Below are 118,805 nucleotides of genomic sequence, written 5' to 3'. Positions count from 1 at the left end.
CATGTTTTAGCAGAGTTTTGGATATGTGTTGAAGATGATTCTTCGGTTATGGGCTAAGGGGACCATGAGGATAACAATGTTAACCATAGAAATAGAGAAAGGAGGAAGAGGAAAAGTGGGTTAGGGTGGAAAGATAAGGAGCTCTGTCTTGGCCATGTTGAGTTTAAGGAGGTAGTGGGACATCCAGGCAGCAATGTCAGACAAGCAGGCCAAGATCTGGGACTGGATTTCTGATGCAAGAGGTAAATCTGGGAGTCATCAGCATAAAAATGGTATTGAAAGTCATAAGAGGAAATCAGAGTACCAAGGGAATTAGTATACAGAGAGAAAAGAAGAGGGCCCAAGACAGAAACCTGAGGTACACCAGGATAGTGGGATGGCAGTAAAGGAGGATCCACCAGAGGAAACACCAAAAGTGTGATGGGTGAGTGTAATGGGTATAGGAATGAAGTATTTGCCTTGCAGTCTGGCTCACACAAACACACACTGAGAAAATAATAACACTTGACTACAGCTTATGTATAAGTATGAAAAGCTATATTTTTCTGTATAATATGGGGCGGATTTTAAGAGCCCTACTCGCGTAAATCCGGGCGGATTTACGCGAGCAGGGCTTGCGCGCCGGTGCGCCTATTTTACATAGGCCTGCCGGCGCGCCAGAGCCCCGGGACTCGCATAAGTCCCGGGGTTTTCCGAGGGGGGGGCGTGTCGGGGGCATGTCGGGGCGGGGCCGATCAGCGCTGCGTTTTCAGGGCGTGTTGGCGGCGTTTTGGGGGCGGGCCCGGGGGCGTGGTTTTGGCCCGTGGCGGTCCGGGGTCGTGGCCGCGCCCTCCGGAACTGCCCCCGGGTTGTGTCTAGGCGCGCCAGTGGCCCACTGGCGCGCGGGGATTTACTTCTCCCTCTGGGAGGCGTAAATCCCCCGACAAAGGTAGGGGGGGGTTTAGACAGGGCCGGGGGGGGGGGGGTGGGTTAGGTAGAGGAAGGGAGGGGAAGGTGAGGGGAGGGCGTTAGCGAATTCCCTCCGAGGCCGCTCCAATTTCGGAGCGGCCTCGGAGGGAACGGAGGTAGGCTGCGCGGCTCGGCGCGCACCGGCTACACGAAATCGGTAGCCTTGCGCGCGCCGATCCAGGATTTTAGCAGATACGCACGGCTCTGCGCGTATCTACTAAAATCCAGCGTACTTTTGTTTGCGCCTGATGCGCCTACAAAAGTACGCGAGAGCGCCCTGTATGAAAATCTACCCCTCAGTCTTTGGCTGGTGCATGCTTAGAACAATTTCCTTTGTTCTGAAGTTTTGCCAAAATGATTGATAAGGAAAAACTACTGCATATGTCTCAGGACCACTCTGAAAATGGTGGAGTTCTTGTAGTTTGTACACTACCTGTAATCAACATTTTGTCTGTCTCACATATGAAACTATTTGCTCTTGCATTTTTCTCTGAACCTAACCAAAAATCAGCACATGTATCACCAGTGTATAACTAATGTCTCAGAAAATAAAAGTTCTGGGCAGTTGTCAAGTGTTTCAGATCTCAGCTTTAGTAACTGCTTGCATTTGATATAAAACCTTTAACTCTCTCTCTCTCTCTCTCTCTCTCTCTCTCCTGGCTCACTCTAAGTAAGTAATCTTATATTTTTAATTAAGCCCTGCTCCAATTTGTACTCAGTATCTATCTACTTGTGACCTTGAAACTTGTAGACTTCAAGTTAAGCGAAGGGAGGACTAGTGGGAAAACTGTGGGCTACGAAGAGAGAGCAGGGGGCTACCTAATAGCCCAGAAGCCTGTAATTTCTTTAAGTAGTACTGTGTTATCTTTTCTGACAAAAATATTCCATACTTTCCAACAAGCTATGTGCTGAGCTTGTAGATATAACTGTATGTTCTCTCTCATATAGGATTAAAATAACTCTTTATACAGAGAGGTAAGAAGAGAACCAAGACAGGACAGTGTCCTGAAATCTAAGTGAGAACAGAGTATCAAGAAGTAAGTGGTGATCAACAGTATCAAAAGTAGCAGACATGTCAAGGAGGATAAGGACTAAATAAAGGCCTTTGGCTTTAGCCATAAACAGATCTTTAGAGACTTTGGCAAGGACTGTTTCTATGGAATATAGTAGGGGTGAAATAGAGATGCAGGAAAAGTATGCATAGTCCTTATAGTTAAGAAGACATTTATAGTGTATACTTTTTCTGCATCTCTATTTGATGTGTAGATGAATTTTGAGTGCAGTTTTTTCTCCGTTTTCGTTTGTGGATATAGGGAGTGAAAACCAGACTGGAGTAGATCAAGACTGGCTTGAAATGCAGGAGAGTCTACACAGTGGCAGTGAACAACATATTCATGTACATTGGAGGCAAAAGGGAGGGAGATTGGATGATAGTTGGCAGGACAGGTAAAGTCCAGTGAGGGATTTTTAAAGAGTGATATGATCACAGCATGTTTGAAGGCAGCAGGAACAGTAGCAGTGGAGAATAGATGGAGGATGTGACAGATGGAAGAGATGACTGCAATGGAGATAAAGCTGAGGAATTGGGTGGAAATAGGGTCAGAGGAACAAGTACTGAGTTTGAAGGAAAAGAGAAGATGGGAAGTTTCCTCCACTGTGACTTCAGGAAAGGAGAGAGTGGTGGAGGCTAGGGTAAAGGTAGAGGAAAGAAGTAGGGGAAAAGAAGGTAAAGGTGACCTGGTTCAGAACTCAAGACTAATTTTGTGAAATGTTTCATGGAAGTAATCACCCATAGTCTGAGCAGAGAGTGAAGAGGGGGAGGGAAGTGAGGTAATTTTGAGGAGGGAAATGAGTATGGGAAAGAGACAGCAAGGGTTGGATACAAGAGAATTTTTCAGATGGACATAGTAGTCTTGTTTGGCAAGTGCAGTATAGCAGACTAGAACGTGGTCAGCATGAATTTGAAATATATGAAACCTGCATGAGCATGGGATTGTCTCATTTGGCGGCTCACATGAGCTGCCTCATTCATCCATGACACTGGCAATCTTCGCGGCAAGATGCTGCCGAGCTGCGTGGAAGGTTGCTGCCATTACCCACCCTCCTGGTGGCTCCTCTAGGTGTGCACATGCTCAACGCTATCCAATATAAAGGGCCCAAGCAGGAAATAAGTTGTGGCACCCATGAATAACATAACCTGCTTCACCCTACTTAAGGGCTCTTCCGATTCCAACCTCTTGCTTCAGCAACAGGTCCCCTAGTGTCCTTGTGCCTCAGTGCATGTTGCTTCTTGTGTGCTTGCCTCACCTATGTTGTCCATACTTGCCCCTGCCTTGGCTGTACTTGTCTCTTCCTTGCCTTGTCTGTGCCTCGTCCTTGCCTTTTCCGTGCCTCTTCCTTTCCATGTTTTTCTTGGTTTGTCTGTCTTTCTGTCTTGTCTTCGTTCCCTCAGCTTGACTTCCTGGACTCTGACCCTGACCTGGACCCAGACCCTCCTTGACTGCTGCCCGGAACTAACCATTCACTTTAAACCTGACCTTGCTCTGTCTGCTGCCTGCTCCAACCTCTGGCCTGATTTCTGTCTCTGCTGTCTGCTGCCTACCCCGATCTATGCCCAGCCTTGTACTCTCGCCTCTGGACTGCACTAGGGACCCACCTAAGAACTGCCAGCTGCCAGAACCTAAGGGTTCAACCCGAGGGGAAGGCAGATGGTATAGGCAAAGCCCCAGCTGGTTCCACCACAGGACATCTCTGCTAGCTGTTGATTTGGGCCTAGTGGGCTTGCTCACTGAGTAGTGCCAACCACACTACAGCACTTAGGGTTCATTTTTCTGATGAGCATCACAGGGATTTTAGCCAGAGACATTCTGCAGAGGTAGTACAGGAATGTATGTAGTGAATTCTAGGGGTTTGGTGTGCCTTCAAATAAGGAGGTTAGGGAAAGGAGTTTTGAGGCATATACATTAGAGAGGTCATCAACATGGAGGTTAAAGTCACCAAGGATAAGGGAAGGGGAAGATGGTTCAATGAAGAAGGAAAGCAAGGAATCAAAGGCACTGAGAAAGAAGGAGGAGGATTTATCAGGGGATTGATAGATTACAGCTACCTGAAGAGATAGTGGGGTAAATAGGTAGATGGAGTGGGCATCGAAGGAAGAAAAAGAGTGATATTGAAGTGGAAGAAGGGGTTGAAACTTACAGGAGGGGGAGAACAGCAGTCCAACTCCTCCACCATGGTCTACTTGGCGAGGTGTAACAGAGAAAAGATAACCGCCATGATAGAGAGCAGAAACTCAAGTAGAGTCCTCAGGAGAAAGCCAGGACTCAGTTAAGGCAAAGAGATGAAGAGATTGAGAAATAGAAAGGTCATGAATATAGGCAATCACAGAATTTGCCTTCCACAGGGAGCACGAGAAAGGAAGAGAAGAGGGAGGGAAAATGGGAATAGTGATAAGATTGGAGAAGAAATGACTTGAAATGCAAAGATGGGGTGAAAGTTGTCTTGGAAGGCCAGGATTGGGATTGATATCCCCAGCTGAGAGTAGAAGGAAGAGAAGAAGAAGATGGGTAATAGTGACAAAGATGAGAAGATGTCAGGGATAGTGGAAATGGCAGGATGAGGGGAAGAAAACTTTGAAGTTCAAGAGCAGTAGATAATGAAGATGACAGAATGGAAGATGAGATAGAGAATGTAGGGATAGGGGAGGGTGATCTTGGTATTTGTTATGGTTTACAGCAGGGAATAAGATTAGGGAGGATTAGCATCAGGAAGAGAAAATGTAGTGGAGCCATAGGAAATGACGAGAGGCCTGCAACCTCTTCAGAACCTGAGGGTGGGAAGGTGGTGTTCTTTATGGAATATCTCAATTATACTTAATGAACCTAAAGAATTCCTTTATCTACCAATTTAGTTTAATTGTATGATAAGTAGATGTATGACCTATTTAAGAAAGTAGTCTTTGGGGTGGGTGGGTGAGGGGTAGTGTGCGAGGGATTAAAGTCCAGACAGCAGGAGCGAGTGACAAACAAGGCCTTGATTATCGCCTTCACTCTCTCTCTTTGATCACTTCTGCTAAGGACAGAGAAGGAAAGCATACAGCTGTACTACTAGACTTTGCAGACAAATTGCACTTCTGCTAGGTTGTTGAGCACTGCCTGTGCCTGTTTATTTACAAAACCTGAGCCCTGCACTGTTCAGGGGAAAGGCCAACACCCAGCTCTCTCTCTGGTGGGGAATTAGACTTTTAATGTTTTAAATCCAACTGAGCAAATCCCTCTTCCCTTACATGCAAACATTTATAACTTTTTTTTTCAATCATGGTGAGAATTATTTGTTTATATACTTATTTGTTATGGATTAGAATATTATAATGTAGACTCTATTCGTAGCTTCCCAGTATTGTAAGGGTCAGTGTATGTTTTCAGTCAGTTGTTTCTTCTGGCTCTCAGTTCTCATCTTTCTACCATTACATTTTAATCAATTCAAGGTCCCTCAGAAGTTCTGATGCACACAGGAGACTAATTACTTCAGCAGCCAGAAGAATTGCCATAAAAGAACTAGCCAGTCCCATGTTCATGTTAATCCATCTGATCAGCTCTGGCATACATCCACCAAGGTAGATAATGTTCTGAGCTACCACCTCTTCCATGGTGAGAATTCCAAAGCCGCACTGTGAATTTGTGATGGTCCCATTTTCTAGAGAATGGATGCAGCAGGAAGAAGGAACACCACAGGCCTGGACCCCTGGAGAACTGCAGTTGAAATACCTAAAACATTGCACAAGAATTTTAGTGTCATATACAATAAGCAAAGGGAACTGAAATAGGAATGAGAATGGTAGATAAACACAGCAGTCTCCAAATGACCAATCTGACTACCAGCTGACAAATTTATCCTAATACTAGTGTCTCTTTTACACCAGACTACTACAAACTTCAACTCCCAAAATGGTGCTGCTGGTTGAAATGTCTAAGGAATCAGTGTACCCGATGACAGACTGCCCATGTGCATTGACATATACTTAATAGAGAAAACTGCCCAGCGATACTTTGGTTTATAACAGCTATAAATTTTAAAATTTAACAAACGTGAAAATGAAAATGATAAATACTGATTTATTTTGTTTAATAATTAACAGAAAGCATATAGATGCTTAAGGAAGCTCTCTATAAACTACATTGACAGAATATTAGACGTCCCTTGTTGCCCAGCTGTAGAGAGCACTAAAGAGCAATTGTTACAGAGGAATATTAAAAAGCACCAGTTCCAGTACAGATCCCTGGAGCACTGCACTATTTACCATCCTCCATTGAGAGAGCTGACCAGTTAGTCTTACTGTCTGTTTTCTGTCTTTCAACCAGTTCACAATCTACAACAGTGGCATAACTACTGCTGGGCCCGGGTGGCCATGGACCACCCGTTTAGGAATTAGGCTCATGCAATCAGGGCTGCCGTTCATCAGAGGAAGAGGACTTCAGGATGGCTGCCATAGTTCCCATCCCACAGTGGCCAAAGTGGGAGAGGGCTGCTGTAGAACTCAAAGAAGGAGAGAGCCACCATGGACCCCCATCCTGTGGCAGCTGAAGAAGATGCCTTGTATATGTGTGTGTGTGTGTGTGTGTGTGTGAGCGAGAGAGAGAGAGAGAAGCCTGTGTGTATGTATGTGTGTGCGGGGAGCCTGTGTGCATAGGTGTGTATTTGTTTGTGTGTGCCTATGTGTGTGTATGCCTGCTTATGCTTGTACTTGCTGGTGCCTGTGTATGGGAGCTTGACAGACAGGTCTATTTGCAGACAGAACATATTAGCAAAAAGTACCCAGTGTTGCTCGGATTGTCAGATTTATAGCTGATGTACATTTTCAAAACCAAGCAAAAATGGAAAAGATGAATCTTCATTTAATGTATTAACAAATTATGAGAAAAATGTGTGTGTGTGTGAGAGAGAGAGAGATCCTTTGTGTCTGTGTGTGTATATGAGTGCCTGAGAGACAGGGCATATTCAGGCCGATGCAATATCATGTGCTGAGCCTAGCACACAGGTTAACAAACACTTGGATGCACGTTTTGGACATGTGTCCATAACCCCTTATGCAATAAGGGGATTAGCATATCCAAAATATGCATCCAAACAAGCTCAAAGCTAATAGCACTCATCACATGTAAATTCATGATGATGCTATTTGCTTTTACTCATTTATGTAAAAAATAAATGTGCGCCTGATGCGCACATTTTTACTCTCAAAAATTAACGCCTGCCCCAGAGCAGAAGTTAACTCTTGAGGAGCCCCTAAAGTTTGTTAGGATCCCCGGCCACCACCGACCACGACCGTATTCCCTTACCTCTGCCGGGAGACTACCAGGCCCGGCTCTTCTCTGTCACCGCTCGCCATGGCCAACGCCGACCGCCACTGTTGCAGCCTGCCCTCGCAGTTCGGCACGCCACCATCCTGGCCTCTGTGCCCACCTCCCTAGGTGCGCGCGTGCACTGTCGCTCACAATTTAAAAAGCCCGCGGTGGGAAAGTTCCCCACGGCCCGTGAAGATAACGTCAGGCAGGGTGGGTATATATACCCAGCCCTGCCTCCAGCACTTTGCCTCAGCAATGGGTCCTGCTCTGCTTCAGAGTGCGAGTTGTGCGTTGACTCCTGATCCTGCGTTCCAGCCTTGATTCCTGATCCTGCGTTCCTGCCTTGCTCCTTGTCTCCTGTTCTGTGCCCTCCTGCTCCTCGCCCCGCCTCCAGACTGACCTCCTGTTTTTGAACCTGCCTAGTAACCCAACTCTGCTTGACCTCCGTCTGCCCTGACCTCCAGCCTGTTTCTCCGTCTTCGCTTGTTCGCTGCCTGTCCTGACCTCTGGCCTGTTCCTGGTTCCGCCTGTCTGCCGCCTGCCTCGACTTCTGCCTGCCCGACGCCACTTCAGCCTCCTCCTCTGGTTCCACGCTTTGAGAGACCCCCGCCTAAGTCCTGCCAGCCCCGGCACCCAAGGGCACAACCTGGTAAAGGTGAAGCTCCAGTTGGGTCTTCTCAGCTTGCACCACCTCCCAACAATGAGGACCAACAGGGGCCCTCGCCTGGTGGTAGCATCAACTTCATTTCGGCTCAAGGGTCCACCTCCTAACAAAGTTAACAAAAAAGCAGAAAATACCGCTTTTCTATAATTCCTCCAACTTAATATCATGGCAATATTAAGTCAGAGGAACCGAAAAAAGGATTAAGGTAAAAACAAAATAATTTTAAAAAATTGTCTTGCCAGCAGGTCAGTTTAGGAAAATGGACGCTCAATTAATGAGCATCCATTTTTCTAACCCATGGTTATGTACAGGTTAGGAAAATGGACGCTTGTAAAACTGAGCGTCCATTTTCCTAATCTACACACAACCACTTCTCCTGTGCGCCCAATGCCAGGGAGGCACTAGGAATGCCCATTTTCCCCTAGTGCCTCCTTTTTAATGCAGCGGCTCATTTGCCCACTGCATCGCGCGCCCAGGAGAGGTGGATGGGCGTGCGTTAGGAAAACGGGCACACAGTTTGGACAGAGTTTTTTAGCACATCCAAATTGCATCAGCCTGATTGTCTTTGCCCAGTGCATATTCTACTGTTCAGGTCGCCATCTGGTGGCCACAGGCAGAAATGACCATATGACTGACCAACCGGCACAAACCGTTCAGGTATATATAGAAGGTATATATAGATTAATATTTAAAACTAACTAGGGCATGCCTTTAAAGTTAATAGAGTAACAAAAAAAAACACTTCTTGTATTATTTATTAATAAGGCAAAAATGACAGGACATATTTGCAATTAAACCTTCATCGAGAATAGCCAGTTCAGTTTTCAGATATCATGGGCTACATTTAACATAACCCGAATATATCAAATTTTCATAACTAATATAATTTTTGGGTGCAGCTGTTTTCCTGTGCTTAATTCACTTTGTAGACCAGGTTATTCTGCAACAGAATTATAAAGGTAATTTTCTCAATTTTTGTTCTATTATCCATTACAAAGTTTTCCATGCTACCACTCATTGTCTTGCCAGAATCAAAAAGCATAACTTCTAAAGCTACCTCTGCCTTCTAAAGTTATGTTGCTAGCTAGAAGACATAAATATTCAGTGTTCAAGCAAAATCTAAAATGTAAAGAGACATTTCAAATTTACATTTGGTTTGCTGTGAATATCTACTTGCTATGGTCCTTTTTGGATGGCAGTACCCTACTTTGCATTCCTATTAGAAACAAGGCGCGAATTTTGTACTTACAAATTTAGTTTCCAGTCTTGATAGGATTCCACTCCACAACACTGCACACCCTGCTGGATTTCATCTATAATAAACCTTAGATCTTCGTCGTCCTGATACCGTTTGACAGCCACCAGCATAGTACCTTCTAGGAAGTCCTTAATCTGTTTTCTCAGGGTATATACGGTAATCCCGGTGAAAACCTCTAGGATCACAACAGTTATAACTGACACTGTGAAAAATTTCAAGAGGCAATAATTTTCTCTGAGGGCTCCAATACAGCCTGAAAAGGCGACTGCGCTGGTTGTAAGACCGACAAGTACAAAGATCAGCATTGGATCAGTGCCTAGATGGCCTATCTTCTCAGAAACCAAGGATTCCTTATCTATGAGACCCCAAATCCCAATGCTTAACAGCAGGAATCCCAGGAGAGAAAATAAGAAGTTAGGAAGAAACAGGACATACTTAATGCAGCAGTTGGTTAAACTGGCGGTCTCAGGATAGCTTTGATAACTATGCAGAAGGTGCTCGCGCTCTGACTTTTGCTTTAGAGTCGAAGCTATGGCGCTGTCCATTTCAGCACCGCAGGCCTCCGGCGAAAGAGCGCTCCTGGAGCTTTGGTCCGGATCGGACACCGAGCTGAAAGGCCCCAGTTCTTCCATTCTAGCTTGCTAGTTATTAAAAAAAAAAAAAAAAAGTAGGGACAAGAAAATATACCTTAGAGTTCTTTAAGATGAAAGAAGTGATGAATCGGCAAGAGACACCTAATGTTTCTTCTGCCTTCAGAGCTCTGACACAGCCTGCCCAGGTTCATGTTCTTACTCATTCAAGTTCGGAGTTATTAAGTGATACATGCAACGCTATTTATGAAGTGCAATACAAACTTAGTGAAAACAAATCGCTACCGTGTATACCGTGTAAACATTATATCCAGAGTTCAAGGATTCTATCTGTATCCCAAAGACCTCATCAGGGTCCTAGAACCCCTCTACAGCCCCAACAAATGATGGGCCTGGGGTTGACCGACTAGCTTGGGTCTGAGGCCGTCCTTGAGTGGTACGAATTAAGTTGGCTATGGACTAGCCTTCCTTTTTTATTTATTTATTTATTTATTTATTAGGAAATGTCAATTTTTTTCTGAAATATCATAACACAAAAAGCAGGAACAAACACAGGCAAAAAGTTAAAACAAAACAAAACAAGGCAACCATTAAAACGGCAAGTAAAGAAAAATAACTCCCTGAAAGTAGAGCTGTTTACAGATTCCAATTAAGGAACAATTTTCTTTTCTACTACTGCTCAAATTCAGCTAAACCCATTGTTTCTCCCATCCTCCCTAGCAATCAGCTCTGGTTATAAAGAAATTCTAAAACAAAGGAGTTAAAACAAACCAAATGTTTAGAAAACCATTGGTGTTTAAACATAAGGCATTTGATAAGGACAATAGCAACAAATCAGAAAAAGCAAAGAGAACACTAAAAAGGACATTTTCTGAAGGACAGAAGACCCCCAGCAGCTCCTGTCAGTTCCAGCCTGTCTGGAATGGAAGGTCAGAGTTTTACCTTCGGCAGCAGAAAGCTGGCCTCGTCCGGTTCCACTTCCATATTCAGAGGAGAAAGAAAAATAAAAGGTTGCATTTTAAAAGAGCAAATTAAGTTTACTATTGACCATCTTAGCTATCACAAGTTATTCAAGAAAATACTAAAAAAAAAGTATGTTCCTCCTATTTTCTGCACATCCATAGCTGAAAAGCTCATTGTGTGAGCTGAGGTTTCTCCCAGTCACACTGGTGTCATGTGAACTGTCAAATTCCATTCAAAGGACCATCACATTACACATAAAGCAGCCTCATACTTTTTCAAGAATATGAACTATTTTGGCACTAATAAAAATACCCAAGAACAGAAAGGATTTTTCTTTGGGTCAGACATTATGACAGACGATGCTTGCAAGTTGGGAGTTGAAACACTTAGTACAGTTTGAAAGAAATGAATAAATGTCCCTCATCTACCCACTCTCCATTTGCTTCTTCTGTAGCACATGTATACAAGAATGCAGTCAGACAAATCTTTGTTTTCTTGACACTTTCCCATTGCTTCTTTGGGATTTCGTGTGCAATCAGAACTGCCTGTACTGGAATTACAACTCAGAAGTTTTCATCCACAGCTACACTAGGATCCCCTGCCCCACCTCAGGTTGTAAGGCAACCTTTCTTGATTTTAGTTTAATTTTTTATTGTTCTTTTAAATTGCCTTCCCGGCATCTAAAAGAGTGCCCAGAGAGATGTATAGAAGTAAAAATATACAATAAATATAATAATCATGCAAGGTAAACCTTGAACCAAAATAAAATACAAATACATACCACCCCCAGAAAAAGGCTAACTCAGAACTCCACAACAAAATGTGCCCCCAAACAATCGGACTGATACAGTAAAAACACGGGAGAGCAGGCGAGTGGCCGCTCTCCCAGCGCGTGCACAGGCCACTCTCCTGTGCGCGCGATTCAGTATTTTAATTTATTAAAATTAGGCCCGGCAGTAAAAAGAGGCGCTAGGGACACTACCGCGTCCCTAGCGCCTCTTTTTTGACGGAAGCGGCGGCTGTCAGCGGGTTTGACAGCCGACACTCAATTTTGCCGGCATCGGTTCTCGACCCCGCTGACAGCCATGGGTTCGGAAACCGGATGCCAGCAAAATTGAGCGTCCGGTTTTTTTTTTTAATTTTTTACTTTTTTAAACTTTCGGGACCTCCAACTTAATATTGCCATGATATTAAGTCAGAGGGTGCACAGAAAAGCAGTTTTTACTGCTTTTCTATGCACTTTCCCGGTGCCCGGAGAAATTAGCGCCTACCTTTGGGTAGGCGCTAATTTTTGAAAGCAAAATGTGCGGCTTGGCTGCACATTTTGCTTTCTGAATCGTGCGGGAATACCTAATAGGGTCATCAACATGCATTTGCATGTTGCGGGCGCTATTAGGTTCGGGGGGGGGGGGGGGTTGGACGCGCGTTTTGGACACACTATTACCCCTTACTGAATAAGAGGTAAAGCTAGTGCGTCCAAAACGCGCGTCCAAATGCTGGCTAACAGTGCGCTCCGTATTGGCCTGAATATGATTTAGCTCTCTACCAGGCAGTTACACAGATTATCAGAAACCTGGGGGCTGATATTTAAAAAAGGCTGAGCTCCTAAATTTAGACCTCTAAATTAGGTTCCCCTAAGTTTTTAGCTGAAAATTTAGGGTCCTAAAAGTAAGGCACTAAAATTAGGGATGCTATTTATTTGCCTAGATTTAGGCTCTAAATTAGGTGCCTAATTCTGAAAATCAGTGCTGAGCTTCTAACTTTGTTTCCCTGTCCTAACTCCATCTCCTGTAGCCAGTAGCCACCCACTAGGAGGTCCTTTTTCAGCTGCTGTGTGGCTTGGCTAGTTAGCGGGATAAACATATTCAGCTAATTAGCAGGTTATATTCAGTGATGTAGTCGCATTTCTGAATATATCGGGCTATCCTAGTCTGCCCAGTTTCATTCCTGGTGCATTGCTACAGACCCGCTTGACCTAGGCAGCCCCAAAACGCCTCCTGCCTACCCCTGGAATGCCCCCTTCTAGTTATCCATCTAGAATTCAGTCAGATAAGGGTTAAATATAGCCAAGAAAACCATTTAGATGGATAACTATTATGTTTTAGAGTCACACTCTAAAAGTTAGGAACCTAAACATTTTGAAAATTGGCCCCCTGAGTCTGCTCTCACATTAAAACTGTTTAGTCCAGCCATTGCAATGACAGTTTTCGGGAGGGAGCCATACTCTTACTCAAAAGCATAATGTATTAACTCTCCAGTAAGAGCTGAAGCTCCCTTTCCCCCACTCCGTGACTACAACCTCCAAATCTTCAACTCTCCCTGGAGGCAAGCAGTAGGAGCCAGACTCAGGAATCGAATCCAGCTCTCTCCATGACAGTAGGGAGGAGAATTGGCAAAGGTATATATGTTTGGTCTGTACTGTGAACTGCCTTTTCCATTAAATAATGCACCAGGTTTGATGTAATTTTGCATACGTTTGCAGCAGAAGCAAAAACGGAGCCCTCCCTTCGATGCTTGCAAATGAAGACTCATGGCATCAGATCCTGGCTCTGATTCCTACTAAATTGGAAGTTCAAAGGAGGAGGAGGAACTACCAGGTCAAATTTTGTTTTTAAAAAGCAAATTCCATTGGGTGCAATAAAAGAACATTTTAGAACACACAATAAAAGTCAATTTTATGGAGGAACTTCACCCACTAAATCGGAGGCACTGATGCGTTTTATTTGAAGGTGAAGTGGAGAGGACATGAAGCTTAATTGTTTAGTAATATTGTGCAGAAGGCAACTGTCTGTCTGTGAACGCAGAGAGTGACAAGGTGTACTGGTTATGACATCTGAGAGCAGCAGCGGGTGTGACGTAAGAGAGGAGCCGGGAGCAGTGCCCGTCCCTCTACGCAGGCGCAGTAGCGGGGGGGGCGGGACGGGACGCGACGCAGGGTGGAACCTTGTTGTGGTGGCGCTGGCAGCTGCGTGTTAGTACGGAGCGGATAGAGAGGAGCACTCACGCAGGCCTGAACGACTCCGGTAGAGACTCACCACGGAGCGGCGGGAACGGCCGGGTGGAGGCGGGGTGAGAGCAGTGGGCGACAGGTCAGCAGCGCTAAGAGGAGGGAGCGGTGGTGTTGGCAGCGGCATGGCGGAGAGCATGGTGAGTAGCGCGTCCTCGGGGCCCGTCCAGCCGAGATGAGGCAGCACTTTTCACCGGTGACAGCTGGGGCCTGTGGGGCGGTAGTAGCGTCCGGTCTCGGGACCGGCTGAGATGAGGATGGAGGATTGCCCAGGGAAGAGGCTTCGGGGAGGGCTGCCACCTCAATCCCAGGTCAAGCGAAAAGGCTGAGCCAGTCCTGGTTTTGCCCCAGTGCATGCATGGAATTGTAGTTCTGTTTTTCTTAGGGAAATGAATTGGCAAATGAGAGGTACAAATCCCTGCGTACAATGGGGAAATCCAGGAGGGGATTTGCCTATTTGGTTGATATGAGGTTAAGGAGGGGAGGGAGCAGTTGGTTGATGAGGTTAAGTGGAAGAAGTGGGGCTTGTTAGAAGAGAGAATATAACTTGCTGGGAGGAAGAAAAGGGTTCTGGTCTCTCGCAAGGGGGGGAAGAGATTGTTATAGATTTTCTTTTCCAGCAACACAAACTGCTGTTGGTAAATAAGCACAGCAAGGCCTTTCTAGTCTGCCCAGTTTCATTCCTGGTGCATTGCTACTGACCCCACTTGATCTCTAAACTTTTCCCTCTTTTTTTCACAATTAGAGATCTTCTGTGCTGGTACAAGGCCTTCTTGAGTTTTGTTACCATTTTAGCTTACACCAACCTATGAGGTCATGCCATGTATCCATTACCCTTTCCTTGAAGTAATATTTTTGGATATTGTTCTCAAGCCTCTACTGCACTTCCATGACTTCAGATCTGTTCTCCAGGCCATTCTGTTCTCTAAGGTAGACTACTGCAACGCTATTCTTCTAGGTCTCCCAGCATCCTCCACTAAACCCCTTCAGATGCTCCAAAATGCAGCTGCTAGAATCCTGACAAACACCAATAGGAGAGATCACATTACGCCTATCCTCGGAGATCTGCATTGGCTCCCAATAAGCTTCAGAATCCTTCACAAATCCCTCACTTTCATTCATAAAACCATTCACCACCAGGTCCCCTCAACTTGCAAATCCCGCTCAAACCTCATACCTCTTCCAGACCCATCAGGGAAGCTTATAAAGGATCTCTACACGCCCCTCCTAACAAAGCCACCCATCTGTCAACCACCAGAGAACGGGCCTTCTCGACAGCAGGACCTACTATCTGGAATGCCATACCTCCGGACCTCAGACAGGAACCTTGTCTGTTGACTTTCAGAAAAAAACTTAAGACATGGTTGTTCAAATAAGCCTTCCCCTAATCAAGGCTAGCAACAGCCATGTCACAGATCAGATTTAGGCCTACCAAGTACCCACATCTCTATAGTTGTAATTGGTTAATGAGTTAACTATCTGCCCAGTTCCATACCCCTGTTTTATTGTAACTTTTTTGCTCCTTCTGGTTATTGTTAAGGTTATGATACTTATGTTCCCTGTAAACCAATATGATATGACCTGTATCATGAATGTCGGTATAAAAAAGCATTAAATAAATAAAATAAATAAATAAGTCTTCAGAGGGATAGCTGTGTTAGTAAAAATGACAAGAGGTGGGTAGCACCTTATAGACTATTTTATTGAGACATAAGCTTTCGAGGACAGAGTCCATGTATCTGACGAAGTGGACTCTGTCCTGGAAAACTCCTGCCTCAATAAGGGCTTGAGTCACTAAAATATTTCTTCCATTCTGTTTCTATGGGAAAAATGGTTAGCGAAGCAAGCCCTAAATTGGATAGTCTCTATCTCTCCCCCCCCCCCCCCCTTAATATCATGTTCCTTTTTATTCTAGAAAGATAATGATAGTTCTAGAGTATTCCTTTCTGCTGGCCATACTTTTCCCTGTACACACAAGTATCCCTCTGGCTCGCTGTTTAGCACACTAACAAAATAATTGGACACTATTGCCCTGAGGCATCTCTCTTGGTTCATGCGCATCAGTATGTGTTCCCCTACCATGTATACTCCCTTGGATTTCTGCATTCAAATGCATGATTCTGCACTCTTTTGCATTTAATCTAACTGCTAAGCACGTGGTTGCTACTCAGGCTTTCTTAGATTGGTACTCATTCTTTCTTCTGTTTAGCCACTCTGGAAACCTAAAGACTTGCATAGAATTTGTACTCAAAAAGGAAAATACTCTGGTGGTGACGCTGAGGCAGTGTTCACAGCTATTGTGCAACATCACCATTACCTACTGACTAACGGGTCGATCCTGTAAGGCCGCGGTAATAACAGTGCGGCAGTGTCAGGCGCACCCTTCCTCCCCGCACGCACAGTTCTCTTCACTAACTCCCCGATACTCTCCTCTAATCGCATGCAAATGCATGCCGCGGCTTTAAAGCGGTAGGGAAGGGTTATGCCCGCGTAACCCATTTTACTGTATAGGCGCTTAATACAGCGCCTATACAGTAACCAGGGTGCGCTGGTACCTGTCATTTCAAATGTCATTTCAAATGACATTTGAAATGACAGGCACCATGAAGTGAAAAAAAAAAATACCAAAATATGTAAAAACCTGAGTGTTCAAAAAAAAATAATTTTTAAATACCTGTCGGAGGGCCGCGTGTTTAATCTAGGCCGCGGGTGGGTGGGCGCCTGTTCCAGGCGGCGGGGGCGGGTGGACACGCGTTAGTTCGAGACGGCCGGTGGGCGGCGGCGGGTGGTCGCGTGTTAAATCTAGGCCGGGTCGCACAGGCGCGCATTCATTCATCCAGGCGGAGGAGTCGGCGGCGAAAGCAGCCGGCTCCGCCTGAATGAATGCGCGCCTGTGCGACCCCTGCGATTCGGCGCTCAAGGCAGTCACAGCATTCATTCACTGCCGGTGGGGGCTGCCGGGGCAGCCCCCACCGGCAGTGAATGAATGCGACCCCTGCGATTCGGCGCTCAAGGCAGTCACATGCCGTGACGTCACGGCATGTGACTGCCTTGAGCGCCGAATCGCAGGGGTCGCACAGGCGCGCATTCATTCACTGCCGGTGGGGGCTGCCGGAGAGGCAGCCCCCACCGGCAGTGAATGAAAGCGCGCCTGTGCGGACCCGGCCTAGATTTAACACGCGACCACCCACCGACCGTCTCGAACTAACGCTTGTCCCCCCGCTGCCGCCTGGAACAGGCGCCCACCCGCCCGCGGCCTAGATTTAACACGCGACCACCCGGCTCCCGCCGCCGGCCGCCTGGACCCACGCGGCCCTCCGACAGGTATTTAAAAATTTTTATTTTTTTTTCTGACAGGTTTTATATGTCCCACATCATTACATTTTCTCGATCATCTCTGTATCGCTTTTTTTTTTTATTGTGTTTTATTGTTTTTGAGTGTCTTAAGCGGTGTCGATGGATTTGTTACTAGACTCACAGTCCTAACTCCTACTAGGGGGAGGCGGTAAACTAACACGTTACGGCCGCGGCAAAACAGTGCGTTACTAATGAGATAACCTGAGCGCGCGTTACGGTATCGGAGGGGAATAGCTAATTCCTTCATTATACAGCTAATTCGTTCATTTACATGCCGGGTGGGGAAGGGTTACGCGTCTGTTTTAAGAAGCGCTACGGACGCGCGAAACTGGAGACTGTATCGCTGGTTTGCCTTACATGTCCGAATTGTGCGCAGCGAGCTCGTTACAGACGAGAAATCTTCAAATGAATGTTACTGTAAGTTCATGCTTATACCAGGTTCTAGAGGGAATCATGCAGTACCTGTTTCTCAGCCAGAAAACTGTCACTGGGATAGCTGGGCTGGTATGGGCTGTGCATGAAGGCTTATGGTACAGTAATCCCTGAAGGCACTGGTACTGATTAAAATAAAAAGGAAACCACTAATGCCTGATACCTCAGCAGTGTGTCTCTAGGTACAGTGGGTGTAGTCTGGTACAGCAGTGTACATGTTGGCATCCTGTAGTTGCAGTTTTAAGGAATAATTGTACTGTTTTCTGCGAACCTGTCTGGGCTTGTGGGAGCAATTTAAAAACTGAATGGGTTTAGTTTCTTAGAGTCCATTATTTTCCCTTGTGTTTAGTTGATGATAGAGTGGGACAGCAAGCAGGAAGTTAGTCATACAGGGCAGGAGGTGCCACTGGATAGGAACATCTGAGCTCAGTACTTTATTGTTCTTGGGATTATGCAGCATTTAAGTGCTTTAAAGAAAATAAATAAATACAGAGTGCTAGAGCATATACAGATGAAAGGTTTCTAGTTTGTAACCATACCCAGTCTTGCTTCTTAGCCTTTTCCTTATACATATTTATTGGTTTACTGGGCTGTATATGATGGTAACCTCCTGCTACTTATTAATGTAGTAGTTCCTTGAGGTATTTTGCTTTTCACTGTCCTGTACCACATATTAGTGTTTTGTGATTGGTTTGATTCCTGGTATATTGGACCATGGGCAGGACTTGTCTAACCTATTTTTTTCTTCTGAATACTGTGCGATACAGCACCATAAATAAATAGATAGTGGAAAGATTTCCTAGGCTGACACAAAAGTCTTGATTGGAAAAACACACATAATGTGCTTTTTTTTTTTTAAAAAAATAGGTAAATGCTGGTTTTCATCTGTCTGTTGAATTGAAATGCCAGAGTGTTTATGCTGCTGTTTTAGTCTGGGGCCTGTAGAGAGGTTTGAATACATATCCCATCCCTCCTTCATTAATGCCCAGGATACAGTTCTGGTTTTGCATGACATGTGCATTGTATATAATTTATTCTACTATTTTCTAATATGCAAGACATTTTTTCAGAAAAAATTGTTGAGATTTTGTGTTTAGGCCTAAAAACCCTTAGTATGATTGGAAGTCTGTGAACTGAAACAACATCCAGTGCATGGGGGTGAACTGTCTGTAAAATGTGGCTGTGTTTTCAGATCATTAATCAGGGAAAGCCTCTGAATGTGTCACCATGTGCTGCAAGCTATTTTTTTAATCACTAAAGCCAAATGATCCCTTCATCAGCAGAAAAAAGGTGAGAGAGAGATTGGTGAAGGGGAATCGATTAATTCAAGTGATTGGTCATTACTAGCAGTGATCACTAAGACTTTTTATTTCCATTATGTGTCTATGGGGAAAAGCTTAGGGTTTCATTTGCTAAATTTTTCCCATAGATACAGAATAGAAGAAAAGCCTTTGGTGATCAAGCCCTAAGGCAGGCTTCCACATTATTAGGTGATCTGAAACAAAATTGGAGAAGGGAACACAAGAGGATACAAGAGCAGCTGGTAATACTGAGTGTTTGTGAGTGGTATGTTTTGTGTCCATTTTAAGAATGCTTCTTGTTTTGTCTTATGACAGATAATTCGTATCCAGTCTCCAGAGGGCGTGAAGCGCATCACAGCTAGTAAACGGGAAACAGCTGCAGCATTTCTTAAAAAGGTAAAAAGGTATCCAGTATTATCTGCCTGGCTCATGACTAGCATTGTTCAGAGAAAGGAGCCTCGTCCCTCCTGCATGCATAGCTAGTCCAGGACAGCAATTTGGTTAGTTGCCATGGTAGTCACTCAGTACACTGGTGAATGATGAATGGGATTAGAGATCAGAAAGTGCCATGGTGTACAGACAAGCAGTGCACTTTGTGTACTATGGAGACACCATGTGTGAAACTGAGGGCCACCATCATACTCTTCTAACCCAGAGGTTTCTGGAAGAGATCTTATGAAGGCTTTTCTACTGTAGCCCAAGAATGCATTGCAAAAGTTGCAGGTTGTCCAAAATATGGCAGCTAGGACTGTCACAGGGTCTAGGAACAGATCAAGTGTCATGCCACTTCGGTCGCGGAGCAGATTGCCAATAGGCTGTACTCTGATAGCGCACTGTTCAAATATACGCTGTTACCCGCTGTTTGACTGACCCTATCCAGCGACTCAAATTATATTTATTGTATGTCGTCACCTGGAGCTCCCTGAGGAAGGAGTAACCTACTCCGAAACACTGCCGTGTCAGAGGATGCACTTCGGGACTGCATATACTACCTTTTTTCTTGTGGACTGAGATAAGTACATGCATTAGTTTTTTCATATTATACAGTGCCTGCCTTCATGATATAGTCCCTGAAGGAGAATATTTATTATCTATGCAGCCTATGTTTAGATAAGCCCAGTGCTACTCTGGTTTCACCACATAAGCCATCAAGCATCTCATGACAATTTATGACGGCTGCTAGACATCTTTTCTAAAGAGTTCCTATATATAGCTGAATTTGTACATTTGTGGTTGTTCCCTATTTTTGGGTCATTTTCAGTGCTGACTTCTGTAAGACCTGCATTGACTGTCTAATTCTGCATATTAATTTTAAGATTCTGATCATTGTTTTTAGGGCATTTCAGACAAGATAGGCCATATGGTATTTTTCTGCCTTCATATTTCTATGTTTCTTCATAAGGACTCTTTGGAATTATATTTTCCTTCTTGTGCATTAAGGTCTACGTATGAGGGGTTTTTTTGTTTTTAAATTACGCCCTCCTTAAAGGAAACAAAGCTAATTCAGCCTAAAAAGAAAGCATTCTGAAGTGCAGCATCTGACCTGTGGAATTCCTTGTCATGAGCCATTTGTCTTTGAGATTTTCAGCTGGTGCCTAAAAGACTGATCAGTCTGGCTGTTTGCTGGTTCATTCTCTTGTTCATCTCAACTCACACTCAGAGGTGAGCCGCGTGGAGAGGGCAGAGATCTGAGGTCAACCAGCGTCAAGGCGGGGAGGAGAGCCACGGAAGCAACCCAGAAAAAAAGAGCCGCGTGGTGAGTTGAGCCGTGCCCCCGTCAGACCCAGCCGGCCTATCAAACGCCGGCTAGGGGCCTTTAAATACCGCGGCGATCCCAGCGGTGTCGCGTGCCGGGCGTCGTGCGCCCGAAGAAGCGCGACCTAAGGGGCCTGCCCCTTAGTGCGCCCCTTCATAAGCCCCAGGACCCTGGGCAGAGGCTCTCCACACCACCTGAAACCAATCCCTTAACACTATAACACTGGATCCGCACAGGCTTCCAGTATCCCTCCAGTCTTCCTCCAGCAGTCATCCAGCACTCTTCTCTTCCAGCAGTCATCCAGCACTCTTCTCTTCCAGCAGTCATCCAGCACTCCTCTCTTCCAGCAGTCATCCAGCATCTGCCCAGCCTCGCCCAGCACCCACCCCTTTCTCTTCTTCATAACAAAATCAAAATGACATCAGGATTCCCAATACCCATCCTACACCACATTCTCTTCACCACTGGAAAAGCAGTCATGCAACCTCGATCACGCTCCATCAAGACTCTCATCCAAATCATGACATCACCTTTTACTCAACTCCTAGGACTCGCATTATTCTACTTAACTCTCTTCAGTGCTCAATCCCTCACCAAGAAATCACTTATCCTCAACGATTACCTCCTAGACTCAAAGCCTGACATCTGCGCCATAACGGAAACATGGCTTAAACCAACAGATACAGCCCTGATAAATCAACTCCCCACACATCTCTATGACGTTTTTTCACTTCCCAGACATAAGAAAAGAGGTGGTGGCCTTCTAATAGCAGCCAAAAAAGAGCTGAGACTATCCCAACTCCAAACCAAAATTGATTCCAAAATTGAATTAGGCCTTTTCAAAACCAACCAACTCCAAATCCTCCTCACTTACGCCCCACCTGGACTAATTGACTCAGATGCCTCCCCCATTATAGAATTCATCGCTAAATACATAAATCTGGATTCCCCCGCCATTATCCTAGGGGATTTCAACCTTCATGTCGATAATATCCCACGCACCACCAACTGTGAGGCATTTCTCACCTCCCTCACAGCCATGGGCTTCAATCAGAGATCATCAACAACCCCACCCACAAAGCTGGACACACCCTGGACCTTATTTTCATAAACTCCAGCCTCACACACTCTCATACCCCCAAATGCACCCCGATACCCTGGTCAGACCACTCATTAATCTCTGCTACCTTCGCTATGGTAGAAACCCACAATACACAACCCCTTCATTCCTCTTTTCACTACAGGAGAACATGCCCTTCCGATGTCCTCAGCAATCACCTAGCCAAAGAACTTCCTCACTTAGACCTCGCAAATCCCAACTCAGCTCTCCTTTCCTGGAGCAATATCACAGAGACAGTAGCAAATGCGTTATGTCCACTATCAACCAAAAAAATCAATACTACCTCGCACAGAAAACAACCGTGGTTTACAAACGAACTACGAATCCTCAAACAAAATCTCAGACAGAAAGAAAATAAATGGCGTAAGGCCCCATCCCCTAGCACACTATCTGCTTACAAATCTGCCCTCCATCTCTACAGGAATTCAACCATACGATCAAAAAGAGATTTCTATGCACAAAGGATCCACAACCTCGCCTTCGACCTAAAGCACTATTCTCCTACGTATCCAATCTAACACAAACCAGCATCCCACCCATTCCCATCGACCAAGCACAATCCAAAACTGACGAATTGGCACTCTTCTTCCAAAGCAAAATCTCGAACCTCTTAACTCTTATACCTCCATGCCCGTCCTCCGCTCCTACCAACTTCCAAACAATGAGATTTCGCTCGAAACATTTGATCCCACTTCCGCTCTGGAGATTCAAACTCTGCTGAAGAAAATGAAACCCTCTACCCACCCCAACGACCAAATTCCTTCTAAACTACTCTTGCTGATACCTGACACCATCTCCAAACCTCTGGCGGATATCGTTAACTGCTCCTTTTCACAAGGAATCTTCCCAGATGCCCTTAAACTCGCCTCTCTTAAATCTCTTCTAAAAAAAACCCAACTTAGATCCTAATGAACCCAATAACTTCCGCCCGATCTCTAACTCACCTTTTATAGCCAAGATTATGGAGAAATTAGTCAACTCTGAGACTATATCGAAGATCATAAAATACTCCACTCTACCCAATATGGGTTCCGCAAGGCACTAAGCACCGAAACCCTTCTCATCTCGCTGACTGACCACCTCATTAATGGTTTGGACAAAGGACAGTCCTTCTTACTAATCCTTCTTAACCTCTCTGCTGCCTTCAATACCATAAACCATTCCATCCTCCTCGACCGACTAGTGGACATCGGAATAACAGGAACTGCCTTTAACTGGTTCAAATCTTTTCTCAGTAACAGAGGCTACAAAGTCAGAATCCACAACAAAGCGTCCCCTTGTATCAACTCCTCCCTAGGAGTTCCTCAGGGCTCCTCATTGTCCCATACCCTTTTCAATATATACCTACTACCCTTGTGCCAACTGCTTACCAATCTAAAACTAAAACATTTCCTATACGCTGACGACGTACAAATCCTGATCCCAGTAACAGAATCTATCACAAAAACACTCAAATACAGGGAAAATTGCCTCCAAGAGATCAACCTCCTCCTCTTATACTCAATTCAGCCAAGACTGAAATCCTCCTCATTTCACCGGACGACAGCAACACACCTCAAAAGTCACTCAAAAATACCTTTGTCACTCAAGCAAGAGACTTGGGAGTATTAATAGACAACCATCTGAGTCTAAAAACATTCATCAACACAACTAAGAACTGCTTCCATAAACTGCAAGTACTAAAAAGAATTAAACCTCTCCTACACTTTCATGACTTCAGAACGGTCCTTCAAGCCGTCCTATTCTCCAAGATAGACTACTGCTATGCCATTTTGCTAGGAATACCTACCTCATCAACTAAACCGCTCCAGAAGCTTCAAAATGCGGCAGCCAGAATACTGACAAACTCTGGCAGAAGAGAACACATCTCCCCCACCCTAAAAAATCTTCACTGGCTACCAATACGTTACAGAATTTTACACAAATCCCTCACAATTATCCACAATCAAGCACCTCTTAACCTCCAAATCCCACTTAGACTACACACCTCATACAGACCGATCAGAGAAGCCTACAGAGGATCCCTACATGCCCCTCCAACCAAAGCAACTCGCCACATATCCACAAGAGAACGGGCCTTTTCTACAGCGGGTCCAACCATTTGGAATATGATTCCCCCCCAAACTCTGACAAGAACCCTGCCCACAGACTTTCAGAAAAAGGCTTAAGACTTGGCTATTTAGACAAGCCTTTACATAAATTCACTGATTCCCTAAAGCTAAGGTCGCTGATGCACCACAACGAATATTTTCTTGAACTCTCAGAATTCGCCAAATAACTGGCATTATTTCTGTGTTACCTATGCTCTGTATTCTTCTTCCCCCAGTCTTTTTTCTCCCTGTTTTATTGTAACTTTTTTACTTCTTTGCTATGTTAATGTTTAAAGGTTTTCCTGTAAACCGACATGATATGACCTTGTCATGAATGCCGGTATAAAAAAAGCACCAAATAAATAAATAAACAAATCTCCATCTTTTCAGACTGTTTTAAGCTTTAGGATGATCTGTCCTGGTTTCATGATTGGGTTCCGGACTGTTTTGTGCTGGGGTAGTGTTTCTTTGTGTTTAGATATTGAATGTTTACTTATTGATATTTTGTCTGATTCTAATTTAGTTTGTTTGTTTGTTATGTTATTAGATAATTTGTTTTATTTGCTTTTATTTTTTGCTGTGTTGCTTGTTTGATCTTATTTGTTTACATTGTTTTGTTTATTGGTATGATAAGTAATTTTACTAGTATGATGGTATTGAAATCCATGATTTTATTGTTTACTTTTAGAAGTCCATTTTTGTACACCATTTTGAGCGGCTTTTTGACAGCTAGTGTTTGAACTGTTGCTGCAGTCCAGAGGAATGCAACTTCTGAGAAAATTGTCAATCAATAATTACACAGCACATGTCAAGAACATTCATCTTGAAACAGCTTCAGATATATTTGCTTTATTAGGCAGCAAATGGGTAGATGACCCTTATCTGGTGAGCTCAGGCTATGTCTGCTTGTCTTTGCCGAGATTAGCACTTCATTCCCTGTATGCTGTCTTCCACCAGTGAAACCAAAGGAAGTTCCATGTTTTGTATTACCCGTTTTATTACAATGCACCTGCCTGGACTACAGAAATGTATCTTAGTAATGAAACTAGAGACAGAAGATGGGTTGTCCTTGAAAAAGAGGGTGTGGGCAGCTTATCTCAAGTTACAGTCTACACTGGCACAGCTTGGCTTTGGAGGGGGCAGTTTGATAGTTTCCAGTTTACATTTTGAGTTTATATCCACTTGACTTTCTACTTATTTGAATCCTTTATCTTTTTTAACTACATGTAAACACCATGCTCTGTTGCAGGTGGTTGGATAGTGCTTTAACTTGAAGAAACTTTGTTTTTTCCCTGGGGTGTGTGAATCAACTCTCTTACCCTGTTGCAGAAAATACTATTTTCCAATTTTATCCATTCCTTTTTAAATGGAAATGACACGCTATTATTTTACTATTAGGGAGGAGCCAGTATTGCTTTTCTTTCTTAACAATTTAGAGGCTAGCTGAGCAAGTTAGCTGGATAAACTTATCTGGTTAACTTTTGCTGAGGTAGTCAGCAGCTTAGCCATGCCGCTGAATATACTCAACTATGTTATAGTTAGCCGGGTAAGTTTATCTTGCTACTTATAGGACAGCCAAATAGCTGCCTAGATTTATTTGAAGGACCAAATTCATTAAGGCTTTTCTCCCATTTTGTGTCTATGAGAAAAACCTTAGGGGTCAATTTTAAGACCCGCTCGCAGTGCTGGCACACGCCCATGGACGGGCTGATTTTATAATGTGCGTGCCGGTGCGCATACTTTATAAAATCCAATGGCCATGCGTGTCGGATTTTAAAATTGCACGCGTGCATGTGTGGGCGACATGCATGGTGGTGGGGGGGGGGATTTTAGAAAAATACGCAAAGCGAAGCAATTGGGCCTCCCCCAGTTCCTTTCCAGTCTGTTCCAATTAAGGAGCGGACTGGGAGGGAACTTTCCTATCCTTAACCCTACTCTTCCAACCTCTTCCCCCATCTCCTCCCCGACGCCTAACCTAACACTACCTATTCCTAATTTTTTTTATTTTAATACTTGCTGCTCCCTGGGAGCAGAAATAATCTTCGTGCACCAGCCGGATGCCGGTGCTCGCTTCCCCGGGACAGTGGCTAATGGCGCCGTCCCGGCCCGCTCCCTTTTGCAGGGCCTGGCACTTCAGCTCGTAACCCCCGGTTGGTTTGTTTTTTTTTTTTAGTTTTGTTTTTTTTTTACGCACGTGGCCCTTTCTAAAATCTGGCCGTTTAGTGAAATCAGATCATAACTTAGCTGGATAAGGCTGAAAATCGGCACTTATCCAGCTGAGGCCTAGATTCATCATTCAGCTATAAGTATAGTGGAATGATGATCCTTGAAGAAAGGGGCGGGGGGAGGGCAAAAGTGTGCAGCCGGCCGCATCGCGGAAGTGCGTTTTCGCCTGCTGCGGTGGCAGCCGCAGTGCGCTCTCTTGCTCCCCATAACGCCAGTAGAAAAGGTGGCGTTAAAACCAGTGCCACTGCCGGCGATTAATGTCCAAAACGTTATCGCCTGCAGCGGTAGCGTCACCTCGTTACCCTTAACCCTGCCCAAACTCCTCCCCAACTCCACCCCTTTCCCTCATTTTAATTTTACCATTGCGATGCGGTAGTTATCCCGCGCGTTAGGGCGTTCTCTCCCTAATGCTGGCGGTAAGGCCACATCGCGATTTGACGAATGACCCTAAATGTTAGCCGGATGCCTACCCTCCCACCCCTCGCTTATCTGGCTAACTGTTCAGCCAGGTAAACCGCTAGCTGAGCAGTGGCCACTCAGCGTGGCTAAATATCCAAGCAGCTCCACCTAACCGGCTAAGTGGTGCTGAATATCAGCCTCTTAGTATTTAGCATCACACCCCAATATGAAATTCAGAACCTTGAGCTGAAGTGCAGAAGCTTTCGGATTTTTCTAGTTTTAGTTCCACTGTTTTGTTTCAGAGTCTTGATTGTTCTCATAGTGTTTTTCCTAGCTTGCAGGATGTCAGCTGGTGTAGAGTTCTGCTCTTGGACAATCTTTTCTTCTGAATGGTGCCTGTTCCAGCAATTAGACTTGGGGGCACTTGAAACCTGTGGCGTCCCTTCCCCCGTCACCGGTGCCACTGCTCCCTGCTGGCTCTTGCACTGCCTCATTTCTGATGTCCGTACATTGCTCTCTTGTTTTAGGTTGCAAAGGAGTTTGGCTTCCGCAATAATGGGTTTTCTGTGTACGTGAATAGAAACAAAACAGGAGAGATCACAGCCACACAGAACAAGTCCCTCAATGTCCTAAAAATCAAGTAAGTGGTTACAAGATGGCAGAAAGGAATAAGAAAGCAGGGTGAAGCTGGTCAGGGAGCCGCCTCATATTTCTGATAAGGAGCTGTTTGTCTTCTGAGTTACCGTCTTACCAACAGTAGCTAAAATATTTATGGCTTGCGTGTTGTGGTTAAATTTGGTGGTGCTGTTGCTTCCAGGCCAGTTTTTTTTTGCTGCCTTAGTGTTCTGATGACAAAGAGCCTGTTATTTTATCGTATGGCTGTGTGGTGGGGGAGGGGGCGGGATGGGGTTGTGTGTGTGTGCGGGCATATGTCTGTAAACTACTTTAGATCAAAGGAGGCATTAGCTAATGAATGAATGCACTGTCTTCCCTTGGGTGTGAATTTCTTTCCTTTTGGAACTGCTCTAGTAATGAAGATAATACAATTTGTATTTCTAGACTGCCTTTCTAATTTTAGCTCAAGGCAGATTACAGCATTGTTTCAGATAGAAGCATATTTAGGATATTACCCAGAGGTTTCCTCTTACACTGGAATGGTATTACACCGGTTGTTTTGTCTGTTTCTGCAATACAAAAGCCTGTAGCAGAAATACACCAATTCTGAACAGCATCAAATGCTTTCTGAGAACTTGGCCTTTCATAGATTGCAGCAATGGGAAAAGGGGGGCATTCTCAGTACCAACAGCCATCCCAGGTGTTTGTAAAGCCAACAGTGGAAATCCAGGTTCTGCAGATGTTGGGAGTCTTTGGTTTCTGCCCTGGAGCTGGTTTTCTTTTCATTTTGCCACCTTTGTTAGGAGCGAGAGAAATGTTTGAGTTCCGTTTTCCTGGTTGCATGTGGCGGAAGTTAGGCCAGTTCATGAAGTCTTGATTCCCCCCCCTTAAACAGTGTTCGGTGCCAGTTTATTTGGTCATATAGTTTTAACTTGGAACCTAGACTGAAAAGCTGAGAAAATAATTAAAACATGTTTTTCTGTTGGTCCTGTTCAACAGAACTTTTTATTCCTCAATGCCCTTTTGGTTTATCAGAAATCTGTCTGAAGCTTGATTTCTATTTACACCCCACCCATTTGATTTCTACATTCAGGACACTATATACCTGCCACCTCATATCTTCATGGTGCCACCTCTCTTCCTTTGCAGTATCAGGGACCTGAACTCGTTTTTTTCACCTACCTGTGAGCAGCCTTCTCTTAGCAGCACCTTAATTTTAATGATAACTTGTCTGTGTATATTTCTTCCCCCCCCCCCCCCCCCCCAGACATGGCGATATGTTGTTCTTGTTCCCGGCCAGTCCTGCTGGGTCATCTTCAGAGATCATGGACACATCAGTGGTGACCCAGGGGTCACGACCCTCAAGTGCCCCTCAAGTGGTGGAAGATGATATTGATCAATACCTAATCAAGCAGGATGGAAAGATTTACAGGAATCGTGATGCACAGTTGTAAGTTCGTTCATTCACTAGTAGTCAAGAGTACAGAATTTAGTTGCTTTTGTCTTTTAAGTTTTATGTAGAGAAAAAACTTGGCTTGGTCAGACGGTGACTAATAAAGGAATGCCCTGCTACTAAAAATTTAAATTATTGTAACAAAGATTACTGTCTTAAAGGAAGCTAATGAGGTGTTCAGTTTTATCTGGATTGCACATCATCCGAGTGATCTGTTGAATGGTTACCATTTAGATGTTAAATATACACAGACATCTAGATAAAACAAGATCAGATTTCCCAAGTATACTGGAGAGAACAATACAATCTGTGGAGAAGCAAGGAAAGCTTCTTCATGTGAAGGAGGCAACATCTCATTTCCTCCCTGCAGTTGTCATCTATCTAGCTTGTCACAGTTATGGAAAATGAAATGACCCTTCTCTTGGGTGGTGTTGTACTCGATAATAAAGCTTGGAGTTAGTGTTGTATTCACGTGCTCAAACATCAGACCGTTATTGCCACAGAAATCACTGCCAATTTGTGTTTCCGTACTCTTTTTTTTTTTCACAGATGCCGTCATGGCCCACTGGGGAAATGTGTGCACTGCGTTCCACTAGAGGTAAGATTTAAAGCAGAAAGAAGATAATTGTAATGGGCTGTTGTTCTAGGCAGATCTCCTTAACCTACTTATCTCTGAGGGGATCTCTTGTGGGATTGGGGGATGGTAGGGATTGTAGAGCTGAGTAGTTGGTGTGAATGGGCAGACTAGATAAGTCATATGGTCTTGTTCTCCCGTCTATTGCATGATCCCTTTCTATAGCTACAGAAAGCTTAGTTACCATTCGCTATTTGCTCACTGAACTTTTACCTTTTGGGCTGAGCCATGCTGTGTCTTAAGTACCCACATCTCATATTCCCACCAGCAATGGTGAGAGCGAAAAAATAAATCTATTTGTTATATAATGAGTATAGATAGACTGTTGGTTCTGCAAAAATAGTTGTATGCACACACTTGCATGTTATTTTAGTCTCATACTGAGTGTGTGGAAATGGTTCATCAGCATTCCTATATTAATATATGATGTGTAAGACTTGGCAGAAGAAGGAGAGTGGGAACTGTCAGAAATAGGATAGAAATTAAATGGTAGGAGCCATAGAGGACCTTACAATCAAGACACGACAGATGTGCACACAGGAATGGAAATATGATGATGATGATGATGATCTAAAAACCAGCACAACTGGAGTAGTATTGGACTCTTACTAATCCTTTACAGCTTTTTCACTGCAGCCTATGTGTGTGACTCTCTCTTGCATGATTTGGCAGCCTTTTGATGAAGATTATCTGAATCACCTGGAGCCACCTGTGAAACACATGTCCTTCCATGCCTACATCAGAAAGCTGACCGGAGGAGCAGACAAGTAAGTGAGAACAAGCTGGGGACGCAACATTGAGTGTCGGAATAGAGCCTATGGATTCCCAGAATCTCATATCTTCCAGGCTGCAGAGGGGCTGGCTCTGCAAAATGTTGGGAAGAGTAGCCAGCACTTTTGGGGTAGCTAAGATTTAATAATACAGCAGGATAATTTCTCTTTGAATTAGCAAGTCATGAAAATGTAGCATGGCAAATACATTGTATGTAGGTGGAAAAGAAGCTTTTTGAATTTCACTATATCTGGCCGCATTTGTTTTCCCATGTGTCTCTGGGGACCGTGCTGAGGCTGGAGAGCAGTGGTCTTTTCCATGGCAGTGCCCAGCTGATTTTTCTGTGAAGCGGGAAATGGAGCAGCACGCTTAAAAAAAAAAAAAAAAAAAAAAAGTGCGCACCAGAGCAGCGATGCAGGCCTCAGAGCGGCCATCGGTGCGGGAGCACGTGCTATGGTGACCAAACCGTGCAGAGAAGGATGCCATGCATGTGGGCTGGAGTCTACATGCTTGATTTCTCGCTCCCTCTGTCCTGGTTGCGCTTCGGGAGAGGGGGGCGCACCAAGGGAAGCGGATTTCCTGCCCTTCGAGGGGACGTTGGTGTTGGCCGAGGGGTCCAGGGGGTCCCGCGAGGCGGCTGGATCTGCGGAGGGCCGCAGGCAGGAGCCCTTTTTAACTAGGGAACCCAGAGATTCCCCTCCCATATTCTCCTGTGGTTCAGGGGGACTCTGAAGGGGGGGGGGGGGGGGAGGCTTCGACAGCCTGGAGCAGGGAATGGATGGCCCTGAGGGATTTTTGCCGAAACTTTATCCTCTTGATGCATAAACCCTTCCTGGCAAGGGAAGGGGGTGAAAGGGAAGCGGGCGAGTTGGGCCTCCCCTTTCTACCACTCCTTATTGTTTATCACTCCTTATTGTTATAGTTTAATTCTGCCCTATCTTCCATGTTTACGCTCCCTGTTTTAATGTAACTTTTCATTTCTACCTAGATGTTAATTGGTTTCCCCCTGTTCTATTGTAAACCGGTACGATAAGACCTGGTCTTGAGTATCGGTATAGTAAAAGAAGTTAAATAAATAAATAAATAAATAAGAGGGCCGCAGGTGGGTACAGGGACCTACTGCATTGCCTGGGACTGTGAAAGGTGGAGTCTGAGGTGGATCCCAGGGATGGGGGGGATGGGGGGGGGAACGACTCCATGGATGATCTGCAGGATGTCCTTTTGGACCACCAGGGGGTGGTTCCAGACACTCATGTGACTGGCACCGGGTGTGGACCCGGATGTAGCTAAGGATGACCCAGATCCGGATGAAATATCGGAGGGGGATGATCCTCGAGTTGTCTGTTTTATTTAAGAAAGTGGAACTATGCCCTCTTATTCCCCAGGGCTTGGAGGAATTGAGGGTTAAAGTGACTCAGGAGGAATCTGATAACGAGGGGGTGAGTCCTTTCCTAGATGGGCTGAGGGGCCTTCTGAGTGCCTTTCCTTTACCTAAGAAGATCAGGAAGTTGGGAAGCTATATCTCCTGATGGAGGAGACTTTGGAGATACTGCAGATATCGAAGATGGATGCTGTGGTGTCGGTGGTCACTTAAGATGACCATCCCAGTGGCGGGGTCTGCCGTTTTTGAAGGATGTGCAGGACTGCACATTGGAGATTCACCTAAAGTGGATATTTGAAGTCCCCACGCTGTGTCTTTGGGTTGCTGTGTGTGCCAGGTTGATGCAGGGGGCCTGTCTGTGTAGGGTGCAGAAAGCACTGGATCAGGCTTTGGCAGGAGATGGTGCCCTGCAGTCAGCTCGTTTTACAGTCTGGGGTGGCTTATATAGCCTATGCGTTCTATGATTTGGTTCGCACGTCAGCCAGGAGTATGGTCTCGGCAGTGGTGGCCCACAGGCTTTTGTGGCTGCACAGTTGGTCAGCGGACATGTGGTTGAAGGCTCAGCTGAAGGGAAGCTTCTCTTCCCTTCAGCTGATGAAGCTGATCCAGCTCTTCCCTTCAGCTGATGATCCAGCTGATGAAGCTGATCCAGCTTCATCAGCTGGATCAGCTGATGAAGACGTTTGGGGAATCTAAGGGGAACAGGCTACCTGAGGATAAGCACGTTAATAAGGTGTTCCCACCTCGAACCTGTTCAGGGATTTGAGGAGATTTCAGTCTGGTAGGACCACCTCCAACGCGTTTGTTAAGCCGATGGGCAACCTCCAGCAGTCCTTTCATGGAGGCCACAGATCAGTCCAGAGTCCCGCCCGGGTTTGTAGGGTCCGCCCGATCGGTGCTCTTTGTATATAATCTGAAGTATTTTTCAATTGGCTTTTTCTGGCTCAGGTGATGGTTGTACATGTTGACTTGTTTGGTTATAAGGGTCGTTCGGATTTGGTGTTTTCTCCTCCTCGTTCGGCGGGAGATGTTTGATAGATTATGTTGAGTTTTGGTATGCCTTTCCATCTTGGCTTGGGTACAGGTCAATACTGATGGACTGCAGGTGGCACACCAGGTTAAGTGTCAGTAAAACTTTCTCTGTCTCCATCTGCTGGAAGGGAGGCAAAACCCTGGAGTTTGGATTGATCTGTGGTACTATTGGAATGAAAATTAGCAGGTAAGAGCCAATTTTCCTTTCCTAATCGCTCAGTCCCTTTTCTCTTTGATCCAACAATGTTAGTGATAGTAATAAAATGGCATTTTTTCCAGCAAAAAATGCTAGTCAGGCTGGTGTTTTATGTATGGGGAGCCCCTGGCAGCAGTAAAGATATAACAGATTAAACTTTGTCAATAAAAAGCACAATATGGCTGTTCCATTTCCTCTGAGTCCTTTGTAAAACTACTGGATTGAGGGAGTGAAGACATTTTTCCTTTAAAGGCATTATCAGTGTTGCTGCTGTTTTATTTACATTTTCTTCCATTTGTAATCGGGATCCACTTACTCTGGCGCACACTCTCTGTATTATGGATGGCCTGTAAAACTCCAGCACTTTGAGACTTGTTCACAAGAATGAGACTCACATCCTGCCTTACCTCAGACATAAAGAGGACAAGATACAGCTCCTGCCAATTCCTGAGAGATCCTGGGTACTGCCTTCCCAGGGCAAATGTACATTTTGAAACAAAACCACTTTAAGTAGTGCAGGGACTTTTGAATAACTAATATTCAATTCTCATTGATTTGAAGCTCAGTTCTTGACCTGGGTCCATGCAGTTATTACTTACAAATGTATTTGGCAGTGCAATTATAAGGGTAAATTTTCAATACTATGTCGAGCAACAATATGTACCTTAGCTATTGCACATACATTTTTTAAACTTTAATGTATATGTATAACTTTCTCCCCCAGAACACATCTCTCCACTGTGAGTGGAAGTACTGCGGACTTTTATCTGGCTGAAAATCCGTCAATCTGCCCCTGTAACCCTTGTTTTTATCTGTGTAGATCCCAGCTAAACCTTTGAACATGTTTTGTATCATGATGGCTTACTTTGCTGACCTAACCTCATTTCTGCCCTCTATTTCACTCAGGGGAAAATTTGTAGCCCTGGAGAATATCAGCTGCAAGATCAAATCTGGGTGTGAGGGGCATCCTCCGTGGCCAGAGGGTATTTGCACCAAATGCCAGCCAAGTGCCATCACACTGAACAGACAGGTGAGATGTCACCATCCAGCATTGTCTGATAACTTCTGTCTCTCAGTGACTTACAGGTGAATGGGAGAAGGCACTCCTGGTGAAGGTGGTGAAAGTCTATTAAACGCATACCCTAGCTGCGTAGGGGAAAGAAGATATTTTAGCGAGCTAATGTCAAATTCGGACAGATTTTAGTATATGCTGTGTTTCTATAGTTCCATTTTTCATCCATTTTCAGTATTGTTGATTAGTAGTGCCATGCGCACAGTAACATAGTAGATAGCTAGGGAAGACCAGTTGGCCGATCCAGTCTACTCTGTAAAGGAGCACTTGCTGATTCTTCAGGTAGTACCACAGGCGAATATCTGCAGAGAGTCAGAATGAAGAAGCCACATGTGAGCTCGGGTCTTGTCTGGCAGCAAGATGCCCCACCAAGAATGCTAAGCGGTTCTTATCCTTTGTCCTGCAGAAATACAGGCACGTGGATAACATCATGTTTGAGAACCACACCATCGCAGATCGCTTCCTGGATTTCTGGCGGAAGACAGGAAACCAGCGCATTGGCTATTTGTATGGGCGGTATACGGAGCACAAGGATATTCCTCTAGGCATCCGGGCAGAAGTGGCCGCCATTTATGAGCCACCGCAGGTAACACCGTGCCAGAGTTGCTGTATAATTGTGCAGATGAAATGAGCAAAAGCTAGGTCACCCTCTCCTGTCTTGCAGTATTCAGCGCAGCATCCCCCTCCCAATGTGACAAAGTGAAATGTCTGTATTTCCTAGGTACTGATAAGTCATTTTGTGAAAAGAAAGTCAAGATGCAGGGATGTACTTGTGTGCTCTAGAGCAGAGCTTCTCAACCTTTTTTATATCAGGGCATTTTAAAGTTTGCTTGATCCTCATGGTGCACCCAACCAAATTTTAGAACGTCATATTCATACTCACTGGTCATGTGACTATGGAAATGCCAGGAAATGTACTTTCAATTAGATTGAACAGTCTAAAAAGCTTAAATTGTATTTAGATGTTTAGAAGTATAGGATGAGAATCACAGCAGAGTTATTGACAATTTTTGTGATTTTTAGCTTCTTTCCTCAAGGCAGCTTTGCATTTTAAAACATTTTTAAAATGTGCTTCCTCATTTCCCTGCAGGCTTCCACTCTCCATTGATATTTAAATTTCCTAACAGCTGTCTTTAGAAAATCCAAGCCAGTCATCCCCTTTCTCCCCTCACCCTTCAGGCTAGACTCCAGCACTCTCATCCCCCCAATACTGAAGCAGTCAGTATTTTCCTCCTTCTCTCCCCATGCTGGACCTTAGCAATCAAATTAAAAGGTATAAAACATTCATAAAATTAAAATGGTATTAATAAAAAGAATAAACATGTCAGAACAGCCAACAAACACACAATAATTGTAAAAACTCCCATGAATGTGTTCTATTTCCCAAAACACCAATAAAATATTTCAAAATAATTCAAACATCAAATAACACCCATACCTGGGATGTTTTGATTTCCAGTCTCCCTGAGATTGTTGTGGACTGAAGGAAGAGGGCTACACAGACTATCTTCTCTCTCTCACACACTCCCTCTCTCATATACATGCCCATGCTCTCTCTTACTCCTCCTCTCTCCCCTTCACAAACACATTGTGTGTGCATGCTCACACAGGCTCTCACGCACATTTACACATACACACATGCTCTCGCAGACACACACATACACAAACATGCACCCAGGCTCTCTCATGCAGTCACAGATACTCAGGGTCTCTTCTCTTTGGACAGTGGTAGATCCCATTCAGTTGCGGACCCTGCAACCTCTTCTCTTTTGATCGTGGTGGAGCCCATTCCATCATGGCTCCTGCAACCTCTTCTTCTCTGGGATGGGTTCCACTGTGGCCTGCTGGCCTTCTCTTCATCTTGGGCTGCAGTGAGATGGGTTCCACCGTGGCCCGATGGCCTCCTCATCTCGGGCCCTAGTGGGTTGGGGTCAACTGCAGCCTAGTTGGCTTCTCAGTTCTTCAGGCCATGGTGTGATGGACTCCACCGTGGCCCTGTCAGCATCTTCTTCTCTTCTGCCATGTTGAGGAAGGGAGACCACCACGGCACATAAGGAACCTTGCTGCGGCATACTAATTGAGAAGCTCTCCTCTATAGCACCCAGGTTGTTCTTGCTTTGTTTGCTTGTTAAACACTACTTTCCATTCATAAAGACACAGAAGGGAGCAAATCGTTTTCATTTTGCTATTTAACATGTAGAATGTCTTTGGATTTTAGTTATGTAAACGTGTTCAAGAGCAGTGTACACAGTAAGAAAATTCCACTGCTGCTGTGACTTTGGACTCTACAGTGGACGAAATGTTGTCTATGAAGTCACTAGATGGCGCTAGGGTTGTTAATCTGGGACCGCTCTCACACAATTTGGCTGGCATGTTATGTAGTAGTTTCTTGGAGAAAGTGTCTCCTGTGGGGGTAAAAATCAATACATTGCTTTATTGAACTAGAGCTAGTCTTCTTGCCTGAAGTTTTCCTGCTGAATTTTTATGTTCTAAAGTACAGAATGTAACCTTGTTGCTAAGACCTGTCCTGCAGAGAGTAGCTTTTTCTTATTGAGAGCTTTGTAGCTGGTTCAGGGGCAAAATTACATTGGGTGAGAGTGTTACTCTTCTCTCTCTAAACACCTTGGTAGGTGGCTTATAGGGGACCACAGTCTGTTTGCCAGAATCTTTCTGCCTGATCAGCAAGTCATGCTCTCCCCCCCGCCCAACAACGCCACACATATTCCTCCACGCTTGGTTCTATTTCATTTGTGCATTGAAGAAAAGCAACACTCTAACCAATTATAGTATTTTATCTGAATAAACACACATCATGCACAATAAAAAAAAAAAAAAGAAAACTATTCCAGAACTCTATGCTTACATCCTATAGACAAGTGGTTCTCAACCCAGTCCTTGGGGCACACCTAGCGTTTCAGGTTTTCAGGACATCCACAGTGAATATGCATGAGAGAGATTTGCATGCACTTCCTCAATTGTATGCATATCTATCTCTTTCGTATTCATTATAGATATCCTGTAAACCCAAATGGCTAGGTGTGCTCCGAGGTCTGGGTTGGAGGCTGCGCAAGAAGAATTACAAAGTTAAATAAAAAGTCTAAATGTTTAGTTTAACAAAGCAAAGCATAATTTAGTCTTTCTGAGAACAATTGAAGGTTCAGTTTGCAAAAGGACGACGGTATGCTCTGTCTGCACAAACATTAGAGCGCACATACTCATACAGGCTGTTAGTGAGTGTGTGTGTGTGCATGTCTGTGTGTGTGACACAGGGCTTTGCAAACAGAGCATATTCTCTTTGCAAAGTATAACTTCCACTGTTCTAGGCACTACCCGACACAAAAATGTGACCGACCAACACAAGCCTTTCCTTTTCTTCATGCTAGCCTACTTATCACTTATGGGATTTCCCCTTCCATAGCTGACGGAGACAGGGGAAATACCTGTTTTATGATCTTACTTTGCGCTATAAGACGGTAACTTTCAAAGCGGCGTGCGGGCGCACGTGCACGCATTAGTCAGCTCACGCCCAGGGACACAGCCATTTTATAACATACACTATTTCCTGTTCATACCATAGATCAGTCCAGACAAGTGGGTTTTGCGTCCCTACCTGCACATGGAGGCAGAGAACAAAAACGTTTCAGGCACTGCTACTTAACTGAGCGTGCTACCTGCAATCCCTTAGTATTTCTCTGTCTCCAGCAGATGGTAGAGGTGCAAACCTGCAATTAAGAAAGAAGGGACCGAAGAAGAGAAGTTGGAAGACACTCCCTTAAGTTCCTTTGTGGGCCATCCCTCAGGTTGAGCCAGGCGGGCAGGGGGGTTGCTAATCCCTGATCAGCTTTAGCCCACAGCAGATCCAAGGGTCTGACAGCCAGGGGTCCTGGTTCCCTCTTATTCCCTGAAGGCTCCTTCTCGGAGGTGTTATCAGCAGTAGGGAAGTATTCCTTTTTTAGCTTGAATTTCTTCCTTTGCTGTGGTTGCTGTTGCTTTCAAAAAAAAATAAAAAGTTACATTTTTCTTTCAGCAGCAACCACTCTGGTTGTTTCTGGTTTGATCATTGGGGCAGGCCCGGGCTGGGGAAGGGAGCAGTGTAGTTCCTCTGTTCATGGCTTCTGGCTACTCAGGGAGCCGGAGGCTGCATTGGGCAGTATTCCCTTCCTCTCCTGCGTGCCGTGATCATGCAGCTTCTGTTCCTCTGCAGCAGGCCAGCCGCGTGGAGACAAGATGGCGCTGACAGTGGTTTCCCAGATCGGGACAGCTTGTCAGGCCAGCAACCTGGCTCAAGGACAACTGAATGCAGCGGTGCTATGCCGCGATTTGTTTTTGGAGGAGAGGGGCCCTCCGGGGGGAACGAAGCTTGGAGGAGAGACATGGGTTTCCAAGGTCCTGTCATTATCAATACTGGGAGCCTAAACATCCTGTCAGGCAGGAGAAGGGCTACAGCTCGGAAGGTGACGGACTCCCGGGAGCCCAGGGATTCCCCTCCGCCATTGTCTCTGGCGATCCTGGGGGGGAGGGGGGGAGCAGGTGAGGAGATGCAAGCTCTGGGCCAGACAGAAGAGAGGATGACATGGAGTTTTCCTCCGAATTTGTCTTGCTTATGCATAAGGTCTTTTTAACCAGGAAAAGCACTGGCTATAAAAAGGCATTTCTGTTAACCATCTCGTCCTGCTGCAAAGAAGCCAAGGGACCTCCTTCGCAGGCTGGGCCTAGACCATCCTGAGGGGCCTGGCGGCTCGGACAATTCGGACCTGGATGACTCAAAAGATGGTCTTGGGGTTGGTCTGGGGGTGGATCAAGATGACCCAGCAGATCTCACGGCGGATGTCGATCAGGATGGGGATAAGGATATAGCTGATCCGGAAGAGGCCCAATAATAGAGGGAGATGACCTGTGGGTGGTTCATCTGTTCCGTAAGGAGGAGTTGAGTCCTCTCATTTTCCATGTTTGGAAGGAATTGGGTCTTAAGGTGGTCCAGGAGGAGTCTGGTAATGAAGGGGTGAATCCAGTGTTGGTTGGATTCTGGGACCCACCAAAAGCCTTTCCTCTCCCTAAAAGGTTCCTCAGTTCCTGATGAGAGTCGGTTGAGATGTCAGGTCCAGACAAAAATGGTAGCCTTTTAACGAAGATAAGTACTGCTGTGTTTTAATGACCATCTATGCATGTCTTACTAAAGAGTTACTTTTGTTATAATTTGAGGGCACATATTCCAACTTTATAAGGAAGTTATTTAAGAACTATTTAAATGCCCCTGAAGAAGCACTACTGCTGCGAAACACCGGCCGTGTTAGGCGCTATATAACTATTCTTAAAGTCTATTTTTGGAATATATTCTCTGGATTGTGGTTAACATTCAAGTTTAAAAGAAATAATGATTTTGAAAAATTCTCAAAAATATAGTGCATTAAAGTGTGAAGGTGAATGATCGAGAAGACCGGTTGCAACAACTACAGGCTTGCTGACACCTTCATTTAGGCTATAATTTAAAATTTATCTATTGGTAATTGAAATCTCCCATTATTATTGCACTGCCAAATTGGTTAGCTTCCCTGATTTCTCTTAGCATTTCATCATCTGTCTGACCATTTTGTCCAGGTGGATGGTAGTATACTCCTATCACTATACTCTTACCCAACACACATGGGATTTCTATCCATATGGATTCTACTGAGCATTTAGTCTCCTGTATGATTTTTATCCTGTTGGACTCTATACCCTCCCGGACATAAAGTGCCACACCCCCACCAAGTTGATCCTTCCTATCATTTCGATATAATTTGTACCCTGAGATAGCACTGTCCCATTGGTTATCCTCCTTCCACCAAGTCTCTGTGTTGCCAATTATGTCAATCTTATCATTTACTGCTATACACTCTAATTCTCCCATCTTACTTCTTAGACTTCTGGCATTGGCATACAGACATTTCAAAGTGTGTTTTTTATTTGTATTAATAACCTGCTTTTCGGTTGAATAATTTGGAAATCATTAGCTTCAGTGATTTTTTACATATAGGCACATGGGCTACGTTTTCTTTTATTGGAACCTCTCTGTTGGGATGCCCTAACTCTCCTGTTTCATTCGTATCCTTCAAGGATACATTGCTCCGAACCATGCACTGCTGAGTGACTGTCTGCTTTCCCCCTTGTTCTAGTTTAAAAGCTGCTCTAGTTCCTTTTTGAAAGTTAGTGCCAGCAGCTTGGTTCTACTCTGGTTAAGGTGGAGCCCATCCTTTTGGGAAAAGTCTCCCCTTTGCCAAAAGTTTCCCCAGTTCCTTACAAAACTGAATCCCTCCTCCCTGCACCATCGTCTCATCCATGCATTGAAACTCTGGAGCTCTGCCTACCTCTGGGGACCTGCACGTGGAACAGGAAGCATTTCAGAGAATGCCACCCTGGAGGTTCTGGATTTCAGCTTTCTACCTAAAATCCTAAATTTGGCTTCCAGAACCTCTCTCCCACATTTTCCTATGTCGTTGGTGCCCACATGTACCATGACAGCCGGCTCCTCCCCAGCACTGTCTATAATCCTATCTAGGTGACGCGTGAGGTCTGCAACCTTCGCATCAGGCAGGCAAGTTACCAGGCGGTCCTCACGTCCACCAGCCACCCTGCTATCTACATTTCTAATAATTGAATCACCAACTATGATGTCCGGCCTAACCCTTCCCTCCTGGGCAGTAGCCCTGGGAGACTTGTCCTCAGTGCAAGAGGACAATACATCACCTGGAGAGCAGGTCCTTGCTACAGGATCACTTCCTGCTACACCAGGGTGATGTTCTCCTACTGGGAGACCTTTCTGATCCAAGGCAGCACTGGGGCTGCCAGACTGGATTTGGAACTTGGCTACTATGTCCCTGAGCATCAATGTACCTCTGTCTGCCTCAGCTCCTCCAAGTCTGCTACTCTAGCCTACAGAGATCAGACTCGTTCACTGAGAGCCAGGAGCTCTTTGCACCGAGTGCACACATACAATCTCTCACCGGCAGGTAAAAATCATACATGTGACACTCAATGCAAAAGACTAGAAAGCCTCTCTTGCTGCTGGACTGCTGCCTTCATCTTAATTTTATTGAGTTCCTTGTTAAGTTTAGAATACTAAGGGAGTTGGAATTAGAGTACTTTAAATTTACAGGTGAATTTACTAATTAATCAGCTAGTGTTCTACAAGGGGATGATTAAACTTTCAATAAGGGCTGGTACAATGGTATGATTTAGATAAGACCCTGATTGATTTTTATGAGAAAGTATCTCTTGCCTAAAAATCAAGGGTTGAGTGGGTGGGAAAGACAGACACTAGAATTAACTATCTCTGGCTTGCTTATTACCTCACACACACAAACTCTAAAAAAAAAAAAATATATATATATATATATATATATCCCTCTATTTCACCTTTCACCAAACTTTTATAAGTCCAAAGATTTCCCAAAGCAATACTTACCAATCCTCTTTAACCACCATTAACTTGATCTTCACTCAGTTAATTGAAGGGTATGAGATAATGGCGCATGCTTCCGGTCCTCTTCTACTGCAAAGGGTGTGGGGCCTCTGGAAGCTGAGGCTGTGGAATTCAATCCCTGGATTGCTTGCCAGTGACCTTTTGGACTCCTCTCCCGGGGGGATGCTGGGAGCAGTATGCAGATAAGCCTTCCGGTCCTCTTCTTCTTGGAGCTGCAGGCTTTCTCTTGTAGGGAACCATTTCTGAAGATTTTGGATGGGGAGGTGTCTTTGCGCATGGTACCCTCATTACTGCCTAAGGTGGTATCTTCATTTCACCTGAATCAGAAGATGGAGATTCTGCCTTTCCAAATTGGTCTGAGTCACCAGAGGCAAAGGTCACAAACAGTTTTTGGCGTTGGATCATTTGTATTATTTCGTGATGCCAGAAAAGGATGCAATGCTCCAAGGGCATGATAGTGTGTTGGCTGAAGAAAGCTTTTCTTAAGGCCTATCTTTGTAAGGGGAGAAGAATTCCAAATGGGTTGTGTGCACACTTCATTAGTGGGCAGGCAGGGGCCGAATGTCAGTTAGTGTCCCTGCAAGAGATTTGTAGAGCAGTGACGTGGTCTTCTCTTCACACTTTTATCTTGTTATTACCGTTTAGATGTTCAGGCTCCAGGAGAGCCAGCCTTTGACGAAAGAGTGTTGAGAGGGGATTTTTTGTAGGCCGACCCATTATAGGGGTGCTTTGGTACATCCCATTTGTCTGGACTGATCTGGGGTATGAACAGGAAAGGAAAATTGGTTCTTACCTGCTAATTTTCATTCCTGAAGTACCATAGTACAGTCCAGAGATCCAGCCCCCTTAATGTTCTCAACACTGTTACAGCAAGTCCATGTTCTAGCATGCTTACTGGGAAGAATTGTCAGGATGTATATATACAGAACCTAAAGAAGTTTGCCAGGTTGTGGTTAGCCCCTTAGGTTGATTTGTGGTTTTTCAGTTTGGGGTGCTCCAACCTTTGGGTTTGGCGTTCACCCTCATTTAGGGGGTTGTTGAGCTGTTACTCTCGTTGGCTTGGGTACAGTTAATACTGAGGGATTGCAGGTGGCACTCAGTTACCTAGCAGTGCCTCAAAGTTTTTAGTTCTCTGCCTCCATCTGCTGGTAGTGATACAAAACCTACTAGTCTGGGCTGATCTGTGGTATTTCAGGAACGAAAATTAGCAGGTAAGAACCAATTTTTCTTTTCTTGGGGCTGCTTGGATGCTGTTACTTTAAAAAAAAAAAAAAAAAAAAAAAAAAAAAGAAAAAGATTGGTTGAGATCAGGGCTGATCGGTTGGCTGTGTCGCAGTGTTAAGGCTGTTGCTGAGGGTGAGAGGAGATGCATGCCACTCACCTGCAGTACCGGGGGTCTGGGACAGCGCCAGCAGTAGTATCGCAGCACTCGGGAGGTTATTTTTGCTGCGGGCCGTGGCAAAAGCATGGCACCTCCTGTGCAGCACAGGAAAAGTGTCGGGCCTGTGAGGTGAAGAAATCACGCCAACTATGCTTCCAAAAGGGAAGGGACCTCCGTGGAGGTCTCAGGAAGCAGTTGCCACATGTGTTCTTCAGACACCGGGGAGGTTGGAGGAGACAGGGACCATGTTGCCTGCACGTGGCAGGAGGCATGTTGTTGCTAGGGAGTTCAGGGACTCCCCTCCCCTGCTGTCTCTAGTGGAACAATACCCTGTAGATGGTATAGAAGGGTCAGGGGAACCAGATGAGGATGCGGTGGAGAAGGGATCTTTCTCTCCCAATGAAGGAGGGCAATCGCACTCTTCCCTGGAAGCTTTCGGAAGGAGACTAGCCATCTTTTACAAAGAATGGACCAAGATCATGTCCGATCAATGGGTTCTGGCAGTAATAAGAGAAGGCTACGCCTTAGAATTTTCATGCCCGATTAGAGAGGCCTATGTGGTGTCCCGTTGTGCGTCTTGCACCAAGTGGGCAGCAGTACAGGACACATTGCTTCGGCTGCAGCAACTAGAGGCCATTGTCCTGGTTCCCCTAAGGGAACAAGGGCTAGGAAGATATTCAGTTTACTTTGTGGTTCAAGAAGGAATGCACTTTTCGGCCTGTTCTCGATTTGCAGAAGGTCAGTGCAGCACTGCGGGTGTCACTCTTTCATATAGAGATGCTGCAGATGGTGATAGCGGTTTGCAAAGGAGAGTTTCTTGCATCGTTGGATCTTACGGAGGCATACCTACATATTCCCATTTGATAAGACCATCAAACATTTCTGCGATTCATGGTGCTAGGAGAGTATTTTCAGCTTCAAGCACTTCCCTTCTGGTTGACGACAGCACCAAGGACTTTCACAAAAGTGATGGTGGAGGCCCTCAAAAAGGAATCCTGGTACATCTGTACCCAGATGATTGGCTTATCCAGGTGAAGTCGGAGATGGCATGTTGCCATTTGATTTGATGCATCATGGAGTGCTTGAGGTCCCTGGGTTGGGTGATAAACCTAGCAGAGAGCCACCTGGAGCCGGCCCATTCATTGGAGTATCTGGGGACGCAGGTCGATACCAGATTAGGCAAGGTGTTCCTTACCTCTGAGAGGTTGGTCACGTTGCAGGCTCAAGTGCTTCATCTGCTGCATCCTTCGATACCCAGAGTCTGGGATTATTTACAGGTTCTGGGTTCTATGGTATCTATGCTGGAGTTGGTCTCATAGGTGTTTGCTCACGTGCAGCCTCTCCAGCGGGCTCTTTTGTTCCATTGGAATCCGTTGTTGGAGGAGTTTGAACTACCTTTACCATTTCAGAGGGAATCCAGGTCCAGTCTCTCATTGTGGCTGTCATGTCCCAGGTTGGAGAAAGGAGTAGACCTGGAGGTCCCGGACTAGGTGGTAGTGATCACAGATGCCAGCCTCAGAGGTTGGGGAGAATTGTGTTAAGGGCAGGTGGTTCAAGGGCAGTCAATGGAAGCATCCTGGTCGATCAATCGGTTGGAAACAAGGGCCGGTTGCAGGGTGTTGCTTGCCTTTCTCCCACGGATTCCGGGGGTGTGTTGTGTGAGTGTTCAGTGTGACAACAGCGGCATACATCAATCTTCAGGGCGGGACAAGGAGTCTGCTAGTGGCTCAGGAGCTCTTTGTCTGGATGGAGAAACATCTAGCAGGGATAGCAGCTTCTCATGTAGCCATAGTCTGATTGCACATTGTCCACTATCTCAGCAGGCAGCAGCTGGATTCTGGGGAATGGGAGTTGTCAGCGAAGGCCTTTGCCCTCATTCAGGGCAGGTGATGCAAGCCCCAATTTGATCTCATGGCAACTCAAAATGCCAATGCGGACTGGTTTTTCAGCCGCAGGAGGGAGTTCGGCTCCAAAGGAATTGATGCTCTGGTTCAACCTTGGCCGACAAGGCTTCTGCTACACATGTTTCCCCTATGGCCTCTCATAGGCAGAGTGTTAACAACATCCAGGAAGCGTGATTCTCGTGACGCTGGAGTTGCTGTGTCCATGGTTTGCAGACTGGTTCAGTGGGCAGTGGACCAGTCCCATCCGGTTAGGATATCTGCAGGGATTGTTTCGTCAGGCAGATCACTTTTGACTAGTGGACTGGCTTTTGAGAGGTGACACTTTTGCTTGAAAGGTATTCAGAGTCAGGAATTGCTACTTAGCTTCAGTCTAGGAGACCATCCACTTCTCTGGTGTATATCAGAGTGTGGAGAGTGTTTGAATCTTGGAGTAGGGACTATGATCTTGATCCTTTGCAGGTGGACATTTCCCAGATCTTGGAATTTTTGCAGGATGGCTTAGCAAAGAGTTGGCCTATAATTCGCTCTGATTTCAGGTAGCAGCCTTAGGCTGTTTTTGAGGAAAGCTTCAGGGGAGACTATTGATGTCTCAACCGGACATCTTGTGTTTTCTTAAAGGGGCAAAGCACTTGCAACCACTGGTTTGTAGCATGTATTCTTCGTGGAACCTTAATCTGGTTCTTCAAATGCTTTGTGGACCTCCTTTTGAACTGCTGAGAAGGGACTTTTTGAAGGACTTCACCTTGAAAACCGTTTCCTTAGTGGCGATTTGTTCGGCTAGATGTATTTCGGAGCTTCAAGTTTTGTCGTGCCAAGATCCTTTTCTACAGATTTCGGACGACGAGTTTCGCTGCGTACTGTTCCTTTCTTTTTGCCGAAGGTTGTGTCCTCATTTAATCTCAACCGGACAGTGGAATTACCAGCCTTCCCACACCTGACGGCATATCATGCAAAGGAAATTCACTTATTGGATGTTCGTTGATCTCTAGTGACCTTAAGATATTGCAACAATAACTTTTGGAGGTCGGATTATCTCCTTGTTTTATTCAGTGGAGCAAAGAAGGGATATAAAGCGACTAAGAACACGATTGCATGATGTTTGAAGGAGGCAATTATTTCAGCCTCTCTTTGTAAAGGTCGATCGGTTCCAGAGGGGTTGTGGGTGCATTCTACTAGAGTGCAGGCAGCCTTCTGGGTGGAGTGTCAGCTGGTATCTCCATAGGAGATTTGTTGGCTAGCGATGTGATCTTCCTTGCACACTTTTACCAAGCATTACCGCCTGGATGTTTGGGCGCCAGATGAAGCAACGTTTAGAGAAATTGTGTTTACAGAAGAGTATGTATGGGAAGAGCTAGGAACGCTGAATGTGGACAAGTTCATGGGACCAGATGAGGTACATCCCAGGATACTACGAGAACTCGGAGATGTCCTGACAGGTCCGCTAAATGACCTGTTCAATAGATTCAATAGATTCCTCGAAACGGGAGTGGTACCGAGAGATTGGAGAAGAGTAGTTGTGGTCCCGCTTCATAAGAGTGGTAGCAAGAGGAGGCTGGAAACTACAGGCCGGTTACCTGCTATTAATCAAATTGACGTAGAAAATAGCCACTGCTATTATGAGCATCAGTAGCATGGGATAGGTTTTGGGTACTTGCCAGGTACTTATAGCCTGGATTGGCCAATGTTGGAAACAGGATGTTGGGCTTTATGGACACTTGGTCTGACCCAGTATGGCATTTTCTTATGTTAGCCTCACTTCAGTGGTGGAAAAATTAATGAAGATGATGCTGAAAGAGAGGATACTGAACTATCTACAATCCGATAAGTTGCTGGACCCGAGGCAGCATGGATGTACCAGAGAAAGGTCCTGTCAGACAGACTGATTAATTTTTTTGATTGGGTGACTAGAGAATTGGATCAAGGAAGTGCACTCAGTGTCATCTATTTGGATTTCAGCAAAGCTTTTGCTACAGTTCTACATAGGAGGCTTGTGAACAAAATGAGAAACTTCGGCATGAGCACCAAGGTGGTGGAGTGGGTTACAAACTGGTTGACTGACCGGAGACAGCGTATTATGGTAAATGGAACCTACTCTGAAGAGAGAGCCATTTTAATGGAGTGCCGCAGGGATCGGTATTCAGTGAGCAATATTGTGGAAGGGATACAAGGTAAAGTTTGTCTCTTTGCAGATGATACCAAGATCTGCAACAGAGTGGTCATGCCTGAAGGAGTAGAGAGAATGAAAAGTGATTTATGAAGGCTTGAGGAGTGATTGAAGATTTGGCAGCTGGGATTCAATGCCAAGAAGTGCAGAGTCATGCATCTGGGATGTGGTAATCCAAAAGAGCTGCATGAGATTTGGGGGGGGGGGGAGGCTGATGTGCATGGACCAAGAGCGGGATCTTGGGGTGATAGTTTCTGGCGATCTGAAGATGGTGATGCAATGTGACAAGGCAATATTTAAAGCCAGAAGAATGCCCGGCTGCATAGAGAGGAATAACCAGTAAAAATGGAGGTGGTGATGCCCTTATACAGGTCCTTGGTGAGGCTTCACCTGGAGTATTGTGTTCAGTTCTGGAGCCCTTATCTCAAAAGGGATAGAGAGAGGATGGAAGTGGTCCAGAGAAGGGCTACCTAAATGGTGTGGGGTCAGTACCAGAAAACCTATGAGGAGAGACTGAAGGATATGAATATGTATACCCTGGAAGAGAGGAGGCGCAGGGGTGTTATGATACAGACCTTCAGATGCCTAAAAGGTTTTAATGATGTGCAAATGTCAAACCTTTTCCGTTGGAAAGAAATTATTTGAACTAGGGGTCACAAAATGAAACTGCAAGGAGGACGCCTTAGAACCAGTGTCAGAAAATATTTCTTCACGGAGCAGGTAGTGGATCCCTGGAATGCCCTTCCAGAGGAGGTGGTGAAAGCCAAAACAGTGAAAGAATTCAAAAGGGCATGAGATAAGTACTGTGGAACGCTAAAGGATGTTTGTTTATTATTTATTTGTTTTTATATACCAACATTCGATCGAGATATCACATCAGTTTACATATAACTGTAAAGGCAAATAAGACATGGGTAGCTTATTTTACAAGGTAACTTAGAGAATTACAACTTACATGAAGAAAAGAGTGCATGGAGTAACTTGATGGTATGGCGGTTATTACCCTTAACTACTCCTGGGGGAATTCTGCTCACAAAAACTTAAAATTCTGCAAAATTTGTTTTGGTCAAAATAACACAATCTACATGACAGTCTTTAAGTAATTACATTTTAAATTAATACAGAAAAAAGTTATTACCTACAGATGCAGAATTGTAAATATTTTGAGCAGAATTTCCCTAGAAATTCACGGTAACAGTGCCCCTTCCACTCTCTCTCCCCTTACTCCCCTGGCCACTTTGCCCTCTCAGGCCCCAGCTCTTCCACCTGCCAGTATCTCTCCCCTCCACATCTAGGCTCAACCCCTTCCACTCTATCACCAGTCCCAGACTTTGACCCTGTTCTCAGTACTGCCCCTCACAAGGCTTCCTCTGTCCCTCCCTCATTCACACACATGCTCCCTCTTTCTAGTACACATACATATATCCTCATACAGGCTCTCTCACTCTCTCTCTCACACACACACATCCCCTCATACAGGGTCCCTCTCTCTCCACACAAGCTCCCTTTCTCTCACACATACATCCTCACACAGGCTGTCTCTTTCTCTCTCTCTCTCTCTCTCTCTCTCATGCACCCCTTCACACAGGTCCTGTCTCACAAATACACAATCCCTTCACACATGCTAGCACCCTCACATACACACGATCCCTTTTTCATACACACACGCTCCCAATCTCTCACACATATACACATTCCTTCACAATCTCCTCGTATAGGCTCCCTCTCTCTGGCACCCACACTCAAGCATCCTTCCCCCCGGGCTCTCTTTCTCTCACCCCTCCCCTCTCTCACACACACACGTTCACGCTCATCGGGGCCTTCCTTTTCGTCGCGAGCGGAGCACACTCCGTTCACGGCACACAATTGTGCACAGGGGAAATTCTGCGCTCCGCAGTAGCGCAGAATTCCCCCAGGACTACCCTTAACCACTTGCTGAGGCTATGTGGCCTGAGCTGTATTGAGGTGGGGCCCAGAATCATCCTGTCTGGAATCAACTATAGCGTCCCTGGCTGACAATATGTACGACCTGGTGAGGATGTCCTCCAGGGCCCTGGCCTCAGGAACAGTGGTCAGGAGACTGTTGTGGCTGCGCAGTTGGGCAGCAGACCTGGCAACAACGTCTTGCCTGTATAACGTGCCATTCAAAGGCGGTCTCCTCTTTGGGAAAGATTTAGAAAAGCTAGTCAAAGATTTGGGGGACTCAAAAACCCTGAGGCTTCGTGAAGATAAAAGCCGCGCAGGGTGGAGGAGTCTTGAATCCCAACTCTTCTGAAATTGGCGCAGATATAACCCTTGAAATGCAGCATTTCAAAAGCATCAGATTTCTTCATGTAATATGCAGCAATTTAACAACACGGTATATTAAGTATTTGAAGAGAGAGAGGATCTTCATAAAAGTAGCATAAGGCTAATATTATCACAGCCTGTTCAGGCTACAGACTTTCAGTCTTATTTTGCTTGCGAAATTGTAATCATAGGTACACACTAATGTGACGTTATGTTCTCATTTTTCATTTTCCAATTGAAAATACAAATAGCATTGCTTCCATTGTCGGACGTTTTTAAAGTCCAGCTCTCAAATGGTGTATATCCACTTCATCAGGAGCACAACTTCAGCAGACCACTGCAGTTTGGTCTCTGTCACTGTGTGGGACACAGAGGTTTTTAAACATAACACTTCGCGCCAGTACTGTTGTAGTATACATTTATAAAAAATGCAAAGGCAACATTACATTGAAATGTGCAGTTAAAACTAAAGCCACACACTCCATTCAGTCTCTGGGTGAACAACAGTGGATCTGTTATCTTCTTACTGTGTTTCCCTATGGATTAAATTGTGAGATGGATCAAGGAGGCAGTCACATCTGCTTACCTACTCTCAGGTAAATAGCCCCCAGCAGCACTTTGGGCTCATTCTGTAATAACGCAGGTATCATCTTGGGCAGAGGCAGCTTGGGCCTCTCGAAGAGATTTGCAAGGCAGCCGCCTGGTCATCCTTGCACTCCTTTGTTAAACATTACAGGTTGGACACAGGCCAAGGCTTGTGCTGCCTTTGGAGTGGGGGGTCATTAAGACAGCCCTGTCTTCCTCCCGCCCCAGCAAGGAATAGCTTTTGCAACTCCCTACTGGGCCGATGCAGTAAAGTGCTCTCAGGCTGAGCGCACTGTTAGCCCCCGTTTGGCCATGCGTTTTCGACGCGCTATTTTTACCCCTGATACAGTAAGGGGTAATAGCGCGTGGAAAACACGTGGCCAACCCCTCCGAAACTAATAGCGCCCGCAACATGCAAATGCATGTTGATGGGCCTATTAGTCATTCCCGCGCGATACAGAAAGTAACTCCTGCCTTTGATTTCGGCCGGCACCGGGAAAGTGAACAGAAAAGCAAAAAAAAACTGCTTTTCCGTACACCCTCTGACTTAATATCATAGCAATATTAAGTCTGAGGCCCCAAAAATAAAAAAAAAATAAAAAAAATTAAAAATCAGCTCGCGGGTTGGAAGACGGACGCTCAATTTTGCCAGCGTCCATTTTCCGAACCCGTGGTTGTCAGCTGGTTCGAGAACAGATGCCGGTAAAATTGAGCGTCGGCTGTCAAACCCGCTGACAGCCACTGCTTCTGTCAAAAAGGAGGCGCTAGGGATGCACTGGTGTCCCTAGTGCCCCCTTTTACCGCGGGCCCTAATTTGCATACGGGCCGATACTGAATCGCACGCCCAGGACACTGGCCTGTGCAGGCGCTCGTCGGCTCTCCCACGACTTTTACTGTATCGGCCCGTATGTGATGACTGGTCTAGAGTCCTGCTAGACCAGTACAGAACCCACCCAGGAACACAGGGTACAAGTATGAGGTACACTCTTATCTCCTGAGGGTATTCTAGTCTCTCTGGTGGTGGTAGTACCTCTTTTCTCACTCAGAACAATCTTGTGAGATTTATGACATTTTGCAACAGGTGTGTGGGGGGGATTCTAGTAGTACCAGTGCTATGGCAGTAAGCAACTAACTAGATCTCTGGGACATGCCTCCGTAGAGCCCAAAGTGAGGTCATAAGAGGCATGTCCTCTGTCTCTGTCACATGTGGAGCGAAAAATCTTATATATGATGAATGGTAAATGGTCTAACAGTAATGAAGGAAAGAAAATTATCAGGGGGGTGTGTGTGTGTTAAAAAAAAAAAAAAAATACAGATAATTAGACCGAATTCTCTTCCTCCTAGAAATATTTTTTCCATTCACTTCACATACACATTACTAAAATCACATTACAGTATATCCCCACTAAATTATTTCCAAGACCCAACCTTCTTATATTTCAACCATTGCAACATATACTGGTAAAGTCACCCCAATATTCTTGTCACACCCCAATGTTCTCCATATTATCCGTGTTTCTCAGTTATAATATATCTTCAAGGGCTGAAACCTTCCCCTTATCGCAAGTCCATACTCTCGCAACTGTGTATTAGATCGTCATAGGCTGGCATACCCCAACACAGAGGCCTCAATGTTTCACCATCCACTTGGCTTCATCAGGGGGAATCTGGACTTATTTAATCTTCAAAATAGAAACACATTATATAACCTCAATTCCTTTATGCATGCAATCCCATAGTCTCTACATCCACTTTCCCTGTATGTACCCGGATCGGTCCAGACAGTGGGTTGAGCCTCCTGTCCAGCAGAGGGAGACAATGCTCACCTTGCGTCCCTTCAGTATTTCTCTGTCTCCCAGAAGAGGCAGGCAGTTGAACCTGTGGTTCCCTAGCTTTCTCTGTTTTCCACACTGTGGTGATTTTTCTTTCTCCTTCTGATTGTTTCCAGGATCAAGCAAGTATTGATTAATTTCTATATGTAAAAAAAAAAAAAAAGAATTTGAAGGAAATCAAACTTCTTTTCTGTGAGACAGCTCTCTCTCACAGCTCTTGCAGGGTCCCTCTACATCCACTTTTCAAAATATTCGAACTTACATCGTATAGAATTTTTCCGCGGGTAAAAGTTACTCACTATCACATTTCAAAGGTCCATTTACACTTCTCCTCGAATCATTACTCAGTAGTTCACTACCTCAACAAATTGAAAAACATATCAAAAGGACTTATAAGAACATATTACTTCTGATACCTCCGTATTAAAAGAAAAAGAAACCCCCATTGCACAGAGCTTACCCAATAGTGCTTCTATACGCCATCACCTTCGCCACAATCATGGTGCCATTCCTGGCTGCTTCAAACTTCAAAGTAAGGCATGAAAACGCCATGGCTGTGCCGTAGACTATAACCTCCCCTAATCCCAACCGGGTCCTAAATCTCCATCAATCACCGGCGTAACTACACCTATCCTATCCGGGAACTTCAAAACCCAAAAAACCACCACCCTTCACAGAAGCATCGATCTCAAAACCAAGTTGTCATTCATTTCATCATTACTCACCCTCACCTCCCAGAAACTTGTAACAACTTTTCAGCTACTTCTGTTATCACTGTCAGGTCAAATGCATTACCTCCACATCAAAACATTTTAATATTCATCATACCAAAATAAGCTCTCATTCCCGAGCCCACATTGTTCTTTTTATCCTTTGATCTTCCTAATTTGTCTTCCCTTTTAAGTCTCCAAAAGGTAATTCCACAATCCTCAAAATGCTTCTCCCACAACCATCAATTCCACACTAATTTACCTCACAGCCCTTAATTTTCCAACTGCCCACACTCCCCTTATTCAAAAGATTGTTCCCTACCTTCCACCCTCCCCTTGCTGTCAATCCCCTAAAAGAATGCATCCTATTCTATTGTGGCATTTAAACCTGCAGGAGTAACCGTACACAACTGATAGATAAATTTCTGCTCTACTCGACAGAGCATCAGGGAAATATCTCCCCCTCTAGGTAAGAAAACCTGTTGAATAACAAAAAAATCGCAAGTCATCTACAGTGTGATTATGTGTAAGCCAGTGCTTTCCCAATGGAGACTCTAAACGCTTTGTCCTAATACAACTTTTGTGTTGAATAATTCTACTCTTAATCGCTAATTTCATCTGTCCAACATAGATCTTTTGACAGGGGCACAAAACTGCATATACCACCTGGGTAGTCTCACAGGTGTAATGTGCTTTCAAATGATACTTTTTAACTAAATGATGAAAAACCTTAAGCTGCAGCACATTTTGGCATACCACACGATGGCCACATCTAAATTGTCCTGGATCCTGCTCATTACTTTTCTTTATCCACAGCATCGTTACCATTAATTTATCCCGCAAATTCGGCCCCCCCCTCCCCCTAGTTTTAGCAAAAATTGGAAAAGCTTCAAGCCCTCTATGTATCTGCAAAACATACCAATGATCTCTTATGAGCCTTTGAATTTGGTCAGAAAATTTAGAAAAAGGCAGTGTACACACCAAATGCTGGGTATCTTGGCGACCTTACTTATTCAGTAGCAATTCATGATTAGCAAAGAGTCCTCTCTTGTAAGCCCGACGTACAATCTTCCTTGGGTAACCTCGCTCCAAGAATTTATTTTCCATCTGCTTTGCTCTTATCAGATATTCCTGTTTTGTCCCACAAAGCCGTCTTAAACGTAGGAACTGTCCTTACAGGTATGTTGTTCCAGAGACTTAAAGGGTGGTAACTCTGATAGTGTAAAAGACTGTTTCTTTGTGTGAATAGTAGTTGATAACTTTTTACCACATTTCATAACTGTCATATCCAAAAAAGTGACCTGTCGATGATCAAATTCAAAGGAAAATTTTAGATGATCATTTTGCACATTCAACCATCCAAGTCACCAAGGAGATGCAGAAATATAAAGTCAGTCCCAAACTTCAAAATTTGTATACACAAATGTTTAATTCATTAAATCGGCAACTCCATTGCTTAAAAGACCCAAGAGTTTTTCAACACGGAGTCCCCCGACACGGACCCGTGTTTCGCCAAACGTGGCTCTCCTTGCCTGAAATGCTGCCAAGATGCTAAGATTTAAAGCTTTGAATACCGCAAAGAAATTACTGTTCCCCCCGCCCCCCACCCCCGACACAGCCGCGTTTGGCGAAACACGAGTCCGTGTCTGGGGACTCCGTGTTGAAAAACTCTTGTGTCTCTTAAGCAATGGAGTTGCCGATTTAATGAATTAAACATTTGTGTATACAAATTTTGAAGTTTGGGACTGACTTTATATCTCTGCATCTCCTTGGTGTCTTGGATATTATAGTTGGAGTGCAGTATTTGCTCCTCTGTGATGTTTGCACATTCAACCATGCCATAAATCCCTGCAGGGCCTCAATTGTACCCCTCCAGACAAAAAATACGTCATCAATGAAGCGGGTCCATAATGGTATATTTTCCCAGAACTCTGAGCAGACTGAGAGGGAACTGGGGGAGGCCTGATTGCGTTGCCGCACGTATTTAGCAAAAATTCACCGCACATGTGCGCAGCCATTGGATTTTATAACTTGCACCTGCCTGCGTGCGCATGTTATAAAATCAGCGCGTCCATGTGCGTGTGCCGGCACACGCATGTTATAAAATCAGCGCGTCCATGTGCGTGTGCCGGCACGCGCATGTTATAAAATCAGCGCGTCCATGTGCGTGTGCCGGCACGCGCATGTTATAAAATCAGCGCGTCCATGTGCGTGTGCCGGCACGCGCATGTTATAAAATCAGCGCGTCCATGTGCGTGTGCCGGCGCGCGCCGGGAACCACGTGCGCGCTGCTTTTAAAATCGACCCCATTGGCTTTGCACATTGCACTTTCCACTGCTCTAGGTGCCACCTGATGGCCATAAACACACGACACACTGCTCCATCACCACCTACTGAATGATGCAAGCCTTTTATACATATATATAGATATAGATGGTATAATATAAAGTATTTTGGCACTGTTGTAATTGTAAGTGCACTAATACATAAAATATAATGGAGGAAATCCGTTCAATGAAATAAACGAACAAAACACACTCAATATTTTCAGATTATGAAACTGCCAATAAACATGCATATCAAAGTGCCATAAATCTTTAAATGTGGAGAAAGAGACTTCATCTAGCACAGTGTCACATGAGCGCATAAACACTTTGACAGTAACTTTTAAACAAGCGCATGGGTGCTCACGTGCATTTATTTGCCAACTCGCATCCAGAGACATGGCCATTTTATAACTTGTATGTGTGCAAGTTATAGCCTCGACACGTGAGCACAATTTTAAATGGACGCGCGCACAAATGCGCCTTCTACCGTGTAAGTGGGGAATTTTATAAAGGTCATGCGCCGATGCTATTTGCCCAATTCAGGGATAGAACTTCAAACCCCCCCCCCCCCCTAAGTTAATAGCCTGCCTATCTCCCTTTAGCCTGAACCCTTAAAACCCCACTGACTAACCTAGATATTTTTTGTTACTTACTCACCATCCATAGCAATAGTAAAGTTAAGCGACGGGATCCCAGCGCGTGCCTGTGCGCACAAGTATTTACATGCACATCTTTTGGCCTTCCTCCAACATGACCACGCCCTGCCCCACCCCATTTGCAGTTATTTTATTTTTTTTTTCCAGACAGTATGTTTATTACAAACCAGTACGTTCTTATGATAAATCTGTTTTTATTTTTTAAAAAAACATACAATAATGAACATTACAATATATATATCTGATTACATACAGCATATTTTTGTAAAACTCTTATGTTCATTTTTCTCTTCCTAGTCCATTTAACTCCCATCCCTTCTCTCAAAACCACCCCTACATTCTCTTCCTCCCTCCAAAACCCAAAACCACCCCTCCATTATATTCCTCCCTCCCTGCACCAATGGAGTTCTTAAATAAAAATACATTAAAGATCTTAATAAGTCCTTAATAAAGTATATTAAAAATCATCTGTTAGATATCTATACGATTAAGGAAAAGACTTTTTGAGTCATGTGGTAATGTTAGTATAAATGGTAGCCAAATTGCATTTATTGCTCTTCTAGTTCTAATTGGCAGTAATTGCAGTTATTTTTTTCCTTGTGCGCGCAGCGGGAGATACGCGTGTCCTCGGGTGGCTTTTAAAATCCGCTCGGCGCCCACCGACCCAACTTGGGCACATATCTCCCACATTTGGCATGCGCAGGGCTTTTGAAATTTGCTTGAATGTGTGTTATCGTTATAATCTCTAGTCTTATCCAATGGCGTAGCCAGAACTGATTTTATGGGTGGGCTGTAGGCATGCAGGTCTGAGACCGACCAGTTGTATTCTTATTGATAATGCCATCTACTGCCCTACAGTGGCTTTCTATGTAGTTTGCAACAGCCATAATGTATCATGCGTGAAACTTTAAAACATTTTACCTCAATTATGTCCAGCACTCACCAACATTAAAAATTCCTTATTAATCTGTTTTCATTTATTTTATATTTATTGCAGTTTATAAATTCACATGTATATCATGAAAAAACAAAGAAAAACAGATCCACTTAATCATGTAATAAAACAAAAGACAATGTATTCTTTCATGAATCCTCTTTGCAGAAAGCCAGAAACTTTAGATGAACCTTTAAAAGTTACCCTTCTTTTATACGCAAATGTAGTAACTAACATTTGATTTATGTTGTAAACCGACGTGGTATGTATCAATATGAATGCCGGTATACAAAATTCACTAAATAAATCATCATAATTACAATAAAATAACAATCATCACAACAGGTGCACAGCAGAGTTATGACAATTCACATTACAACTAAAATGAAAAAAAAAAATTCAAATTCTGGTGTCACCTCAGTGTAAAAAAAAAAAAAAAAAAAAAAATCCCTCCATTGCTAAACATTTTGTGAAGTAACACAAACTTCTGCAAAAAAAAAAAAAAAGACATCTAGAACTTTGCCATACCATACAGTCACAGCACTGGCTCTCGGGACTCAAATAACAGCAACCTTATGAAAAAGCAGCATTGCAAATACTACAAGAGGCCCTAGAACATAAACACATCACCTATTGGAATAACGGAACATTCTGGACTACTACAGAAAAACTACATGCTAGCAGAAATACTGCACTTCAGTCACACACACACAGGCAAAACAGAGAACGACCCTTACCTAATATAGAAATAAGAGACTACATATTAGAAACAGAAACATGCAACAAAACCAAAATATATAGCCTGAGAAACTAGACTCTGAACAATGGAATGTGACACTATGCTAAATGAAGTCTTTTTCTCCACATTAAAAAATTTGACACTTTAATATGCATGTTATTGGCAGTTTCACAATGTGAAAACATTGAGTCTGTGTAATACACTAGTACATACATTTGTGAAATTCCATTATTGCCCTCTGTGCTGCCAGGGGCTAGCATTTGCCTGACCAGTGCATGAGCAGGATTTCCTAAGATGAAGCCGTCTTCTGTTGAAGATGATCACATCTCCTGTTTGATGTGTAGAAAGCCAGCATTTATAGCTGGCTCCACGTATTCAGTTTTTTTTCAGATATTGTGTGTGTCACTGTGCAGAAAGCAGCTCAAATCTGCTAAAACTTGAATCGTGTTTTTTACCTCCTTCATGTATGGTTTTATGTTTGCATGCCAGATTGGCACACAAAACAGCCTGGAGCTTCTGGATGATCCCAAAGCTGAAATTGTGGATGAAATGGCTGGAAAACTTGGACTGAGAAAGGTAATAGATCATATTCTGTTGCTTAGCAGCATACGTCCTGTACATTAAATAACACACAGGAGTGATTCAACCCTTTTGTGAGAACCTTTGTCTATAAGCACTCAGGGTTTGCACTTATTGGGTTACAACTGGGATTTGTATTCTTGGTTTCATGACTCAAATAATAAAAGATCCTTGTAGGCAAATAAAAACCCCTCCAAAGCTGCCGGCACGTGAACAGCCTTGTGCTACTGTAGTACAGCCCTCACTGTTCCTCTGAGGCATTTCTAATGTTTCAGGTGATTGCAATGCGAGAGCTTCAGCAAAGATAGAAATTGCCCATTGACATGAGATCAGGTGTTCAGGCATTGGTGCACTGTGCTCTCGCACAAGAAACACATTCATAGGCCCAAAGGGAACAGACTGCAGCCATCCATTTAAAGTAAACGAGTCTGGTGACTGTGCTGGCGGCCCTGTCTTAATGACAGTTTTCCCAGTGGAAGAGTAATTTGCTGCATTCTGTTCTCTGGTAAGGACTGTGGTGTGGAGGGCAGACCACTGGCTGTGCTGCCTGTCCTGAGAACCTGGCACAAGTTTGGGAATAGTGCCAGGACTATGGCATTGAAATTAAACTGAATGGTACCAAAAATGTCAACAAAGTTTGGGAGGTGGAGGTGAGAACAGAACCAAGAATTGAATAAGCAGAGCAAAGAAACAGGAAAAGTGACACTGAGGAGAGTCTGGAGTGCTGCTGTATCTTTAATAGTTAAGAATATAAGAAGTGCCGTGCTGAGACAGACCAGTGTCCATTGAACCCAGCATCTTGTCTCTTGACAGTGGCCAGTCTGTTTCTCTTGAAAGAACCCTGCAGATCCTAATTGGCAATTCCATTCTCCATCTCTCACTCCCAGAAGTAGGAAGTGGAGACATCCCAGTCTAGCTGGCTAATAATTGTTTATGAATTATTAGAAACTTGTCCAAAACTTTTTAAAACTTTGACTACACTACTAGCCTTGACCACATTCTCCAACAAATTCCACAGCTTTACTGTGCATTAAAATTCTGCAACTTGTTCTAAATCTTGTCGATTATATGGAGCGTCCTCTAGTCCTAGTACTGTTTGAAAGTGTAAACTTCCAGTTTGTTTGTTTTTCTGTTCCTTTCTGTGCCTTGAAGAATATCAGTAAAAGATTCAGAGAGCAGAGGTGGAGCTGTACCCTCAGTTTGCTCCTTTACTGGTTTGAGTGTGGTGGTGGTGTCTGTTGAAAGCTGGGAACATGTGCTCCCAAGTGCAGCAAGGCCTTTGTGTGTGGGTTGGGGGTTGGTGGGGAGGAGCGGGTAGTTCAGGGACCTGTTGTACTGATGACATTGGACATGGCTAAAAATACAAGGCTTGTTTGTTTGCTTTCTGAAGGTTGGCTGGATATTTACTGATCTAGTCTCAGAAGACACAAGGAAAGGCACTGTCCGGTACAGCAGAAATAAGGTAGGGAACTTGCAACTGACCGGTGCTATTCTTGGGATAACCTTATGGGCGAAGCGATCTCTTTCAAATGGCTGACCTTTTGAAATCAAACATGACGAGTTTTGTTTGGTAAGATTGGGTGGGAGACAAACAACATAAATGTTTTGTCTCGTTCTGCCTTTGTCCTTTCCTCCAGGACTCTTATTTTTTGAGCTCGGAGGAGTGCATCACTGCTGGCTATTTCCAGAACAAGCATCCCAACATGTGCCGCCTGTCTCCAGATGGTCAATTTGGATCCAAGTTTGTTTCTGTTGTGGCCACAGGTAAACAATAAATACCAGTTTTTGACTGGCTGACACACTGACGGTCTGCGTGGCAGAACAAGGCACGCGGCTGGTGTGTGCAGGAAATGGGACGATTGTGCAAGGCTCTGTGTACAAACTTCTGTGAAACACATGGTCCCTGCATGCAGGAATCTTGTATTCTCGAGACACAGGCATAAAATGTTTGAAGTTCTACTCTGCCACCATATGGTATAAATTGATGGGAGGGCTTTCCTCAGATTATGCCTCTGTTTATTGAAAACAGGTTTGCATGACTTCCCAGATGTTTAAAAATTAGGTTTCTTTTCCTGGCTCATACTTGTATCTTTTTAACCCCAGGTTAAACTAGCTTTTATGGCGTCTTTAGAAATTCAGCCACTGGAATAGTCATAATTCAGTCAAATAGCCCACTTGAAGCAACATCTGCCTAATAAATTAATCTTCCATTACAAGCTATTTTTACAGAATTAAAGAAATACCATATTTTATTGAGGAAGTGTTAATTTAAACTTTGGCAGTGCCTTCTCTGTCCCCTTAGTGTGTTTCTCTGGTTTTGCTTTTTGGCATTGTTTGCCTTAGCTTGATATCTTCATTTCAGAGGACAAGGTCTGGGCTACCGACCTAGAAATAAGATTTCATTGTGACATAGTTTTGCGGTCTTTTTGGGTGTGGTGCTACTTTGTGCAGCTGAACGTATTTGGTTTGCAAGCGTGCCTGCTCTAACTACCAGCTCTGATTGATGTATGTTATGAGTTAAAATGACTCTTTAGTTGTGTTCAATTACTGGTTTCACAGTGAGAGTAACTTATTAAGGGCCGATACAGTAAAAATCGCGGGAGATGGGCGAACGCCCGCTCTCCCACCTGGATACTGCAGGCTGTGTTATTGGGTAAATTGTGGGGTTCCTCTCTGAACTTAGACTCTTCTTAGTAAACATGGGTAATGGTCTTTTTCTGTTCTCATGTTTCTATCTAGCCTGCCCATCCACACTAACTATTATTCTTTGTGTGATCATAGTAAAGAAACGTTTTCTAATGATTTTATTGGTGCTTTTATGGAGCCTCTCTCCAAACTGTTCCCAGACTGGATATTTCACGCTTGGTCTTCATTTTACAGACTGTGGAAGAGTGAAAGACCAAGTCATCCATGCTGGGGGTTTGTGCTTGAAAATTTAGTGCAGCCCTCAAGCAAGGTTAACCCTCAAGCTTGTCTGTACTCGGGTGGGAACTGAGCCCGGGTGACTGAAGGAAGAGATGCCCTGTAAGGGATGATTCTTAAGTTCTCTTCCCTTCCACTTATGAGGTGTCTCTCTGTTCTAGGGGGTCCAGACAACCAGGTGCACTTTGAGGGTTATCAGGTCTCCAATCAGTGTATGGCACTGGTGCGAGATGAGTGTTTGCTGCCGTGCCGCGATGCGCCAGAGCTGGGTTATGCTAAGGAGTCCAGCAGTGAGCAGTACGTGCCTGACGTCTTCTATAAGGTAAGCTAGGAGATTGCTGTGCTGCAGGGTTAGCTATGGTCAATAAAGAGGACACAGAAGGGATTTCTCTTTCCTGGCCTGAAGATGTTTCCTAGATTTACAGCCCAGTATTCAAGGCAGGGGACCTACTTGCCCTGTCAAGAAGAAGAATGATTATAATTTCTTTCAGCAGTGCTAATTATTCAGTTATTGTATGCAGGGCTGAATTTACTGCCTCTTGCAAATACTGACAGTCATGACTGTGGAAATTCTGCTATGTCTACTATAGTCAATAGTAGTTGTTTAGGAGTAAACTTGGCAAACATACAATGCCTGCTCTGATCTATGGGGGAAGTACTCCATAGAGATAAAAATTTGGTTCTTTTTCTGTTTCTTAAGCCAGCTGAAGAAAAGGTCTGACCTGCAGGTTGGGGTCACTAAGAGCAAATCTTCTGGATGTATGAGATGTAACTTGGGAGGTCGCTGTAGTGCTAGGCCTCTAAGTAGTTAGGAGGGTAACAGGAAATCCTGGAGGCGTGCACGGTAAATCCCTGGCACTGAGTGATGAGAAACCAGGACAGAATAGACCACACCAGATAATGGTTATGAAGAAATTCTGATCTGTCCTTTCTCTCATTCATATGCCTGTGTGGGGAGCACATCTGAAGGGTGTGTTGGGCAAGTCTGTGTCACATTCATCAAGATTTGTTCATTTTGTTGCGTGTCTGGACACCACAAGTCCATCAAGTGAGAAGCAAGAGGTCACCCTGAAGGCTTTCTGGCATTGTACCCATGCTTCTGATAAAGCTGCCAGTCACTGCAGCTCCCATCCTCATGCTGGAAATGTGCCCATATCACCAGAAAGATGTTAAGCTTATTAGAGAGACAGGTTGAGCCTGCCTTCTGCAAAAGTGAGCTCCTACAGCCAATGGAAGCAGCATGTGGCAGCAAGATGCTAAAACTTTCTGGTCTGTGAAGATTCCTGCATGGCTTATTTCGCTGAGCTGCTTTTTGTTTACAGTCTTACTCATTTCTTTATTTAGTGATTTCTTTCTTTTTATGAGATAAAGGAGTTAGAGATTAAGACTGGAGGATTTGTTTCGTTGCTAAATTAAATAGCTTTGATATTTGCAAAGTATATTTTAATATTTAAATGTTTGTTAAAGATTTTATGCAAATCTGTAATCTAATTCCTTGTTCTTCTTTTAAGAACTCATGGGCCTCACTCACCAAAAAAAAAAAAGGTTTCCTGTATTCTAAAATGGATGTATGCACTGAAAAGGTCTGGCAGCATCCCAGGTATAACCAAATACTGAATTAGACTGGTATGGAAAGCGAATCTCATCATCCTGTTAAAAACAGGGCAGAGAATGCAGAAAACAAGGTTTAAACATGTATTCATTTGAATAGCAGTTTAAATCAATGTTGTACAGATTAATAAGGGATGTTCACATTAGAAATTATTTCATGCGCCTTATTGGGTTCTTTCTGTAGAAGAAATCGTGGTATTACAGCTTGCACTAGAATTGACAGAGAGATATAACCTCATTTTGAGTGAACAGTGTCAAGACACCTTTTAATGTCTTAGTTGAAAGCTCACGTCATAACGCTGTGCTAGGGAGTGGCTCTGAGGGATTCCCTTTAATGACCCTTTCCCATAGTGCACTCTGCCTTTTTGAGGTCTCTCGTTCCACTTCTGGCCAGGCGTGATGCTGCTTGCATTCAGAGTGCAGGATGGCAAGACTTGTACTCTGCTGTGCTGTCATGCCCGGATGCCTGGATTTTCTTGGCTTGGGGGGGGGGGGGGGGGGTGTAAATAAAGTCAGTGCTAGGAGTGCTTCAGATCTCTAGGTCTGCCTCCAGCAGAGGTGCCACACAGCTGGGAGACATAGGATTGTTACTTTAATTTTAATTACTTGTAGACCACCTTTATAGGCCAAACGGTCCAAACAAAGCAGAACATGGGTGGTTCTTAGTGTTTGGGTAATTGCCAGGTTCTTGTGGCCTGGTTTTTGGCCTCTGTTGGAAACAGGATGCTGGGCTTGATGGACCCTTGGTCTGACCCAGCATGGCAATTTCTTATGTTCTTATGTCGGCGTACGTTTCATATAGCATAATCTGCTTGTAATGGAAACGCAGAAAAAACAGTTTTTATTCATTTTCTTCACCCTCTCCCACATTATTATCCTAACTCTTGACTTCAACCCTATATCCCTAGATGTGCTGGGGTATAATTTTTATTAGTTACAACTCTCCCCAATCCTCCCATGAAGATAAAACAGATATACATCAGCATACAATACTGATTGATTGATTTAGTTATATTCTGCTTTTCACACACTTTACATTCAGGTACTGAATCCAGGCCTGTTCCAAGAGGGCTTACAATCTAAGGGCTAGAGTCACTAAGCGGCAATGGTTTTTTGGGGGGTTTTTTGTGGGGGGGGGGGCGAGGGGGGTCGTCACATTGGTGGGCTCCTCCCCTGAAAAAACATTGCGGTTGTATAGTAAGTACTTTGTTTTGTCTCATGGACAAAACCGCTAGACAAAACAAAGTGGCTAGCAGCCCTTTAGGTGCAAGGGCAGCCCCCAACCTCAAGAGACCACCATTGCCTTAAAGGGCCAACCACATATAAAGAAATTTCCATCAAAAAATGAAGTTGAGCGGGGGTCAGGGCTGACCCTTGGCACAACCAGGAACCTCCATGTGAAGCAACCCTGATACATCCATTTTTTTATACTCTTTTTGTATTTCCACGCATGGTGATGGGGGCCCCCCCCCCCCCCCGAACCCTGTCATCCAAAAATAAACTGTGGCCTCACCGTTCCAAATACGTCAAGGCTTTCACTGCCCCCCACCTCCTCCCACCCCAATAGGGAACCCAAAATATTGAGGGTATAGTGCCGTTTCCCCATCCCTCAAATATATTTAAAATAAATAAATGAATCATGGGGGTTCAGTAGCACCTCCCGACTCCCCCCTTCCACACTCCCAAACCTTTAAACCTGTAGCGGTTCCAGCAATGGGGTCTGGGGCGCCTCCTAGCCCCGATCCCAGTCTGTATCCTTTTGAAAAATGGTGCTGACCTGACCTTGCCCCTGTCACACAATACGTTTCGGTATCAGGGCCGTCTTGCCTGGCGGCCCCTGGTTGATCCAGGGGTTAGCCCTGGCCCTGCTCAACTTCTTCTTTTTGCCACGGGACATTTTTTTTAAAATTTGCATGGCCCTTAAAATGTAACGCGGGTGTTTTGGGATCCACATTAGGGTTCTGGGGCTCCTGCATTACATTTAACAAATCCCCCAGGAAGTGGTGTTTTATCACGGCTGACCACTTTCTCGGTAGGCGCTGATAAAATACTAACATGAAATTGACTATTAATGAGCCGCTTTGCATGGATTAGTATTATTCATGCATATGAATTGTATGCAAAGCAGCTCGTAATAGGGGAGGGAACCTGGGCGCAATATACGCTGTTTAATGCGCGTTGGAGTCCTAGCGCATCTTGATGCATCGCTCAGTAAGTTTGTACTCGAAGCAACGGAGGGTGAAGTGGCTTGCCTACGGTTACAAGGAGTGGCAGTGGGATTTGAACCCTGACTTCCCTGGTTCATAGCCCACTGCTCTAACTACTAGGCTGCTCCTCCAATCCTGATAGTCACTCTTCCCCCAATTATTAAATCAGTCCATATCAATAGACAGATCCTAGTGGCCTAGGTATCCCAACTCCTAATTCAGCGAGAGATAATTTGGCTCCTAGCTAAGAAACTAACCATGTCTTAAGGCCCTTCTTGAATACAGAAAAATTGAGAGTATACCAAAGTGCTTCTTTTATCTGGGAAATGTTATCCAACATGAGAGCATATATGATACTCGGTTTTTAGTGTGGTGTTCCTATGCTCAGCCAATGTGCTTTGAGGCTGAGGCTTCCAAGGAGGTCACTGCTGAAGTGCTATTGAGGAAAAGATGGCACCTAGACTACAGTGTTTAATATTTCTTACATATACAAACACAACCTTTCTGATTGTATCTTATGAAAACATCTGACTTCTAAATCCATAATCAAGAGAGTGGGGAGTACAAGGGAGGAAGATAAGGAGTGATGTCCTACAGGTTAAGCTGAATGGGAGACGGCTTTCTGAGGGTCAAGCCCACACTTATCACACATTACAGTAGCCCTAATGCCAATAGGTCCCAAGTGCCTTTTTTGGGCTTTTTTTTGTAGGGTTTTCTGCAAATACATGTTGTAATATTTTTTACCTCAGTAGATTGTGCTTTGAATATTCTTTTACGTGTAAAATCTATTATAAATTCATAATTTTTAACTGTTTATGTGGAGAGGGAAGGAGGCGGGGGGGGGGGGGGGTACAAGGTTTGCCTGGGGCACCTAATACTCTTGCATTGGCCATGGGTTCTGGGGAAGGGGTGAAGAACTGGAGGGTAGAGTGGTGACCGTTTTTAGATCGCTGGAAGGAGTTGGGTCTTTTTTTGACGAGCCGGGGGGCAGCACAATAATTGTTCACACAGGGCAGCAAAAAAAGCTAGCACAGACCCTGGATGCAGATTTGCATTGTATAAGTTTGTATGTATTTGTTTATTACATTTGTCTGCTTTTTCATCAGAGACCTCCAAGCAGATTACCGTAAATAGATATATATATAATCCAAAAGCAATACCTCTAACAGCATATTATTCATACGAAGCCATCCCTAGTCAATGATTGTGCAGCACCTCTTGTAACTTTTTTGCCTTGCCTTGGAATCTCAGTTCAGGTTGTATGAGATCAGGTTGTTAAAGTGATGTGCATTTTTTTTTGTGTAAATATTTTTATTGGAGTACAGTAGGTAAAAGAGCATCTGAAAACACACAAAGTGCTAAGAGTGCGACAACAACATCAAGAAGAGCCATAGTGCAATGAAACACAAAACCAGGAGTCTGATCTGGAAGTCAGCTATGAAACACAGGACCCCAGTTAGGTAATCGCACAAAGAAACCAAACTGTAAACCGGTTTTTTTTTAACAATAATAAACTACAGAGATACCCTCCCCACCTCCCCCCCCCCCCCTTTTTCCCCCGGGCAGAGCACTGGTGTATAAGCTAAGAAACAGAACATTATCAGCAGAGGTTACGAAGAGCCATATACTTAACTAGTATAGTTAGTGTAACGTGTAGAAGTCAAAAACAGGGGACAGAATACAAAAGTAATAATACACATCATGATATGACTCCAGATTCCTCCACTGGCAGAAGTTTCACATAGTCCTTCCATAATAATTGGATTTTTTGGTATTTCTCACTAGAACTGTGTTTGGCAGTTAAGAGTTCCATATGCATGAGGTTGTGAAATTTAGTTTTCCAGACTGGAATGTAAACAGGCGTGTGCTGAGTCCATTGCGCCAAAACCGCTGCCCGCGCAATAAGAATAATCTTTTGGAATAAGCCCTGTTGGAGGCCAGTAAGTTCGGTGTCCGCCAGCTCCCTCATGCCAAGGAGCCAAAGTCGAGGGTCTAGAGGAAGATCAAGTTGCCACATTGAATGAACTAAAGACTGCAAATACCCCCAGAAAACCTGTAAAGTTGGGCATGACCAAAAACAATGATAGAAATCCGGGTGTGAGGCGGCACATCGAGTACAGTGTATATCTGACGTAAGTCCCATATAATAAGCATGACATTGAGAGTAGAAAGCTTGGTGTAGAAACTTGTACGTCTGGTCCCGTAGCGTGACATTCACCACAGTTCGAGAGATATGTGTAAAGCATGCCTGAAGGTCCCGCGAGGAGACAGCCTGTGGCAAAACCTTATTCCATTTTGCAGTAACGCTCTCCAAGGTTGGTGCTAAAGTCAGTATCGCCAGTGCCGAGTAATATTGTGAGGCAGACATTCTTTTCCCGTCCTCACCAATCAAAAAATCACGGACCTTGTGGCCCTGAAAAAAGGTCGGATTTGCCTTTTGCTCCTCCAACATAAAATGCCGAAGTTGTAAATATCCATACAGATCAGAATGAGGGACAGAAAAACGGTCCATGAGGTCTTGAAAACTGCACAGCCGATAGCGATCTGCTTCCGACTCCAGGAGTTGGTACATACACTGTAAACCTTTAATTGACCACAACTTGAAGATCATTTGCGACATTCCGGGCTGGAATGTTTGACAGCCACGAATGGGTAAGCAAGTGGTCACTCCCGGAGTAAGTTTAAATTGCCGACACAGCCGCCTCCACACTTGACGCAGGGGCCGTACCACCACACTGGTAGTTATTAATTTTGGAAGGGAGGAGTCCGATAGGTGTAGAGTAGCCCCAGGAGCGTGTGGAGAGAGCCAAGCTGTGTAGTGGTCCATTGGAGAATAAAAAGCCGTGCCACAGACCCAGTCCCTTACATGACGTAATAAACATGCTTGATTATAGCGCTCCAAATCCGGGCAATTGAGGCCTCCCTGTCCTTTGGGTTGCATTAGAGTCTTTAAGGGAATGCGGGCCTTTTTACCATTCCATAGATATTGCTGAAGTCCTTTGTTAACATCTCGCACATCCTGTTTCCTAAGCCATAGCGGCAACATATGAAAAAGATACAACCATTTTGAGATTTCCATCATCTTTAATAGCAAAATTTTTCCAGATAGTGACAAGGGTAAGTCCCTCCACGCCGCGAGATGGGTAAGCAATTTCTGCTTCAGAGGGGTGACATTTAACCCATAAAGCTTACTAGGTAAGGCAGGGATGTGGATACCCAGATACTTTAGAGAGGTGCCCACCCACCTCAAGGGGAAGGTACCCGGCCACGTCGAGTGCAAAGTCCCCAGTATATCCAAAGCCTCTGATTTTTCCACATTGATTTTTAACCCGGAAAATGTCCCAAACACAGCCTGTAAATGGAGGACATGTGGTAAGGAGGCAGCAGGGTTACAAAGAAAAACCAACATATCGTCAGCAAAGGCCGCTACTTTGAAATTCCCATTCTTGTAATGGAGACCCTGAATAATAGAGGATTCAGCCAATTTCCTTAACAGGGGGTCAAGGGTAAGAATATATAGAATCGGGGATAGCGGGCATCCCTGCCGTACCCCACGTGCAATACCGAAGGCTTCCGATATAGTGTCATTAGCTACAATATGAGACATTGGTTGATGATATAGAATAGAAATGGCCTGTATAATCTTATTGGGAAACCCAAAACGCCGCAGGACAGAAAACATATAATCCCAGGAAACTCTATCAAAGGCTTTTTCTGAGTCAAACCCTACCGCCATGGATTCAAGACCAAGGGAATGCGATGTTTCTATGGCAGAGAGTAGGCGAATAACATGGGCCCCTGCATTTCGGCCCCCCACAAACCCTGCCTGGTACTGTGAAATAATAGAGGGCAAGACAGAATTCATTCTTTGTGCCAAAATCCTTGCATATAATTTTAAGTCGCAATTTAACAAAGATATGGGGCGGTAAGAGGAGGCTAAAGTGGAATCCTTCCCTGGTTTGGGCAAAACAGTAATAAATGCTTTGTTAAACGAAGGGGGAAATTGGTTAATATCACAAGCATGGTTGAAAAAGGCTGCTAAAGGCCCCGCCAACGAAGCACTCAGAATTTTATAATATTCTAAGGTAAACCCATCCGGACCTGGGGACTTATGGTTTTTACCTGTTTTAATAACACCCCGTATCTCCCCTTCAGTAATAGGTCTGCAAAGAAAATCCCTCTTGTCCTCTGGGACCTGAGGCAATCTTATATCTTGAAAGAATGCCTCTTCTTCTGCCGAACCCCCTGCTCTGTCCTCACTGTAAAGTCTTTCATAAAAATCACGCAAAACTGTACAGATCTCTTTAGTAGAGGTAACATGATGGCCAAGGTGGGTTTTTAGGCCCCCAATAAAGGTTTTACGGCGTTTTATGGCTACCATCCGTGCTAGTAATTTACTAGATTTATTCCCATACTGAAAGAAAAAATTTTCAGAGGCTTTAAGTGACTTTTGCGCCCGAAGATGAAGGTGGGAATTTAAGGCAGTGAGGCAAGCGTTATAGGCATCTTTATGCACCTGGGACGGAGAGTTAGCTAACACTCTCTGGGCTGTGTGGAGCTGGGAATCAAGCTGCAAAATGAGTGCGTTTAATTTTTTCCTCTGCGCAATAGAATAGGCTATAACCTCCCCTCTTAACACTACCTTGCTCGTTTCCCAGTATAGAGTGGGGTCTACTACATGCTGCTCATTATTCTGAGCATACTCATCCCACTTTGTCCGGAGATACAACTGAAAATCCTTATCTGCATGTAAAGATCCAGGGAAGCGCCACGTCCTCTGTCCTGTCCTGGGAGCAGCTAGCCAGAGGTCCACCCACACTGGGGCATGATCAGCTATCACAATAGATTCAATATCTGCTGTGTCCACCTTGTCCAACAAGGGTTTGGACAGTAAAATGTAGTCTATTCTTGACAAGGTATAGTGCGCCCTAGAGATATGTGTATAAACTTTATTTTCTGGATTTAAGAGGCGCCAAACATCTAACAGCCCCAGACGTTTACAGAATTGGCGAACCCCAGAGTCCGCGGAGTCCTTGAAGCTTTTTGGAATGTAAGATTTATCCACGCCAGCCTGAAAAACACTATTAAAGTCTCCCACCAAAAGGAGTTCGCCCTGAGAGCTAGTTAGTAAGATATTAGTTACCTTATTAACAAAGGCTGGGTCCGGAGTATTGGGAGCATATATAGTGCCAATAGTTACCGTGTTCCCTGCTAGAGTTCCTATAACTATTAAAAACCGTCCCTCCGGATCCTTAATTTCCTGGATAAGTGTAAAGGGGATATTCTTATTGATAAGTACCGCGACGCCTCCCTTCTTCCCCTTAGCTTCCGAGAAATAGCAAGCAGCAACCCAGTCCCTGCAAAGTTTCTTACTTTCAAGGGCAGTTAAGTGTGTTTCTTGTAAGCAGGCGATACCAACCTTTAAACGCTTTAAATGTTGGAAAACTTTCTTTCTTTTAATAGGGGTACCCAACCCATTAACATTCCATGAAATTATCCTGCATTTACTACCCATAACGGCCAAGGTATGGTGTGAGCCATAACACAGGATGAATAAAAAACGGAAGAGCAAGCTCCCAGCCTAACTCACCCTCCCTAGTAAAGAGCTGTGTCCAGCCAACAAAGGTGTTCATCACACAGAGAAATACCAGTAAGAAAGGAAAATGAAAATTCAAAAGCATACATAATCCCAATAACACCAGTGCCCTCCCCCCCACCCCCATCCCCGGTCCCATAACCCCAACAACTAGTAACCCGTCCAGACACATAAGCCTGGTAGTGGAGTCAATCATGAGTGCTCGGACCTTCCAGAGCTCCCCCTCCCCCTCCATTTTAACTATATAGCCTTCCATGCGGTATTAATACTTAAGGGCTAGAATTCAGGGAGTCCAAGAACTTCGTAGCCTCTGCCACTGTTTCATACGATTGCCATTTGCCTTCATAATTAACGCGAAGCTTAGCTGGAAACTGCATGATAAACCGTAAGTTCTTGTCAATTAACTTTCCGCAAACAGGGGCAAAGGCTCTCCTCATTGCAGCCACTCTCGCCGAGTAGTCCGGTGCAAGCCGAACGTTTGCTCCCTGGAATTGCACAGTACCACATTTCCTAGCTGCTTGCATCAGTAGTTGCTTGTGATGGAAATTGAGTATTTTCATAATGACCACTCGCGGCCGTGACTGGTCTTGACCCTTGGCTCCCATCCGATGGGCCCGCTCGATTTCTAGACAGCCCTCCAATTCCGGCAGGCCCAAAGCCTCTGGCAGCCATTTTATAAGAGAAGGCCTAAGCAGGTGTTCCTCTACGCTTTCCGGTATTCCTAGGCATCGAATATTAGACCTGCGGGCCCTATTCTCAAGGTCATCAGTCTTAGCAATCTGCTCTTGTAGCATTTTATCAAAAGTAGCCACCTGCCCACGCAGGCCCGTGACTTCGTCTTCCAAGGAGGACGTGCGGTCCTCGATTTGATTGAGTCGTGGCGCATAATCCGTGATCACCTCTCTCAGGGCCCCAATCTGGTCTGAAATGCCCGTCAATTTGCAGTCCAAAGCCGCTAAGACTGCTTCTTTAATTTCAGTCACCGTAAGCGAAAGCGGCACAGTTACCTGTGCTTCGCTCTCCTGCATCGGCACAGCCGTTCCGGGCGCCATCTTGGGATCCGGCCCCTTGCCTTTTTCTTTATCACGTTTTGCCAGCTTAGGAGGCATGGGGGACGGCGTTTTGGACATAAACGAGGTAATCGACATAGGCTAAGTCCGTCTTGAGCAGAAAAGGGGTACCGCAGAAGATTGTTGCCAGTGGATGGAGGCGGAGGGGAGCCTGGCGTCCGGAGCGAGATCAGATGCGTCCGATCCCGTTCACCACATCACGTGACCCCGTGATGTGCATTTTTATTGTTTTTAAATACAAGTGGCTTTGGGTTCTAAGAAGTCTGAAAGAGCCCTCATAAACCAATTTGCAATAGAGACCTTTTGCCCTAAAAAATATTGTAGTATGTTTTTGTCAGCTGCTTTACCAGATTTGCTTCAGCATCTGTTAAAGGTTAGTTCAGCCTCTGGAAAGCAGTGCTCAGATTTCACATATGTTACTGCTTCCTTTTCTGGTTAAGCATCAGACAGGGTAACAATTGGTTTTCCTTGTTTGCTGGTCAGATTCTTTAAAGAGTGTTTTTCCTTCTATTTTGCAAATTCTGTTGCTTCATGTGCTGGTAAATTCTTACTCATTTCTTCCACTCATCAAAACAAATGTAACAAATGACCAGGACTGGATGGAATTCACCCCCAGAGTTCTGAAAAAACTCGAACATGAAATTTCTTAGCATTCAGACGGGTTAATCCACACCAGTGGGTTATGCACCTCTACCAGCATATGTAGACAGAGCAAAGCTGACATCACAGTATATATACCCTTGCACTGACATCAGCCCCCAGGATTCTCTGTCTCCAGCAGATGGTTGAGGTGCACTTCCTACTGGGGATTGCTTGTTAAAAAAAAAAAAAAAAAATGGCAACTACCCTGAAGGTGGTTCCATGGGCGAGGATGCTTATGCGTATCAGGACTACTCGATGTGGCTTCAGTTACCATTGTAGGTCAGCATCCAACTGCAGTAGTGGTTGAAAGTGGATGATCTAAGGAAGGCGTTCCCTGCAGACCCTGGATTAGCTGATACACACGACGGATGCAAGCCTCTGGTGTTAAGGGGCTTACTGTCAGGAGTTGATAGTACAGAGGCTCTGCAGTGCAGATTACTCTCTGGGGCATCATTTGGCTGGAAGCAAGTTCCATTCGGCTGGCATGCTTACAGTTCATTGACTGCTTGCAGGGTCAACTGGACTGAGTAAGGTCAGACGATACGACAGTGGTTTGTCATTTATCAAGGAAGCGCTAATGGCAAGCAACTGTCACAGGACATAGCCTAGCTCAGAGTCTAGGCATAGGAATATCTTCAGGAGATCTCTGCCTTACATTGCACTTTCCAGCCATTTGGAAGAGAGGATTTTTCTCAGCAGGCAGAATCTAGATCGAGAGACTGGGAGATATCAGATGAGGCATGCCAGCTCATAGTGGCCCTCTGCGGTCTATTGTTTTTAGACTTCTGGCAATATCGCACAGTGTGAAGGTAGGAGTGGCCATAAGGCAAACTTCTGTATGCCTTTTCCCCGTTGCCCATGTTGGGCAGAGTGATTTGAAAGATCAAGAGACACTTGGGATTGGTGCTTCTGGTGGCTCCAGGTTGGTCCGGGAGGCCGTGGTATACACAGTAGTGGAGATTCCTGGTGATCTCTCCTTCTGCTTCACAATCCATAAGGACCTGCTATGACAGGGACTTGTTCTTCACAAGATCCAGCTTGATTTTGTCTTACGGTATGACCCTTGAAAGGGCTCGGTTGCTGAAGCATGGATAAGTGCAAGGTGATGCATATAGGGAAAAATAACCCATGCTATAGTTACACAATGTTAGGTTCCATATTAGGAGCTACCACCCAAGAAAGAAATCTAGGCATCATAGTGGATAACACATTGAAATCGTCTGTTCAGTGTGCTGCAGCAGTCAAAAAAGCAAACAGAATGTTGGGAATTATTAGGGAATGGTAAATGAAACGGAAAATGTCATAATGCCTCTGTATCGCTCCATGGTGAGACCGCACCTTGAATACTGCATACAATTCTGGTCGCCGCATCTCAAAAAAGATATAGTTGCGATGGAGAAGGTACAGAGAAGGGCTACCAAAATGATAAAGGAGATGGAACAGCTCCCCTATGAGGAAAGACTAAAGAGGTTAGGACTTTTCAGCTTGGAGAAGAGACAGCTGAGGGGGGATATGATAGAGGTTTTTAAAATCATGAGAGGTCTAGAACGGGTAAATGTGAATCGGTTATTTACTCTTTCAGATACTAAAAGGACTAGGGGGCACTCCATGAAGTTAGCATGTGGCACATTTAAAACTAATCGGAGAAAGTTCTTTTTCACTCAACTCACAATTACCCTGGAAACAAATTCCAGAGTTTATGTAGTTAGTGTAGTTGGGTTTAAAAAAGGATTGGATAAGTTCTTGGAGGAGAAGTCCATTACCTGCTATTATTAAGTTGACTTAGAAAATAGCCACTGCTATTACTAGCTTCAGTAGCATGGGATAGACTTAGTTTTTGGGTACTTGCCAGGTTCTTATGGCCTGGATTGGCCACTGTTGAAAACAGGATGCTGGGCTTGATGGACCTGTGATCTGACCCAATATGGCTTGTTATAATTTTTCACTGCTGTTTTCCACCTTGATTCAAGCACAGACGTTTTCCACCTTTTTAGCTCATGTTAGAGTTTGGAGTGTGTTTGAGGCTTGGTGTTAGGAATGAGGTGTGCTTCCTCATTTGATGAAGATTCTGCTCATTTTGCAATTCTTAAATCATTGAAGGTGCAGGGGGCCCATTTCCAGGGTCAGGTGAATGGTAGACTCTTGTCAGCCCATTCAGATGTGGTCCAGTGTTTGAAGGAAATGAAGCATCTTCATTTTCCCTTATGGTTGCCAGTGATCTTATGGAACCTTAATCTGGTTCTAGAACCTTTGGACAAGTTTCACTTCTTGGCCACTATGTTGCCTCTCCTTGAGGTTACTGAGTTTGAGGATGGTGTTATCATGGCAATTTGTTCTGAGTGTGGAGTTTTGTGCTGCAGGCTCTTTGGTGGGGGACTGTTCCTTTGGGTATTTCTATTCTGTCTTTTTGCCAAAAGTGATCTTGGACTTTTGTTTGGATCATTCAATTTCCCTGCCAATGCTAGACAGGAAAAGAGAGAGAGATGAACGAATATCCTCTGTTGCAGACCTTGGATGTCAAGAGGCATCTGATGAGGTAGTTGGAGGTTCTAAACCATAGCCCACTGGATTAAAGAAGTTATCACAGTCGCATATGTGAATACTGAGCAGCCGTTTCATAGATGGGTTAGGGCTCCTTCCACTAGGGCTTGAGCAATGTCATGGGTGGAGCTTCGATTGTTGTCTCCCATCGAGTTTTGTCCAGCTGCGATATGATCTTCCATTATATACCTTTTCAGGTGTTGCTGCCTGGATGTGCAGATCTGGGAGATCTGAGCCTTTGAGTGTGCAGTGAGCGTTGGACTGAGGGCAGCCTCCCCCCCCCCCCCTATTCAGAAGTAGCTTTGGTACATCTCACTGATATGGATTAACCTGTCTGAATGCTAAGAGATGAGAAATTACTACTTACCTGATAATTTCCTTTTTTTTAGTGAATTCAGCTTAATCCACTTTCCCACCCTTGGCTGCTGATCTGTGGTCCTATTGTCCCCCTGAGTGGCTGAGTTTCTGGGATTGACTGGTAAGTATCAGTTTTCAATCCCTAGATTAGTGATGTTACACTCTTTGTCAGAGCTCAGTGTTCCCTGTTATCTGACTGCTTGAGTGGTTGCCTGTTGATAGTTATAATCAAATATTGTTACTCTGTCTACAGTTGGCTTTTGCAGAGAATACTGGTGGGCTAATGTCAGTGCAGAGGTATATATACCATGACATCAGCTTTGCTCCATCTCTGTCTGCTGGTAGAAGTGTATAACCCACTGGTGTGGATTAACTTGTCTTCACTGAAGAAAAGGAAATTATCAGGTAAGTAGTAAATTCTCATTGTAAACCTGTTGTTAGTAATTTGTAATCTATCATTTAAAACAGCCACAGTACCTGAAAACTAGAGGGTGGTCAATGTAATGCCAATCTTTAAAAACAAACAAAAAAAAAAACTCCAGGGGTGATCCAGGAAACTGTAGACCAGTAAGCCTGATGTTGGTGACAGGCAAAATGGAAGAAGCTATTTTTTCAGACCAAAATTACTGAGCACATATTTATTTATTTATTGAGTTTTATATAACTGTCATTCGGTAGAGCCATCATAACTGTTTACAAAGTATGCATTTTTCTTAGCAGTTGTGTGACAGAAAAACAATTTGAACAATATCAGAAATAAACATATCAAGTCCAGAGAGCATTATTAGGTTGGATGAGGAGGGTATTCAGGTTCAGGGTGTAGAGAATGTATTAAGAGGTTTATAACTGAGAGTTCAGTTGAGAGTTGGGATGATCAGACGTCTGAAGGTCATTGTAGAATTTGCGGAACATTAGTGTTTTTAGGTCTTTTTTGAATGTTTTTAGGTCGTGTTGGGTTCTCAGGACTTTAGGTAGGGTGTTCCAAAGTTTAGGAGAGGCAGTTGAAAAGGCTCTTTCTCTTGTGGTTGCCAGATGCACATCTTTGATAGGGGGAATGTTTAGGTAACCTGAGTTATTAGAGCGTAGGTTTCTTGGAGGATTTTGAGGGATTATGTTTAGGGTGTTAAGACCTTGATGCTCATTGTTTAGAATTTTGTGGATGATGGTCATTGATTTGTAAGCAATACGTGCAGTAATAGGGAGCCAATGAAGTGAGGTCAATATGGGTGTTATGTGTTCACTTCTTTTTGTTCCAGTTAGGACTCTTCTGCAGTATTTGGCGTGGTTTGAGGGATGAAAAAGGTATTCCAGTTAGTAAGGAGTTGCAATAGTCGAAGGTGGAGAAGATAAGTTGTAGTACAGTTCTGAAATCGTAAGGGTTGAGAAATGGTTTCAGGTGTCTTAGGGTTAGGAGTCTGTGGTATCCTTCTTTAGTTTTATTTGCTATGTGGTTCTTGAAAGAAAGTTCTTTATCAATGATAACTCCGAGGTTCCTGGTGTGGGTGGTAGGGAGTATAGTTATCATTTGTTTGTCTGGTATTGTCAGGGGTGGCGGAGTTGGATTGGGTTTTTTATCCATGAGTATTTCAGTTTTGTCAAAATTGATTATGAGTTTCAGGGAATTTAGGAGATGTTTGATTGAGATAAGTAGTTCTGAGGTTTTCTTGTAGGTGTCTTCAATCGAATTTTGTATGGGAATGAGGAGCTGAATGGACTTTGCTGCTGAAGCAGCTGAAAGGCAGCAGGTGCAGGAAGTCAAGTGAGACGATGACGTCCAAAGCCCTCTTCCCCCACAGCCAGAGTCAGTCTCTGTACTCAGCTGGTAATGACTGAGCCCAAGTAAGTTTAAAAAAAAAAAATTTCCCGTTCAGAGACGTTGGAGGGGTTTTGGTAAGACTTCCTCCTGTCTCCTAGCTCGGCACGCCATACAGACATCGTTCCCAATCCTTGCTGTAAAGGGAACTGGGCATCCGCGCAGGTTGAGCGAACCGCCCACCCCATGGGCTAGGCCCTGCCTGAGGCTTATTCAGCACTGCGTGGTAGTCGCATCGGCAGCATCTTGAGCACTGTTTTATGCGCCTTGCATTGCCTTCCATACAGCGCTGGTACGCGTGGTGCATGCTGGCTCTGCATACACGTGCGCACAACTTTGTGCACAGTCTACAAGCACAACTACTTAGGCACAGAATTCCTGAGCGCATGGGCTGTGCGTGCGCCTCGCCACGGCTCGCTTAGGTGCCCGAAATCTGTGCACACAAAAGTCTTCAAGCACGAGCTGGCTGAACTCGCAACTGCCATCTCTAATGGCTCCAGGAACAAAGAAACATAGGCGCCATTCTCTCTGCGCTGCTCGTCATATTAGGGCTACTCAGTGTGACCTGTATTCTGACTTATGTCTACACTTTGAGGAGGCCCAGGGAGAGTTGAGCTCCCCAGACTTTACCAAGCCTGGTTCTTTCCATTCTGAGGATGGGTCAGCCACACCCTTAACCAGAAGCACCCTGGATCTGAATGATCCTGCGGCTGGGTCTTCCATAGGAGAGGGAAATTCAGCAGCACTTGCTCCAGTTCTTCCTGGGCTAGGTATGGACCCGCGGCCTTCTCTTGGGTGGAATTTTTTCAAGGCCTTCAAGCCTTCGAACAGACGCAGTCTGCTTCATTTGCCCCCGTCCAGACGGAAACACAGCCGGTAAGGCCTCACTCTCCCAGCCCTATCAGCAGACCTCGAGACAGGCCTCGCCTCACCAAGTGTGTTCTTGGCAGGGTCTTGGACAGCACGGACGAAGAAGGGGATCCAGATTTCTTGGAAGATGGAGAAATCCCTCCAGGTTTAGAACCATATCGGACCATGTTAAGTTTTTTCCATAGAGACGAATTGCCAGCCCTGGTTTCCCAGACTCTGAAGACGCTGGGAGTTCCTGGGGCAGACTCCATGACGGAACCTAAGAAGAATCTCATTCTGGTGTTTCTACGGAAAGCCTCTTGCTATTTTCCGGTACTGGAAGCCAGCCAGGAGTTGATTGACCTGGAATGGGACACCCCTGAAGTGAGTTTTAAAGGTGGTCGAGCATTAGAAGCTCTATACCCACTGGATCCAGCGGCGAGAGAATGCCTGCGCTTCCTTAAAGTGGTTGCACTGGTCTGCATTGCTTCGAAGTGAACAAATATCCCAGTGGAGGGAGGAACGGCCTTAAAGAATGTGCATTATAGGCGGATGGAGTCCATCCTTAAGCAAGCCTTTGACGAGACAGCAATGACTGATTCTTCAGTTGCAGAAGAGATATGCGGTCCCTGGGGATCAATCCCTTATTCAGACCTGGCCAGAAGAGAGTATACTATACGCCTTCCCTCCGTGGCCACTGCTGGGCAGGGTCATTCACAGGATCAAGCACCACAGGGGATTAGTCCTTCTAGCAGCTCTGGATTGGCCCAGGTGTTCATGGTATGCAGACATGCGGGGACTTCTGGTGGAGACACCCCTTGCCTCCCACTGCACAGGGACCTGCTCCAGCAAGGTCCTGTCCTTCATGAGGATCTGACTCTATTTTGTCTTACGGTTTGGCTCTTGAGAGGACTCGCCTCATGAAGCGGGGATATTCAGCTGCAGTAGTTACCACCTTGCTTTGCGCTTGGAAGTTCTTGACTTCCTTTAATGTATGTGTGGGTCTGGAGAGTATTTGAGGCCCGGTGCGAGGAATGCAGTGTTGCCACTCGGATGGCCAAAATCCCTCTGGTTCTGGAATTTTTACAGGACGGCTTGAATAAAGGATTGTCCCTTAACTCCGTGAAGGTCCAGGTAGCAGCTCTCTCGTTTCAGAGGCAAGGTGAACGGAACCCGCCTGTCGGTGCATCCGGACATGGCCCATTTTCTAAAAGGGGTAAAGCACCTAGAGTGGTCAGTTCCCTTGGAATCTTAATCTAGTATTGGAGTTTTTGGCAAGGTCCTCCTTTCGGCTGCTGCGCAATCTGTCCTTACACCTTTTAACCCTGAAAAGGGTGTTCCTGGTGTTGATGTGCTCGGCTCATCACACCTCTGAACTACAGGCATTATCGTGTAGGGAACTGTTCCACCAGATGACCCCAGGAGCGTTACAATTTCGTACCGTTCCATCCTTCTTGTCCAAGGCAGTCTTGGATCTTCATGTGATTCAGTCCATTTCGTTGCCGTCCATAGATAGTTACAAGGACACAGAAGAATACTGCCTCCTCTGCCATTTAAACGTCCATAAATTTTTAATATGGTATTTGGAACTTTCAGAATCGGTGCGCAAGATGGACCGCTTGTTTGTTCTTCACGGTGGAAGGAGACAGAGCGAACCAGCTTTACGGGCTACCATAGCTCACTGGATCAAGGAGGTGGTCACGGGAGCTTATATAGAGGCAGGAAAGCCATTACTCTTTCAAGTTAAAGCTCATTCCACTAGGGCTCAGGCAGTATCATGGGCAGAAGCCAAGCTGCTGTCTCCCATCAATATCTGCCGAGCGGCGGTGGTCCTCCTTGCACACCTTCTCCAGGTTCTGTTGCTTGGATGTTCAGGCCCGAGAGGACGCAGCCTTTGTAAGGGCGGTGCTAACCGGACCGCGGGCAGCCTCCCGCTCCAATTGGGAGTAGCTTTGGTACATCCCATTGGTCCTGAGTCCATCTGGCTACATCTAGGAAATGAAGAAATTACTTACCTGGTAATTTCATTTTCCTTAGTGTAGACAGATGTACTCAGCATCCTGCCCTTGGCTGCCCAAGAATAGTGCCAAGGATTTGCCTGTGAAGTGAATATCGGTTCCAAGAGGTTACTGGTAAGCTGTCACTCAATCCCTAGATCAGGGCATCTATAATCTTGCTGGGATTCAGCATTTGTTTGGTTGAGTTCAGTTATGGTTATCCGTTTTTAATCAAGTTATAATCTAGTTTTTTCAATAGTATGTCCACAATGGCTTTTGAAGAGAATACTGAAGGACTGAAGTCACTGCAGGGGTATAGCTAGGGTGACGTCAGCTTTGAAACCTGACTCTGTCTCCTTCTGCTGGCAGGGGAGCATAACCCATTGGGGTCCTGAGTCCATCTGTCTACACTAAGGAAAACCAAAATTATCAGGTAAGTAATTTCTCCATTATAAAATTATGAGTGGGGTGGGACAATAAATAGGGATGGTATTTCACCCTTTCAAATACTAAAACAAGAGATACTCCATGAAACTAACAACCAGCAGATTCAACAAATTGAAAGAGATTTTTTTTCACTTGGCACACAATCAAGCTATGGAATTTGTTGTCAGAGGACATGGTGAAAGAGAGTAGCATAGTGGGGTTTAAAAGAGCTTGAATAAGTTTTGGAAGAAGTCTATAAACCATATTAGCTAGGTAGACTGGGAGAAGCCGTTTCTTATCCCTGGGAGTGAGTAACAAGAAATAGATGTATTTTTGGGGATCCATTGGTTACTTGTGACCCGACCCAGCTATTGTCTGAGACAGGATTCTGGACTCTCTAGACCTTGGTCTGACTCAGCATGGCACTTTTTATGTTCTTATGAGTTGGCAGGTAATCACAGACATAAGGGTCACCAGACAAGCTGAAGGTGAAACCATTTTACTGGACTAATAATCCGTTTCTGTCTAGTTTTAGAGCCATAATTCCTTCTGCACTGATCTTATGAAAGGTTTCGTTTGAAAGCTAGTGAGAAATGGATTGTTAGTCCAGTAAAAAGGTGTCGCCTACAGCTTGTTTGATCTTTATTCTGTGTATCTGACTAATATGGCCACAAAACCATTTTTATTCCAGATGATCCCAGAAAAGTATAGCTTCTTATGGAGAGCTTCATACATCAATGATTTCATAAGGAAGGCACTGACCCATGTGTCTGAGTGCCACTTTCTAGATCAAGGTCTTAAAAAGGTTGAGAGTGTAAATTTTCCTATTATCTTTACATGGATATTCAGCTGCGCTTACCCGGCCAGTTGTGTGGCTGAAAATTTGTCTAAATCTACCCCCTCAAAACTTGAACGAGTAGATTTAGATCTGCTATTTACGTGGCAGGGGTTAACAGATTATATTTAGCTGGTTAGCTGTGAATGCTGCGTTTAAAATAGCTAAATTTGAAAGCTTACCCCAGGAGTTCCCTTTGACCCAACTATATTTGTGTGCTGCCAATCATTTTGATGCTTGATAGCCTTAGACTTACTGATGAGAGCTCCTAGCCAAACGTTTTTGGTTGCCATTGGCCATCGGGCCTGTGGATGGTCAGCTGTTTGTTAGTCCTTATTTCTTTTTTTTGTTTATAAGCACTATGGAGGCAATAATCAAACTGTCGGTAATTTAGCTAATCCCACAGGTATTTTTTATCCACAGGGTTTGCCAAAATAATCAAAGCAAAACTTTGCAGGTAGTTTGCTTTGATTATTCCCACAAAAAGAACGCTCTCAAAATTGCAACTGATTTTTTTTTGTGCAGGTACTTTTCTAAAGCAAACTTGATTATTCAGAACTACCTGAATAAATGCCTCCCTCCCTCACCACCAGACAAGCTGAAGGTGAAACCATTTTACTGGACTAATAATCCGTTTCTGTCTAGTTTTAGAGCCATAATTCCTTCTGCACTGATCTTATGAAAGGTTTCGTTTGAAAGCTAGTGAGAAATGGATTGTTAGTCCAGTAAAAAGGACCCTGCCCTGTGAACGCCTACAAAGATACACAAGTAATAGGTACCCGCATTGATGGCATATGCAGATACTTTTACCCGCATGTAGGATGGGCAATATTGAAAAAGCCCAGTGACTTGGGTTGTACCCATGGAAATGACTTTGATTACTGTCCTCGTAATGCAGAGTGAAAGAAGGAACAGAACTCAGATTTCATCAGCTGACAGTTTTGAACTCTTGTTTCATTTTTACAGTTGTATTGTGTGCAGTAATGGAATTAATGTATCCCCTCAAAAAGTGATTTAAATCAATAAACTGAGCAGATATCCAGCAAGAGCAGCACAGGTAAAGGCAGAAACATATGGTAGCTAAAGCTGTATAAAGTATTAAAATTATTCTAAGATTAGGTACACAGACAGGGGAGCAGTTGCCTTCAAAGTGTGCAAATAGAGCAGGTTCCACCTTAACAGAGTGAACTCTGTGATAACACTGATGCCCTGACACTGAAGGGTTAAAGTTATGTTGTTGCTGTGTTAGTCCACATGAATGTATGAAAATAAAGGTTAACAAATAAAAACAAAACAAATAAGAGGAGACTAGACCTTTCAAATATTGCCAGTCCATTAATGACATTAAGATTTGGACTGAGAGAGAAGAGTCAAACAATTTCCCAAGTCCTTTAATGCATAACATCCTTCAATCAGATTCAAAATGGACTACTCCACAGAAAGCATTAACTTTTTGACAGTTTCTGTCAATGATGGTCATCTACAAACATCTGTATACAGGAAACTGTCGACATATGTAGCTACCTTCAAGCTTCCGCTCTTGACATACAAAAAAGTCCATTATACAGAGCCAAGCCACTGTCCCAAGAGACTAGGATTAAGCTACATCCTCAAAATCATCCCAGGAAGATTGCTTCTTCACTTAAAATGCCCAAAGCAAACCTGCTGCAGTGCAAAGAGAGGAAAACCTTAGTGGAAGTACCCCTTGTAGTTACATATAACCCAGAGCTGGAAAAACTAAGACAAATCATAAAAGATCTACAGCCACTACTCCTGGAGGATATCACCGAAAGAAATATTTCCTGCTTCTGTGTTCCAGTTCTAGCCTTCTGACAACCACCTAATCTGAAGCAAAATTTAGTAAAAAGCAAGCTTCTAAAGGAAACTCAAAGAAGAAAATGGCACACATCCCTGCACTGTACCACGCTGCAAACTATACCAGTACATATCACAGGACCCCATGAATGGTCCACATGAGGGACGTTCAACATAAGAGGATCCTACCCCTGCTCCTCCTCTAATGTAGCGTGTATTATTCAGCGCAGAAAATACTAAGACGCAGGTGTGAGACTGGTGAGACAGGCCAGAAGTTACTTGCAAGAATCAACCCACAAACACAAAATCAAATGCTACAGAGGTGACCGAAGTAACACCTCTGTGGGGGAGCACTTTTTGAAACCAGACCACTGCATCAATGACCTTATGATCAGGATAATTAAAGGAAAATGTAAAACAAGCCAGAAACCTAAGACTGAAGTTAAAATGATCACTTTTTTAAACTGTTTTTTGGTTTGGTTTTTTTTATGATAATTGTGGTTGTTAAAATTACCACTTTTGGAACTTATAAAAAAGTCTCAACAAAGACATCTGTTTCATAACTCATTATGAGCCATAAAATTATACTGTCTCCTTCTGATCACCTATCAGCCCTATCCCCTTGTCCCTCCCCTCTTCCCACTCATATTGTCATTGGAATGCCTTTTATGATCAGAATATTTTCTGGTAATGTCCTCTTTTGCTTATTTTATTCTGCTCTGAGGGAGTAATAGCTCCCAAAATCTAGTCAAAAAATATATTAAGTTAATCCATTAAAAAGAGATCACATTTTTTATTTTTTTTGTTAACCTTTGTCTGTGTACTGGAGAGTTAAGCAGTCCATAAATGGGAGTGCAAATATGACCAGAAAGTCCATATAGCAGCCTCTCATCTGGAGCCCACTGATCTCCTCCTCAAGCAGTGGTGCTATCAGAGGAACATTCAGTGGCCTGCACCAGAATGACTGTTCGGGTTGGTCCTCGGAACTTCCCACTCTGAAAGAGAGGAGTCTGAGAGGGGTATACGTACAGCCTTACTATGGGAGACTAGATGCTGCATCTGAGTAATAAAACCATTTTGCAGCAAATCTCTTTTTAGGGCCAGCATCCCATTAAAACAGAGACATTTAGCATACATAGCCCCAGAGACTGAGGTTGGACAGGTGTCGGAGATAAATGTTTCTACAGATTAGAATTTAATAAGATGTAAAATTGAATTCCAGATGGACTAATAATAGCTGAGTTTGTACAGGTTTTGTCTCGCAGGAGCCAGGAAGTAGTTGGGGAAACTGTTTTTCCATTTGCCTAGATTTGGTTTTTAGTCTGTTGTAGCATTTGTGATGACACATTTTTGTAAAGACACTTTCTGTTTGAACGTGCTCTAAGTGACCTACTGTTGGTTGCAGTTCAATAATCAAGTTTTCCTTATCCCCCAGATCAGTCCAGAATCATGAGTTTTTCTCCCCTACCAGCAGATGAAGAAAGAGAAGAAAACCTTTACTGAACTCATGGTACTTAAGCCAGTGTACCGCTTGCAGTCCCTCAATATTCTCTGTTGCTAGCAGATGGTAGAATTAATCTGTAGTAACTTGGAGTTGAAGATTTGCTCTCAGGGATGCTAGGTCCTGGCTTGGGACTATACACCCGGTAGAATAGAACCGAGCAGGGAGTCTGTTTGACTCGGACCCTGTCCTGGAGGAAGATTTGATAGCCAGTGGTGCCTGCTCTCTCATTCCCTGTCCTCCGCTCCCCCCTCTCTTCGCTGATGGGTAATGTCTTCTTCCCCTGAAGACTCCTGAAAGGGAAATAGTTTTTTGATTATCATTTTATGAATCTGTAAGTTTATTTTCATGTGTGTTGGGCCCTTTTGGAAACAAAACAGCCAGGAGGCAGTGTGATCATGGGCAGCTCTGGGGAGGTCAGATAGCTTCAGCAGGTCCTGCAGGAGATGGAAGCTGCTTCAAAGTGTGAGGCTTGGAGAAGGAGCAAACTGTGCCAGAGCACTTGCTGTCGGTGCTTCAGCCTTGCACGGGGAACAAAGCATCTCTCGTTAAGCGAGGGGGAAAGTATCTCGCCTGCAACAGTGGAAAGGACAGGCTGCAGATAGCCGGTATTCGTGTGGATTCAGTGTCTCCTGTGGTGCGGATTGGTGGCAGGCTGAAAGTGTTTGAACCACGCTCTGAGTGAACTAGTTTCGGTTGCAGTTTATTTATTTTATTTATTTATTTATTTAGTGATTTTTATATACCGCGGCACGTAAAGATATACATCACCTCGGTTTACAGTAAACAATAAATTAGCAACAGGCTTTACATACAACAGTCTTTACAGGAAGTAAACAAATGACAGCAACAGGCTTTACAGGAAGTAAACAAATGACAGCAACAGGCTTTACATAAATAACGGAATTCAGGAGTGCCTAATATAACTACTTTAACTATTAAGAACAAATGCATATTCTAATTCAATGACGATGCAGGGGAGCAATATATGCAATTAACCTGCTACAGGCCTATTCCAATAGTTAATGTCAAGTCACAAATATTGCAAATAGGGATAGTTTGATAATCAAGTTTTTTTTGTTTTGTGAGGGTGACCTGATGGCTCCACATTGGTTGATGTGTGTGATTCCCTAGGCTATTGGAGGCATCATATGCAAATCCTGGGAGGGAGCCTCAGCTGTGCCTAGAGACACCTATGGCTGGCTTGGAAAGCATGTGTCTTACTCCCAAGGGGAGCTGTATTCCATGTCTCTCAGACTAATGGCTGGCACAGTGCTGGCCAGGCTAGATGGGAGGCAGTAACGACTATGGGCAGCTGCAATAAAAGGCTCATGGCGCCATAGCCCGAATGAGGTGGTTCTCGTTGAAGAGAAAATTGCCAGAATAAAGAAAAGCTCTTCCACTATAGTGTGTGTGGGGAAACTAGCCAGGAATGCGTTCAATTACTAATGGTAACTTGCCAAGCTCCCCAGCATCCAGAATCGCCCACCTGCTACAGAGCACTGCACTAATGTGGCCGTCATTGTTTGTTTGATCTCCAGTCACCGCTGAACATTACTACGGTAAGCCCAGGAAGGAGCACAAGCTGCAAGAGATGTTCAGTCAAAGAAAGAAGTAGAGATCTGGCTCAGTGGCAGCGCTATGCATTGCCATGCAGAGGACCTAGGTTCCATTGCTGGCCGAGGATGCTATGGTAGGTAGCATTCATGGCACCTGAAGCGTGTTCCAGCTGTGCACAGTGGCGATACTAGTGACTGGATTTAGTGCCCATAAGGAGCTCTGGTACATAGTTGCCAATCAAGGACTGCCACGATGAATGAAGTAAAGCAAGTTGGAAAGAGATAAGAAACAGGGGAGTAGTCTCTGGAGAGTTGCTAATGAAGGCTCATAGTGCCAATCCCAGCCCTGGTTCAAGTTGAGCTGGAAACTCAAAAGAACAGGAGGAAACCACCAAGGCAATTATTAATTATAGTGCCTGTGGCTTGGTTCCTTCCTATATCATTATCATTTATTTCATGCTTTTCCATCAAGAGAGCTCAAAGGGAGTTACAACAGAACAAAAAATACAAAATGTAGTATGGGAGAGTAATATCAATAGGGTTTGCATTGAAGAGGCGTATATAATATTAATAGGATAGTGTACACAAACTAATGTGTACATTTCTAGTGCAGTTAGGATGGGTATTTGTATTGCACTAAGGGCAAGTAACGCTAGGGGTTGGTTTTCCAAGGCTGAAGGTACACAGCTAGGAAGGTGTACATCAGAGATATACATTGAGGTGTAGGTGTTAGCAGCATATAGGAAACAGTTTTACACTCTCATTTAAGCATGTTTGAAGTTCAAAGAGTCACATTTGTCTGACACAGATCTTAACTTACTTCTAGAGTTGGGAAGACAGTTTTAAATAGCTATGTTTTCAGTAGACATTAGACTATATTGGAATTACCTATCTCTGTGGCGTAGTACCCTGGGAATTTTCATGCTGATTTAATACAAGTATATTGGTTATACAAACTCGCTTTTGTTCAGCTGGCCTTTTCATCCTCTTTTGTGGCTAAGAATGTGTTCATCTTTGTAGCAGACACCAAAACCTCAGGCAACATGACCCTCAAACAGGGAAGGTGTGGAAAAGCTTAACCTGCTGGTGTCTTTGTGTGAAGAGCATTTCTGGGGTCTTTCATAGGCACCTGTGTTACCTGAAAGGTCAAATCTTTGGTGATTCCACAGCACCTACTTTATGCTGCCCATTTAACAATTGTCTTTTACTGGAAAACCATTCCTCAGTTGGAGTAATGGAAGAATGCCATTGCAGAGATTGCTACTATGGAACACATTATTTGTGCTCTGCATGGGGACGTCTCAGTATATGATTCTTTTTAGGCCAGGTACCGGGCTTGATGTACCAAAGAAAAATGAAACCTGTCTGGTTCTCAAAGGAGAGGTGGCTGACAAAATAAAGGCCAAAAGAACAGTGTTCAAGAAATATAAAAGATCCCAAAGGTAGGAGCACAAAGAAGAATATCTGGTAGAACTGAGGGAGACGAAGAAATTAATCAAGACGGCAAAAAGTCAAGCGGAAGAGAGGATTGCCAAGGACGTAAAGAGAGGTGACAAAACATTTTTCAGATATATCAGTGAAAAGAGAAAAGTTCAAAGTGGTATAGTGAAATTGAAAGGTGGAAAGGATCAATGTGTGGAGAGAGACGAAGAAATGGCAGAAATATTAAATGAATACTTCAGTTCTGTGTTCACTAAAGAGGACCCTGGAGAAGGACCATCGCTAGTTAACAAGAAACTGGAGGGGAGTGGAGTAGATGTAACTCCATGTACAGTAGAAAATGTATGGGAAGAGCTGGGGAAACTGAAAGTGGACAAAGCTATGGGGCCTGATGAGGTTCATCCCAGGATACTGAGGGCGCTCAGATGTGCTTGCGGGTCCGCTGTGTGACCTGTTCAATAGATCCCTAGAAACGGGAGTGGTACCGAGTGATTGGAGAAGAGTGGTGGTGGTCCCGCTTCACAAGAGTGGGAACAGAGAAGAGGCTGGTAACTACAGACCAGTTGGCTCACTTCGGTGGTGGGAAAAGTAATGGAGTCACTGTTGAAAGAGAGAATAGTGAACTATCTACAGTCAGGAGAATTGCTGGACCAGAGGCAGCATGGATTCACCAGGGGAAGATCCTGTCAGACAAATCTGATTGACTTTTTTGACTGGGTAACCAAGGAATTGGATCACGGAAGAGCGCTCGATGTCATCTACTTGGATTTCAGCAAAGCTTTTGATACAGTCCCGCATAGGAGACTGGTGAATAAAATGAGAAGCTTAGGAGTGAGTGCCGAGGTAGTGGCCTGGATTGCAAACTGGTTGACGGACAGAAGACAATGTGTGATGGTAAATGGAACTCTCTCTGAAGAGAGAGCAGTTTTAAGCGGTGTACCGCAAGGATTGGTGTTGGGACCGGTCCTGTTCAATATCTTTATGAGCGACATTGCGGACGGGATAGAAGGTAAGGTTTGTCTATTTGCGGATGACACTAAGATCTGCAACAGAGTGGACACACCAGAAGGAGTGGAGAGAATGAGACGGGATTTAAGGAAGCTGGAAGAGTGGTCGAAGATATGGCAGCTGAGATTCAATGCCAAGAAGTGCAGAGTCATGCATATGGGGAGTGGAAATCCAAATGAACTGTATTCGATGGGGGGGAGAAAGGCTGATGTGCACGGAGCAGGAGAGAGATCTTGGGGTGATGGTGTCTAATGATCTGAAGTCGGTGAAACAATGTGACAAGGCGATAGCTAAAGCCAGAAGAATGCTGGGCTGCATAGAAAGAGGAATATTGAGTAAGAAAAGGGATGTGATTATCCCCTTGTACAGGTCCTTGGTGAGGCCTCACCTGGAGTACTGTGTTCAGTTCTGGAGACCGTATCTCCAAAGAGACAGAGACAAGATGGAGGCGGTCCAGAGAAGGGTGACCAAAAAGGTGGAGGGTCTTCATCGAATAACTTATGAGGAGAGATTGAAGAATCTAAATATGTACACCCTGGAGGAAAGGAGGAGCAGAGGTGATATGATAAAGACTTTCAGATACTTGAAAGGTTTTAATGATCCAAAGACAACGACAAATCTTTTCCGCCTGAAAAAAATCAACAGAACCCAGGTGTCATGATTTGAAGATCCAGGGAGGAAGATTCAGAACCAATGTCAGGAAGTATTTCTTCACGGAGAGGGTGGTGGATGCCTGGAATGCCCTTACGGAGGAAGTGGTGAAGACCAGAACTGTGAAGGACTTTAAAGGGGCATGGGATAAACCCTGTGGATCCATAAAGTCTAGAGGACGTGAATGAAGAGTGGGTGGCTCGCGGGAATGAAGGCTACTACCTGGAGATAATATCCTTATTCAATAATCACGCACACGGTTAATGCGACTCCAACATTGCTCTAAGCTTCAACGGCACGAGGAAATGTGGAAAAAAGGATTTGCATTCACAAAAAAGCGGGGGGTACCTTGCTTGTTACGGCGGTTACTACCCCAAACCAAATAAGCCTGATACTTCACTTTCAATGCATATCCAGCATAGCTCTCTGCTTCAACGGCAGGGGAGAAAGACTGATACTTCACGCATATCCAGCATAGCTCTCTGCTTCAACAGCAGGGGCGAAAGACCGATACTTCACGCATATCCAGCATAGCTCTCTGCTTCAACGGCAGGGGAGAAAGACCGATACTTCACGCATATCCAGCATAGCTCTCTGCTTCAACGGCAGGGGGAATGAAGAAAAGTGGATCTATATACAGACAACAACCAACAAGGACTGAATAACATAGTCTGGGTAAACAAATAAGCATGGGTGTAGCTTGCTTATTGCGGCAGTTACTACCCCTAACTAATTAAGCTAGATATTTCACTTAGATGCAGTTTCAACACTGCTCTCTACATTAATGGTGGAGGTGGAAGGGAAATAGAACCAAAAGGTTAATAAGAGCCAAGAGAAACAGATAAGTATGAGAAAAAAAAAAGTGTGAACCTTGCTGGGCAGACTGGATGGGCTGTTTGGTCTTCTTCTGCCGTCATTTCTATGTTTGTATTTTTCAAAGTGACTTGCTGTAAGAATGGAACAAAGTAAAGTGTGATGCTAGGAAAATTAGAATTTGTAAACAGTTTTATTAACCTAGAAAATGTATGAATACATTCTTGATTGCCTTCCTGATATTATGTTAACCTAAAACATGTTCATTGACCCAGTAAGTAAATATTGCTAAGAACATGTATTGTAAACTGTTGTGATCTTCTTTTGCAACAATGATATATAAAACACCTAAATAAATAATTCTCCTGTATTTTCTGTTCAAATTTCTAGTATGTATACCTGAATATATGTTTTGTCCAACCATGATATGTAAACATTTTAAAATATTTTCTGTACTCTGATTGTCCATGTTAAATAAAGAGTTTAAAAAAAAAAAAAAGTTGACATAGGATTTCCCACTAGCCTAAGGGCAAACTGTTCCTTTGTGCTTGTCCAGTCTGTAGTCTTAGAAATGTTGAACACTTTCAGAAAAAATCTTTAAATGATAATAAAGAAATGAATTGTGAAAATATTAGTAGTCTCTGTATATAAATTTGTTGGTAACTCTCAAAAAACCAAAATATTTGCTGCATTTTTCAGGGCATTTAATGAGTGATTTGTTTCCATAGGCGGTACTTACATTATCCCACCCAAAATTATCCCCTAGGAATCATAATTAAAGAAGAAATTCAATTAAAATGCTTTTTGCTTTCTACTTGTTTCATGAATAAACTGTGCTTTAGAACATTGTCCAGTAAGATGTGTGCTGGACACAGTGCTGTGTAACAATGCATGTACTTGTTACATACTGGGAGAAGTACATGCATCTCTTTGAGGCAGAGAGGAGAGATGTTCCCAGGGGCTGGGGAATGCATGTATATACTGTTTTGTCATTTTTGATGGGCTTTTATGCTAGTAAAGTATGTTTAGTGAAAGCTAAGATACCTTTTGCAGAGAGTAGCATTCCAGTACGTACCCAGATCAGTCCAGACTCCTGGGTTTTGTAACCCTACCAGCAGATGGAGACAGACAGTTTTATTGAAACTGCTATATAACCAAGTGTGCCACCTGCAGTCCCTCAGTATTTTTGTGTCTCCAGCAGATGGCAGATAGTGCAAAACCTGTAGTCTTTATAAAAAAAAAATTAAAAAAATTAAAAAAAAGGAAAGAAGAGTGGATTTCAAGTGGAGCCTCCCGAGGAGTTGTAAGGTCCTGGTTGAGCTATCCTCCCTGGTCGAGGCAGACAAGCAGGGGATTAGTGACCCTTTCTTAGCTCGCTCCAAGTACCGTGGGGCTGACATCTGGTGGTCCAGATCCCTCAGCTCACATGAAGCAGAAGTGTGACCAGCTAGTGATCCTGTCCTTCCACAAGGAAGCAGAGAAGCATTTATTTCTTTGGTTTTTTTTCTTCCCTTGTTGTCTTGTTTGGCTAAAGTTGGTTTTGTTTTTTTTTGTGGGGGGGGGGGGGGAAAGAGAGAAAAGGTTCTTTCCCGGTCAGGGAGCATGGCATAACTCTGGGTTCCTGGTGTGAGGACCGTGGGGAGTTATTGCAGGGCGGGCAGGTCTACCAGCGCTTGTTTTTTTTCTTGTGCCGCTGAATCTTGGTTCCAGTGTCAGCATGCAATCGGGGACTATACCATGAGCTTTGGTGTTCCGGGGCTGCGGGGATTTGCGATCACGGCTCAGTCAGCAGAACCTATGTACCGGTTGTGCTTCCAGAGGGAGGGCAAGTCAGCAGGGCCCTCTCCTCGAGATTTCCTCTGCTGCTTCAGCGCACCGTGCTACAGCTGCGCCCGGGACCTCTGTCCCCAGCATGAGGGGGGTGGCGGCTATTTTGAATGCTGCCATGCAATCTGCTGTGACTTCGGAGGGTCTTGAGCCTTCGCCACCATGCCTGTTCCCAGCTGCATTGGCTCCTGACAGAGATCAGAAGGATTTAGAGGAGGATGATTTCCCTCTAGATAATGGACCCACGGGAGTTAGTTTCTCCCAGGAGCAGGATTCAGATGACTCTCAAGTGTTTCTTCTGAATTTGTTCTGATGCACAAGGCCTTGCTTGTGCATCTTCATGGGCTTATTCCCTGATGGGGTCTAAAGCCCGGGAAAAGGCGAATCCTTCTAAGAGAAAGCGTGCCGAGGGGGTTCGGAGGCACTTGGGTTTGGCCTCGGGTTCTAGTGATCCACAGGGCAATTCGGATGATTCTGAGGATCTGCAGGAGGCTCCAGGAGAGATCCCTGGGGAGGATACCCTTCAGGATGTGCCAAATGTAGTTGAGGACCCACAGGAAATTCCTGTGACAGGAGATGACCCTAAGGTGGTTTGTCGTTTTTTCATCGAGAAGAACTTGAGCTGTTGATTCCACAGGTTTTACAGAAGCTTGGAATCAAGTTCATGCAGGAAGAGTTGGACTTGGAAGGGACAGATCTGGTGCTGGATGGCCTGAGAGGGCTGGCTAAAGCGGTCCCCTTTTATAAGTCAGTGAAAAAGCTGGTGTTCAGGGAGTGGGATAATCCTGAATCAGGACTGAGAGTTGGCAGGGTGATGGGAAAGCTTTATCCTTTGCCGGAGGACACCTTTGGAGTCCAAAGTGGATTCTGTGGTGGTGGCCATCACCAAGAAGACTACCAGCCCGGTTGCGGGTTCTGCCACTTTGGGGGATGTTCAACTTTGGAAGTTGGAGCTTCATCTCAAAAGGATTTTTGAGGTTTCCACTATGGCCATAAGGGCTGCAGAGTGCTGCAGTCTGGTGCAGAAAGTGTGTCTCAGGAGGGTTCAGCAATTATAGGAGTCGCAGGCTGCAGGGGCAGTTGTGGCACAGTCGGATGACCATTTGGAGGCGGCGGTGGCTTATGGAGCTGATGCCTTCTATGATTTTGTCAGGACATCTTCACGGATTGTGATGTCAGCAGTGTCCACCAGGTGTCTGCTATGGTTGCAGAATTGGTTGTCGGATGAATAGTCCAAGTCACACTTGGGGAAATTCCTTTTAAAGGAAAGCAGTTGTTTGGAGAGGACTTGAAGCAGATAATGAAGCATCTGGGGGAAACCAAGGTGCATAAATTACCAGAGGACAAGCCCAAGGGCAGAAAGTTTGCCACTATGCGGCCTAGATTTCGATATAATAGGAGGTTCCATCCATCCAAGAGCACTAGAGGACCGCAGCGACAGATTTCTGCCAGGACTTCATTCTGGGGGCAGACCTTTCGGAGGGGCAGAAGACCCTCCAGGGACAATTCTGGCACTGGTTCAGGAAGTACTAAGCCTTCACAATGATGGTTCCAGCTGTCAGAGGACGTTTATCGCTTTTTCATGAGGAGTGGGCTGAGATTACCATGGACCCACCAATGGGTCCTCGAGGTGGTAGGAGTTAGCTACGCTTTAGAATTTGCTCGTCCCATCAGGGACGTGTTTCTCATTTCCCCTTGCGATCCAATTTTGAATCTGCGGTCCGAAGTACAGTGGATCAGTTAAAACTTCTGGGAGTCGAAGTACCAGTTTTGGTGGAGGAACAGAGAATGGGACAGTATTCAATCTCTTTTGTGGTACCAAAAAAGGAAGGATCATTTTGGTCCATCCTGGATTTAAAAAGAGTAAATGTGGCTCTCGGGGTTCAACGGTTTCGCATAGAAACCTTGAGGTCAATTATCTCAATAATATGTAGAGGAGAATACTTGGCGTCTCTAGACCTGACAGAGGCTTATCTACACATAGCCATCAGGCAGGACCACCAAAGGTTCCTGAGGTTTATGATTCTCAGGGTGCATCTTCAGTTTTGAGCATAAGAACATAAGATATGCCATTCTGGGTCAGACCAAAGGTCCATCAAGCCCAGCATCCTGTTTCCAACAGTGGCCAATCCAAGTCACACATATCTGGCAAGTACCCAAACATTAAATAAATCACAAGCTAATTTTGTTTATTAATTAATAATAGTTTATGGATTTTTCCTCTAGAAACTTAACCAATCCTTTTTTAAATCCAGTTACACTAACTGCTGTAACCATATCTCTGGCAAAAAATTCCAAAGCTTAATTATGTGCTGAGTCAAAAAGAATTTTCTTCGATTTGTTTTAAATAGGCTTCTTGTTAACTTTATGGAGTGCCCCCTGGTCCTTCTATTATCTGAGAGAGTAAATAACTGATTTACATTAACTTGTTCAAGTCCTTTCATGATTTCGTAGACCTCTATCATATCCTCCCTCGGTCATCTCTTCACCAAACTGAACAGCCCTAACTTCTTTAGCCTTTCCTCATAGGGCAGCTGTTCCATGCCCCTTATCATTTTGGTCGCCCTTCTCTGCACTCTCTCCAGTTGAACTATCTTTTTTAAGATGCGGTGACCAGAATTGGTCATGTATTTAAGTTGTGGTATTCCCTTTGGTCTAGCAACGGTACCACGGACATTCATCAAAGTGTGGTGGTGGTGGTGGTGGCGGCAGCATTACAAAGGGAAGGAGTACTAGTGCATCTGTATCTGGACGATTGGCTCAGGGATTTCTGTCGGTGGTCTGTGGAACAGATGCTGTGCTGGTTGAAATCAATAGGCTGGGTAGTGAATTTTTCAAAGAGCCAGCTCATTCTCTCTGTCTCGGAAGTATGTTTGGTGCGGTTCGACACGCTAGAGAGGGAGAGTGTTCCTCACAGAAGAGAGGATCAGGTCCTGGCTCCATGGCTTCAATCTTGGAGTTAGTTCCTTGGGCATCACACATTTGCAGCCTCTTGAGAGGGCTCTTCTCTCCCGGTGGAATCCTTTGTTGGGGTAATTTCATATTCCTCTTCTGCTCAAGGGGGAAGGCAGGGACAGTCTTTTCTGGTGGCTACTTCAGGCCATTCTGGAATGTGGAGTGCGGATTGAGTGGTTGTCACTACTGATGCCATCCTCGCAGGCTCAGGAGCTGTGTGTGTCAGGATCAGGATCAGTCGCAGTGCCTGATGGTTGAAGAAAGAGGCGTCTTGGTTTATAAATCGGTTAGAGATGATAGAGGTGGTGTTCCCATTACTTTTCTTCCAAGTTTCGAGATCATTCGGTGAGGGTTATTTCGGACAATGCGACGGTGGTGGCTTATATAAACCATCAGGGAGGAACCAGAAGTTGGGCAGTGGCTCAGGAGGCGCAAGAATTGATCCTCTGGGTGGAACGGCATTTGGAGAGAATAGCAGCATCGCACATTGCCGGGGTGGACAATGTATAGGTGGACTTCCTGAGTTGCCAGGTATTGGACCCAGGAGAATAGGAACTGTCAGAGGCAGTAATGTGTCTCATTCACAAGCATTGGGGCTCGCCTCATATGGATCTCATAATGACCAGGGACAATGCGAAGGCACCCTGGTTCTTCAGCCAAAGAAGAGAGCACGGTAGAGGGCATCAACACTCTGGTTCTACCGTGGCCTCTCAATGTGCTGTTGTATATCTTCCCTCCATGGCCTCTGGTGGGAAAAGTGATTTAACGAATAGAGAGACATCTGGGACACTTGATTTTAGTGGCTCGAGTGGCCGCACTGGCATTGGTTCGTGGATCTCTTAAACATGGCCATGTCTTTCTGGGATCATTTTCTGCACATTTCAGAGGTGGGTGTGTCATTGCGCACAGTGCCCTCTTTTCTGCTGAAAGTGATGTCAGGGTTTATGTTAACCAGATTGTGGAACTTCTGGCCTTTCCGGACCTGGATCCCTCCGCGCCTCGTGCAAAGGAGCTGAGGCTTTTGGATGTCCAGCAGGCATTGTTATCTGAAAATCACTAATGATTCTTGTACTTTGGACCACCTTTTCATGCTTTGGAGTGATCCAAGGAAGGGGATGTCAAGCAGCCAAAGCTACGAATGCACATTGGCTCAAGGAGGCATTAAGTTCAGCATATATTTCTAAGGGTCAGCCAGTGCCTACAGGTTTGAGGGCTCATTCAGTGCGTTCGCAGGTAGCCTCTTGGGCGGAGGCCCAGCAGGTGTCACCGCAGGAGATTTACAGGGCGGTGACTTGGAAGTCATTGCACACTTTCGCCAGACACTGTTGTTTAGATGTCAGGGCTCTGACTGCAGCCTGGTTTGGTGAGAGTGTTCTGCAAGCAGGACTCTCCAGGTCCCACCCATTTTAGTGGGCTTAAGTTCCCAGGAGTCTGGATTGATCTGGGTACATACTGGAAAGGAAAATTTGTTCTTACCTGCTAATTTTCATTCCTGTAGTACCACAAATCAGTCCAGAGATCCTCCCATACGGGCCAGTTCAGCACACCGTTAGCACCCGTTTGGCCACGCATTTTCGACGTGCTATTTTTACCCCTTTACAGTAAGGGGTAATAGCTCGGTAAAACGTGCGGCCAAACCCCCCCCCCCCCCCCAAAACTAATAGCGCCCGCAACATGCAAATGCATGTTGATGGGCCTATTAGTTATTCCTGCGCGATTCAGAAAGTAACGCCTGCCCAAAGGCAGGAGTTAATTTCGGCCGGCACCGGGAAAGTGTACAGAAAAGCAGAAAAAACTGCTTTTCTGTACACCCTCCGACTTAATATCATAGCGATATTAAGTTGGAGGCCCCAAAAATAAAAAAAAATTAAAAATCTGCCTGCGGCCCGCGGGTTGGAAGACGGGCGCTCAATTATGCCGGCGTCCATTTTCCGAACCCGTGGCTGTCGGTGGGTTCGACAACCGACGCCGGTAAAATTAAGCGTCGGCTGTCAAACCCGTTGACAGCTGCCGCTTCTGTCAATAAAGAGGCACTAGGGACGCGCTAGTTTCCCTAGCGCCTCCTTTTTACCGTGGGCCCTAATTTGCATACTGAATCGCGCGCCCAGGAGAGTAGCCGCTCAACGGCTCTTCCGCGCAGCTTACTGTATCGGCCTGATAGTAAGAAGAAGGAGCGTTGTCTGCTCGGTTTGTCTGTTGGTTTATAGTTATTTCAGAATTCTTGGCTGGTCACTATGCTGTTTTACTTTGCTCGGGTTCCTTTTCCAGAGAAAGTTACAGCGTCACCAGCCTCCTGTTTGTGGGGTATTGGGTGGGCTGTTAAATTTAGTTGATTTATGGACATCTTGGCTTGGAAACAGGTCCATTCTGAGGGACTGCAGGTGACACACTTGGTTATATAGCAGTTTCAATAAAACTTTATCTGTTTCCATCTGCTGGCAGGGATACAAAACCCAGGAGTCTGGACTGATCTGTGGTACTACAGGAGCGAAAATTAGCAGGTAAGAACAAATTTTCCTATAAATTGTGTTGGCGTCTTACTCTCAATATTTGGTCATGCCCTTTGGCCTCTGTAATGCCCCTGATGGTGTCTTTTTATATCAAAATTGAAGATATATCAGCTGTTACTAAACAAACTATCCTAGATTCTAGGCTGGAATTTCTGACAGCAAGTTCCTTTGGAATTGCCCAGAAATGCAAGTGCAAATGAAAGCTGCACATAGCTGAATTTTTAGCACTGCTGGGTTTAAGTCCGCTTCCAGTTCAGGATTTTACTGGTACATTTTCTTGCCTCTGTTTACTTTTTTTTTTAGCAGTACTTCACACCGTTCCTTGAATTCTGTAGGACATCCCACACTGATCACTGGCTTCTTTCATTTCAGGACATAGACAAGTTTGGCAATGAGATCACACAGCTAGCTCGTCCACTGCCCGTGGAGTATCTCATCATAGATGTAAGTAGGTGTGCTTTCTTGTGAGCAGGGTGAAATCCAGGTCCAGAAAACAGGCAGGTTACCCAGGAAGTTCGTACACTGCCTGTCAGAGGGCACTTATGGTTAGCTCAAACTAGAATTGTGAAGGCCTGGAGAAAAAACGTAAACATTGGGGGGGCATTTTTTTTTCCTTTTTATTCTCAAGACTAGAAGGGGAACAATCAGAAATTTTCTGAACTTTTCCATTTTTTTTCCTGGGCCTTCATACATCTTGGTCAGATGGTTTGATAAGAGGTCTGAGAAGCCGATTCACCATGGAAAAAGGAGCCTGGTGCATTTTGTGGTACATGTTGGAATACTGCTGTGCATTGGTGCTGTAGTGAGGTAAATTCAGTGAAAGACCATTAGCCCCAGGGTCTGAGAGAGAAGGGAGCTATAATCATTACTAAAAGAATGATTTAGATGTGCTAGGTTGGGTCTTTGCTGGGTAATTTGATTGTTATTACAAATAACTCAAAAATAGTTTTTTGTTTTCTCTTACGTTTTTAGTATTGATTAGGTACAAATGGGAAGGAGGTGAAGCCCCTCTGACTATAGTGATCTTAACTGACAGGGAGAAGGGAACTGGTCTACTTCTTCGGTTTTTTTTTTTTGCACGGACGAAATTTCTGTTAGTAATGTCTTTTGTATTGCCCACATTTAAATTTATTTGAATTTTAGATTACCACAACTTTCCCCAAGGATCCAGTTTATACGTTTTCCATTTCTGCAAGTCCATTCCCCATAGAGAATCACGATGTGCTGGGAGAGACTCAGGTAAAACCAGAGGCATTTGTTTGTATTGGTGCATTGGGAGCTTTCTTTAATTCTGTTATATTCCTGATCATTTGCTTGTGTGGTGCAGGCGCCTCTCTACTCACAAAAAAAGAGCAGTGGGATTGGGGGTTCCAGTTTGACATTTCCTGTCACTCTCATGCCTGCTTTTGGCTTTCAAGTTTGTCTGTTCCCTGTACGTACCCGGATCAGTCCAGACACCTGGGTTTTGCCTCCCCTCCAGCAGATGGAGACACAAGTTTTTTCAAACAACCCTGGCATATATACCAAGGTGCCACCCACAGTCCCTCAGTCTTACTCTGTCTCCAGCAGATGGCAGAGGTGCAAAACCCACAGTCTCTTCTATTTCCCTGGTTGCTGCAGGTTTGATAGTGCAGGAGTGTAGTGTAATTAGCTGTAAGTCCCGTCCCTGTCAGTGGTTCTGTGAGCCTCCCAGGGGGTTGCTAGGTCCTGAGAGGAACATCCCCTGTGGTTGAGGCTGCTGCTAAGGGTCGAGGACCCTGATCCTTCAGTTTACAGCAGCGCAGGGGCGATACTGGGGAGCCCGGCTCACTCACCCCCACAGGAGCAGGACCTGTCTTCCAGAATCGGGGACAGCGCACGGTAAGTTGGTATAGCTTTTATTTAAAAAAAAAAACAAAAACTGTCTTTAATTTTTCTTGTGCGTGCCAGCTCTCCAGAGGGTTATCGGGGGGGCTGAGCAGCTGAATTTTCACTTTATTTCGCCGTTGTTTCCTTTCCTTTTCTTTTCGGCAGGCCTGCGATGCCTCGGGGCTCTTCCTGCCGCGCATGGGGCTCATCGCGCTTGCATTTGTCGAGGGACAACCTGTGTTCTGATTGTGTGCAGGGGGCCGAAGGATCCTCCGTTTCGCTCCGGGGGGGGGGGGGCCCCCGTAGTCGAGCTTCGCGTTCCGCGGCACGTGCAAGGACAAGTGGCTTGTCAGCAGACCTGTCCCCACTAAGCGCGGGAACGGAAGCCATTTTCAGCATATTTTGGGAGGCCACGTGGGCAGCGATGGGAGAGGGAATTTTACCCCCCTTGCTCTCTCCACAACAGATTCCTGCTGGGGGGGGGGGGGGGCGCTCCTACGGGTGCAGCCTCTCCCGTTCATGAGGAGAGCCCTGAGGGGGCTACTGATTCCTCCTCAGAATCTTCCTTTTCCTCTGAATTTGTGTTATTGATGCACAAGGCCTTCAGAGAAAGAAAGCTAGGAAAGAAGGAAGTCTCTGAGAGGCCTTTGCTGACGCCGTATGCCCGGGGGTCTAGGAAGAGGGACAGGTCATCGGGGGGTCCTGACCCAAATAGGGGTACGAGGCCCTTACGGTCCATACCGGTGGAGACAGAGTCAGACTCTACTTCTCAGGATGAGCAAGATCCGCCGGTTAAGCCCCCCGGGGGGGGCTGAGGGTGACACGGATCCCCCACCAGTTTTAGGTAGGGAATCTCAGGCGATGGAAGGGGATGATCCACAGGTAGTTCGTCTCTTCAAGAAGGATGAGCTGTCTCCACTTATTCCGGCCATCCTACAGGAGCTAGGCCTGGAGACGCTGCCGGGGGGGGGTCCCCCCCCCCGGCTGGGAGCTATGGATCCTGTCTTATTAGGTCTCAGAGGTCCTACGGTTTCCTTCCCGTTTCATTTCTCAGCGACGGATCTTCTGTTCCGAGAATGGGACATCCCACATTTGGGACTAAAGGTGAGTAAGGCTATGGACAAGTTATATCCCCTTCCAGAGGACGCTTTAGAGCTGCTACGTGTCCCTAAGGTGGATGCAGCAGTATCGGCTGTTACTAAGAGGTCCACAATCCCCGTTATGGGAGCAACAGCCCTCAAGGATTTACAGGATAGAAAGCTAGAGCTGCAGCTCAAGAAGGTGTTTGAAGTCTCAGCGCTGGGGGTCCAGGCAGCGATGTGCAGTAATTTTGCATTACGTGCCAGTCTTCGATGGGCACAGCAACTCCAAGCCAATTCCGACCTCTCTGTGGAGGAGGCTGCCCAGGCGAATCGGCTGGATGCATTCATCGCCTATAGCGCTGATGCTCTTTATGATCTCCTGCGCATGTCGGCCAGATCCATGGTTTATGCAGTACCCGCACGGCTGCTCCTCTGGCTTCGGAATTGGGCTGCGTATGTGTCGTCCAAGGCCCATCTTGGCTCGCTTCCTTTCAAAGGGAAGCTGTTATTCGGCAAGGAATTGGAGGACATGATCCAGTCTCTGGGAGAGAACAAGGTTCATAAACTACCGGAGGACAAGCCCAGATCAAGAGGATCTTTTGCGGCTCGGTCATGGTTCCGTAGTAGTAAACGACCCAGGCCGGCGCGGTCTTCTGGGTCATCCTTTCACACAAGTTCCAACAGACAACAGTCGTGGTCTCAGTCCTTTCGCGGCAGACATTTTGGCAGACCAAGTACCCCGCAGGCGGCAGCGGGGGCCAAGGCCTCTCAATACTGCCGGTTCATTCCTCAGTACCGCTTGTCCATCGTGTACTAATCGTGGGAGTCAGACTCTCGCTTTTCTTCAAGGAATGGACCAAGATAACGTCACACCAGTGGGTCCTCACCGTGGTAAGTCAAGGTTTCGCTTTAGATTTTGTACAGCGCCCTAGGGACAAATTCCTAATATCTCCCTGAGCACACCGCTAGAGGTCTAGAACGGGTAGATGTGAATCCGTTATTTACTCTTTCGGATAGTAGAAAGACTAGGGGGCACTCCATGAAGTTAGCATGGGGCACATTTAAAACTAATCTGAGAAAGTTCTTTTTTACTCAACGCACAATTAAACTCTGGAATTTGTTGCCAGAGGATGTGGTTAGTGCAGTTAGTATAGCTGTGTTTAAAAAAGGATTAGATAAGTTCTTGGAGGAGAAGTCCATTACCTGCTATTAAGTTCACTTAGAGAATAGCCACTGCCATTAGCAATGGTTACATGGAATAGACTTAGTTTTGGGATACTTGACAGGTTCTTATGGCCTGGATTGGCTACTGTTGGAAACAGGATGCTGGGCTTGATGGACCCTTGGTCTGACCCAGTATGGCATTTTCTTATTTTCTTATGTTCTTATGTTCTTAAGTGACAGGCAGTGCTAGACATGCTACAGCGGCTACTGGTCTTGGGGGCTATCACACCGGTTCCATCCATGGAACAACAAAGGGGTCGCTATTCCATTTAATTCGTAGTCCCAAAAAAGGAAGGGACATTCAGGCCAATCATGGATCTAAAAAGAGTAAACAGGTACCTTCGGGTACCTCGTTTCTGAATGGAGACCCTTCGATCAGTCATCGCTTCGGTACGGCAAGGGGAGTTCCTGGCTTCTCTGGATCTCATGGAAGCCTATTTTCATATCGGCATCCAGTCAGCGCATCAGAAGTTCCTCAGGTTCTGTATTCTAGGAAAACACTATCAGTTCCGGGCTCTACCTTTCGGTCTCTCCATGGCACCCAGGACGTTCTCCAAGGTCATGGTCATGGTTGCAGCGCAACTCAGGAGGGAAGGCTTCCTAGTCCATCCTTACTTGGATGATTGGCTAATTGGAGCGAAATCCAAGGCTCTGTGCCAGTCAGCAATCCACCTGGTGCTACAGCTCTTACGATCGCTCGGCTGGGTGGTCAGTCTTGCCAAGAGTCATCTGATCCCCTCCCAGTCTCTAGAGTTCCTGGGAGCCCTGTTCGTTACAGTCTGGGGCAGAGTTTTCCTCACCACAGAATGTGCAGTCAAGCTCCAGAGCGAGGTGAGGGATTTGTTGTCCATCCCCACGGTGAAAGATTACCTGAGGGTATTGGACTTCATGATGTCCACTCTAGAGTTAGTACCCTGGGCCTTTGCTCATATGTGTCCCTTACAATCAGCATTGCTGTCCCGTTGGAATCCAGTGTCAGAGCAGTTTCATCTACCGCTTCCACTTACGGACTCTGCAAGAGCCAGTCTATACTGGTGACTGGTCTCTGAACATCTGGCGTGTGGGGTTCCCCTGATAATACCCGACTGGACAGTTGTCACCACGGATGCCAGTCTCTCCAGTTGGGGAGCGGTTTGTCTGGGGAAGTCAGTACAGGGGCAGTGGTCCACACTCCAAGCTCAGTGGTCGATCAACCGTTTGGAGACCAGGGCAGTGGCTCTCGCATTGAAGGCCTTCCTCCCGCTCCTTCGGGGAAAATCGGTCAGGGTCTCGTCAGACAATGCAACTATGATGGCCTACATCAATCGCCAAGGAGGAACCAAGAGTCGCCCGGTGGCAATGGAGGCACAACACTTGATGAGTTGGGCGGAAGAGCATCTAGTCAGCATTGTGGCATCTCACATCGCCAGCATGGACAACATACAGGCAGACTTTCTCAGTCGTCACCAACTCGATCCTGGAGAGTGGGAGTTAGCCGACGAAGCTTTTCAGCTCATCTGCGACCGGTGGGGCAGCCCATGCCTGGATCTGATGGCCACATTCAAGAACTCCAAGGCTCCACGGTTTTACAGCCGTCGCAGGGAAACAGTGGCAGAGGGGGTAGATGCCCTGGCCCTTCCCTGGCCAACGAACATCTTATTGTACGTGTTTCCTCCCTGGCCGCTGATAGGCAAGGTGACAGGCAGATAGAGCTCCATCCGGCAGAGGTGATTCTAGTAGCGCTGGAGTGGCCGAGATGTCCCTGGTTCGTGGATCTGCTCGATTTGTCTGCCACGAAGCTGCTACGGTTTCGGGAATCAGCAGCTCTTCTGCATCAAGGTCCCGTCTGTTTGGAAGAGGCGGATCATTTTTGTCTAGCGGCATGGCTTTTGAGAGGCAACGGCTGAAGAACAAGGGTTATTCTGATGCGGTGGTGACCACGTTGTTGAGGTCGCGAAAACCATCCACTTCCCTGGCTTATGTCTAGGGTCTGTAAAGTTTTTGATGCCTGGTGTGTGGGGCACGCGGTAGACCCTACGCGGGCGTCAATCCCTGATATTCTCTGTTTTCTTCAGGCAGGACTTTCCAAAGGACTTTCCTGCAGTTCCCTTCGGGTACAGGTTGCGGCACTTGGTTGTTTACGTTGTAAGATCCAGGGAGTAGAGGTAGCACTGCACCCAGATGTGGTGCGTTTCCTGTGAGAGGCGAAGCACTTACGCCCTCCTCTTTGCCATCCGTGTCCTTCCTGGAATCTCAATTTGGTACTTTCGGCATTGTGTGCCCCGCCTTTTGAACCGCTGAAACGAGCGACGCTGAAGGATCTCACATTGAAAGTGGTGGTTTTGGTCGCGATTTCTTCGGCTCGTCTAGTTTCCAAATTGCGGGCGTTGTCGTGCAGGGAACCTTTCTTACGGATTTCAGATTTCGGGGTGTCCTTGCAAGACTGTTCCTTCCTTCCTCCCGAAGGTAATATCTTCCTTCCACATGAATCAATCGATTGAGCTTCCCTCATTCACAGAGGAGGACCACTCGGATCCGGTGTCGAAGGATTTACAGAAATTGGATGTGCGCAGGGCTCTGCTGCGATATCTAGAGGTCACAAATCCTTTCTGGGTGTCTGACCATCTCTTTGTGTTGTGGAATGGTCCGAAAAGAGGTGGTATGGCCTCAAAGACTATGATTGCTTGTTGGCTAAAGGAAGCCATCAATTCAGCATATTTACTGCGTGGTAAGGTGGTACCTGTGGGACTTCGCGCCCATTCCACGTGGTCACAGGCTGCTTCATGGGCGGAATGTCATCAAGTCTCGCCTCAGGAAATTTGCAGGGCAGCTACTTGTAAATCGTTGCATACGTTTGCAAGACATTACAGATTGGATGTACAAGCTTCAGATTCTGGGGGATTTGGAGAAGGGGTGCTCCGAGCGGGCCTCTCCAGCTCCCACCCTCGGTAAGTCAGCTTTGGTACATCCCAGGTGTCTGGACTGATCCGGGTACGTACAGGGAAACAAAAATTTGTTTCTTACCTGATAATTTTTGTTCCTGTAGTACCACGGATCAGTCCAGAGCCCCATCCATGGCTGTGTACACTGAAGTAACGGAGAGTCCGCTCATATAACATTCTTTTCTGGATATTGGTACTGTTTTTCTCGCTTGTTCTTTTGGTTCTGCGAGTTCTGTTCCCAGTTGGGGGTTTGTATAAGCCTTATTATAGATGGACAGATAGATAGTTGGTTAGTTTGGTTTTGTTCCATTCTGCTTTGACATTATTTAAGACTGAGGGACTGTGGGTTGCACCTTGGTATATATGGCAGAGTTGTTTTAAAACTTCTCTGTCTCCATCTGCTGGAAGGGAGGCAAAACCCAGGTGTCTGGACTGATCCGTAGTACTACAGGAACGAAAATTATCAGGTAAGAAACTAATTTTCCTTTTATGCCACCATGTGGCCAAGATAGACAGGTATAAGCACTGCACATTAAGTGAATGGATCGTAATGGAGGAGGCAAGTCAGAAAAGGATTGCCAGCCACTGGGTAAGACCTTAAGGCACTGTCCTCAATGTAGGTATGACTGGCACAGTGTCTTTGAGTAAGAGTATACTAAAATGTTTAAAAAAAATAAGTTTTCTGATAGCTATATTGTGACTGGAAAGAAAAACTTGGGTTGTAAATTTTATTCCTGGAGGGGTCTTGTTGCCTGTATTTTAGCTGCAGAGATTATAACAGCTTGGAAATGAGATTGTTGTTTTCTGTGACCATAGAAGACAAGGTTTCTGTTCCTCAGAGCTGACAGCTGCAATTCCTCAAGCACACTAGGATCTTGAAAATTAGCATTCATCCTCCTTTATGGAAGAGAAACAAAGAATCTTGTAGCTCAGTGTCTTGATGATTGTTTTCTCAGAAATGAAACTGAAAAAAGGGATGCCAAGAGAGATTTTCTCAGGAAGTGTTCACCCTGTTGCATGTCCTACACTATAGGAGAAGAGTGAGGGTTAAAAAAAAACTTGAGCAGGGATTAGTTAGCTGAGTCATCTACCTCTAGGGAACTGATTTTTCAAATTTAGTATAGACGGAAAGTGAAGCACGTTTGTTTGTCTTTGCCTACATGATTCTTGAATGGAAAAAACAGTGTTTCAACTGAAGTTAAACTTAATGTTTTTGGTTATTTTTCCCTGCAGGACTTCCATAGTTTGGCCACGTACCTCTCCCAGAATACATCCTCTGTTTTTCTCCACATCATCTCTGATTTCCACTTGCTTCTCTTTCTAGTCACCAACGAGGTGATGCCTCTCCAGGTATGTAACATCAGGTACCTTTTGGTCTGACCTAGATTGCTATTTCGTATGTTATGACTCCACTGAATGAGTTGGATATTAAAAGCAGGTTGATTAATGGGTTTTATTACAGTCACCTGAGGGGTTGCTAATATTTCATGCTGCGGTGATCCCACTGTCTCCTTAATGATTTTGGAAGCTCAGGCAGGCAGTAGGTGATACAACATGGTTCCAACTTGGCTTTGCAGTAATAGAACAATCAGTCAAGCTGTTGGGCTCAAAGATTCTTCTTATAACAATAATAAGATCAGAAGCACAAAATCTCTCTGGGCCAAGAACTTCTTTTTCTGCCTGAACTTGGCGAGCCACTATGTTGGGAGAGTGCCAGGCTCTGGTGTAACAGCTGCACAATTAGCACCAAGACAGACCAAAATGAATAAAGGGGAGAAAACATCCCTAGATACATGTTTTGCAGACATGCAGAGAAATTGCATGGATTGAGCATGTGCAGTGCAGCTGGGCTGCCAGTGACTAGCTGGAGATCAGGACCAGTCAGAAGATTCAGGGACTTTTGTCTTGTTTAATTGAGTCTTGCCCTATCTCTCTGGTTTTCTTATTTTTTTTTATGTTGAACCCTTTTGTGTTGTATTTGGGTGGGGATGGGGGAAGTTAGGTCGGTGGATATTTTGGGAGGGGGAGAGACATTGAATAGTGTGTAAAGAAAGCAAAACCATCAGAGCCAAAGAAGATCTTGCTAGTTTGCACTCAAAGATGGAAACTGGGTTCTTATAGCCTTTCATTATTGAAACTTAATCAGTTTTCAAGTATACTGCAGACATTCCATGAATTAAGGAAGATCAGAGGAAGACCAAACTGCCAGCATGCTTAAATGATGAGGTGAAAGAAGTAATTAAAGGCAAAAAAAGAAGGCACAATAGGACAGAACATAAGAATTGGCAAGTTAAATGTAAAATATTAGTAAGGCAGGCTAAGAATTTAAGAAGAAACTTTCCATATAGGCAAATACTAAAAAAATATCTTTCTGAAGAAGGGGAAGGACTGTGAGGGGATCATTTGGACTACTAGATGATCAGGGGGGGTAAAAGGGCACTCTGGGAGGGCAGGGACATAGCAGAAAAACGAAATGAAATCTTTTGAGGAAGAGGTTGGGGAGATAGCTTCCATTGTGAGTATTTTTAAATGTCTTGTTTCGGAACTGAAGTGAGTAATTGGAAAATGTCATAGAGCAACTTGATGAACTAAAGATTAACAAATCATCGGGATTGGATGGTATGTACCCCAGAGTTCTCAAAAAAAAACAAACAAACAAACTCTGCTATGAAATTTCAGATATTACTAACAATTTGTAAACTACAGTTACCTGCCACAGTACCTGAAAACTGAAGGGTGGCCAATGTAATGCTGATTTTTAGAAAGAGTTCCGGGGGTGCTCTGGGAAATGATAGATCAGTGAGCCTGATGTTGGTGCCGGTCAAAATAGTAGAAGATATGCTTAAGAACAGAATTACTGGGCGTATGGATAGATATGACTTAACGGGCAAAGACAACATGGTTTTAGCAAGAGGAAGTCATGCCTTACCAAGCTATTAGATTTTTTATTTTTTTTTTGAAGGTACGAATAAACCTAAACAATGGTGAACTGGTCGATTTATAGTGTATCTCAAAACATTTGACAAAGGCCCTCATGAGAGACTCATCCAGGAAATGTAAAAAGTCACGAGATAGAAGGCAATGTGCTGTTGTGGATTGGAATTGATTAAAAGATAGGAAACAGAGTTGGACTAAATGGTCAATTTTCCCAATGGAATAATGTCAATTTAATTTTAATTTTTGATTTATATTCCACCTTTTGTAACTGGTCAGCCACTTCAAAGAAGATTACATTCAGGTACAATAAGTATCCCCAGAGGATTTACAATCTGAGGGGGTCATTTACTAAGCCATGATATTTTGTTGTGAAAGGGAACAAATACCGCGTGGGAGGCATCACTGAGGCAAAGGCTGGCTGGCGCCATTTTGAAAGATGGCATCAACCGGCCTGGAGCCTAGGAGGGTCTCCAGGCTCCACTAGATCCTATGGATTCCCACTAGACTACTAGGCATGTTGTCTGAGATAAGGGGGACTGGGGGGGGGGGGCACTAGACTACTAGAGACTACTTCTGAGGAAGAGGGGGAGGCTAGAGGAGGGTGGTGTGGTAGGATGGCTCCAACCTGGAAGGGAGTTGGTGGAAGAGTTGGATCCTGGGGGGATGAGTTATATTTGAAAAGGGCTTGAAGTTGGGGGGGGGGGGGGTAGGGCAGGGTAAGGCATCATTGTGCGATTTTAAATATTTATTTTTATTTATTTATTTTACTTTTAAGCCACCTTTACAGGTGGTGGGGGTGTGTGGGGTCTACTCACACCCCTTGGAGGGTATTTTCATGGTTGGGAGTGGTATTTTGTGTCGTCAGGGCTCTTTAAATTTCACACAGGAGCATTGGGATGTGCATTAATATCCTGATGCTCCCACTGAAAAGCCACAACTCAGGAATTGTAGATAACTAATGTTGCAGCAAATAAGGTGACTTGAGTTATTTTTTGCAAGCTGTGATATTGGATTTGCATGAAATTTGCTATACATGAGCTGCTTTGCATGCATTTGAAAATTTTATGCATGCAAAGTAGCTCATTACAATAGGAGGTTTTGGTTTTTGTTTTGTTTTTTTTGCAGTGGAGGCATAATATCTGGCGATATTGTGCTTTATACCCTTATTGCATCTTAGTAAATATATCCTTCAGTTTGTACCAAAGGTAGTGGAGGGCGACATGACTTCCCAGGATCACAAGGAGTATCAGAAGGATTTGAACCTTAGCTTCCTTGTTTCAAAGCCTGCTGTGAGGAACCTTGCCGACTGGGACCTGGGCAGATGAAATTTAAAGTGGATATGCAATGTGATGCACATAGGGGAAAATAATCCTAACTGTAGATACATCATGCTGGGTTTCATATTATGGAATACCACCCAGGAAAAGGATCTTGGTGTCAAACACTTGGCTCAGTGTGTCAGATAGAATGCTAGACGTTATTTGGAAAGAAATGGAAAATAAAAATGAAATCATCATGAAACCTCTTTATTGATCCATGGTGCATCTGCACCTTGTGCACTGTGTGCAGTTCTGATTGAACCATCTTAAAAAAGATATAGCAGAATTAAAAACAAAAACATAGAGAAAGGCAACAAAAATGGTAAAGGGGTGGAACAATCCTTATGAAGAAACATGATGGTAGCAGAAGACTATAAGACCCATCTAATTTACCCATTCACCCAAGAAAGGCTAAACAAGTTAGAGATTTTCAGCTTGGACTAGCGATTGAGATGGCATATGACACATTTACAAAATCATGAACAGGAAAATAGGGAACTGTTATTTCTCTGTGTACAAGCATAATAAAGAGCCACACAAGATGGATGTCATCCAAAGGTACTAGATCATTCAGTTTTCTCTGAGGATAAGCAAGATGGCAGCCCTCATGCATGGATGACATTGAATGGAGGCTGGCACAGAAAACTTATCTCAAAGGTTTTCTAGTACTTTGATTGAGCCTCTCTGAGCATGCATTATACCACGCATGTGGGGACCCCCTCTCTCTTTTTTGCCTACAGAGCCTAGTGTGTCATGCTAATTCTCTCTCTCTCTCCTTTTTTCTTTTTTCATGTATTGTTAAAAAATCTTCTTGCGGTATAGACGCGGAGTCCTACTGGTTCTCCTCTTAGTGTCTTTAGCCAGTTTTTTTGGCATTTAAGTTAAGTTTTCTTTCATTGTCATTACCCCCGAGCGGTGATGCCTTCAGTGCCTGCCGGCCATTGTAGGGGGCTGCCATTGAGTTCTATTTTGCGTCCTTTTGTTTCACTTCTGTTAAAGTGACTTGCCCAAGGTCACAAGAAGTGACAGCAGGACTTGAACCCTGGTCTCCTGGTTTGTAGCCCACTGCTCTAACCACTAGGCTACTCCTCCACTCAAACTTTCTGATATGTGCATTAATGGCACATATCATTTTAGCATCTGTTCAAGATATCTGTAGAGCTGCCACATACACACTTTTACAGAACATTACTGACTAGATAAAGACTCACACAAGGCCAGTATATTCGGACAAGGAGTGCTTAAAAATATTTTTCAATAGTTTAAAACCAACTTCCCACAGCATAACAACCCTCGGCTGGAGAAACCCATCTTGTGTGGTTCTTTGTAATGCTTGTCCATGGAGAGAGCAAAGCTGCTCAATTACCTGTACCAGGTGTTCTCCGTGGACAGCAGACCAAACAAGCCACACAATCCCTCCCTCCCCAGAAAGTTGGGCAAGCGTAGAAAAGGACTGGGGGGGGGGGGGATCTCGCGCGGGGTTGCTAGCTGTGTCTGCTCAGAAGGCAGGATTAAACTTTCTGAGCTGTGAGAGGAAAAACAACTGACCCAGACCCAGTGCTGTCTGATGACGTCACTCATCTTGTGTGGCTGGTGGTTCTGCTGTCCACGGAGAATACCTGTTACAAGTAAGCAACTTTGCTTTACCCTTTCCACTAGGGTTAGGAGATATTTATTTATTTATTTAACATATTTCTATACCGGTCTTCATGAAGGGATTCATATCAGACCGGTTTACATTGAACTTAGGGGTTTAATTAGTTAACCAAACAAGAAAGCCGAAGCAGAGTTACATATAACAAGGGGGATGAACTTGGGGGCTAAAGTAGCCAGGAAGTAGACAGAAAGCAATTAACTCGAAGAGAATAACCCATGAAGGGTACTGGGATTAGTAAACGTCCCATCCCTTGGGCTGAGTCTGAAGTGAACATTTTGAGTTAAGGGAAGGCTTGGAGGAAGAGCCAAGTAAGAAGGCATGGTGCCAGTCTTATGTCAGTCGGCAGTTTGTTCCAAAGGACTGGGCCTGCTGTGGAGAAGGAACGTTCTTTGGTGGAAGTTAGACGGGTGGATTTAGTAGGTGGGACTTGTAGGGTTCCTTTGTATGCTTCTCTGATGGGTCTTTCAGAAGAGTGGTGTTTGAAAGGGGTCTGAAGGTCCAGTGTGAGCTGTTTGTGGATGGTTTTGTGGATTATAGTGAGTGCTTTATGTATGATTCTGTATTTTATAGGCAGCCAGTGTAGGCTTCGGAGGATGGGGGTGATGTGAGCACGCCGGTTGGTGTTGGTTAAGATTCTGGCTGCTGCGTTCTGGAGCATCTGTAGAGGTTTGGTGGCTGAGATGGGGAGCCCCAGGAGTAAAGCGTTGCAGTAGTCAGCTTTCGAGAATAACGTTGATTGAAGGACGGTTCTGAAGTCCTGGAAGTGGAGAAGGGGTTTGAGTCTTTTTAGAACTTGATGTTTATAGAAACAATCCTTAGTGATATTGTTAATTGATTTCTTTAAGTTCAGATGATTGTCTAGGATTACTCCTAAATCTCTTGTTTGAGATATCTGTGGGTCAAGGACTGTTTGATCAGTATTGGTCGAGTGTTCAGGGGAGATAAAAAGGATTTCCGTCTTGGATGCGTTGAGAACCAGGTTCAGGCTGGAGAGGAGGCTTTTGATGGACTTCAGGCAATTTTCCCAGTAGTTAAGCGTTTTTTGGAAGAGATTCTTTTATGGGGATCAAGATCTGTACGTCATCTGCATAGAGGTAGTGTGTTAGTTTTAGGTTTGAGAGCAGATGACAGAGGGGGGTAGTAAGTAGATATTGAAGAGGGTCGGGGATAAAGAAGAGCCTTGTGGGACACCTAGCGTTGACTTATAACTTGGTGATTCTTTGTTATTGACTCTGACCTTGCAGCTTCTGTTGTTAAGGAAAGAGTCGAACCATCTGAGGGCGAGTCCAGCGATTCCGATGACTGAGAGACGGTTTAGAAGGATGGCATGGTTCACCGTATCGAAAGCCGCCGAGATATCTAGTAGGACCAGCAAGTATGAAAGCCCTTTGTCAAGACCCATGAAGATGTGGTCTGATAGGGCAATGAGAAGGGTTTCTGTACTGGACGATTTCCGGAAACCGTACTGGGAAGGGTATAATATTTTATGTTCCTCAAGGTAGTCCGAGAGTTGTGTGTTCACAACTTTCTCTGTGAGCTTTGCTAGAAACGGGAGCTTGGATATGGGTCTGAAATTAGAGAGTTCTTTTGTATCCAGGTTGGGTTTCTTCAAGAGGGGTTTGAGTGACACAGTTTTTAGATCATCCGGGTAGATTCCTTGGGCTAGGGAACAGTTTATGATGTTGGTTAGTGATCTAGAGATGGTGCTCGGGATGAGGAGCAGTTTAGTTGGGATGTGGTCCGTCGGATGGCTGGAAGGATTCATTTTCTTAAGGGTAGATTCTATCTCCAGGGGGGTAATGGGTTCGAAGAAGTTGAGGGTGGCTCCAGGGCGATGGGTGGAGTAGGAGTTTAGGGCTGGGGGCATTGGGTTGGTGGGGAGAAGGGCAAGTGTGTTTGTAATTTTATCCTGAAAGAAGCGTGCTAGTTCATTGGCTTTTGATTGAGCTTGTTCATCGGGGATGGTGGGGGCAGAGGGTTTTGTGAGTTGGGATACGAAGGAGAACAGAGCCCTAGCATCATATTGTATATCATGGATTCTGCTTGCATAAAAATCTTTTTTTGTTTGTAGAAGAGAGATCTTGTAGAGATGGAGGGTGCGTTTATAGTCCTGAAACTATCAGGTAACGGATTTGAAAGAAGTTGGAGAGAGTATTTTTTCATTCAGTGCACAATAAAGAGCTGTGGCATTTGTCGATGGTCGAGGCAACTAATATAGCAGGGTTTAAAAGCAGTTTAGACAAGTTTCTGGAGGAAAAGTCCTTAAACAGTTGTTAGCCAGGTAGACCTGGGAAAGCCACCATTAAATCCCTGGGAGTGAGCAACAAGGAATGGATCTACTCTGCCGAGTACCTTCCTACTGACCCAAAATGGCCACTGTCTGAGGGCAGGGCCTTGGGTCTGACTCAGCATGGCACATCTTATGTTCTGTAATGAACCTAGAAACAGCAAAGGACATCCATATCCTGTATATAATGCTTGGCCAAAAATGCTTGATAGATTTCATTTAAAAACAAAATGCAGAGCATTAGCTTATAGTAGATGCTGATGCTTAGAGGCATGGTTTTCAGGTATTACAGTTATAAAGAGTTGTATCACCTACAGGCTTATCTACCTGCTTTGGCATGCAGGTATTAGCTGGGACGCCTTTGGCATCCGGGTGTTTGTCAGTCTGTTCTCCTGTCTTTGCAGGATAGCATCAGTTTGTTGTTGGATGCTGTGCGGACTAGGAATGAAGACCTGGCCCAGACCTGGAAGAAATCAGAACAGTGGGCCACCATCGAACAGCTCTGCAGTAAGTGCCCTCTGTCCCTGCGGCTCCTGCAATATTCTCCTTGTCTAGAAAGCCCAGCTGTGGCCAATCCCTTCTTGTAAAATAGAAAAGTCAGACTGAAATTAGCTCCAAATGCAAAAGCTAATTGTGTGGCTTGTGACACTCGGTAAAAAATAAAATAAAGGCATGAATAGTCGGGGCGGCCCCCTGAAAGGACATGATGAAATCCAGAAAATGTTAAAAACTACTAAAAGTATCTCAGCTATTAGATGTTAAAAATGACTTCTGTTATTCCAGTTATTCCATTACTCTGAATTGCAGTCAAATGGCACACATTCAGATGTATACTTTATCCATCTAAGAACCAGATGGATTTTCTCATTTGAGCAGGGTCAGATTTGGTCCACTGCCACCCCTAGGCACTGATTCAGAGTCTGGGGGGAGGGGGATAGTTACGGGGGAGGAGTCGGTGAAAGGATCGCCTTCCAAGGTCCAGGGTAGGAAATGTTCTTCCCCCTCAAATTTTGCTGGCCTTGGCACAGGCCTAATAGGCCTGTGTGTAAATTCAACCTTGCATTTGAGCCTTGCATTACACAGTAATAATTGCTAGAAAATAAGATGCACAGGCAGATAAACAACCGTATGATCAGAAGAAGGGTAGAGTGAGCGTAGCACCTCACTTGACTTCGTCGTGCAGTACATGTTTAACTGAAGACTCTCGCCTACAACCTCAGAATGAGAACAGATAGCATAGGGTTTCATGAACATGCAGAAAGCAAATTAGGTGATGAGTAACAGTTTGATTGTGTACTGTGTGTGTGTCTGTCACCATTTTAACACAGCTTCCTTTCCAAGCTACTGCCATAGTTTAAAAAAAAAAAAATTACCTTAGAGAGTAGCGCATGGTTAAATGAAATAAATGTTTTAAATTAATGACATTCCAATCTGTATCCTGTTATAAGACCATGCATGGGGGGCTCCTATATAAGCTTTACATATATTCCTCCTGGTTCCAATATTTTGCTCAGTAGATAAGTTAACATTGCAAATTTTCATTTCTGCACCGGGCTTGCTGAGTGCACAGACGCACCCAATTGTGTTTTAAAACAGGCACATTACAAGATAAAGGGTCTGCCTCCAGGCAGCTGCTCAAACGGCCAGAAACTTGGAAAAGAGTTCTCTCAAACACAGCAGACCAGTGTCTGACCACTCACCTCTTGTCCCAGGCAGACAGACAGACAGCTCTCTGCTCAGGCAGTAAGAATTGGAATACATAGATGTGTGAGTAGTGCAGGCTAACACTGGGCAGTCACCGCAAGTCAGGGACAACAGCTCTTCTAATTTAGTACTTCTTTATGTCATTTTCTGGATCACCACCTCTACATTGCCACTCATACAGGCCGATTCAGAAAAATGTGCGGGAGAGCTGGCGAGCGCACAGGCCACTCTCCTGGGCACGCAATTCAGGAGGGTGGCCTAGGCAAATTAGGGCCCACGGTAAAAGGAGCGGCGGCTGTCAGCGGGTTTGACAGCCAACGCTCAATTTTGCCGGCGTCTGTTCTCAAACCCGTTGACAGCCACAGGTTCGGAAAACGGATGCCGGCATAATTGAGCGTCCATCTTCTGACCCGCGGGCCAATTTTTTACTTTTTTTTTTTTTTTACTTTTGGGGCCTCTGACTTAATATCGCTATGATATTAAGTCAGAGTGTACAGAAAAAGCAGTTTTTTCTGCTTTTCTGTACACTTCCCCTGCGCCGGCAGAAATTAACGCCAGCCTTTGGGCAGGCGTTAATTTCTGAAAGTAAAATGTGCGGCTTGGCTGCACATTTTACTTTCTGTATCGCGCGGGAATAACTAATAGGGCCATCAACATGCATTTGCATGTTGCGGGCGCTATTAGTTTCAGGGGGGTTGGACGCTCGTTTTCAACGCGCTATTACCCCTTACTGTATAAGGGGTAAAGCTAGCGCGTCAAATGCGCGTCCAAACCTGGGCTAACGGTATGCGCCACCGGCGCGCACTGTACTGTATCGGCCTGATAGCAATTTAAACAATAGCCAATTTAAAACAAAAAAACACAATAAAACTTTCTCCTTTCAGCTTCCATTTGTGTCTTGGTCCCAGACCCATGTTCCTTCTCTTTTTCTCTCTCTATTTTCCATCTCTCTGCAGGTACAGTTGGAGTTCAGCCATCAGGAATTCAGGACTACAGCGCTGTTGGCAGTTCCACTCATGCCCCAACCTCAGCGATGTGGTCGTGCCAACACTGCACTTTCATGAACCAGGCGGGCACAGACCAGTGTGAGATGTGCAGGCTCCCCAGGACCTAAATTCCATGCTCCCCCTCCCCTCATCCCTCCAGCAAGCTGGTCCTAAGGCTTGAGTTGTACTGACATAAAGCATCTGAAACCAGGGTCAGTTCTCCTGCTTAGTCCCCTGTTGTGTTATAACCAGAGAGCAGAAAGGGAGGAGAAATGGTCACTGTGTGTCCTGTTGGGCGGTGTTTCAGGAGAGACAATAGAATTTCCCTGCTGACAGATGTGACCTCAAAAACAGAAGTCCCAAAGCTGTAGCCCAGAGAGGATGAGATCGAGACATTTCTAAAAACCCTGTTCATTTTGTCCAGCGTGACTTGAACACTTCAGTAATGTATGTGGTTTGTTTAGCTACCACGTCTGCATTTTTCACCTCTTACTGTGCTGCCTGCCATGCCCTAACATCAGGCACAGTGCCTTAACTGTGACCTCTGCTGCACAGCACTATGATTAGTCAGGCAGAGGTGCTCATCAGCGCACTTGTACCTCTCCTTTTTAAGTCCCAACAGCAGGGTTGTAAGATCTAGCTCACATTAATAGAATTATTTAAAATAGAGATCATTCATTGTGCTTTAAAAGTTCAGTGAGTAGTGGTGTGTGATCTACTCGTAAAGATCTGAGAAATTAGTGTTCACCTATTTTTACCTGGAAATTCCCAGAAAATTCATTTAATATGAAAAAAAATATATATTTTCTCCCTGTGTTTTTTTTTTTTTTCTAAAATAAATTTGTTCCTAGGACAATTTTTGTTTAAAAACTGTTACTATTTTTGAGGAGTTATTCCCATTATATGAGGTGACATTTGCTACTTCCTAGGGATTTTTTATTCTTCAAGTGTTTGTGCATCTGTCAGTGCCTTTGATGTCATGCACGCTGGTTCGGGTTGGTTCAGGCTGTGCATGCGACGTCATTTGTGCTGCGATGGTTGGCTGGGGAGCTGCTTAAAAGCTGTGAAACTCATTTCCAAGTCCAGTTCTATAGCAGGTGATAACTATCAACTTTTTGGCATATTGCCTCATGATAGCTAAATGGGGGGTTTTTCCTTTGAATTTGTTTACATGTGGGTGGGGAAAAAAAAATCACAGATGCCTGTTTGTAATGAAGTAGTTAAGTTTGTCCTGAAACTCGTCACCTGAGAGGTGCACAATTGAAACAGAAAATGTAGTAGGTGAGTTCAATTCAATGGTCATCCCCAGCAAGATTTACCGTTAACTAGAAAGCAAAGAAGCTCCTCAGATCAGCTCTCCCAGTACCAAGAGAGCTGAGGCTTCTATTTCCTTGATGCAGCAAATGCAGACTGAAGCTCTGCATTTGCTGCACTTTCCCCTCCCCAAAACCTGCTGCATGTCATGTTCCCTGCTGGCATGTACTTTGTAATAACAAGGCCACATCTGTAAAGAAGAGACTGAAGAAGTGAGGTCCTTCTTGCACTTGTGCTCTGGATCCTATGTACTTGTTTGCCAGGTTCTGGACTCCTTAAGAACAATGTATCCTAGAGCATGAACTGCTTCTGATTCAAAGGCTTTGCTGCTTGTCCTAGCTCTTGGGTTTTGAGCCCTGAGCTGAAGAAACCGATGCACTGATTGTGGCGCTGGGGGTGGGGGTGATGCTTGTTAACAAGCTGTTGCATAGCACCTGCTGCACAAGTTAGTTGTGAGCTTGTTAAGATGAGCCACATCCACCCAAGACACCTGGCCCAGTGCCCGTGGCTGTGCTACAGCAGTGCTGAGTGTCTGCATTGCCTGTGTAATTGTTTCCCTATCAGATCCAAAGATCACTTATTTTAATGGCAGATCTCATTTGAGCCATGGGCTGAGGGTTTCGCATGTAGAACTGAGCCACAGGTTGGTCTCCTCTGTTCATGCCACTTTTTGCAGGTGGTGAAGTGCAGCCCTTATTGTAATGCAGCAATCCAGAGTTTTGATTTATTGAAGGTACAAAATGAAAGAAAGTCCTAGAGGGATCAGATCCCGTTGTAGCTGACTCTCTTCTGCTATAACAGTGGTACACTGCTTGCCTGACTGAAGCTGCCATTGTCCCAGGGCCAAATCTCAGTCACCGTCAAATGTCCTTTTTTTTTTTTTTTTTTTCCTAACCTTAAAAGCCCAGTCACTGCAGAGAGCCATGAACCAAGCTTCCCTCTAGAACCTGCCATAGGTGCATTGCTGGTGTGCGATAGCCAGATTCCCCCCCCCCCCCCCCTTCACGAGGGCTGTGAACTCTGCCTGTGCTCTGCAGCATCCCCAGCTCAGGCTGGCCCAGGGAGCAGGTCTGGTTTGGAATTAGAACCTGGGTCTCCCACAGCCACTGACCTATGGAGACTTTGGGCTGATTCTTTCAAGGAAACTTTGTTCTTAAAATGGCCTTCTGTCATATAAAACCTGTATTAAGAAATCTGTGTTTGCTGAAGGAAAACAATCAAACTGCTGTGGATTGCTGCCTTCACTGGTCTCTCTAGCTTTTCACTGTGGCATGGTCTCTAAAGACTGGACAGAGATGACCTGCCCCACCTGTGCTAAACTTTCTTTGCCTTTGCAGCTGTCAATTTGAGGCATACTGCAGTGATCAAATAAAATGGCAAGTGTCTGTTGCATTAAGTACACTGAATTATCAGGGTAGTATGTCTAGCCTGCCTACTTTCCACTCACCAGGTTTGCTTCAATTAGAAACAAAAATAAATGTCCACAGAACTGAAGGGAGACTATATATCTTGTCCAGTGTAATTACCCAGGGGGAGATACCCAGAAGATAGTAGGGTCCTTGTAAGAGGATGTCCCTTAACATGCACAGTAGGATGAGAACTTTTTACTTTGGAAATATTACTACTACTCTGTCTCCCTAGAAAGTAATGTGATCTTAAAAGTAACTCCCCGTGGTTCAGGTCATAGGAACATGCAACAGGCAGGAGCTAGTAGGGCCTGAGTTAATCTCAGCCCAGGGAGGGGAGGGAAGCTGGTTACGGTGGGGTGCACCCCTCCAGTCCCCAGCAAGAATCCCCTGAGCCACAGAAACCATCAAGGAAGCAAAAGGGGGAAAATGAACAAACAAAATAAACCTAGCTGCTCCTCTGCAGTTGGCAGGAAACTGCATCATACTCTACACAGGCCAATTGAGTTTCAATGTGAATAAGAGAATTTGCCAATCTGGCAGCGCCTAGGGGAACAGTAAAGCTGCTTAAAACATGAGAAAAAGAAAGTGGACCTTGTGCCTGGTGAACGAACACTTTCAGCAAGATGAAATGAAGAGTTAATGAAAGTGAAAACCAGAGCCAAAGCTTTTGTATGTTCTGTTTCCTAGCTCCTTCACTTCCTTGGAATGGCTCACCACTTGTCCAGTTATCATATGCTCTCTTGTTTTCACTTCCCCTTTTCCTAGGGGTTTTAATATAAGTAATAGCAGCAGCTGTATATGCCTGCAGATGGATTTTCTCTCTCCTGAGGACCTGAAGAAAATAATAGGCTGCCCTGCTCTTTTTTTTTTTTCTTCTGTTTTGACACTTTTCCAATCATCAGAAGATGCACTTTCTAAATGGGTGGTGCTGAGGAACTCTTCTGGCATGTAAAGTCATGCATTGGTCATGGGGCTGCACAGCTGGGATTTGTGTGCACCTCCCATTTCCACCATGGAATGTGAAACAGGCCAACATCTGTTTTAAAGAAGAGGCACCAAAGAGTTATTCCATCCTTTTTGCTTGCCTGCGTGTCCTGTGCTTTAAAAAAAAAAAAGGTTCTATAATGCAATGGAAGGCAATGTCTATGGTACATCTGCTGCTTGGTGTCTAGCCATGAGAAAGCACTCCACAGATTTCTCCCGCTGGTGTTTTGCCATACAGCACCCTCAGTCCTTGGGCTCAAGGTCCTTTTCAGGAATTTTGCTGCTTTCCTTTGATGTTTGATTTCAGATTCTTGCAATGCCTTCTGATTGCTGTTTTGTTTTTTTTCTTGTGTTTCTTAGTTTGTAGACATGGCTCCCTAGGGTGTTGTGCCTTTTTTTTTTTTTTTTACTTGCAGATCTGTTTTGCTTTTGGAGGTTTCCTAATTCCAATTGCAAGAAAAATCAATAAAAGCAGCTGAACTATGTCACAGTGTTTGCATGTTTATAGTTTGTAATTGGGCCTTGGTCAAAGCCAAAGAACTTAATATTGCAGTAGAAAATGTAAAGCTTTTTTAGATTTTGCTGGAAGAAATTACTTCAATCCACGGTGTGTAAAACGTAGAAAGTTACTGCTAAAAGTCCTCAACAGATGGTAGTTGGTGACTGCAGGAACCCCCTGTGTTCTTCCTATTCACTGCATAGGCTCAGCGCTGTCTGCATGGCCTGCCCTAGAAGCTGCTATAAAACAGCAAATCTGACTGCAAAGGCTACATGTGCTGAAACTTAACATTTATTTAAAGGCTCTGCATTTCAGTAAGGATGTTACAGCTTTATGCAGATACGGCTGGATTTAGGGGGGTGGACCAATTTTTTTTTTTTTTATAGTGGGGTGTGGAAAATTGTTGTTTGATCCAGATATAATGGAAGACTGCAGAAATTGTAGATTCCTTTAAAGCCTGTGGTCTGATTTTTCTTAGCCCTTGGAATTGTGAAGAAGCAATATTGTAGAATCCTTTC

General features: G+C 44.7%; 2 protein-coding genes across 2 annotated transcripts; one reads left to right on the top strand and one right to left on the bottom strand.

The window, feature by feature from the left end:
* Positions 1-5,277: 5,277 nt before the first annotated feature.
* On the bottom strand, positions 5,278-9,846 carry TSPAN10 (tetraspanin 10). Its single transcript, XM_029597463.1, has 2 exons — positions 9,206-9,846; positions 5,278-5,714 (listed from the first exon to the last, which is right to left on the bottom strand). Exons 1-2 carry the CDS (start codon positions 9,844-9,846, stop codon positions 5,414-5,416), a joined length of 942 nt encoding a protein of 313 aa, XP_029453323.1. The 3' UTR covers positions 5,278-5,413.
* Positions 9,847-13,685: 3,839 nt separating this feature from the next.
* On the top strand, positions 13,686-118,273 carry NPLOC4 (NPL4 homolog, ubiquitin recognition factor). The gene is made up of 17 exons (XM_029599232.1): positions 13,686-13,914; positions 19,180-19,260; positions 26,983-27,095; positions 28,338-28,520; positions 29,073-29,121; positions 29,830-29,924; positions 33,444-33,567; positions 34,016-34,195; positions 57,082-57,168; positions 58,562-58,633; positions 58,809-58,935; positions 60,255-60,415; positions 96,489-96,560; positions 97,260-97,355; positions 104,425-104,541; positions 111,796-111,898; positions 114,052-118,273. Exons 1-17 carry the CDS (start codon positions 13,900-13,902, stop codon positions 114,207-114,209), a joined length of 1,833 nt encoding a protein of 610 aa, XP_029455092.1. The 5' UTR covers positions 13,686-13,899; the 3' UTR covers positions 114,210-118,273.
* The last annotated feature ends 532 nt before the right edge of the window (positions 118,274-118,805 follow it).

This window comes from Rhinatrema bivittatum, chromosome 4 (assembly GCF_901001135.1).
Source record: "Rhinatrema bivittatum chromosome 4, aRhiBiv1.1, whole genome shotgun sequence".
NCBI lineage: Eukaryota > Metazoa > Chordata > Amphibia > Gymnophiona > Rhinatrematidae > Rhinatrema > Rhinatrema bivittatum.
This window is presented reverse-complemented; position numbering and strand designations above follow the sequence as displayed.

Coding starts and splice junctions, on each gene's coding strand:
- TSPAN10 (XM_029597463.1), bottom strand. CDS start 9,846: ATGGAAGAACTGGGGCCTTTCAGCTCGGTGTCCGATCCGGACCAAAGC. Junction 5,715..9,205: donor CAAGACTGGAAACTAAATTT/GTAAGTACAAAA, acceptor GCAATGTTTTAG/GTATTTCAACTGCAGTTCTC.
- NPLOC4 (XM_029599232.1), top strand. Junction 27,096..28,337: donor CTCAATGTCCTAAAAATCAA/GTAAGTGGTTAC, acceptor CCCCCCCCCCAG/ACATGGCGATATGTTGTTCT. Junction 58,634..58,808: donor TCCGGTACAGCAGAAATAAG/GTAGGGAACTTG, acceptor CCTTTCCTCCAG/GACTCTTATTTTTTGAGCTC.